The following is a 144179-nucleotide window of genomic DNA, read 5'->3' as shown; positions in this document are numbered from 1 at the left end:
CCCGAACTGTCGGACGGAGAGGGCGGGAGATCTGTTCGGTGTGTTATACCTGGTCACGGAGACCATACAAACCCGATTTGACTTCTCTTTTCATAAGGCAAACCGAGTCAAAAACATCTGGTGAGTAGGGATCTGTATTTAACCACCTCCCATCTGCGCTGTAGCCATCTTTCCTAATTTGCCGGGAGGGCGTCCATAGACCTCCACTCATGCTCAAGCGGCCTGCACGCCCTGTGATCAGAGAGTCTATGGGACTCGGCTGATCACAGATTGGAGTAAGAGGTCGATCATGACCCCTTACCACATGATCAGCTGTCAGTCGATGACAGCTGATCATGTGATGTAAACAGAGTTGGTAATCGGCTATTTTTTCTCCTCACACTGTAGCGTGAGGAGAAAAAAAAGCTGATCACTGACGGCTGTGAGAGGGACATCAGTCCCGATCATGGAGAGCCTCTGCAGAGGCTTCAGTGCCACCTACCAGTGCCCACCAGCACCACCTACCAGTGCCCACAATACCACTCATCAGTGCCCTAGTGTTACCTATCAGTGCCCACAGTGCCACCTGTAAATGTCACCAATCAGTGCCTCCTCACCAGTGCTGCCTATCAATACCACCTATCAGTGCCACCTATCAGTGCCACCTACCAGTGCCACTCATCAGTGCCGTTTTATCGGTGTTGCCTTCTCTGTGCCTATCAGTATCGCCATATCTGTACCTATAAGTGCAACCCATCAGTACCCATCACTGCAGCCTCATCAGCGAATCTCAATTAAGGAGAAAAATTACCCATTTCCAAAATTTTATAACAAACTATGAAATATGTATTTTTTTTCCCCCCAAAAAATTCTGCTTAGCAAAAAAAAAAAACCCAAGTGGTGATTAAATACCATCAAAAGAAAGCTCCATTTGTGTGAAAAAATTTATAAAAATTTAATTTGAGCACAGTGTAGCATGACCGCGCAATTGTCATTCAAAACGTGACATCGCTGAAAGCTAAAAATTGGTCTGGGCAGGAGGGGGGGGGGGGGGGGTTTAAGGGCCCAGTAAGCAAGTGGTTAATATATTTACCATTTGTGCATCCTTTGGGAAGGAACATTCGGCTTAACATTGGATATTATGAGCTATATGCAGTTAAGGCTATCTACATACCGTATATACTCGAGTATAAGCCTAAATTTTCAGCCCCTTTTTTTAGGCTGAAAGTGCCCCCCTCGGCTTATACTCGAGTCACGGAGATCAGGTAGACAGACGGCGGCCATTCCACTATTCAAAAGCCGCGCCTCCCTGTCTGTGATAGGCGGAACACTCAATTTCCCAGCAGTCAGTGTTCCGCCTATCACGGACATCCGCTCATTCTCATACTACGGACGAGGATGAGAGGATGTCCGTGATAGGCGGAACACTGACTGCTGGGAAATTGAGTGTTCTGCCTATCACAGACAGAGAGGCGCGGCTTTTGAACAGTGGAATGGCCGCCGTCTGTCAGACGAGAAGGAGAGGCTGCAGATTGGCACAGGTAGGCAGGGATGGACACAGGGATGGACGGGACACAGTGATGGACACAGGGATGGACGGGACACAGCGATGGACGGGACACAGCGATGGACGGGACACAGGGATGGACACAGGGATGGACGGGACACAGGGATGGACAGGACACAGGGATGGACACAGGGATGGACGGGACACAGGGATGGACACAGGGATGGACGGGACACAGGGATGTCTCACCCTCGGCTTATACACGAGTCAATACGTTTTCCCAGTTTTTTTGTGGTAAATTAGGGGCCTCGGCTTATATTCGGATCGACCTATACTCGAGTATATACGGTACCTGGGAGAATTGTCTACATAGGATTACAAATTTTATATCATCTATTGCATCGACTATATCTTATATATTTCTTAAATTTTGTCACAATAATTAATGTTTTTTTGTTTTTTTTTATTGTCTGCACGTTGTCACTTTATTTACACATTTGTAATTTGTTGTATACACAGTAGCAAGGGCTGTTAATCACTGAGTTTTTTCTCCAGTGCACTATTTATTTATCACATTATAACCCACAGGTTTGTAACAGCAGCTGCATTTTTTACACATTATTGATTTGTAGAAACATAGTTGTGGCGTGGGTGTATGTATGCATAACCATATAACCTTTATATTCATCCTATATTTACTGCCTTGTTGGCTACATATCAGAAAGGTCACAGCAGTGAAAGTTGGTTATCCTTTCTGGTTTGGTTTGCGGCACAGCAGAGATACACATTGAGGGTGGTGGCATCCCTGCTCAGAATTGTATTGCTGCACATCAGACATACACAAAAATTTAAGATTTTTTGTGTCTCTTATGTCCTATATTTACGGCCTGAATAACAGAAAGGCACAGCAGTGAGGGCTGTTTTGTTTGTTCTGTTTCTCGTTGTTTTACCTTGCTGCTCTTTAGGGATACACAACATTGGGTTGTTGGCTGCACTCTGGGAAGACACGGCATTCGGTGGCCCTTTCGCGCTTGTGCGACCTGGAAATCACACAGGGTTTTTTCCTGTGACTTGAGGTGGTACCTGTGTAATCCTGAGGTCAATAGACATCGGGTCCCACCAAAGGGTACAAGAACTGCTTGGAGGCGCTTCAACCTGGAGTCACACAGACAGGAATGGTCATGGAGTATGACTTGTAATGCAACTTGCAGTCCCAAGTCGCGGGACGGGTTGCGCGGGTGTGGAGGGGACCTTAAGCTTATCTGTCCCTTCTGGTTTATGTTTTCCTGTGCAGCAGAAATACACATAATTGAGTTATTGCCTTATTTTGTGTCATGCCAGAAAAATCATAGCTGGGAAGGCTGTCTGTTTTTTTTTTTCTGTTTTGCTGCACCGCAAAAATACTCAAAATTGAACCTTGCTGGTGGCCTCTTTTTCATATTGCCTTACCTTACTACATTTCAGAAAAACACAATACTGCAGGTTACTTGTGTCCTTTCTCAGTTTTGGTTCTATCTGACTGCACTTCAGAACTACATAACAGTAAAGAGTGTCTTGTCTTTCATATTATTTTACCCTGTTGCACATCAGAAATGCTCAACATGGGAGCGGGTGTCTTTTCCGTGTTCATATTCATCTTATGTGTAATACCTTGCGCCAAAAAGCTAATATAAAAAAATGAAAAAAATGCAAAAAAAAAAAAAAAAGATGCTATCCCCCAAACTTGGTTGAATAACTCTAGTGCAATGTGAAAAACTGGCCAAGGGGTTCAAAAACAATTCTCATACTCCAAATAAAAAGCAACCAGTTAAAAATTCTAACAATACCAAGCAATACACACTGCAGAATGGGTACACGCAACCCACTCAGAATAATAATCCCAATTCATATTCCTACCCACCCTTCAATACCTACTCAAAGCAGGTTTGCACCATTGGACAATAGACCAATGGATTACAATTATCAGTATTATAATCAAGGCCCTAATCCCTATCCATCAAGACCCCTGCGGGGATATTTTAGAGGGAATTTCAGAGGGAGACCGTCATCCCATTCAAATTACCAACAACAGGGAGTGGAATGGAGGGGTTGGAATGAGCCATACAAGATCCCAGCTCCTGCACCACAATACCCCAGAGAATATTTAGAAAAAGAGGCAAAAGAGGGAGAGGTAGAATGAAAAAGAAAATGAGACAATTGAGCACAGAAATCTATAATTTGACTGGCATTGTTTTTTGGGGGGAAGAACATTTAACATTTGCACCAGATAAAAATGTCAATAAGTTTGAGTTATTCATAGACATAGAAAATATGTTAGAAAGTTGAATATTAAAAAACATTTCTTATCCCAGCCAAACAGCTTTCAGCCACCTGAGGTAGCAACCACCTATCAACATAGTGGCTTGAAAAACAATTCGGTATTTAATCCGAAAAAAGGCTCCCACCATCATATTGAGGTCTTTAAGAACATGGTGCAGGATGAAATTAAAACACTATATATAAAAAAGTAAGAATAATCAAGCAATATGGGAGGGAATAAAAAATTAGAATCCAACAAACAAATAGTGGTTTGACCGGCGGATAAAGGGGGGGGGGGGTAGTAGTACTTACCAAGGAGAATTACAATAAGGAGATCCAAAGTTTGTTGGGAGATACTACCACTTACAAAACACTAGGGGAAAACCCACAGCCAAACTCAAATCAGAACTGGATGCCTGGGTCAATAAAGGCAGTACCAATAGCATCTTAGATAGCAAAGAGGCAAAATACCTTATTCCACAGGTACCCGGATTCCAATATTATATATAGTGCCCAAAATTCATAAAAGTAAATATAACCCAATGGGTAGGCCCATAATTAGCGGTATTGGGTCTTTGTATACCCAGGCGGGTGAGTACCTATACATCTACCTTCAGCCCTTAGTTATCAGGGGGAGATGATACTTGAAAGATAGTCGTGAACTCACCAATTCGCTTAATAACATCGAGGTAGATGACAGTACCATATTGGTTAAGGTGGACATAGAATCACTATATACCAATATTAGACAGTCAGATGCCCTTGTACCAGTGAAAATGGCTCTCATGGAGGAATCAGGGTTGAGCACAATACAAATCAACTTTCTTGTAGAAGAATTGGAACAAACAATGGGTAATTATTATTTTTGGGCCCAAAATAAATACTATAATCAAATTAAGGGGGTGGCGATGGGGAGCGAGGTATGCCCCCAGTGTAGCGAATATAGTTCTTAACAAGTGGGAAGGGGAAACCATTTATAAGGCACCGAATAAATCATTGTGTATTATAAAAGGTACATTGATGATATTATTCTTCTATGGGTCCCCATAAAGAATTAAAATAGTTTTTTGTGGGTGTGAACACTAACCAATATAGTCTCAAATTTACAGCAGAAAATAGCCTGGAAACAATTAACTATTTGGATATTGCTTTGACAAAAATCAACAACAGAATTGGCACTAAGACCTATTTCAAGGTGACAGACAGAAATGGTTTTGTGCCAATTTACAGTTGTCACCACCCCCAGTGGTTGGGTAGAGTGCCAAAAAGCCAATCAATGCGAGTTTGGCGCAATTGTGATAGTCTTACAGATTTTCACACTCAAGCTGACATATTAACAAATAGGCTTCAGGAAAAAGTCTATTCCCAAAAGTCCCTTATTGCAACAAAGAATCAGGTGCTCCAAATGAAGAGGGAAGAATTATTGACTACCAGAAAAAGGCGCCCTCCTTTTCAAGGGGATTTAACTTTTGTCTCAGGCTTTCATAGGTAATAGGGATGAGCTTCGTGTTCGAGTCGCACATACGTTCAACTCGAACATCGGCTGTTCGCCCGTTCGGCAAATTCCGACCGTTATGGCCCATTCGCGCCAAATTCGTGTGGCGCTCATGGCCCACAATGCACTGCGCCATCGCAGTGCATTGCTGGCTCATGATTGGCCAAGCATGCACTGTGACCCCGCATGCTTGGCCAATCACAGCGCCGGCAGCGAGGAGAGCCATGATTGGCCACAGGCAGGATGCCTGTGGCCAATCATAGCTCAGGCTGTGTAGTACAAGCCCCACACTATATAAGGCCGCCAGCGCGGCGGCCTTGTGTAGTGTGTTGCCGTCTGTAGGAGTTAGTGGGTGTTCTGTGTACCTTCAACACAGTATACACCGATCGTTATCGGCCGTTTTTGCGTTCTTGCTCTTCTGTAGTGGTTGCTGTCTGCGTGCCCTGACCGCAGTATACACCACTATATCCATCTATATAGCTAGCTATCTTGCTCTTTTTAAATAGAGCTTGCAGTCAGTTGTAGGAGATTGTGCGTGCTGTCTACGTGCTCTGAACCCAGTATACACTGCTATATCCATCTATATAGCGAACTATCTTTCTCTTTTTAAATAGAGCTTGCAGTCAGTTGTAGGAGATTGTGCATGCTGTCTGCGTGCTCTGAACCCAGTATACACCACTATATCCACCTATATAGCTAGCTATCTTGCTCTTTTTCAAATAGAGCTTGCAGTCAGTTGTAGGAGATTGTGCGTGCTGTCTGCGTGCCCTGAACCCAGTATACATCGCTATATCCACCTATATAGCTAACTATCTTGCTGTTTTTAAATAGAGCTTGCAGTCAGTTGTAGGAGATTGTGCGTGCTGTCTGCGTGCTCTGAACCCAGTATACACCGCTATATCCACCTATATAGCTAACTATCTTGCTCTTTTTAAATAGAGCTCGCAGTCAGTTGTAGGAGATTGTGCGTGCTGTCTGCGTGCTCTGAACCCAGTATACACCGCTATATTCACCTATATAGCTAACTATCTTGCTCTTTTTAAATAGAGCTTGCAGTCAGTTGTAGGAGATCGTGCATGCTATCTGCATGCTCTGAACCCAGTATACACCGCTATATCCACCTATATAGCTTACTATCTTGCTCTTTTTAAATAGAGCTTGCAGTCAGTTGTAGGAGATTTTGCGTGCTCTGAACCCAGTATACACCGCTATATCCATCTATATAGCTAGCTATCTTGCTCTTTTTAAATAGAGCTTGCAGTCAGTTGTAGGAGATTGTGCATGCTGTCTGCGTGCCCTGAACCCAGCACACACCTGGAGAGGCTTTCCAAGAGAGCAGACGTGCGTGGAGGAGCTCTGTGGAGAACCACGGCTGTCAAGGACATCCGACCTCATGGCATCAGCCAGCCCAGGCCCGGGGCCTCTTTCCCGGCCTGGGTCTCAGACAACCCCCCCTGGGGTGAGGGACCTCTCAAGGGAGGAAAAGTTGTTCTTGGTCACACAGTCTGAGTTAATGGACTGGACCTGGGCCCAGCCGGGAGAGGGCCCAAGCAAGCTCCAGAAAAGGAGAGAGAGGGTAAAAACCCTTATACAGAAGGCCGCGGCGACTTATGCACAGCGCTCAGAGCGACTGGCCGACCTACGAAATCGCAGGGACCGCTCAGCCAGCAGCAAGCGTGGTGAATATAGGGAGACCATAGACGGCCTGAAGCTTGAATGCAGGGACCTCTGGCGGCTGCTGGGCGGTCTCTGCGAGCGTGGAAAGGGTGAGCGAAGTTTTTTGGCAGAGGTGAAGAAAGAACTTCTAAAGACCAGCCAGGAAGGAACCCAGGCGGTGAGACGAGGTAATGCCCCCCTGAAATGTGAAAAACAGTGCAGCGCTTAATGTGTAACACGTGACTAAATATAGTAAAACAATAAATCAGGAAAAAACTTTCAAAGATGGTGTTTCCAAAAAGTAAAACATCAATGATAAACAATACACATGTGAAGATTGTGCAATAAACAAAAAATGGGTTATTAAACCGAAAAAAGAGTCAAAAAAACTCTTTTAGAGGGACAAAAAAATAATTATTTAAACTGCAGCTTGGTGCTGTGAAGCACAAACTTGTGATTAAGTGAAAAAAACAAACAACAAAATTGAAAAACAAATCAAAACAAGTCCCATGCTTTGGATAAATGAAGTGATTTACAAGGCCCCATAAATGTGAAGATATAAGTTCATTAAATGGAACGTGAATGGAACTTTATGGTTGAACGTGAATGAAGCTTTAAAACTGGTCCCAGGTGTCACTGGTATAAGTGCTTGACCACGTAAATTCTTTCACTCTACCGTTTAAGTAAGTAGTAAAGGCTTACCAGAACCACCTTTAGTATGCGCAAATGCGAACTCCCCAAGTGTTGGGATCGGACAAGATCGTTCCTCCGACGCTCCTCGTGTGAATGGATGGCTCGAATCACCTTTCCGGATAGGAAGGAAAAGAATGACCCACACCTTCGGGTGTTCCTTGAACGTCGTCCGTTCCGGTCCGTTCGAAAAATGTTGGCGTGTCACCAAATGGATGAGAAAGGAAAAAAGCGCCCAATCGTGTGATAAAGTCTAAAACATATGTACTTTATTTTCCAACCAAATAGGCGTTGAAAGATACAAATGACTCAATGGAGTCGTATAAAATTGAACGAAAAAAATTGCTAGCAAAAATGTAAAATAAAACGGATAAAAATTAGCACGAGGTGTAGACGTATCTACCCGACGATCGTTTCGTCACAGATTGACGTCATCAGGGGTACGCCCACACCCTTGTGCTTAAGGTTTAAATAGCCTATGGGTGAGGTAGGGAGCCCTGCCATAGGTGCAGACCAAAACGTCCGTGCTTTATGGGATTAACCCACAAATAACCAGTCCCTTCGGAATGGTTACCACACATGGAAAAGAGGAAAAAGGGAAAAAAACGGTCAACGACCAGTTAATTCAAATGAAGTTTGAGTACCATCATAACTAAATTGTGGGACTCAAATATACAATGGAATAGTGAAAATGACCACTAAAAAAAGCAAACAATGGGTTCTGTGATAAATCACCTTTGTTTGACAGATGGCCAAATACAATAATGGTGGCTGTCTCACTGTGTGTATGTCCTAAAAAGGGTAACTTGGTTCAAAAAATATACGAAATGTATATATATGCAATACATGCGTATAAATTACCATAAAAAAGGGAGAGGAGAATAACCATAATATTGAGGCGGGGGCCTAAACAGCATTAGCTGCCCACCATCACCCTTAGTCCAGTTAAAGAAATACATGGATGAGACGTAGCCAACAGGTTTAGGAAGAACATTACAATCACTCTATTGTCATAAATAAAGTTTACATAAAAATCATATGAACTACCTAGCAAACATTGCTATAAAAGTACAAATAATAGTAGTGAAAATGGTGTATGAGACCCAGACTGAATACAAAACCAGTACAAAAAAGGGGAAAAAAAGGGGGATATTAAATCAACTGTTGTTAATAAAACAATTAATGTCCCACTCGACGTTGAGCCCCCCAGGGATATGTGTCCCTAATTTGTGGATCCAGTTTGTTTCTGCCCTGGAAATAGTGCGCTTAGCGTTACTGCCGCGCCAATGTGGAGTATATTTTTCCAGGGCCAGAAAGGTGGTGCCTCTTGGGTCCCGATTGTGTTTAAGGTCGTAATGTTTACTAACGTTATGTTTGTCAAATCCTTTACAAATGTTAGTGATATGTTCCCCCAGGCGTACATGTAACATGCGTACTGTGCGTCCCACATACTCCAAACCACATGGACATCTAAGTAAGTACACAACGCACTTAGTGGTGCATGTGATGAATGTTCGTATGGGGTATGTAAGTCCATTGCTAGACGAGGTGAACTCAGTAAATCTTCTACCTCGTAGAGCGTTTAGCCTACAAGCTCTACATTTCCCACAGGGGTAGAAGCCCTTCAAATCACCAAAAAAAGTGGGTCTAGTTGGGGGGTCCGGGACATTTGGAGCAATCATATTTCGCAAGTTAGTTGCACCCCTAAAGATCACATTTGGTCTATCAGGAAGTTCAGGGCCCAAGATTCGGTCATTTTTGATGACCGACCAATGTTTCCGTAAAATTCTTTTCACAGCCCAATGCTGGCTGGAAAACGTTGTAAGTAAAGAAACTCCATAGTTGTCCATGTTATCAATCCTGGGTGGTCTCTCAGCTAACAATGTTTGGCGTTCCCTACTGTTGACCTCCATTATGATGGAGTCAAGGGACTCACTGTTGTAACCTTTAGCTAGGAATCTCTCTTTTAAGATTAGTGCCTCCTTAAGAAAATCATCATTAAAAGTGCAATTGCGTTTTAAGCGAAGAAACTGGCCCTTGGGGACCGCTGAGAGCCATGACCTATGATGGCAGGAGTCAAGTGGAATATAGCTATTCCTGTCGGTTTTCTTGAAGAACGTTGTGGTAGTTATATTATTATCCCGGATGGAAATATTCAAATCCAAAAATTGGATGTTAATGGGGCTTGAGACATAGCTGAGAACTATCCCACGGTTGTTGTTGTTTAAATGGGACAGGAAGAGCTCCGCCGATGAACTGTCACCATCCCAGATAAACAAGATGTCATCGATAAACCTTTTCCAGGTGACTAGTTCCGGAGGTTTGTCACTAAAGACTATATCCTCCTCCCACTTTGCCACGAAGAGATTGGCCATACTGGGAGCAAATTTTGCTCCCATGGCCACTCCCTTCACTTGCAAAAAGTGGGTCCCATCGTGCCAAAAGTGATTGTGCGTCATGGCAAACAGAAGTAATTCAAGAATATAGTTGCGCTGAGTCACCGGAATACTACCATCATGGGCCAGAAAGTGATGAACCGCTTCATAGCCCAGTTGATGGGAGATAGCGGTGTACAGCGAAGCTACATCCGCGGTAACTAGTAGATAGGTAGGTTTCCATTCAATCAATTGCAGAATGTTAATAACATGTTTGGTATCCCTCAAAAAGGATGGCGTGCCCATCACCAGTGGTTGCAGATATTTGTCAATGTATTTCCCTATACGCGAAGTTACAGAGTCAATTCCACTGATGATGGGCCGCCCTGGTGGATTTTCTAAAGATTTGTGTATCTTGGGTAGAGAGTACATAACCGGTAAACGTGGCGCCAAAGGTACCAGAAAGTCCCTTTCTTTTTTATTTAAAATACCCATATTGAACCCTTTCTCAACCAACTCTTTTAGTTCACCTTTGAATTGGGTGGTGGGGTCTAAAAGTAATGGAGAGTAGGTCTCAGAATCTGACAGAATCCTAGTCATCTCGTTGGAATATGCGGTTTTGTCAAGTATTACAATGGCACCGCCTTTGTCAGCCGACCGAACTACTATGTCTTTCCTGTTAAGCAATGAGTCTAGCCCTGCCCTAAATTCCCGTGTGGGTTGAGCCGGTCTCAATTTCAAACTATTGAGATCCTTTAATACCAAATCACGGAAAATATTGATGTTAGGTGCTGTATTACCAGGGGGATTGAACAAGGAGGCATTCGATAAACCAGAATGCATGATTGTTGAATCCCTAACTAATTGGCGGGAGGGGTTACTCATAATATATCTCTTAATGTTCAACTTGCGTGTAAACTTTTGAATATCTATAAATGTCTGGAATTTATTTAGATTCTGAGGGGGCACAAACTTGAGACCCTTTCCGAGAGTCTGCAATTCTTCATTAGAGAGCTCTTTATTACTTAAGTTAATAACACCACTAATGTCTAAGTCCTTCTTCTTTTTGGTGTGAAGACGTTTCCCCCCTCTGCACCCTCTCTTGTGTCTACGTTTCTCTTGTGTCCCCCCCGAGTGCCCTCCTGAAAACCCTGTTGATAAAAACTGCCAGCTGAGGGTTGACTATATGATGGCCGAAAACCACCCTGACCCCTAGGGGCTTCAGAATGCCCATTCCTGTCATCCCCAAGGGGGCCGTATCTATTAAAGGTCTCAACCCTATAATTGGATCCCAAATCTCTTACATCCGGAGGGGGTCTCCTATCCCTGCTGCCACCTCTACCTTGCCCCCCTGAAGTCCCCCCTGAAACCTGATGTAGCAGTACAACAGACCCCAGTGGAAGCAACATTTTTCGGAGACGACCAATCCATGGCCGGTCAGGAATGAATGACCCCCGGAGCTGTCAGTGCGGAGGGTCCCTGGATTCCTGTGTTAACACCTGCCATGCCTATGGCCGCAGTCCAGGAGGATCCGGGTAGGGTACCCGATGAAGCACGTAAAAGCTCCGGTGGAATCGCAAGTCACAAGAAACTGATGGTGGTCCTCACCAGAGAGCCGTCGGAGGGGCCAGTGAAGGCCAATGGTAGGAAGTCCTCAGTGGACAGTGCAGTCCGACCCCCCCCCCCGGGGCCCCATCGGTGACCCCGACGACTCCCGCCAGACCCATAGCGGTGCAAGGAAAACCGGCCATAATGGCGGCCCCCGCCGCGGCCGCATGGAGAGAGGGGGAGGTGCTGATGGGAACGGACACATGTGCGGTCTCGGATAGACAATGTGGACAAGCATCTTCTGCTGACACTGGGAGGAGTGGTGGGATGGGGGCGGGTGCATCACTTCCTGTTCCGGGTGACGAGACAGGAAGTGACCTCATCGACTTCCGGGAACCAGAAGTGATGTCAGCGGTGACCCCGGAAGTCCTAAAAGGGCCTAAAACGGAAGTGGGGACACCGGAATTTCAGCTAGGGGGGCCGTTGGTGTCGCTCGTTGGGGGAGAGGAGGCGGTGGTGTCGGAGACCTCCCTGGAGATAACAGCTTTAGCGTCCTCTGGGGATTTTCTTCCAGCAGGACAAGTATGCTGGGGTGAGTCCCCGATGGGGGATTTGAGGAGCGAGTGCTCGGCCCTGGATTTCATACGGGGTTTGGAGGGGTCACAGGAGCAAGGTCCTGAAGAAATGGAGGTGGCTCCCCCCCAGGATCATATAGCTGTAGGGGGTACTGCTCCTTCCCCCGCGGTAAGGAGCGAGATGCCGGTTGGTGGGGATGCGGTGGGTAGAGGTACTGAGCCAGGGAGTCCGGTCCGTCAGGGGTCTGGCCCTTCCCCCACAGACCCAGTTTTCATCTTGGGCACACAGGAGGAGGCAAACCTCTTAGGTGCCCTGAAGGCTGGGCGCTCGTTTGCACAGGTGGCAGGTTCCTCTGTCCCCCTGGGTCCCCTGTATGGCCAGTTTGGCACCCAGAATTTCCGGGCTCCCCTTGGGGAGCAGCCCCAGGGTGCACAGGCCTGGACGAGGGGTACGGGGGGCCCTGAGAGGCGCAGGCGGAATGTGGTGCAGCTCAGGTGGGAAGGGACGTCTGCATGTCCCAGCAGGGGTCAGGTCATCGACTATCTGCTGGGGCTGTGCTTTAAAGTTTCGGACTTATTTGCAGTCATACATCCCACAAACTCGAAGGAGTTTGATGTAAGTTTCGTCTCCTTGGTCTCCATGGAGCTTTTCCTGACACTGTACGAGCTCGTCAGGAAGTCAGATCAATGGAAAAGTTTCCGGGTGATACCTCTTTCGAGGCAGGAGGAGGTAAAGAATGTGACTGTACTGGTCAGGAATGAGTCCCTCCCACCTGAGGACATCGCGACCTGGCTGGCGCGGTACGGGCAGCTCCAGACAGGGCTGAGGAAAAGTTTGGATGAGCGCGGGGTCTGGACAGGTGCGTGGTTGGTCAGGATCCGGCTCAAGCGCCACAACAATACTGTGGCGCATGTACCTGGCAGCGCCTTCATAGGTAGAGACCGGATCCTGGTCTTCTACCCTGGACAGCCCCGTCGCTGTTTCAAATGCGCCAGTCCCGCGCACCTCAGCGCGGACTGCACAATGCCCCGCTGTGTGAGGTGTAATGGCTTCGGCCACTCACCTGAGGGTTGCAGGCTTATTGTCTGCAACCTCTGTGTGGAAATGGGACACCCCTTTAGTCGGTGCCCCAAGGCGTTCAGGGGGTGCCAGGCTGAGGGGGGTGCCCCAGGCCCGGAGGGTGAGGGGGTCCCTAGATGAAGTGGGGATCCCAACCCCTCAGGGTCACAAAGGGAGGGGTCCCCCCTCCCTCAAAGGATCAGACCCCCCAGGTGCGGATCAAGGACAGGAACTGGCGTAGTGAGGGAGCCGGCGAGTTCTCTGGCCCCGTCTGACCCTGTGTCAGATGGGGCAACGGCAACAAAAACACCTGGGAAGCCGGCCAAGGCGAAAAAGCCCTCGCCCAAAAATCACCCTCCCCTCCTCCCTTTCCCCTGCCCCCCCCTTCCCCTCTCCCCCCCCTGGTCTCCCCCCTCCCAGCTTCCCCTTCTTCTCCTTTGCCCCCTCCCCCCCTCCCTTCAGTAATTAAATCTGCGGGTAAACCGCACCCACGCCTGGATCAGGCGGCTATACTAATGCCCCCTCCGGCCTCTTCGGTGGTCGTGAGTGGTCGGCAGGCTGGTGCAGGAGGGGTGACCCAGATGGACATCTCAGGGGCCGGTAAGGGGGTTAATAAGAGAATTAAGGAGATCTCCAGTGGGAGGTCCGATGAAGAGAGTGGGAGGGAACCTCCCAAAGTGAAATTGGAGAAGAAAACCAAAAAGAAGAGGAAGAGGAAGGTTTCGAGGGAAGGAGGGTGGTGAGGACCATCAGCCCAGTACGAGTTCAGGGGCAGGGGGGGGCTCCTCACTGGCCCTATGGAACAGATACGGGATCCTTTCCTCCTCGGACTCCGAGGAGGATTGATTCTTTTAGAAATGTAAAATAGAGAGGAACGTAAAATTCAATCACTAAGGATGGCGGTACCCGCTCCAATACGCCTTGCGACCATTAATGTCGCAAGTGTGCGTTCTGCGGCGGCTAGATTTTCAGCCTTTGATTTTCTCGGCCGGGTTGAAGCCGACATTTTGTTTTTGCAAGAGACCTGGCTGGCATCTGTGGCAGAGATGCACCTAGCAAAGAGGGAGTGGAGACATGGGCCCTCCCTCTGGTCTCTTGCGGCTGAGCCCTGCAGTGGTGTTGCGGTCCTTTTTAAGACTGGTTCGGTGGCTTGTCGACGAGTGATTGAATTAGAAATCGGTAGGTGTTTGATTGTGGACGCAGTCGTGAGGGGGGAATCCCTCCGCCTCATCAATTTTTATGGACCTCAGTCCCAGAGGGGGAGGAAGGACCTTCTCACGCTGCTGAAACCATACCTGTTTACATCCCAGCAGGTGGTCTTTGGTGGTGACTTTAACATGGTCACCAGGTCAAAGGACCGGGCAGGCACCTCAGGCCCTCTGGGATATGATAGTATCTTTTTGAATAGAATAGTGAGGGAAGCTGGGTTGGTGGATGTGCACGTTCGCCACTTCCCCAACCTCACTGGTTTCACATATTCCAGAGGTAGTTGTAGGAGTAGGTTAGATAGGTTTTTTTTGAAGGGGGACTCGTCCTTTGCAGCTCCTGCGCTGCATGCGGTTGAGTTCTCTGATCACCGTATGGTGTCGGTCACTCTGAATGTGGCGGACACCCCTCAGAAAGGAAGGGGCCTGTGGCGACTAAACGGGGCGCTACTTGAGGACCCTGAAATCAGATCGGCCTATGAGGACTTCTTTTTAGAACAAGCCTCGCTCCTTGAGAGCGGCTGCTCCCGCCAGGAATGGTGGGAAGTGGTGAAGAAGAGGTCGGAGGGCTTCTTCCGAGAAGTCTCGGGCCGTCGGGCAGAATCCCGGTATCAGGCCTACCAGAAGTTACGCAGGCAGCTAGATCGCTTGGTTTCTGATGGTGGCCCTCAGGACCAGATCTCGGATCTGAAGCTCCAGATGAGGGAGTGTCAGTATGACCGTCTCGCCTCCCTGGTGCTGGAGAGGGATTACGGGAAGTTCACCAACCCAGATCCCTACAAAAGCTGTGGGGACGCGGTGAGTGGGAAGGTCATACATGGACTGAGAGATCCCTCGGGTTCCCTGGTAAGGTCCAAGCCAGGCATCCTGGGGATCATCAGAGCCCATTTTTCAGACATCCTTCGGAAGAAGCCATTGGATCTGAGGAGAGCCAAGGAATTTCTTGACGGGACTCCACTTGAGGTGGGGTCTGACCCCCTAGACTCTTTGGTGGAAGAGATCTCAGTGGCCGAAATTGAGTAGGCTATTGACTCGTTGTCTCTAAAGAAGTCGCCGGGGCCTGATGGGTTCACGGCAGAATTTTATAAAGCCTTTAAGAGCCTTTTGGCTCCTCGTCTGAGGGAGGTGTTCAGTGAGTGTTTGGCATCTGGCCTGCTCCCTCCCTCGATGAGAAGGTCGGCCTTGATCCTTCTGTCCAAGGGGAAGGATCCGTCCGTGGTTGAGAATTGGCATCCTATCGCCCTTCTCTCCACGGATAGAAAGATTCTGGCAAAGATTTTGTTTACGCGTATGTCTGCTGTTGCGGGCAAGCTGCTGTCTGCCTCCCAGCACTGCACAGTTCCTGGCCGTAGCACCTTTAGTGCAGTCCTTAACGTCCGGGAGGCTGTGGAGAGGTGCAGGGCAACGGGTGATGGGCGGTATCTGCTGGCATTAGATCAGGCGAAAGCTTTTGATCGGGTAGACCACGAGTACCTCCTGCTTCTCCTGGGTAGATACGGCCTGCCTGATCGATTTATTGATTGTCTCAGGACTTTATACAGAGGGGCCGAGAGCTTCCCTCTGGTCAATGGTTGGGTGGGTCCTACCTTTCCGGTGGACTCTGGTGTTAGGCAGGGCTGTCCGCTGAGTCCCCTGCTCTATGTCTTTGCAGTCGCTCGGTGTTTAGTGTCCACTAGGGGCAAGTTCCTGCCCATGCATGAGGTGGCGGGTGATATCGTTCGGGAATTGGGTAAGGTGAGGTTTCTTGAGGGGGAAAGAATGGGTAGGAAAAGGTGTGCTAGGTTGTGGAGAGGGTTCTCTTTCCGGCCACCTTGATGATCTCCCCCTTCTTTTCCTTAGGTGGTGGTCTGTCTGTCCTTTCACCCCCTTTTTTAGCTTTTGGGCAACTTAATTTTAAAAACATGGTATGCACCGTCAGTTTCCTTTACGTTCCTGCCTATAGGGGGTATGTAATATAAATGTACATAGTTAGGATAATGATTGGAAATTGTTTGGATAGGTTTTTTTTTTTTTTTTTTTTTTTTAGTAGTCCAGATGATCATGGGACTAGGGGTCGTCCGATATGGGCGTTATGGGCAGTTTGAATAGATCCTGTCTATCTAAAAGCATTTGTACAAGTTTTTCTTTTGTTCTTTTTTTGCTCAAGTATGAGTCTTTCTTAAGTTCTTGATTATGTAAATCAGTAGCAGTTTTATTTTTAATAAAAATTTCCACCTATATAGCTAGCTATCTTGCTCTTTTTAAATAGAGCTTGCAGTCAGTTGTAGGAGATTGTGCATGCTATCTGCATGCTCTGAACCCAGTATACACCGCTATATCCACCTATATAGCTTACTATCTTGCTCTTTTTAAATAGAGCTTGCAGTCAGTTGTAGGAGATTTTGCGTGCTCTGAACCCAGTATACACCGCTATATCCACCTATATAGCTAACTATCTTGCTCTTTTTAAATAGAGCTTGCAGTCAGTTGTAGGGGATTGTGCGTGCTCTGAACCAAGTATACACCGCTATATCCACCTATATAGCTAACTATCTTGCTCTTTTTAAATAGAGCTTGCAGTCAGTTGTAGGAGATTGTCCGTGCTGTCTGCGTGCCCTGAACCCAGTATACACCGTTATATCCACCTATATAGCTCTTCTCTAATTGAGCCATCTGCCATCTGCAGGAGTTAGTGGATGTTGTGTGTACCTCCAGCACAATATACACTACCCAATTGCTGGTTTTCCCATCTCCCTTCAGGCCATTACCATGTCTGTGTCACGATCAACCTGCTGTCCTGGTCGTACATAGGAGACCTGCCCGCAGGTTTCCTTTACGAGAAGCTCGTCGGTGTCCTCAGACGTGCGTTGGCGCGAACGAACGCACGCGAGTGCATGTAGACTTTAACAGCGGGTGCGCGACGGAGCGAACGGGCGTACGCGGGTACGCGGGGTCACGAACGGGAGCGCGGGGGCACGCAGACCCGTCGTGCGACCGATCTTGGCGCCCAAAGGGCTATTTAAGGAATCAGCTCCTGTTCCCTCTTGCTGTCCTGTCTACAGCGTTTCCTGTGACTTCTGCTACCTGTTCCTGCTTGTTCCTGATACCGTACCCGGCCTGTCTCTGACGTTGTTGATTGCTGCCTGCCACCGAACTTCTGCCTGCCTGACTACGCCTCTGCCTCCTTCTGTGTACTTCTGCTGCCCGCCTGATACCGACCCGGCTAGTTCCCGACCACGCCTGCTGTACCTGCTGTTCCTGCCTGATTGCCAGTGCCAGCTGCACCTGCTGTTCCTGCCTGACTGCCAGTGTCAGCTGCACCTGCTGTTCCTGCCTGTTTGCCAGTGCCAGCCGTACCTGCTGATCCAGCCTGATTGCCAGAGCCAGCTGCTCCTGCTGTTCCTGCCTGTTTGCCAGTGCCTGCTCTACCCACTGACTGCTATCCACCGTTCCAGCCTGACCTTCTGTGCCTGCTATTCGTGGATCTCAGCTGCTGCAAACCCCGGCTTGGCACTTGTGCCCTCCGAACTCTTGAATCCCTGTCTCCACTTCCAGGGGCTCTCGAGCCGGAGGCTTACGAGGAGCCGCTCCCTGCATTCTGGGCTCTCCTACCAGGTATGTGACAGTCTGAAAGGCCAGCAAGGAGAGGCAGACAGGCACGAGCCGATAAAAGAGGGCAAGTAGGCTCTGTGTCTAGAGACAACAGTGCTGGTTATGGACGTGGTGCATAGTCATTATCAGCACGTGGCCATGGGACACGCTTGTCCTTTTCGGCAGCTAGACATGTTGAGCCGCAACATGCCAACGACTTGGTAGAGTGGATGACCAAGCCCTCTTCATCCTCCTCATCCTCTCTCACCCAGGCTCAGGGTACTAGCAAAGCAGCTGCCAACGCATCGTCTTCCCTCATCTCAATGTCATCATCAGTGACTCCTTCCCTAGACCCACTACGTCTTCCTGAGGAGTCTCCTGAACTCTTTGAGCACAGTGTTGGGTACATGCTCCAGGTGGATGCCCAGTGTTTTGTAGGCTCTGATGATGATACTCAGCTAGAGGAAGGCAGTAGCGTGAATGCAGAGAGAGGGGATGCTCAAGAAGGACAGCAATCTGGCAGTCATGTTCCACAAGCTGCAGCATACAGCCAGGTTTGCTCCAGCGCTAAAGAGGGAGGGGATGATGAGGGCACTGACTCCACGTGGGTGCCTGGTAGGAGAGAGGAGGAGGCACATGTCCAACGAGGCAGGATGCCCTCCGGGGGCCAGCTTAGGGGCATCACACCGACTGAATCACACCACAGAGCTCCGCCTGTGCAGGGCGCTGCCTCTGCGCGTTATTCTAAAAGTTCTTTGGTGTGGGCCTTTTTTGAGACAAGTGCATCAGATCGCACCGCTGCTATTTGCAACATATGTCTCAAGCGTATCTCGCGTGGCCAAAACATCAGCCGATTGGGCACCACATGCTTGACCAGACATATGTTGACCTGCCATGCAGCTCGTTGGCAAGCGTACCTCAAAGACCCACACCAAAGAACAAAGCGGACCTCTCCTTGCTCCTCATCAGCTGGGATCTCCAACCCCACTAGACCTTCAGTCCTCTCTGAAACCTGCTCTGAGAGGAATGAAGGTGTAGAATTAGGTGTGTCACAGCCAAGTGCTTCTGGGCACTCTGCTAGCAGTACACCCATGTCCGATTATAGCAGGCAAATGTCCCTGCCCCAGCTGCTGGACCGGCGAAAGAAGTTCACTCCCAGCCATTCACATACCCAGCGGTTGAATGCTAGCTTGGCTAAATTGCTAGCACTTCAACTGCTGCCTTTTCAGTTGGTAGACTCGGCCCCCTTCCGTGAGTTTGTACAATGTGCGGTTCCTCAGTGGCAGGTCCCCAAACGCCACTTTTTCTCACGGAAGGCGATTCCGGCTCTCTACCGGCATGTGGAAGGCAATGTCCTTGCCTCGCTGGACAGGGCGGTCAGCGGTAAGGTGCATATTACCACTGACTCATGGTCCAGCAGGCATGGACAGGGACGTTACCTGTCTTTCATGGCCCATTGGGTCACTCTTCTGGCAGCTGGGAAGGATGCAGGACAAGGTGCAGTAGTGTTGGAGGTTGTTCCGCCACCATGCCTCCAAAATGCTACTATTGGTTGTGACACCTCTCTCCTCCACCCCCTCCTCTTCTTCTTCCTCCATGGCCTCTTCCAGTGCTCTGTCCTCAGAACCAGCGGTGCTCCGTAGGCGTTCCAGGGGCTACGCAAGTACGCAGGCAAAACGATGCCATGCCGTGCTTGCGCTGGTTTGTTTGGGAGATAGGAGCCACACTGGGGTGGATGTTTTGTCAGCTCTGCAGGGGAAGGCCGAGAGGTGGTTGACGCCACGCCAGCTTAAGCCAGGAATGGTGGTTTGCGACAATGGCACCAACCTCCTCTCCGCCCTCCGACAGGGACAACTGACCCATGTGCCCTGTGTGGCTCACGTCCTTAACCTGGTGGTGCAGCGGTTCTTGGGCAGGTACCCGGGCTTACAGGATGTCCTGAAGCAGGCCAGGAAAGTCTGTGTGCATTTCCGCCGATCATTTAATGCCTGTGCTCGGCTGGCTGAGCTCCAAAAGGAGTTGAACCTGCCCAAGAACTGCCTTATATGTGACATGCCCACCAGGTGGAACTCAACGTTGGCCATGCTGCAGCGGCTGCACAAGCAGCAGAGGGCCATCAATGAGTACCTGTGCGACTACGGCACCAGGATAGGGTCAGGGGAGCTCGGTTTTTTCTCACCACACCAGTGGGGCATGATCAGGGATGCATGCACTGTCCTGTCACCGTTTGAGGAGGCCACAAGGATGGTGAGCAGTGACAGTGCATGCATCAGTTACACTGTACCTCTTGTCCACCTCTTAGAGCATACACTGCGTGGAATAATGGACAGGGCACTTGAGGCAGAACAGAGGCAGGAAGAGGAGGACTTCCTTGCCTCTCAAGGCCCCCCTTTATCCAGACAGTGTTCCTGCTGTGCCACCCATCACACAGGAAGAGGAGGAGGAGGAGGAGGAGGATGATTGTGTCAGCATGGAGGTGGAGGCTGGCACTCAGCAGCAGCAGTCTTGTAGGGATGATTTACAGTCCCAAGAAACCCGTGGACTTGTACGTGGCTAAGAGGAGGTAGCTGCGGATCATGTTGTCCTTAGTGACCCAGAGGACTCCGGACCGAATGCCTCAGCTAACCTACACTGTATGGCCTCCCTGATCCTGCAAAGCCTGCAGAAGGATCCTCGTATTATTCGGATCAAGGAGAGGGACCATTACTGGCTGGCCACTCTCCTTGATCCATGGTACAAGGGCAAGGTTGCAGAAAGGTGTGTGCAACACGTTCCCAGAGACTGGGAGGTTACAAACTCCTGGTCCTGGACAACGTGTTGCTGAGGCATCGGTCAGAAGGAGCGGTGGAGAAGGTGGCCGTCTGACCGATGCTTTCAGACAATTTTTTAGTCCGCAGCCCCAAGGTATGATCGGTTCCAGCAACCATCGTCAGCGTCTGATTTACATGGTGCAGGAATACCTAGGGGCAAGGTCAGACTTGGACACCTTTCCCACCGAAAATCCTCTGGCTTACTGGGTCTTGAGGATGGATCACTGGCCAGAGCTTGCACAGTATGCAATTGAGCTACTGGCCTGTCCTGCATCCAGCGTTCTGTCGGAACGCACCTTCAGTGCTGCTGGTGGCTTTGTTACCGATCACAGGGTGCGCCTGTCCACCGACTCAGTTGATTGACTGACCATCAAGATGAATCAGTCTTGGATCACCCACAGCTACCAAGCACCTGAAGCTGATGTAACCGAATAATTTTTTTAGAAATATCACATCCCTTCAAGACTGCCTATGCTGATGCTGAGTGACTGTCCTGTTATGTTGATTGTCTATCCTCTGCCTCCTCCGCTGATATGTTGGAAGAACATTTTTGGTTCTGGGTGATGCCACCAGCCCAATTTTTCTGCCCCTGTTTAACAGGGGCGTTTAATTACAATTTTTGATGCAATGCTTTGCAGCAGGGCTCATTCCTGCACTACAACTAGAGTATATGGGAGAGGTTGCAGTGTCGTGGCACCAGTGCCAGCAGCCCAATTTTTCAGCCCCTGTTTAACAGGGGCATGTAATTACAATTCTTGATATAATATTTCACAGGAGGGCCTGTTCCTGTGCCCACCCAGAGTAACTGTGAGGACTTCTAGTGTTGTGGCACCAGCACCACAACCACCAACCTTGTTCCGCCATTTCTGCAGAGCATATAGGGCAGGCCCCTACTTTCAAACATCCAACTTACAAACATCTCCTACTTGCAAACGGAAGGAGACAACAGCAAGTGAGATGAAAAAAGACGGACGGCAAAACAAATTATACAGGGGTGATAACTAGAGGTCGACCGATATATATCGGCCGGCCGATATTTGCAGTTTTTTAAATAATCGGCATCGGCCGATTGTGCTGATAAAAAGCCGATTTAGAACTACAGCGGGACTTTGAAATGACTTCTGTATAGAAGTCAGTGTAAGTTGCCTGAGTCGTCATAGAAACACTTTCCTCCTCTCTGGGCAGGCTGCCAAGAAAAGAACAGAAAGATACAATGTTTACACTTGAATGAATGAAGTCATCTCTGTGTAGAAGTTCTCAGTTTAACCATTTAAAGACTAAATCTTTTCTGACACTTGTTGCTTAGGCGGCGTACACACGGGCGGACTGTCTGCCCAAACTAAGTTCGTCAGACAGTCCGCTCAAACTTTTGAATGAACGAACTTGCCCACACACGGCACTTTTTGAGCGGACTAATAGGGCAGACTAAGTTCGTCGTACTAAGTCCGCGCAACTTTTGAAATGAATGGACTCGCCCACACACGCGGAGGAAAGTCCGCTCATTTCGAGCGCGTGTCAAGGTAGGCGGGGCCCGCGACGGAGGGGTCTGGCTTTCTTCCTCCCCGCCGCCGGCCTCTTCTCCCGACTTTGGGGGTCTTGTCCCCCTCTTCGGTTCTTCTGCCGGGCCACCGCGCCTTCTTATAGCTCTTTTAGAGGCGGTGGCCCGGTCTTCTGTCGCCGCTGTCGCCGCCTTCCGTTCTTCTTCTTCTTCTTCAGACCCCGACAACCAACGGCCAGGGTTGTCGGGAAGAGGCCCTTGTCCTCATCAACATGGGGGCAAGGTGCTTTGGGGTGGGGGGGCCGCGCGGCCCCCCCTTCCCCAAGGCACCCCCCATGTTGAGGGCACGCGGCCTGGTACGGCTCAGGAGGGGGGGGGCGCTCGCTCGCCCCCCTTTCCTGGCCGGCCGGGTAGCGTGCTCGGACAAGGGTCTGTTGGGGACCCCCACGCCGATTTTTTTCGGCGTTGGGGTTCCCCTTTAACTCCATAACAGGCGGCGGGGCCCGCGACGTCTCCTTCGCGGGCCCCGCCTACCTGGAGACGCGCTCGAAATGAGCAGACTTTTCTCCGGGCGGGAACAGTTCGCTCATTTCGAAAGTACAGCGGACTGGCACACACACGGGCGGACTGTCCGCTCAAACCAAGTTTCAGCAGACAGTTTTACGGAAATTCCGTAAGACTTTGTTCGTCAGACAGTCCGCTGAAACTGTCCGCTGAAGCCCACACACGAGCGGACTGTCCGCTGAAACATTGTTCAGCGGACAAAGTTGGGCGAACAGTCCGCCCGTGTGTACGCGGCCTTACAAGTAAAAATCCTGTATTTTCTGCCAGAAAATCACTTAGACCCCCCAAAAATTATATATATTTTTTTAGCAGAGATCCTAGGGAATAAAATAGCGGTTGTTGCAATATTTTATGTCACACGGCATTTGCACAGAGGTCTTTCAAATGCATTTTTTTGGGGAAAAAATACACTATTTAAAAAATAAAAATAAAATAAAAACAGTAGTTAGCCCATTTTTTTTTTTCGTCCAAAAGTTTTGACTACCTGTTTTTTTATTTAATATATAGGTTTTTTTTAAATCTAAATCATACATACAAGTAAACTGATTGGAGGTTTGTTTTGTTTAATAAATGTTTAAATGTAAGAAATTTTCTGTATCACTTATGAAGACTGCTTTCACACTGGAGCGGGCAGGCGTTGATGGTAAAACGCAAGTTTTAGTGGCTCTTTACCATCATTTTAGCGGTGCTATTTGGCTGCTAGTGGGGCACATATAACCCAGCTAACTAGAGGTCGACCGATATATATCGGCCGGCCGATATTTGCAGTTTTTTAAATAATCGGCATCGGCCGATTGTGCTGATAAAAAGCCGATTTAGAACTACAGCGGGACTTTGAAATGACTTCTGTATAGAAGTCAGTGTAAGTTGCCTGAGTCGTCATAGAAACACTTTCCTCCTCTCTGGGCAGGCTGCCAAGAAAAGAACAGAAAGATACAATGTTTACACTTGAATGAATGAAGTCATCTCTGTGTAGAAGTTCTCAGTTTAACCATTTAAAGACTAAATCTTTTCTGACACTTGTTGCTTAGGCGGCGTACACACGGGCGGACTGTCTGCCCAAACTAAGTTCGTCAGACAGTCCGCTCAAACTTTTGAATGAACGAACTTGCCCACACACGGCACTTTTTGAGCGGACTAATAGGGCAGACTAAGTTCGTCGTACTAAGTCCGCGCAACTTTTGAAATGAATGGACTCGCCCACACACGCGGAGGAAAGTCCGCTCATTTCGAGCGCGTGTCAAGGTAGGCGGGGCCCGCGACGGAGACGTCGCGGGCCCCGCCGCCTGGAATGAACTTAAAGGGGAACCCCAACGCCGGAAAAAATCGGCGTGGGGTCCCCCCAAAGTCCACAACAGACCCTTGTCCGAGCACGCTACCCGGCCGACCAGGAAAGGGGGGCGAGCGAGCACCCCCCCTCCTGAGCCGTACCAGGCCACGTGCCCTCAACATGGGGGGTGCCTTGGGGAAGGGGGGGCCGCGCGGCCCCCCCACCCCAAAGCACCTTGTCCCCATGTTGATGAGGACAAGGGCCTCTTCCCGACAACCCTGGCCGTTGGTTGTCGGGGTCTGCGGGCGGGGGGCTTATCGGAATCCGGGAGCCCCCTTTAATAAGGGGGCCCCCGGATACCGGCCCCCACCCTATGTGAATGAGTATGGGGTACAATGTACCCCTACCCATTCACCTGTGAAAAAAAGTACAAAAAAAAACACAACACAGGGTTAAAATATTTTATTGCACAGCTCCGGGGGTCTTCCGTCTTCGGGGGTCTTCTCGCCGGACTCCTCCGCTATCTTCTTGTAGCTCTTTTGCTAGCGGAGGAGTCTGGCTTTCTTCCTCCCCGCCGCCGGCCTCTTCTCCCGACTTTGGGGGTCTTGTCCCCCTCTTCGGTTCTTCTGCCGGGCCACCGCGCCTTCTTATAGCTCTTTTAGAGGCGGTGGCCCGGTCTGCTGTCGCCGCCTTCCGTTCTTCTTCTTCTTCTTCTTCTCTAGGAGATGTTGACACGACGCTCTCTCCGGCCGGAATGCCAGAGTCGCGCTGCGCGGCCACTTATATAGTGACAATGGGGCGGTGTCACATGGTATATGTCACATGGGTTGGTCACATGGGTTGATGTCACATGGGGACTATGACATCGTAAGGGGGCGGGGTCACCATGTGACCAACCCATGTGACATATACCATGTGACACCGCCCCATTGTCACTATATAAGTGGCAGCGCAGCGCGGCTCTGGCATTCCGGCCGGAGAGAGCGTCGTGTCAACATCTCCTGGAGAAGAAGAAGAAGAAGAAGAACGGAAGGCGGCGACAGCGGCGACAGAAGACCGGGCCACCGCCTCTAAAAGAGCTATAAGAAAGCGCGGTGGCCCGGCAGAAGAACCGAAGAGGGGGACAAGACCCCCGAAGTCGGGAGAAGAGGCCGGCGGCGGGGAGGAAGAAAGCCGGACTCCTCCGCTAGCAAAAGAGCTACAAGAAGATAGCGGAGGAGTCCGGCGAGAAGACCCCCGAAGACGGAAGACCCCCGGAGCGGTGCAATAAAATATTTTAACCCTGTGTTGTGTTTTTTTTTGTACTTTTTTTCACAGGTGAATGGGTAGGGGTACATTGTACCCCATACTCATTCACATAGGGTGGGGGGCCGGTATCCGGGGGCCCCCTTATTAAAGGGGGCTCCCGGATTCCGATAAGCCCCCCGCCCGCAGACCCCGACAACCAACGGCCAGGGTTGTCGGGAAGAGGCCCTTGTCCTCATCAACATGGGGGCAAGGTGCTTTGGGGTGGGGGGGCCGCGCGGCCCCCCCTTCCCCAAGGCACCCCCCATGTTGAGGGCACGCGGCCTGGTACGGCTCAGGAGGGGGGGCGCTCGCTCGCCCCCCTTTCCTGGCCGGCCGGGTAGCGTGCTCGGACAAGGGTCTGTTGGGGACCCCCACGCCGATTTTTTTCGGCGTTGGGGTTCCCCTTTAACTCCATAACAGGCGGCGGGGCCCGCGACGTCTCCTTCGCGGGCCCCGCCTACCTGGAGACGCGCTCAAAATGAGCAGACTTTTCTCCGGGCGGGAACAGTTCGCTCATTTCGAAAGTACAGCGGACTGGCACACACACGGGCGGACTGTCCGCTCAAACCAAGTTTCAGCAGACAGTTTTACGGAAATTCCGTAAGACTTTGTTCGTCAGACAGTCCGCTGAAACTGTCCGCTGAAGCCCACACACGAGCGGACTGTCCGCTGAAACATTGTTCAGCGGACAAAGTTGGGCGAACAGTCCGCCCGTGTGTACGCGGCCTTACAAGTAAAAATCCTGTATTTTCTGCCAGAAAATCACTTAGACCCCCCAAAAATTATATATATTTTTTTAGCAGAGATCCTAGGGAATAAAATAGCGGTTGTTGCAATATTTTATGTCACACGGCATTTGCACAGAGGTCTTTCAAATGCATTTTTTTGGGGAAAAAATACACTATTTAAAAAATAAAAATAAAATAAAAACAGTAGTTAGCCCATTTTTTTTTTTCGTCCAAAAGTTTTGACTACCTGTTTTTTTATTTAATATATAGGTTTTTTTTAAATCTAAATCATACATACAAGTAAACTGATTGGAGGTTTGTTTTGTTTAATAAATGTTTAAATGTAAGAAATTTTCTGTATCACTTATGAAGACTGCTTTCACACTGGAGCGGGCAGGCGTTGATGGTAAAACGCAAGTTTTAGTGGCTCTTTACCATCATTTTAGCGGTGCTATTTGGCTGCTAGTGGGGCACATATAACCCAGCTAGCGGCCAAGGAAGAGGTTAAATGCGCCTATGAAGCACTGCTGCCAAATTGCATTGTATGCGCTTCGGCAGTGGTGCCCATTCATATCAATGGGCAGGAGTGGTGGAGGAGCGGTATACACCACTCCAAACGTGCTGCTTGCAGGACTTTTTTTTTTTAAGATCCTGCCAGCGCATCGCCTCAGTGTGAAAGCACTCTGTCTTTCACACAGACTGCAGGGGAGCCATTTTGCAGGCACTTTACAGGCGCTATTTTTAGCCCAAAAGCGCCTGAAAAACGCCCCAGTGGGAAAGGTGTGTTAGATCAAGGGGGATTAAAAAAAAAAAAATAATAATAAATAAAAAAGGAAAAAAATTAATAAAATAAAATCGGCCTAACATATCGGCCCAAAAAAATCGGCATCATATATCGGCTGATTTCTAAATATCGGCATCGGCCAGAGAAAAACCCATATCGGTCGACCTCTAGTGATAACCCTTCCCTATGTTTTCCAAAAAGCTTAAAAATTGATTTTTTGACTGGAGCTACACTTTAAAAATGTACCAGTTGAAAATTACAAACAGGTTCTACTTAACACAGCAAACCTACACAGTCCCTGTCTTGTTTGCACCGCCTGTATACTGCTGTTCTGAGTATATAGGGCCTGGGGGCCACACGTATTTCCTTTTTTTAATATGGGTACGGGGTTCCCCTTAATATCCGTACAAGACCCAAAGGGGCTGGTAATGGGCTGGGGGGGCTACCCATGCCATTTTTCTCAATGATTTTCAACCATATTGCAGGAACCAGATATAACATTAAAATCGCAAGCAGTTTTAAATGACGTTATTTCCGTTAAATGTCATTTTGTGCAGGGACTGTTCTAAACATGAGAAACACGTGGCACTTCACAGCCATACTATAGACACCCCCCAGGCACAATATTTAAAGGAATATTTCACTTTTTTTTCACTTTAATCGTCATTAAAATCAGTGCTCCTGCCAAAACGGCCATTTTTAAAAACATTTTAGGCATTGACCCATGTCCCCTGGGGCAGGAGCCATGTCCCCAAACCCTTTTTAGGACAGTATCTTGCATATTAGCAGTTAAAATTAGCACTTTTAATTTCGAACGTTTGAGTCCCATAGACTTCAATGGGGTTCTAACGTTCGTACGAATTTGGGGTCCGTTCGAAAGTTCTGGTGCGAACCGAACCGGGGGGTGTTCGGCTCATCCCTAATAGGCAATATAAAGATGTAGAAAAAGTGTTCAAGTAGTATTGGCCTATACTTTTAAAGGATAGGGATTTTCAAAATACATTACCAAATAGGCCAAAATTAATTTATAGGAGGGCCCCAGGCTTAAGACACTTTATTACGCCTAATGTACCAGACCCTCCGGAGAAACTGCCTATGTTTCTTGATGGGTCTTTATTATTGCACTAGGTGCAAGGCCTGCCGTACCACTATACAACGAACAAAAAAAGTTATAAAATTCCAGTCTAATGTCACCCACCAGGAATTTAACAGCAAACCACTGATAACATGTTATTCTAAACATGTGACATATGTGCTGGAGTGTCCATGCTCCTTGCAATATGTGGGGAGGACGACCCGTGCATTAATGGTACAAATCAGTGAACACGTGACAAATATAACTAATGAATTTTTGAATCACAGTGTTTTCTAACATTTTTGGCTGTGCCATGATAGGGAGCCTCGTCTTCTTACTTTTTATGGCATTGATAGAGTCACTCCCAATTGAAGAGGTACAGATCTTAAGAGAGCCATCTCCCAGAATGAGACCCAGTGGCTGTATCATCTTAATACGATACAGCCTTTGGGACTCAATATAGAACTGGATGTAAATTGCTTTTTGACAAACGATTGAGCGTAAGGGGTTAATAATTAAATAACAAAAATAGAAAAACTAGTGTTTAAAACAACTTCCCTATTACCCCTTCTCTCGAAGGAGTAGGATTTGTTTTTAATTCAATTTCTTTTTAATATATTATGGTTCATGTTATAATTGACAGTTACACTTAATATAACGGCGTAATTAATTTATTGTATGTGGAAAGAGTGTTATCTATACCAGGGCTCGACAAACCCCAGGCGCCAGGTCGCCAATGCGACCAGAAATCACACCTGGCGCCTAAGCTGCCACCAGCCCACTCACTATCGATGCCCCAGACATGCAGCAGCATTAACACTGACTGCCGTCCTCCTCCCTCCTCCCTCCTCCATACAGCAGTGCCGCGCTGAGTGTGTGAAACTGACAAGCAATGGAGAGAGGAGGATATGTCAGCCTGATGTCGGGGTGGGCGGGACCGGCCGGGGTGGGGGCGGGACCCGGCCGGGTTGGGGGCGGGACCCAGCAGCTAACAAACACAAGCCAATGGGATCTGGGCGGGCCGCTACGTGTATGTGGCCCGCCCCTTTTCTTAAGCAGCCCAATCGTTGGCTGGTGTTTGATAGCTGCTGAGTCCCGCCCACCCCGGCCGAGTCCCGCCCACCCCGACATCAGGCTGAAATCTGACATATCCACCTCTCTGTTACTTGTCAGTTTCACACCCCGGCAGAGTCCCGCCCATTCCGACATTAAGCTCAATTCTGACAGCTCCTCTGTTACATTTCAGTAACAGAGTGCTCCGTGTGAAACCTGCCAGTGTCAGGGCCACCAATCAGTGCCACCTGCTAGTGCCAACCAGTGCCACCTCAATCAATACCACCTGCAACCACCAACCAGTGCCACCTGCCACCGCCAATCAGTGCCAGCGCCAACCAGTGCCACCTGCCAGTCAGTGCCACCTGCCACCAATCAGTGCCACCTGCTAGTGCCAACCAGTGCCACCTCCAATCAATACCACCTGCAACCACCAACCAGTGCCATCTGCCACCGCCAATCAGTGCCAGCGCCAACCAGTGCCACCTGCCAGCGCCAACCAGTGCCACCTGCCAGTCAGTGCCACCTGCTAGTGCCAACCAGTGCCACCGCCAATCAATACCACCTGCCACCACCAACCAGTGCCACCTGCCACCAACCAGTGCCACCGCCAATCAGTGCCATCTACCAGTGCCACCTGCCAGTGCCACCTGCCAGTGCCACCTACCACCGCCAATCAGTGCCATCGCCAATCAGTGCCACCTGCCCGTGCCAACCAGTGGCACCTGCCATTGCCACCACCAATCAGTGCCACCTGCCAGCGGCAACCAGTGCCATCTGCCACCGCCAATCAGTGCCACCGCCAATCAGTGCCACCTGCCACCACAAATCAGTGCCACCTGCTAGTGCCAACCAGTGCCACCGTCAATCAATACCACCTGCAGCCACCACCCAGTGCCACCTGCCAGTGCCACCGTCAGTCAGTGCCACCTGCCAGTGCCATCTGCCACCGCCAATCAGTGCCACATGCCACTGCCAATCAGTGCCACCGCCAACCAGTGCCACCTGCCAGTGCCACCTGCCACCACCTACCAGTGCCACCACCAACCAGTGCCACCTGCCAATGCCAACCAGTGCCACTGCCATTCAGTGCCACCTGCCACTACCAATCAGTGCCACCTGCCACCGCCAATCAGTGCCACCGCCAATCAGTGCCACCGCCAATTAGTGCCAGTGCCAACTAGTGCCACCTGCCAACACCAACCAGTGCCACCGCCAATCAGTGCCATCTGCCAGTGACAACTAGTGCCACCACCAACCAGGGCCACCTGCCATCACCAACCAGGGCCACCTGCCAGTGCCAATAGTGCCACTTGCCAGTTCCAAACCAGAGTCACCTGCTAGTTCCAAACCAGTGTCACCTGCTAGTTCCAAACCAGTGTCACCTGCCAGTTCCAAACCAGTGTCACCTGCCAGTTCAAACTAGTGTCACCTGCCAGTTTCAAAGATCCAACTAGTGTCACCTGCCAATGCCAACCAGTGTTACCTGCCGGTGCCATCTGGCAGTTCCACGTGCCCTCCAGTGGCAACCAGTGCCACCTGCCAGTGCCAGCCAGTTCCATCTGTTGCCAGCCTTACTCTTTCTGGTCAGCCCATACCCCTGATGTAACAGCGTTTCAATGGAGTTATTGACTGGGTGCTCCATTGTGAGTTAGGGATAGGGGGTGAAAATGAGTGGCCTTACCCCAGGAACTGAAAAAAAAAAACTGGCTCCTAACTTTTTTAACTGGCTCCTAAATTCAAAGCAAATTTGTCAACCCCTGATCTATACATTTATAATGTGTATCGCTTTGTCTCTAATATCATGTTTGTATTAGCAGTGCTTAAGTTTTCCTAGACCGGCACTGAGGCTGTTAAAAATACTTAGCCAAACAACTCCACCCCTTTCCACCAGCTGTGAGGTATCTTCACTATATAGGCATGTATATTCAGTAACCAGGCACGCCTACTGAAGACGTGATACGAAATGTACATCGAGGCGTGCCTGGTTATGCAATCTTTCCTCTACACTTCCGGTCCCTCTGGTTGTCCGTGGCTGGCGGTGGAACACACCAGAATTCACTCTGAGTATGGAGCTTCCTACAGACCCATAGACATGCTGAACAGCCTCAGTCCCGGGAGAAGGCACTTTTTAGGAGCCATTTGGCTTTTGTTTTTATAAGAATTTTAATAAATAGGATTACACTACTCCGGTTTTTGTATCCTTTCTATATACTTCCTGGGTCGAGGTTTTTCTGTATGGGTATCAAACCCAATCTCCATTGTTTTGCAGCAAGCAAAATCTTACTAAGGCTACATCTGACCTTCTTTTAATTGAAAAGGTCAACAACATCTGGTAAGCATATATCCATTTACAGAGCACTTTGAGTGTACAATATAGTCGGTAAAGGTGGCTCATCTTTAAAGTGGAAGAAAATCAGTTGTTACTACTTTTTTCATTTTGGACATTCTTTCTTGTTTTGTCACTTCCCGCATATGTTGTAAATACATTGTTGGACTACATTTTGGCCTCACATCAGAAAACCAAACTGAAGATCTGTTTGTGTTTTTTTTTTTTCCGGGTCATATCACTTATACAGCTTTAGCTTGTTATACTTCAAAGATACACAACCTTGAAGTTCACATTGGGTCTCTTCTGTTCATATTCCATATGTCGGTTTAGCTAGCCGCTAATGCACAACATTGTCGTCTATGCTGATGTCCCTTCTGTCTAAATTTATTTTCTCTTATATTCACCAACTGACACAGCTCCTCTCTGTAACAAAATGGGTTGTTAGCCCTATCACTGGAGATTACTAGGCAAAGTTGTAATACAACACTTCAGAACTTTAGTTCCGCCCAGGGGGGCGGTCCCTTAGGCTACAATCCCCCACACTCTGCCCTAGCAGCCTCAGTTTTATTTTGCCTAGTGAGGAGATAGACCTAGGAACCCTATGGGCCCATAGGTCCGTGTTTTTTTGATGCAGAAGCTTAGCTTTTTGCGCAAGATGAATGATCCTGTGATCTTCTATCAACAGCCGGCTGGGTGACAGGCTGGTTCACTTATCCTTGTAATATCCCCAGTCCGGCCATCAAGCGCATGCAGGTCGCAACTACGGCTCGGCAGGCCATGACATACCTCAGCTCCAGAGGTGGTCGTTGAGCTTTTATGCTTCGGGGCGTACATATGACCGGGCTACTGATGTCTGCATCACAGTATCCCGAGGCCAGTATCCTTCCCTGTACTGATCAGGAGTCGGCTACAATGGAATGTCTCCCAGCTCTTCAGGACTGGTACTTATGGCTCTCCCTGTCTCGGCAGGGTTGAGCAGCTGGGCATTCCCTGGGAGGTCGATTCGGATGCCCCTAACCCCCCTCTCTTCTCTCCCCTGTCCCTAACTCCCCTCCTCCCTGTTGTAATATGTTGGCCAATTCATGTAGGATATTGTATTAAAGTACCATAATGACCAGAAATTCAGTTGAGTTGTCCAAGCCAACTGCATTTTAACATATCAAAGGGACAGCTGAAGACCCTTTGATGTGTTAATCTTATGCAAGTCTACCTAGGTGTGTGAAGTATGGCCTGTTAAGCTAATTGAACATTTCAATGGATACATTGTTTTAACTTAAGGAAGATGTAGGACCATAGAAGAAGTATTTATTGTTGGTAATAAGATTGGAGGGAGGTATTCATGGGAAACATTTGGTTGACCTAGCAGAACCCCCCCCCCCGTGTCAGACCAGTACTTGAGAGGACATTCAAGCTGGCATTCAGTCAGTCTTGTCTGTGTGTGTGGGCGTGAAGGCACCAAGGTCTGAGGAAATATGGGGATCTGAATATTTACTATATTGATAAGATTTACTCTGTTGGATTTTGTCATCTGTTACAAGACTTTGTTCGGTATTGGAAGTCAATAAAGTGCATATCTCTGGAAGAATTGGGTTGCTGCGGAAGAGTACTTATAATAACGAATGAATCATCTAACCACCACTATATATATATTATATCACTACACTCCCCCCCTCACGGGGGGCTGTGCATGGATGCTGAGTGGTGTGTGCATGCCCCTGGGCCCTCACCTGGGTTCTGGCTGTACTAGGGTGCCTGGCTCCTGAGTGCTTAATCCCGGGAGGTGTCTATGAGGGTTGCCCCTGTGTCGGTGCAGCGCTGTGTCTGCCACATGTTTCTTTCTGCCTCTCATGGCGCTGGCTTGTGGACATTTTCTGTGTGGGCAAGGGACAGCATGCTTCTGGGCTTCAAGCGGCCATTTTCCCTGTGATTCCTTATTCAGAACACTGGCTGATTTTCTTGAAGCCGGACCACGTTTTTTTGTGCTCTAGCAGCAGCTTCCTGTGCCCTCAGCTTCCTGTTTTGTCATCACAGAGCGCTGGCAGGCTTTCTATGTAATTTGGACACGTTTTTAAGATCGCTCAGCGATCATTCACCGATCGTTCTGATAGGCTGCCACCAACACAGCTTTGGTCCCATTGCATCTGGGAGCGCTAGGGGGCTACAGGCACTGCTGTATACAGCGCGGAACCCCTCAGGGTGGTGTGTCCGGCGGGTTAGAACCCCTCAGTCAGCGGCAGCAAGAAGGGTGGGACTGTCACTGTCCAAGTACCCTTCGGGTGGCAGACAGGGTAGGGTCAGCATGGCTTCAGAAACTGTTGTTTCTTCCCCCGAAATCCAGGCAATTGCGACCGGGTCACCTGCGGACTGAGCGGTCCCCATGGACACCCTGATGGCGGTCCTCAATTCGTTCGTTGCCAAGATAGAGGCGGTGAGTGGGAAGAAAGGTGCTAAAAAGAGGCCCCTGCCCCCCGTCCTCTGGGGAGAGCTTTGACGCAGACTCTGGTCCTGCTGAGGCCGGTGACCCCTGCTCTGTCTTGTCAGATGACGCTGACCAGGACCATTCGGACAGTGAGGATGAGTCCCTGTCCGGGTCCGTGCAGGACAAAGTGCTTGTTGGAGTACTTATCACAGCTGTGCGTGATACCCTGTAGATTCAGGAGCCAGCGGATCCCTCTGCTGATGTACCGGTCCCTTTTGGGTCCCGCAAGCCAGCACGTTCACCTAAGGTGTTCCCGTATCTGACTTATTTTGACAAGTTCATTTACAAGGAATGGGGTCACCCGCAACGGACCTTTTCGGTCCCCAAATACATGGCGGTGCGTTACCCCTTTGAGGAAAGCCTTCTCAAGAAGTGGTCAGCTCCTCCGGTCGTGGACCCCCCCCCAGTATCCAGGTTAAATAAAGTAACCACTATCCCGGTTAAGGGGATTCCTGCATTCAAGGATCCCACAGACAGGAAGGCCGAGGCGGTGGCTCGTTCCTAGTTTACGGTTGTGAGGTCAGCCGCGTGGCTTGTTCTGGCATCCGCACTTGTGTCGCAGACAATAACTGAGTGGGAAAAACGTTTGCACCGCAAATTGGGAGAGCAACAGGCTTCCCCTGTCTGCATGGAACTAGCAGACCAACTAGTGCAAGGCCTTAAGTACGTCTGTGATGCGGCCCTGGATACTCTCCCTCTATTATCCAGGGCTTCAGTGTCAGCTGTGGTGCTGAGGCGCCTAATTTGACTAAAATGCCGGTCTGCTGACCAGGCATCCAAAAAAGCCCTGACGGATCTTCCTTTCTTTGGCGGCCGGCTCTTTGGAGCCTCGTTAGATGACATTATTAAAAATGGGCTACCTAGACAATCTCCTCCTAAGAGAATCTTCCGCCTCAGAATTAGAGGAGGATGTGGTGATCACCATGCAGACCCTGCAGGAATTTGGGTGGCTGTTGAACCTAAAGAAGTCTGTGATTGTGCCGACCCAGTGTCTGGAGTACCTAGGTTTGCTGTTGGACTCCAGGTAAGCAAGCGTTTTTCTCCCTTGCAGACTTTGCGGTCAAACTACTGATGAACCGCAAGTGGTCGTCGCTCCGGTTTTGCATGCGAGTACTGGGACTCATAGTAGCCTCCTTCAAGGCGGTGCCTTACGCCCAGTTCCACAACAGAGTTCTGCAGAAGGAGATCTTGTCAAAATGGGAAAAATCTCAGTTGTCCCTGGATCAGCAGATCCAGGTGAGCTAGCCAGTTAGGGACTCGCTGATTCTGGACAACGCCACTGCTGTGGCATACGTAAATCACCAAGGGGGAACAAGAAGTTTAGCCGCTGCACAGGAGGTCGCTCACATACTTCGGTGGGCAGAGCGACATGTACTGGCCCTGACGGTCATTTACATCCCGGGGGTGGAGAACTGGCAGGCGGACTATCTGAGTCGACAGATGCTGGACCCAGGAGAATGGGCATTGCATCCGGAGACATTCAGGCTGCTGTGCCTGAAGTGCGGCACACCAGATCTACTGGCCTCCCGTCTCAATCAGAAGAAGCCAAGATTCGTGTCCAAGACAAGAGATCCGTGGGCAGACGCGTCGGACACGCTGTTGGCCCCGTGGGATCAGTACTGGCTGATCTACGCCTTTCCTCCACTGAAACTGTTGCCACGTCTGCTTCACAGAGTGGAAGCTGAGGGGATCCCAGTAATACTGGTTGCCCCAGATTGGCCTCAGCGTCCTTGGTACGCAGACCTGGTGCATCTGGTGGCAGACGCTCCGTGGCGACTGCCGTTGCGAGAGGACCTCCTATCTCAAGGTCCAATTCTCCATCTTGCTTTACCATCGCTGGCTTTAACGGCATGGCTATTGAGAGCCAGGTGTTGAGGAACCGTGGTCTGTCGGACTCAGTGATTCCAAATATGTTGCGGGCACGGAATTCTTCTTCTCGGAAGATATACCATTGTACCTGGAAGGCCTACATTTCCATGTGTGAGAAGAAAGGATTGCCTCTGCGCTCCTTTTCCATATCCAGGATCCTGCTGTTTCTCCAGCAGGGAGTTGACCAGAGATTGGCATTAAGTACCATCAAAGGGCAAATCTCAGCCTTAGCAGTCTTTTTTCAACAACCCCTTCGTTCAGGGGGTACGACACGTAGTCCCTCTGGTACGTCCACCATTACCGCCATAGGATTTGAACCTGGTGTTGTCGGCGCTTCAAAAAACGCAGTTTGAGAATATCAGGGAGATTCCCCTTTTAACTCTTTCCCAGAAAGTGGTCTTTCTAGTGGCGATCACCTCGGCCAGGAGGGTTTCAGAATTGGCCGCCTTGTCCTGCAAGTCGCCCTATCTAGTTATCCACCGGGATAAGGTGGTGTTGCGTCCGCAACCATCTTTTCTACCAAAGGTGGTCTCGGCTTTTCATATCATTGAGGACATTGTATTACCATTGCTATGTCCTAAGCCAAAGCACCCTAAAGAGGTGGCCCTTCACGCTTTGGACGTTGTTAGGGCTCTGAAGATGTATTTGTCTGCCACGGCTCCCTTTCGGAAGTCAGACTCACTGTTTGTTTCGGTAGCTGGTCCCAGGAAAGGCATAAAGGTCCTGTCGGCCACCATTTCCAGGTGGATCAGACAGATTGCTGTACAAGCCTACGCCTTGAAGTAAAAGCTCACTTCAGAACCGAGCGTTTGCCAAGAAGGTTTTGCAGACAGTGGTCCCACCTTAAATTAGGCCTGAGGTTACTTGCTTATCCTCAGGTGTGCCGTCCTGGAAGATGACTAGAGAAAATGACCAGTTACACTTACCAGTAACTGCATTTCTAGGAAATCTTCCAGGATGGCAGGCCTACTTCCGCCTATTGGAGGAGGGAGAATTGTTGAACCCTAAATAGTGAGTACCTCTGAGGAATGATTCCCCTTATGAACCAGGTTCAGCAGTTGCTTCCCTATAAACTGAGGATCAAGGGGAAGGGTGGGGACTTAAAACAGCTGTCATTTGATTGTGTTTCTGTGGGGAGGAGCCTCTCATCTCTCAGGTGTGCCATCCTGGAAGATTTTCTAGAAATGCAGTTACCGGTAAGTGTAAATGGTATTTGTCTGAGATACTGAATTTTGGGTTTTCACTAGCTGTAAGTCATAATCATAAACATTAAAATAAATGCAGCTATATAAAGTGCATTCCTCTGATCCATAGAAGTACAGCCAAAAAAGCATGTTTTCATATATTCACCCCCCACCTTCCTTTCTCACACTTGGATGATGGACCCCTTCTCCTGTTAGGGAAGATTTATTTTAATTGTACAGTACAGGAGACAGGCTGAGTATTCATAAACTCTGGAGTTTAGGCTCATACCTTTTAGGTGTTATGACACTGGCAGCATTTTTGATGCACACTGCTCACTTTCCCTATACTCCTACTCTACTATGTGTGTCCTTTTTTTTGCTGGTGTTCTAAGATGATGGACCCCTTCACCATTGTGGAGAAATCACTCTTAATTTAACGTGTTAAAACCAAGCCCAGGCCTCACACAATGGGGGGGGGGGGGGGGGGGTTCTAAAATGTGTTTTTCTGCAAAATTCTTATTACTAGATATGCAGCTTCAAAGTAAGTAAACATTTAACCAACGTTTAAATAGTATACTCCTAGCCAATTTAAATAAAAGAAGAAAAGGATCACTGATAGTTAAGTGGTCAGTCCCAAAAAAGATCCAAGGTAGTGATGTAGAACCAAACAATCCAAATCAATTAAAGAGGTGAAACGCCCAAAAGGAATAGATGTCCATTGCAGCAAAGTTAAAATGAGGTTGGAATCCAGATGATCGTCCATTCACAATCCAGAATATTAGGGACTTTTGCAATTATACATAGAGATTTCATTCATCCAATCAGATACAGTGTAAGTGGAGTTTATCCAGCCCTCCCCCCCCCCCATTATTTTTCAAACTTAGAGGACAGTCCTCTTTTGGAGTAGGTAGCTTTATAGAAGGGTAAGGCCACATTAACTAGAGCCTTCTGGGATTGTATGGTGGGTGCTGTAGTTTTTCTCAGGATAAAATAAATTTTCTGGCATAATAAAACAACAAAGCAAGTAAGGTACGGATAGCTATAGTGGGCGCTAAAGTATTCACCAAGCCCAAAAGACAAACACATATGGATGGAGCAAGAGGAATAGTGGTGAGAGATTGAACACAGGCTAACACGTCCTTCCAGTACAATTGAAATGCTGGTCATTCCCCAAAAATATGTATAAAAATAGCATGTGCATGTCATTGAGAGCAGCACCAGCAAATGGATAATTGGTCCCTATGTATTTTAGAAAATTTAGCTGGGGTACACTCTGTATAGGAATTTGTAGTATATCAATTGATTACTGGTCGATACCAATCAGAATCATCATTCGAGTTCAGGACATTAACCTCCCACACTGCTTGGGAATTATGTGACCACCTGCTCGTTTCTTTGAACAGCTGCTTATAGAAAGCAGATAAAGACTGAGGCCGCGTACACACGGGCGGATTGTCTGCCCAACTTAGTCCGCTGAACCGTGTTTCAGCGGACAATCCGCTCGTGTGTGGGCTTCAGTGGACTTTTTCAGCGGACAGTCTGACGGACTAAGTCTTTCGGAATTTCCGTAATTTTGTCCGTCCAAACTTGGTTTTGTCCGTCCAAACTTGGTTTCAGCGGACAGTCCGCTCGTGTGTAGGCAAGTTGGACGGACTAAGTATGGCCCATGCTCAGAAAGGATTTACACGGCCGAAGGTTGCATTGCAGTGTATTGGACGTCGTATTTCTAGTCCCGTCGTACGTGCTGTATACGTCATCGCGCAAGCTTTCAGCGGACTGTCTGTTCATCGTGTGTGGTCAAGTCCGTTCATTCAAAAGTTGAACGGACTGTCTGTCGGATTGTCTGACGAACTTAGTTGGGCAGACAATCCGCCCGTGTGTACGCGGCCTTAGTAAGATCTTCATCTCCTAGCTAGGATTCAGGTTTGATTGGCTGAAGGGGCAACTGACCTATTCCAAATTGTGCATGACGGCATGTCGAAATTGTATTTCGGTATCTAAAGATTTTACCCCATATGCGGTCTTTAAAAAATTGGGTATGGGTAATTCACAATGGTGTATTTGGAGATGTATAGGCAGGGCTGGATTAACGTAGGGGCTATTGGAGCTGAGTTTGGGTGCATGCCAACACAGGCTCTTGGAAAGCAAAAGGGTGCCCAGTAAAAGGCCTACCAAAATCCTCAGCACCAAGCACATGATGCTCTTAATCCTGCCCTGTGTATAGGTAGGGCCACTAGGGTCCAAGGACTTTCCACTTTCATTGAACAGGTTTTTGACAGCCTGCAATGGTTACTTCAGATTGGCACTGGTGTAACATGTAGTCAACTGCAAGGTGCTTTACAGGACCAGGGCCATGGTCCATCCCTATAAAAACCCTGGCACCGAAGACCCCTTCCAGGGTATGCCCATTGTCATGAGCAAAGCCTGGACCCTATATATGAACAAGCGTCATAGACAGGTAAGAGAGGGTTACCCTCCATCTCTGACCATTACAGTAAAAATGGGGCTTACATGGAATGTATTAATTTTACAGTGCAAACTCCATCCCCCTAACTCAGGCTTCCTCACAGACGTGCACCATGCTGCCTCTTTGACTAGGGGCTGGTTCACACTATGCCCGCACAGGAACGCCCTGTGCAATTCACATGTGCTTCTGTGTGGTGAGATTTTAGCCCACTCATTTGGAATTGGCTAAAATTGCACATTTCAAAGCAGTGCATGCACTCATTTTTAAAACGCACTGTAACCAGATCGCACGTCATAAATGCGAAGGTAAACATACCCTGACCTGACCAAACAACCTGCGTTTGGGGTGTCGTTAATTTTCTATTTTCACCCACTGCAGATCACAAATGTAGTGCATTTTGCATGTGGTTTGAATCATACAGGGATGCACAGCGTGTTCCTGTATGATTCATGTGCAGGCATTTGTAAACTATGTTTGATCTACTCCAGAGGCTATCTTACTTATAGAAATGATCAGGGCCAACAGCTCTAAACACTCTTCTGCCTCTCCTCCCATTATATTTATGGGTTACAATCTTAATTTCCTGGTGAATTTACATTTGCAGAAGGCAAAGGGGACTTTAGACATCTTAGCTGAGGCTTCTGAACATGTTTCTCCTCCAACATTGTATGAAGTTAATTCCTCGCCTTCTCACTACATGCTGGCTACAGCGATCACATAGATTGAGGCAGTGCATACTTGTCTCTAGCTAGACACACCTAGCTCTGCACAGCCTCCACATGCTCCAATATGCACAAAAAAGAAGGCAATTTCTAGAAAACCTTTCTCTTTTCTTGATTAAAGGGATTGTAAAGTGATTTTTTTTTTTTAAATAACAAACATGTTATACTTCCCTCCACTGTGCAGCTCGTTTTGCCCAGAGTGGCCCCGAACCTGCTCTTCTGGGGTCCCTCGGCGGCTGTCTCGGCTTCCTCCCGCAGGTGCTTTTCACATTCATGCGAGCTCCCTCGCATGGTGAGAAGCATCTGCGGGCGCGTTCCCGTGATACAGCCAGCGACTATAGCTGCTCGCTGTATCACACGGCCCCGCCCCCCGGCGCTCCGCGTCAGTGGATGTGATTGACAGCAGCGCGAGCCAATGGCTGCGCTGCTTTCCATCCATCTACTCCAGCCAATCAGCGGCCAGGCTGAACAGTGGAAAGGACATCGGGGGACGAGCGTGGGACTTTCGAGGGGTGAGGTAAGTAAACCGGGGGGGGGGGGGGGCTGGGGGCGCTGGCACTGTCAGATGTTTTTTCACCTTAATGCATAGAATGCATTAAGGTGAAAAAACATTTACCTTTACAACCCCTTTAAGCCGATTGAGCTTACTACATTTCCCATAATGCTAATGCACTCTGCAGTGTAGTTGAGCATCATGGAAATGTAGTTCCAAAACATCTGGGGTGCCAAGGTTTGCCATCACTGCTATCGAAGAATGGAATTTTTCCACCGTAGACCCAAGCATTATTGCATTAATCGATCAATCTAATGTTTCTATTGAGGACATGCCCTCCTTCGAAGGGATTGTAAACCTAATTTCTTTTTATTAAAATAAAAAATATATACTTACAGTGCCTTGAATAAGTATTCACACCCCTTGAAATTTTCCACATTTTGTCATGTTACAACCAAAAACATAAATATTGCACATAATTGTGAAATGGAAGGAAAATAATAAATGGTTTTCATTACTTTGTAGAACCACCTTTCGCTGCAATTGCACCTGCAAGTCTATTTGGGGATATCTCTACCAGCTTTGCACATCTAGAGAGTGACATTTTTGCCCATTCTTCTTTGCAAAATAGCTAAAGATTTGTCAGATTGGATGGATAGCGTCTGAACAGAAATTTTCAAGTTTTACAACAAAAAACATTTTACAAGTTTTACAACCAAAAACCTAAATATATTTTATTGGGATTTTATGTGATAGTCCAACACAATGTTGCACATAATTGTGAAATGGAAGGAAAATAATAAATGGTTTTCATTACTTTGTAGAACCGCCTTTCGCTGCAATTGCAGCTGCAAGCCTATTTGGGGATGTCTCTACCAGCTTTGCACATCTAGAGAGTGACATTTTTGCCCATTCTTCTTTGCAAAATAGCCAAAGATTTGTAAGATTGGATGGAGAGCATCTAAACAGAAATTTTCAAGTCTTGCAACAGATTCTCAATTGGATTTAGGTCTGGAATTTGACTGGGCCATTCTAACACATAAATATGTTTTGATCTAAGCCATTCCATTGTAGCTCTTACTGTATGTTTAGGGTCTGTGTCCTGCTAGAAGGTGAACCTCTGCCTCAGTCTCAAGTCTTTTGCAGACTCTAATGCCACATACACACGACCAGACTTTCCGGCAGAAAAGGTCCGGCGGTCTACCCGACAGAGTTCCGATGGACTTTTGATAGAGTTACGACGGACTTCCGAATGAACGGACTTGACCACACACGAACGGACCAAAGTCCGTTCGTTTTGAACGTGATGATGTACGACGGGACTAGAAAAGGAAGTTCAGTAGCCAATAGCTGTCCTTGTGTCATACTTGGTCCGTTGAACCAGCATACAGACGAATGGTTTTCCGTTTAGAAATTGATTCCATCAGACAGATTTGAAACATGTTCTATTTCTAGGTCCATCTGAATTTTTGAAGAAAAAAGTCAGATGAAGTCCACACACGATCGTAATATCTGACGGAATGATTCCGTCTGACCTTTTCTGCTGGAAAGTTCGGTCGTGTGTACGCAGCATAACAGGTTTTCTTCTAAGATTGCCCTATATTTGTCCCCATCCATCTTTCCATCAATTCTGTCCAGCTTCCCTGTCCCTGCTGAAGAAAAGCATTCCCACAACATGATGCTGCCACCACCATGTTTCAGGGTGGGGATGGTGTGTTCAGGGTAGGGATGGGCTTTATGTTCGGGTCGAACATAAGTTACACTCGAACATTGGCTGTTTGCCGAATAGCAAACAATTTGGGGTGTTCGCGTCAAATTCGAAAGCCGCGGAACACCCTTTAAAAGTCTATGGGAGAAATCAAAAGTGCTAATTTTAAACGTTAATATGCAAGTTATTGTCCTAAAAAGTGTTGGGGGACCTGGGTCCTGCCCCAGGGAACATGTATCAATGCAAAAAAAAAGTTTTTAAAAACAGCAGTTTTTTCAGAATCAGTGAATTTAATAATGCTTAACGCGAAACAATAGTGTAATATTCCTTTAAATTTCGTACCTGGGGGTGTCTATAGTATGCCTGTAAAGTGGCGCATGTTTCCCGTGTTTAGAACAGTCTGAGAGCAAAATTACATTTCTAAAGGAAAAAAGGTCATTTAAAACTACTCGTGGCTATATTGAATTGTCGGTCTTGACAATACACATAAAAGTAATTGAAAAAAACGGCATTGGATTCCCCCACAGGAGAACCCCAAACCAAAATTTAAAAAAATGCTTGGGGGTCCCCCTAAATTCCATACCAGGCCCTTCAGGTCTCCTGAACCGTACCAGGCCACATGCCCTCAACATTGGGAGGGTGCTTTGGGGCAGCTCCCTAAAGCTCCTTGTCCCCATGTTGATGGGGAGAAGGGCCTCATCCCCACAACCCTTGCTCGGTGGTTCTGGAGGTCTGTGGGTGGGGGGTTTATTGGAATATGGAAGCCCCCTTTCACAGAAAAGTGTCAAAAATGTTAAAAAAACACAATAGCCGGTTTTTGACAATTCCTTTATTAATGTCTTCTTCCTCCATCTTGTTCTTCCCCAGCTGCTTCCTTTATCTTCCTCCGGTCTTCTCGTCCAGCATCTTCCTCTGGCTTCTTCTTCCCCACTTCGTCCTGCAGACAAACCACTTCAATGGGAGTCTCCCACTGTGTGACGCTTCTGTTCAGGTGACAGCTCTTGAATAATGGAGGGTGGGGCCACCCGGTGACCCCCCTGACGCACTGGGACTTCCCTATGGCTTTCCTCCTGGTGTCAGAGGGGGCGGGTTTACCCGTTTACGTAAGGGGAGGTTTGCTTCACTATATAGAACCTCCCTGGTTTACAATCCTCAGTACTGGTAAAGGTTGCATGCCATTATGTTTTTTGGTTCCCTGTCCATATGCTGTCTGTAGGTGCCCTGGCACTTTCTTGCCTATCTCACCAAACCTCTTCAGTTATATGACTGCTCTACAGACTTTCCTCAGAGATTTCCCAGTATCTCTAATTCATTGATATCCACCAGTTAGGCACATTCCAACCTCTAGGTTAAGGCCACTCTTTCCTTTTTCCTTGGGCTTATGCACTCATGGAACACCTCCCTCCTTGCCTACCTACACACATTCTCCTAAGCAGTTGGGGTTCTTGGGCTTTTTACAGCATCTAGCATCTTCTCTGTTCACGTTTGACAGGTGGTTGTTTGAGCCTTAGCTGATCCGTGCTTTGACTGCAAGGTGCTTCTTCTGTCAACTGTTCTGGTTTGTTCACCCTTCTTTTTTCCTGTGGGCCTTTTGCTACTTGGGGACACCCCATAGTCTAAGAATCAATTTCTGTGTCCTGTACTGCACAGATAACATAATAGGAATTTGGCATTCTTGTAAAATCTATATGCTTGTACAGGACGCAAGTTCCTCTTCTCCATTCTCTGTGATCTCCCTACTGCTTGCTAAAAAGCTGGAACCTCATTGAGTGGGCAGGGTTATATAGGTACACTAATGGACAGTCCAAAGTAAGTTTTTGCCATTGTCTAGTCACCTGAAGGTAGCAAAATAACCCATGTTCTATCAATCAATTCATGTGTACTGTAGTTCAAGATATGAAAGTTACGGGTACATTAAATTTCCTATTTTTTTTTTCAATGCAAACACTCAGAAATTACAATTTAAGAATTGTGCAGTCTGTGTTCTCTTTGACATTCATTACCCATATGCTATTTTATAGAATCAATTTATCAGCATTAGTGGATAGGTGATGAATGCAGCACTTCTATCTGAGGGAAGTGATGTAATCATTCCCTCATAGGAGGTTCTCTGTAAAGATCTCATTCATTCTTTCCAAGCGTCAGTTAAGTAATGAGGTGGATCTATCCACACCCCATTCTCTCTTTTGCTCTTTTATAAGCCATTTGTTGAACAAAAATAAATAAATCAACTGTCGATGCAAGAGACGAACATAGGGTGGGACTAGTAGGAGGCACATTGTGTGCAGTGATTGTCTCTGCCCCCTGGGCAGGCAGTCAGTAACTGGTATGGTCAGGCAGTTACTAAATGGCAGGCAGTAATTTTGCAGCGCCTTCAGAGTTCATTGAGAACTAGAAGGTATTGGCAGTGGTGGCCGACGTTACTTGCAGTTGATTAATTTGCTGAACTCTGTGAATGAATGACATGGCTGTGTGGGCGGAACCCAGCACAGCCGTGCTGTTTTTAAATTCTGAAAGTGGGTGCAGGGGGAAGATCTCTCGCCCACTGTCACGGGAGGGGGGGAGCAGGAGGAGAGGAGGCAGGAGCCAGAACTTGTTGCATGTTCCTCGCTAAATACCGATGGAACATGTAACATGTTCCAAAGGTGAACTTATCCTTTAGGCTACCATAAGACATGGAGCGAAAATCTCTTGATCTGGTTGTTTTCAATTCAGTCGAGAAACCATTACATATTTGATTCCCATGCCCAACCACTACATGACAAGTGGGGGAACAGTCCATCAGACAGGTTTAAAAATATTTCCTAGTTGCTGTTGTTACCTCCTGTGATAAGTATAAAAAAATACTTAGCCATATTCAGTCCTGTTTGTGCACCCACTAAGCAATGCTGGAGCCTGAGAGGAGTTGCATCATACGTGTGTATCTGACCACAATCACAAGTCTATATGCATCCTTAGTGTTGCTTTTCACATACTCTACAGAGTTTGAAGAGGAACTTTTTTAGTGGCTGCACCCTGCTCTAGCATCACCATTTGCATGCACAATTGTTCAAAGGGGTTTTTGCATGTCCTGACAGGGCCCTTCGTACACATCTGTGCACATGCAGGGGATTTCTAGAATGTGCACAAAAACAGCATGTTTTGTGTCTTTGATAATAGCTGTCTTTGTATGTGCGTGGTGAAACCCGTGTATGTGCAAATGTTTGGGGAATCCTGCGCCTATGCAGACGTGCTGCAGAGCTTACCCAGGATTGGAAGCCCCACTGCTGCACATATGCACACACAGAATCACAGAATTCAGAAAGGGGGAGGGGGGCAAGGGACACAGATGTCATTCTTGCATAGGCAAGAAATGTGCAATTGCAGCACTAAAAAAATCTCTTAAATAAAAAAACCTCTCCAATTGTCAGAGGAGTAGGAGGACCTTGGGCAGGGGAGTATGACACTTAAATTACCACTTTTAAGTTTTCATGTTCTTAAAAAGGTTCTATAGTCACAGCATAAATTTAAATTTTATAATATGAGCATTGTATTAGCAATACAAACATTAGTCATATTTGACAATCCAATCTAAGCTTACTTGAAAAAGCTAATTTTTTATGTTATGAGCGCTGCCTGTCTCTTGGCTATTTTTTCCAGAACCTTCTGGGTTCTATGCATACTTTGCAGCTTCTATTTCACTATTTTACTTTCAATTTCTAAGAACCACATATGGTACATATTTGCATGGTACCTATTTGCCTGCAATTAGTGATTTCTGTAGTGACAATACCTCCTGAAGCTCCTCCTCTTTGGTTCAACAGACAGGCTCTGTGAATTCTGTGACACAGTAGTGCATATTCACAGGGCTTAGTAAATACTGTACATAATTCAAGTAGTACTGTAAGGGTCCTTTCACACGGACGATCCGTTCAGGTCCACCTGTCAGATTTTCAGATGGACCTGAACGGATGGTTCATAGAGCTCTATGAGCGTCGGATGTCAGCGAGAGTGCCGGATGTCAGCGGTGACATGTCCGCTGACATCCGAGCCGCTCCGATCCGAAAAAGTGTGACGGAGGAAAAAGCAATTTTTCCATTAGGCCGCGTACACACGGGCGGACTGTTCGCCCAACCTTGTCCGCTGAACAGTGTTTGGGCGGACAGTCCGCTCGTGTGTGGGCTTTCAGCGGACAGTTTCAGCGGACAGTTGGACGGACAAAGTCTTTCGGAAATTCCGAAAAACTGTCCGCTGAAACTGTGTTTGAGCGAACAGTCCGCCCGTGTGTGGGCCTGTCCGCTGTACTTTCGAAATGAGCGGACTGTTCCCGCTCGGAAAGTCCGCCCATTTCGAGCGCGTGTACAGGTAGGCGGGGCCCGCGAAGGAGACGTCGCGGGCTCCGCCGCCTGGAATGGGCTTAAAGGGGAACCCCAACGCCGAAAAAAATCGGCGTGGGGGTTCCCCCAAAGTCCACACCAGACCCTTGTCCGAGCACGCTACCCGGCCGGCCAGGAAAGGGGGGCGAGCGAGCGCGCCCCCCCTCCTGAGCCGTACCAGGCCGCGTGCCCTCAACATGGGGGGGTGCCTTGGGGAAGGGGGGGCCGCGCGGCCCCCCCACCCCAAAGCACCTTGTCCCCATGTTGATGAGGACAAGGGCCTCTTCCCGACAACCCTGGCCGTTGGTTGTCGGGGTCTGCGGGCGGGGGGCTTATCGGAATCCGGGAGCCCCCTTTAAGAAGGGGGCCCCCGGATACCGGCCCCCCACCCTATGTGAATGAGTATGGGGTACAATGTACCCCTACCCATTCACCTGTGAAATAAAGTACAAAAAAAAACACAACACAGGGAAAAAATATTTTATTGCACAGCTCCGGGGGTCTTCCGTCTTCGGGGGTCTTCTCGCCGGACTCCTCCGCTATCTGTGTGTAGCTCTTTTACTAGCGGAGGAGTCCGGCTTTCTTCCTCCCCGCCGCCGGCCTCTTCTCCCGACTTCGGGGGTCTTGTCCCCCTCTTCGGTTCTTCTGCCGGGCCACCGCGCCTTCTTGTAGCTCTTTTACAGGCGGTGGCCCGGTCTTCTGTCGCCGCTGTCGCCGCCGCCGCCGCCGCCGCCGCCGCCGCCGCCGCCGCCGCCGCCGCCTTCCGTTCTTGTTCTTCTTCTTGTTCTTCTTCTTCTTCTCCTGGAGATGTTGACTCGACGATCTCTCCGGCCGGAATGCCAGGGACACGCTCCGCTGCCACTTATATAGTGACAATGGGGCGGTGTCACATGGTATATGTCACATGGGTTGGTCACATGGGTTGATGTCACATGGGGACTATGACATCGTAAGGGGGCGGGGTCACCATGTGACCAACCCATGTGACATATACCATGTGACACCGCCCCATTGTCACTATATAAGTGGCAGTGGAGCGTGTCCCTGGCATTCCGGCCGGAGAGATCGTCGAGTCAACATCTCCAGGAGAAGAAGAAGAAGAACAAGAAGAAGAACAAGAACGGAAGGCGGCGGCGGCGGCGGCGGCGACAGCGGCGACAGAAGACCGGGCCACCGCCTGTAAAAGAGCTACAAGAAGGCGCGGTGGCCCGGCAGAAGAACCGAAGAGGGGGACAAGACCCCCGAAGTCGGGAGAAGAGGCCGGCGGCGGGGAGGAAGAAAGCCGGACTCCTCCGCTAGTAAAAGAGCTACACACAGATAGCGGAGGAGTCCGGCGAGAAGACCCCCGAAGACGGAAGACCCCCGGAGCTGTGCAATAAAATATTTTTTCCCTGTGTTGTGTTTTTTTTTGTACTTTATTTCACAGGTGAATGGGTAGGGGTACATTGTACCCCATACTCATTCACATAGGGTGGGGGGCCGGTATCCGGGGGCCCCCTTCTTAAAGGGGGCTCCCGGATTCCGATAAGCCCCCCGCCCGCAGACCCCGACAACCAACGGCCAGGGTTGTCGGGAAGAGGCCCTTGTCCTCATCAACATGGGGACAAGGTGCTTTGGGGTGGGGGGGCCGCGCGGCCCCCCCTTCCCCAAGGCACCCCCCCATGTTGAGGGCACGCGGCCTGGTACGGCTCAGGAGGGGGGGCGCGCTCGCTCGCCCCCCTTTCCTGGCCGGCCGGGTAGCGTGCTCGGACAAGGGTCTGGTGTGGACTTTGGGGGAACCCCCACGCCGATTTTTTTCGGCGTTGGGGTTCCCCTTTAAGCCCATTCCAGGCGGCGGAGCCCGCGACGTCTCCTTCGCGGGCCCCGCCTACCTGTACACGCACTCGAAATGGGCGGATTTGCCTCCTCCTTACGTGGGCGAGTCCGTTCATTTCAAAAGTTGAGCGAACTGTTTGCCCAACCTTGTTCGTCAAACAGTCCGCTCGTGTGTGGGCAAGTCCGCTCATGCAAATTTTGAGCGGACTGTTTGCCGAAACTGTTTGACGAACAAGGTTGGGCAAACAGTCCGCGCGTGTGTACGCGGCCTTAGTCATTGGATCGGATGACGACGGACACTGTGGCCCGTCATCACCCGATCTCCCATAGGGGAGAGCGGCGCTGTGACAGGTCCATCCCTGCGCAGTGTGCAGAGGCGGACCTGTCCTCTGCCTGCTCAGCGGAGATCGCTCCAGCAATCCCCGCTGTGCAAGCGGATATCCACGGGGTGGATCATCACTGATCCGCCCTGTGTGAAAGGAGCCTAAATGTGTGGGATTCTTCACAAAGTTTACTTTAAGGTTGTTCATATTAACAGGAGTAGGTTAGAAATAACTTAAATACAATTATTATACAACTTACATTTTTTACCATAGTTTAATAATGTAATTTCCCAGATTATTTGATTCTTCTTTGTTAAAACTGTTATTTGACTAAATTAATTGCTGTTGAGTATAGTTTGGTGAAAGATTTTGTTTGGCCCAAACATCGCCTGTTTGGCGAACACCTGAATTTGCCGGGCACTATCTAAGCAGGATGTTCGCCCACCGCTCGCTGCACAGTGCATTCTAAGCCATGATTGGCAAAGCTTTGCACAATCAGGGCATAGTGAATAGCTGGTTAAGGAGCAGGCCGGGAAGCCAACCGCTGCATTCTTAACAACAGATGAGTCATCAGCTGTCAGTGTCAATGGGCTTTCCAGCTGACATCTGAATGAAAAAAAAACATTGCTGCCAATAGAAAAATGTGAAACGACACGAAGGTCCCCCCAATCCATACTGGGCTCTTTGGTATGGATTTTAGGGGAACCCCATGCCAAAATGTAAAAATAAAATGGCGTGGTATGGATGGGGGGGGGGGGGGCACGTCATATTTTTTTTTATATGTTTTTTGTGTTGACGGCAATGGTATTGTATTGTCTGCAATTAAAACTTAATTTTTTTTCTTTATAAATGTCAGTCCCTCCAGCACTATAGTTAAAGGAATTTTTCATTTTTATTTCGCTTTAATCATTTAATCACATAATTAAAATTATTGCTCCTTTAATCACTTAAGCCCCAGAAGGATGTACTCCCTTAACCACTTCAGCCCCGGACCATTTTGCTGGTCAAAGACCAGACCACTTTTTGCGATTCGGCACTGCGTCGCTTTAACTGACAATTGCGTGGTCATGCGACGTGGCTCCCAAACAAAATTGACGTCCTTTTTTCCCACAAATAGAGCTTTCTTTTGGTGGTATTTGATCACCCCTGCGGTTTTTATTTTTTGCGCTATAAACAAAAATAGAGCAACAATTTTGAAAAAAAATGCATTATTTTTTACTTTTTGTTATAATATATATCCCCCAAAAATATATAAAAAATTATTTTCCCTCAGTTTAGGCCGATACGTATTCTTCTACATATTTTTGGTAAAAAATGGCAATAAGCGATTATTGATTGGTTTGCGCAAAAGTTATAGCGTTTACAAAATAGGGGATAGTTTTATGGCATTTTTATTAATATTTTTTTTTTACTAGTAATGGCGGCGATCAGTGATTTTTATTGTGACTGCGACATTATGGCAGACACATCGGACATTTTTGACACATTTTCGGGACAATTGTCATTTATACAGCAATCACTGCTATATAAATGCAGTGATTCCTGTGTAAATGACACTGGCAGTGAAGGGGTTAACCAGTGGGTGGCAGTGTAGGGGTTTACTGTTCCTAGGGGTGTGTTACTAACTGTTGGGGGCTGGGCTTTAATTTAGTGAACACTCATCTCTGCTCCAATCACATGGAGCAGAGGTCAGCGTCACTAGTTGCTAGGCAGAACGGGGAAATGCTGTTTACAACGGCATTTCCTCGTTCAGCCGCCCCCGTGAGACAATCGCTGGTATGCCCACGGCGATCAAGTCCGTGGGACCCGCGACCAGACTCACGGGGGTCCCAACCAGCATGCGAGCGTGCTGCTGGCGGCCCGCTCGCAATGGCAGGGCGGAATTAAAGATTGGATGTACCTGTACGCCAACCGGTTAATGACCAGGCTATTTTTTGCGATACGGCTCTGTGTTACTATAATTGATAATTGTGCGGGCGTGGGACGCTGTACCCAAATAAAATTTATGTCCTTTTTTTCCCCCACAAATAGAGCTTTTTTTTATGGTATGTGAACGCCTCCCCAGTTTTTTTTTGCGCTATAAACAAAAAAGACCCACAATTAAAAAAAATAATAATAATTATATATATATATATATATATATATATATATATATATATATATATATATATATATATATATATATATATATAGATATATATATTTTTTTTTTTTTTTTACTTTCTGCTATAAAACATATCCAAAAAAAAATGTAAAAAAACAAATCTCTTCATAAATTTAGGCCAATATGTATTCAACATACTTTTGCTAAAAAAAAAATCCCAATAAGCATATATTCATTGGTTTGCACAAAAGTTATAGCGTATGCCCACTATGGATTAGATTTTTGGATTTTTTGTTTTTTTTTGTTTTTACTGCTAATGGCGGTGATTAGCGATTTTTAGCGGGACTGCGACATTGCGGTGGACAAAGTGACACCAATACAGTGATCAGTGCTAAAATAATGCACTGATCACTGTATAAATGACACTGGCAGGGAAGGGGTTAACATCAGGGGCGATCAAAGGGTTAAGTGTGTTCCCTCAGTGTGTTTTCTAACTGGGGGATGGACTGACAGGAAGAACACAGAGATCGCTGTTCCTGTTTACTTCCCTGTCAGAATGGGGATCTGCCTTGTTTACATAGGCAGATCTCCATTCTGCCTCTCTGTGGAGTGATCACGGGTGACTGGCAGACATCGGGTCCGCCAGGCCCCTGATTGGCTCCCCCTCCATGCAGCGGGTACGTGTCCACAGTATCTATTGCGTGAAACAACATACAGGTACAGTGTTTCATGCAATAGAGCCGTTTTGCCCAGGCACTTTCACCCCTTCCTTTGTCGCACTTTGAATGACAATTGCGCGGTCATGCAACACTGTACCCAAACAAATTTTTTATCATTTTCTTTCCACAAATCAAGTTTTTTTTTGTGGTATTTGATTACCACTGACGTTTTTATTTTTTGCTGAACAAACTAAAAAAAGACTGAAATTTTTGAAAAAAAAAGTTTTTCTTTGTTTCGGTTATAAAATTTTATTTTCTCCTTCACTGGCAGGCACTGATGAGGCGGCACTAATGGGCACTGATAAGTTGGCACTAATAGGTGGCACTGATATGTAGAATTGATGGGCACTGATATGCAGAACTAATGGGCACCAATAGGCAACACTGATGGGCACTGATAGGTGGCACTGATGGGCACTGACAAGCGGCTGTGATGGGCACTGACAGGTGGCACTAATTGGCACTGATAGGCGGTACTGATTGGCACTGACAGGTGGCACTGATGGGCAGCACTCATGATTAGGTACTGATGAGGTTCTGATAGGTGTTTAGGTGTTACTGTAGGGCACTGATTGGCACTGTGATGGGCACCTACAGCTGTTTCTGATGTGGCACTTACTGGCATCTGATGGCACCTTTTTGGCAGCTATGGTGGTACATCTGGTGGGGCTGTGCTGATTATCAACACAGACCGCCCCCCCAAAAAGGAGAGCTACCGATTGGCTCTCTCTTAGTCAGCGTGAACTGAGGAATGCCATTTACCAGCAATCCCTGGTTCATGTGATGATCAGCTGTGATTGGTCACAGCTGATCAGTGCGGCCCATGTCCCCCAGCGCAGTAGCCACGCCCCAAACCCTTTTTATGGCCGATAACTTACATATAAGCTTTCGAAATGGAGAGTTTTATTTTTTGGGTCCCATAGACTTCAGTGGGGTTCAGAGCTCAGGTCCGAACCTTTGCGATGTTCAAGAGTTTTGGTGTTAACCGAACCAGGGGTGTTTGGCCTATCTACTATAGAGTAACATTTAAAAAAGCAATAGATGCACAGAATAGCTTGAAAGCTTATTTTTAACTGATAAATTGCAAATTATTACATTGTTTTTGTATTTTCTGTATAAAATATATACACTACTGCAACTGTAATGATATATTCTATAAATAGGATTTCTTTGAAAAAAGGAAGCTGAAATCAAAACTGAAATTGTTAGAATCGACATCTCCTAAGAAACCAACCATCTGTTTAGATTTACTAAACCTTAATGTTGTTAATGAAATATCCATCAAGAAAGACATGGGTAAGCTAAGGCTATGTAATTCTGTAAAATTTATTTCACAAATTGATTGTTGCAGACGGTGCGAGATGTATCTTCTAAAATTAAATGTTCAAAAATTTGGGAAAAAAATACTGCGCTAAAGAAATCTCTCAACAATCAGTCTAAATATCTAAAGGCTGCGATTGATACGATGTGATACACACCTATAAAGCATACAAGTCAGAAATTTCAACCGCGCTCACAATTACAAAAATTTAAAAAAATATATATATATAAAACCTATAACAGAATAATATGTATACACTATAACTAGTCAAAAATTATAATATAAAAACACAAGTGAATAATAAAAATGTACTCTATAACTCATACAATAATCAAGTGTACAGAAAAAATATACATATAAAGTGCTCAAAAATTATATATAAGCAACAGTTCCTCATAAAGACGTAGTAATGAGCATAAGTGGTAAAGTGCACAGAATTTTTGTGAACAATCAGAAATATTATGAATAAAGTGCTCAGAAATTATATATAAGAAAACAGTTCTTCATCGAGATGTAATCGTGGGCATAACAGTCCAATAATCATAAGTGTTTCTTCTCAAGAAATCCTATGCGGGTACAAGAGAGAGAATTTCCTTCACCAACACTGTGCTGATAAATGGTAAAAATGGGCGCTTACCAAATCCCAGAATCAGAAAGGCATTTGGGGTCATCACACAGGGACATCACCTCGTTTTCACGTGGTTGGACCATTCATAAAAGGCAAGCAAAGACTCCCATAGCGTAAAACCGTAAACCAAAATCTTTTATTCCATAATAAAAAACATACTCACAAACATAAAGGTCAAATCAGCGTTAAGAAAAGCCGTCCGGCTGGCAAAGCGAACGCCCAAATGTCACGTGATTTGCGTCAAGCACGTCAAGATCACCCGGGCGACGCGCTGACGCATCACGTTTTATATACACAAACTAAAACCAAGCCTCGTTCTGAGCTGAGGGGAGGAAACAGGAAATGATGGAAAACAGGAAGTACATCACACCAACATGGCCGCCACGTGACACCACAGGCATATTGGGTGAGGGCAAAAATGAACTAATACAAAAAAGATTTTTTTTATATAAACTTTAAAAACAGAAACAGCAAAACTTAAAAATAAATCCTACTAGCATGGCTGCCACATGCTACCACGGGCTCCCAGCTAGATATAGGCAAAAGCAACTATTAGAAAGAGGGCGGCAAAACCGGAAGTACATCATGTCAACCTCCCGGAACCCGGAAGTGATAAAAACGACACAAACTAGAACCAAGCCTCGTTCTGAGCCGAGGGGAGGAAACCGGAAATGATGAAAAACAGGAAGTACATCACACCAACATGGCCGCCACGTGATACCACAGGCTCCATATTGGGTGAGGGCAAAAAAAAAAACTTTATATAAACTTTAAAAACAGAAACAGCAAAACTTAAAAGTAAATCCTACTAGCATGGCTGGCACATGCTACCACGGGCTCCCAGCTAGATATAGGCAAAGGCAACTATTAAAAAGAGGGTGGCAAAACCGGAAGTACATCATGTCAACCTCCCGGAAACCGTAAGTGATAAAAACCGGAAGTGCGTCACGCCAACCTCCCGGAAACCGGAAGTGATAAAAACCGGAAGTGCGTCACGCCAACATGGCCACCACATCACGCCACAGGTTCCATATTAGATGAAGGCAAAATTCATCCAATATGAAAGATTCAAAATCAAAAAGCGTCAAAACTCAAAATTGAGTCCCACCAACATGGCTGCCACATGTCACCGCAGGCTCCATGTCAAACGAAAACTGGGGTAACCATTAAGAAAGGGGGGCAAAAAAAAAAAGGGAAGTGCATCATATCAACCTGGTAGTAAACCAGGCCGACTTCACAGCCGCACGTCAAAGGTCACACAGACCCGGAAGTGCACCACATCAACATGGCGGCCACGAAACACCAAAAGCCCCACATTGTCTAAGGGCAAACATAAAAATAAAAATAAATATGATAATAATTAAAATTTTTTTAAAAAATACTAAAATATCGTAACGGCCATGAAAACAATATCATTAACACCCCAGCATGCGAGCCACCGGGTGCCATTGATTTCATACCAAAAAACAAAAAGACAAAGACAACTATAATAACTAATTGTCTAATGGCCACGTAACGTTAGGGAAGGGAAGATCCTTCATCCTCCCATCAGCTCAAATCAAGTTCACATAATCTGAACTCCCAACCATTACAAATATGGACCCCGCAGACATATATACCTGCCAAAAAAAAAAAATTATGAGTTGTCTATAAATGCGTTAATATCAACATCTACGTTAAGCCTGAATGGGGTATAGCATTTAATTTTATGGATCCAGGCCATCTCCAATCTTGATATGCCCCTGACCACAGAACCTCCTCTCCAAGGCAAATCAAATTTGTCTATGCCCAAGAAAATGGTCTTAGCTGGATTTTTATCATGATGCTCTAGATAATGCCTAGATACCGAATGCTTTGGGAAGCCATTGAGGATGTTAGTGATATGTTCATTTAAACGCACGTTGAGTGCCCTTTTAGTCCTCCCAATGTACTGTAGCCCACAAGGGCATTGCAACAAATAAACTACCCTTTTGGTGGTACATGTGATAAATGGTTTAATCTTATGTGCCCGTAATGTACTGGATGATATAAATGACTGAGTGCGTCTATGTGTGCAACCACTCATAGAGCAAACCCGACATCTCCGACATTGGTAATATCCCGTTAGTTGCTCAAAGAAACAGGGTTTCACACTAGGGGGATTAAGGACATTGGGTGCCACCTTATTCCTCAAAGAGGGGGCGCCCTTATATATCACTCGTGGTCTGGTGGGTAGCACTTCATTTAAAGTCAAGTCATTGGCTAAAATATGCCAGTGCTTATTAATAATCTTTTTTATTGCCTGGTGTTGAACAGAAAACGTAGTAATGAAGGGGACCTTACCCATTTTGTCATCTAAGTCAGTCTTTGTCCTTTCTCTCAATAATGAGCTTCTTTCGGTAGCTCTAGCGGCTTGTAATGCCGTTTCAAGCATCCTATTTTTATAGCCCTTATCACTAAACCGCTCTGATAAAATCCCAACTTGTTTCTCAAAAATATCCGGATCTGTACAATTTCTTTTGATTCTCAAAAACTGACCCTTTGGTATAGAGTTCAGCCATACTTGATGGTGACAGCTATCTATTGGAATACATGAGTTTCTGTCAGTGCTTTTAAAATAAGTAGAAGTGAAAAATTGGTCTCCAGACTTATAAATAGTTAGGTCTAGGAAATTAATGCTGACCTGACTCGCTTCAAAACTCAACCTAATCCCTCTATGGTTCAGATTTAATGAGTCCATAAGGCTGGGTTCACACTGCTGCGGGGGGAGATCCGGATGTGATTCGCACAGCAAATCACATCCGATCTCCGTAGCACTGCGAGTTCAGCCATACAGATAGTATGGCTGAACTCGCAGCTGTCCCGCAGCAAACTCGCACAGGACCCTTTTTTGGGTCCGCAACGGAATCGGATCGCATGGGGGTTCACACCATGCGATCCGATTCCTGTGCGAGTCGGCAGATCGCACTGCGATATGCCGACGGATCTGGGGGTGTCATTAACATAACATTGACACCCCCAGCCGTCCGCATAGGGCAGTGTGAACTGCCGGCGGGAGGTGAGCGATGCGGGAAAACGCCGCGGATTCGCGGCGTTCCCGCATCGCAATAGTGTGAACCTAGCCTAAAGGAAACCAAATCCTCACGACGCCCCTCCCACAGGAGGAGGATGTCATCAATGTACCGAACCCACAGCTTAAGCTGGGGCCTCTGTTCAACATAGATGACATCCTCCTCCCACAGGGCCATAAAAAGGTTGGCCAGACTGGGGGCATACTTAGCCCCCATTGCCACACCTCTTTTTTGATTGAATAACTTATGGTCAAACCAGAAGTAGCTATGTGTGGCCGCAAACCTTAATAGCTCCATGATGAACATAATATGTTCATCGACCAAGCCAGAATCACGTCTCAAAAAAAGTTCAACTGCAAACAAACCCATCTCATGAGGGATAATAGAATACAGAGATGCTACGTCAGCTGTAACTAGCCACATATCATTAGTCGGAACGTTACTGGATAGTACATTAATGACCTGACGTGAGTCCTTGAGGTATGAGCGTATGTTTCGAACCAACGGTTGCATAAAAAAATCAATATACTTGCCCACCCGGGACGTGAGCGAATCAATACCGCTCACTATTGGTCGCCCCGGGGGGCAAGTAAGGCTCTTATGGATCTTTGGCAGGTAGTAAATGATAGGTGTACGGGGTGCTCTTGGGATTAAAAAGTTTTTCTCTCTTTTATCCAAAATGCCTAGCTTAAACCCCTTATCCACAATACTCTGTAATTCCCCCAAATACAGAGATTTGGGGTCACCTTTCAACACTGAATAGGTGTCCTGATCGGCCAAGATACGATGCATTTCAGCCATATAATCAACCCTATCTAGAACCACAATCCCTCCCCCCTTGTCCGTGGGTCTGATCACTAGATTTTTGTTGTCACAGAGAGAATCCAATCCTGCTGTGAGTTCGGATCCCATGGAGACCCTTTTCAAGGGCATCGCCTCCAAATCCCTAAGAACAACATCCCTAAACACACAAATGGATGGTGCTAGGGCTCCAGGGGGGGTTGAAGGTTGAGGCATTACTCAACCCAGAGTGTTTATAATCGGTGGATCTTATAACCTTCTCTTTAATCGGATTAGAGAATATATCTTTTAATATTTAACTTACGGATATATTTATGCACATCCATATAAGTCTCAAATTTATTGAGTTGGCGAGGAGGTGCGAATTTTAAACCCTTATCGAGTACAGTCTTTTCTGATTGGGTTAATTCCGCTGTACTTAAATTAAAAATACCAGTTTCTACTACGGCTTTTTTCACTTTAGCTTGTACCCTTCTTCCTCCTCTAGTTCCTCTTTTCTGTCTATAGTTCTCTTGGTGCCTTGCCCCGGTTTGTGAAAACCCCACTGGTTAGGCTCACGGCAAAGAGGCCCTGAACCTGCGTATTCCAGTCCTCCCATACTGGAATTCGAGCTGTTATTAGGAGGGCCCATTGTAGCCGTGTTTTGTTGATCAACTCGATTGGCCTCACTCTCCGCATTTGGGCCATTTAGGTCTCGCAATGGGTAAAACCTATTCTGTGTGCTAATCCCAAACTCCAAATCATCTCTATTGGAAATACTGCCATTAATAGAGGGACCCGGAAAATGGGAGGAGCCGAAATTAGAGGGTCCACTATAATTGGGCTGCCCTCCAAAATTCGGGAATCCACCCAAATGTTCCAAACTATAGGAACCACTTGGTTGTACAAAACTTGGAAAAGGAGGGGGCTGGGTGTTTTGGTATGCACCATGGATGTATGACCCCTGCGTTTGGGGAAAGGAGACATTGTGATATAATCCATTGGTATATGACCCTGACATCTGAGACGAGGGTAAGAAATTTGGATTAAAAGGGGGATGGAGGAAGTTCCCCCGCCCTCGACCACCTCCTCCAAAGTTAGATTTCGGAGGACGATGTGGGGGAGGGGGAAAAGGGGGCGGAGGGTATGGAATTGGTGAAAAAGCATTCTGTGTTCTAAACTGATTTTTTTGAACTTTATAAGGGGATTGTTGATAGCCTCCCCTACCCTTAAAGGAAGGTTTAGGTCCATTATGGTGTGGGACTCTATTCCCCATAGGGGGTCCCATTGGGTGGTGGACATTGCCTCCTCCTTGAGACTGAAGGGTTACCCCATCTGTCTGCATTTCATTCTGTTCTGCCAGAATTTTCTTCTGCCATTCAAAAACAACGCCTCCCTGGTAGTCACCCAAATCCCTATTATATTTCTTTTTCTTTTTCATTTTTTGTTCACGTTCCTCTTTTTCTAAAATCTTTAAGAGAGATTGTGATTTCTCCTTATATTCAATTGAATCCATATGAGGAATCAGTTTTAGTTTGTGTATATAAAACGTGATGCGTCAGCGTGTCGCCCGGGTGGTCTTGACGTGCTTGATGCAAATCACGTGACATTTGGGCGTTTGCTTTGCTTATTTTTAAGTTTTGCTGTTTCTGTTTTTAAAGTTTATAAAAAAAAAATTTTTTGTATTAGTTAATTTTTGCCCTTACCCAATATGGAGCCTGTGGTGTCATGTGGCGGCCATGTTGGTGTGATGTACTTCCTGTTTTCCATCATTTCCTGTTTCCTCCCCTCAGCTCAGAACGAGGCTTGGTTTTAGTTTGTGTATATAAAACGTGATGCCTCAGCGCGTCGCCCGGGTGGTCTTGACGTAAATCACGTGGCATTTGGGCGTTCGCTTTGCCGGCCGGCTTTTCTTAACGCTGATTTGACCTTTATGTTTGTGAGTATGTTATTTATTATGGAATAAAAGATTTTGGTTTATGGTTTTACGCTATGGGAGTCTTTGCTTGCCTTTTATGAATGGTCCAACCACGTGAAAACGAGGTGATGTCCCTGTGTGATGACCCCTAAGATTTCTGATATCAAATGCCTTTCTGATTCTGGGATTTGGTAAGCGTGCATTTTTACCATTTATCAGCACGGTGTTGGTGAAGGAAATTCTCTCTCTTGTACCCGCATAGGATTTCTTGAGAAGAAACACTTATGATTATTGGACTGTTATGCCCACGATTACATCTTGATGAAGAACTGTTTTCTTATATATAATTTCTGAGCACTTTATTCATAATATTTCTGATTGTTCACAAAAATTCTGTGCACTTTACCACTTATGCTCATTACTACGTCTTTATGAGGAACTGTTGCTTATATATAATTTTTGAGTACTTTATATGTATATTTTTTTCTGTACACTTGATTATTGTATGAGTTATAGAGTACATTTTTATTATTCACTTAGTTGTGTTTTTATATTATAATTTTGACTAGTTATAGTGTATACATATTATTCTGTTATAGGTTTTAGATATTTTTTAGATTTTTGTAATTGTGAGCGTGGTTGAAATTCCTGACTTAAAATTAAATGTTGCTGAATCAAATGTCTGACGTACAGTAGAGGTTTGTTTTCAGATTTCAGAAAGCGAATCTTGTTAAATAAAGCCCCATACACACGATCGGACTTTGTACAAACTTTTCCGTGGACTTTTGTACAAAGGGCGTGGTCCACAAGTTTGTATTGCATACACACGGTCGGACTTTTTGACAACAAACACGAACGTAATGACGTCACAACGTACTGACGCCGCTTCAAAAGAGGAAGTTCAATGACTCCAGCGCCACCTTTGGTGAACTTCTCTATTGTAGTCTGATCTTTTGCATAGGTTCTGAGCATGCGTGTTTGTACCTTGTACAAAAGTCCGATGCTTTTGCATACACACGGTCGGACTTTGCTCCATCGGACTTTTGTTGCCAGAAAGTTTGTCCGTTCGCACAGCCAACAAAAGTCCGATGAAAACAGAAAAAGTTTGTCCGATGGAGCATACACACAGTCGGATGTTGCTCCAAAACAGCTAATTTGCATGTTTGTTGTCAAAAAGTCCGACCGTGTGTACGGGCCTTTAGATGGATTTAATTTGTGTGCAAACACAAATTTTTCCCTGTCTCATAGTTTTCACTGGACGGTATGGCTACCAAGCATTCTGCTGCTGCAGATTTGCAATGGCCCCAAGCTATAACTGACCTTTGCAGCAAGGAGCACATGGAAGAGTGATGCATGTGAAAAAAAACAACAAAGAAAATTTCCCAGCTCACTTACCAGCCAGCCTGCAACAAATCAAATTGTATTGTGTAACAGTTCATGTTAAAACCCAGGGTCTAGTTTGCACACATTTGCAAATATATGTAATATATTGTAATAAATGTAACCTGCAGGGCCACTTCACAGCACCCTAGTGTACTGCAGTCCTAACTCTATATCTTTTGAGAGTCTCCCATGTTGAAACACATATATAATAAATAGATTGAGGGCAGGTATGCCTGGGGGGAGCTCATCCCTCATTAAAGGTATAGGGACGTACTGGACAACCAGCAATAGCACAATGGCAGTGAAGGTATCCAGTGTGTCCGCTCACCAATTAACCAACAGTACAAACAAATAGAAACCACATTTTCTCAGGTCTTTCTCCCAAGCAGAGGGACTCTAGTGTGAGGGGCTCACATTCCTCTGCTGTTAGTTTCAGGAGGGGAGAGGTGGGGAGAGGATCAGCTTCACACAGACTATGAAAATGACAAGAAGGGACGGAGAGAGCGAGATATAGATGCTGCAGAGAGAGCATGTCAGGAAAGGTTCCCTCCGCTGGTAATATTGATAATTTGGCGTGCAGTACTGAGATCCACCAGCAGGTATCTCCTGGCAATGTAGGTAATTAGAAGACTCTGGATGCCGCACTCAAAAACAAAATCGGTGCCTTTATTCAAAAAATTACAGGAGCACTACAAGGGACATCACTAGTGTGAAATGTGTTAGCTGTTGTTGCTTCTTGCTGTGATGTCACTCATAGTGCTCCTGTGATTTTTTGAATAAAGGCACTGATTTTGTTTTGTAGTGCGGCTGTCCAGGGTCTTCTAATTACCTACATTGTCTGCATGCTGTGGCTCGCATCCGGATCTCTCTGCCTGGAGAAGCTATTTTTGTGCTTTCTGGATCTGCTTAGAGCGGTGGTACTTCTCTTAGGTGTCTCCTGGCAGTTTGGAGCTGTCAGAAGAGCTTTTCCCTGCTGGAATTATGTCATCTTTGGGCTGCAGTACTGGCATCCACCAGCGAAGGGATTCTGGCAGTGTGGAGCAGATATTACCTTCTGCAATCAGGCATCACATTACTTTGATAGCAGCTACAGTATAACTACCCGGCAAGTGCACACACACCTTGCCCTGGTATTATTTGTTTGATATTATCAGCCTGTTTATTTGTTAGCCTAAGCCTGATCCTGAACCATGGTTCCTGTATCCTAAGCCTATTTGTTTCTGTTCCTGTATCTCTGGATCCTTGCCCGGCAGCCTGACTCCTTCCATCTTGTTTCCTTGTCTGTTTACTCCTGGCCCCCCCATCTGCTGATCTCCTGGCCTGGCTTTACTATGATTCTGGTAGTCCCATTTGCTATAAATGCCGGTTGGGTTATCACTACTTGGTTGTTCAGTTTGTTCACTCTGTTTGTATTGGTGGTGTGTTCACATTTATATGCATTTACTTTAATAATACATTTACTTACTTTCACCTATTTATGTCTGGTTCACTTTGTCGCAGTCACACAGTTCTGGTCACATCTGGTTTTTGACAGAATACCAGGGCCATTCCTGACCAGAAGTGGCTGCACAGGGGTACCATTTTACTTCAGTTTAGTTGCAAACATGAATGCTGATGAGGCTATTTATTTTTATCTGCTGTCATATGAAAGTAGTGATTATTGCCGCCAGGCTTTGAAAGGATGGTCTAGTGACCAGTTGTTTGCAGCTATCCATTTGGCTCACTCCCTGGTCGATTAGGGTTATATATTGTTTGGGGAGGTGCAGCCTTTGATCAAGCTAGCCCTGCCCTGCATTCCAGAGGGCCATGATAATTTCACTCCTCCTTTTAATGTGAAACAAGGTGTATCCCTAGTGTGGCTTTTTGAAGATGATCCTGCCGATTTTTGTGAGCACTACTCAGCCTGTTCCCTACATGTGATTGCTGAGTGCATTGTGTCTGCTCAGTCTTTTGTGAGACAGGGAGATTTAAAACTACAGTTTGTACAACCTATACTTTTGGCATGGTCTGACATGGTGCAATCGGCCCCAGCCAAACAAACCACCTCTGTCATCAGACACTAGCCTACCCAAATGTATGTTTCTCCATCAGCCATGTCAACCTCAGTTGCAGCCCAGTACACGCTGTTCCCAACCAAATACTAATTTCTGGTCTCTGCTCCCTGTACCTATCTTGCATTAAACCCACCTGCCTCTTCTCTGCTGCCTACAAACCCACAAGATCTTTCCCCAGCTACTGTTACCTTTTCTCTACCATATCCCAATCCTCCTTTCCAGTCTGCTGCACCCCTTACCTACAGTCCCGCTGTCACCTACAGAGCTTCAGTGGCTAAGCCAAAGAAAAAACGAAAGTTTTTCCCAACCAATACGATCCTGCCATTAACCTAACTTGCCTCCACACCCACCAATCTGTCCCAGCTTGAAGTTCCGGTGCCAGAGTTTCAGCCGGAGGTACCAGCGTCGGTGTTCCAGTCTGAAGAGTCAGAGCCAGCATTCCAATTTAAAGAGCCAGAGCCTGCGTTCCAGTCTGATGAGCCTCTGTCTGCTGCCCAGCCTGATGAGCCTCTGTCTGCTGCCCAGCCTCATGAGCCTCTGCCTGCTGCCCAGCCTCATGAGCCTCTGCCTGCTGCCCAGTCTGATGAGCCTCTGCCTGCTATCCAGTCTGATGAGCCTCTGCCTGCTGCCCAGTCTGATGAGCCTCTGCCTGCTGCCCAGTCTGATGAGCCTCTGCCTGCTGCCCAGTCTGATGAGCCTCTGCCTGCTGCCCAGTCTGATGAGCCTCTGCCTGCTGCCCAGTCTGATGAGCCTCTGCCTGCTGCCCAGACTGATGTGTTCCTGTCTGCTGCTAAGCTGGATGTGTTCCTGTTTGCTGCCCAGTCTGATGAGCCTCTGCCTGCTGCCCAGTCTGATGAGCCTCTGCCTGCTGCCCAGTCTGATGAGCCTCTGCCTGCTGCCCAGTCTGATGAGCCTCTGCCTGCTGCCCAGTCTGATGAGCCTCTGCCTGCTGCCCAGACTGATGAGCCTCTGTCTGCTGCCCAGACTGATGAGCCTCTGTCTGCTGCCCAGACTGATGAGCCTCTGTCTGCTGCCCAGACTGATGAGCCTCTGTCTGCTGCCCAGACTGATGAGCCTCTGTCTGCTGCCCAGACTGATGAGCCTCTGTCTGCTGCCCAGACTGATGAGCCTCTGTCTGCTGCCCAGACTGATGAGCCTCTGTCTGCTGCCCAGACTGATGAGCCTCTGTCTGCTGCCCAGACTGATGAGCCTCTGTCTGCTGCTCAGACTGATGAGCCTCTGTCTGCTGCCCAGACTGATGAGTTCCTGTGCCTGCCGCCCAGCCTGATGAGTTCCCGTGCCTGCCGCCCAGCCTGATGAGTTCCCGTGCCTGCCGCCCAGCCTGATGAGTTCCCGTGCCTGCCGCCCAGCCTGATGAGTTCCCGTGCCTGCCGCCCAGCCTGATGTGTTCCCGTGCCTGCCGCCCAGCTTCAAGTGCCCGTGCCTGCCGCCCAGCTTCAAGTGCCCGTGCCTGCTGCCCTGCTTGATGTGCTTGCTGCTTCTCTTCATGTGCCTGCTGCCCCTCTTCATGTGCCTGCTGCCCCGCTTGATGTGCCCATGCCTGTTGCCCAATTCAATGTGCCTGCCGCCCGGCTCAATGTGCCTGCTACTCAGCTTGAGGTTCCTGTGCCTGATATCCATCTTGATGTACTTATTGGCCAACCTGATGTGACTTTGCCCACTGCCCAGCTTGACGCCCTGGACTTTCCCTAGCAACTTTTAGTTGGAGCGTCCAGAGGTCACTCCTTCGAGGGGGGTTACTGTCAGGAAACATTCCCTCCGCTGGTAATATCGATCATTTGGCGTGCAGTACTGAGATCCACCAGCGGGTGTCTCCTGGCAGTTTGGAGCTGTCAGAAGAGCTTTTCCCTGCTGGAATTATGTAATCTTTGGCCCGCAGTACTGGCATCCACTAGTGGAGGGATTCTGGCAGTGTGGAGCAGGTATTACCTCCTGCAATCAGGCGTCACATGACTTTGATAGCAGCTACAGTATAAATACCTGACAAGTGCACACACACACCTTGCCCTGGTATTGTCCTTGTGCCCTGACCTACAGCCTGTTTATTTGTTAGCCTGAGCCTGATCCTGAACCCTGATTCCTGTATCCTGAACCTGTTTGTTTCTGTTCCTGTATCCTTGCCCTGCAGCCTGACTACTTCCATCTTGTTTCCCTGTCTGTTTACTCCTGGCCCCCCATCTGCTGATCTCCTGTTTATGACTCTGGCCTTGCTTTACTATGTTTCTGGTACTCCCTTTTGCTATATATGCTGGTTAGGTTGTTATCACTGCTTGGTTGTTCAGTTTGTTCACTCTGTTTATATTGGTGGTGTGTTCACATTTATATGCATTTACTTTAACCACTTAACAACCGCCCTATAGCCGAATGATGGCTTCAGGGCAGTTTCTTAACTCTGGGAGGCCTGTCATATGACGTCCTCCCAGAATTCCGCTCTCGCGCGCGCACTCGAGAGCATCTTGTGGACCCGGCGCATCACGGATCACGGTAAACGACCTCTCATCGCGGGCGTTTACCACGTGATCGCTCCGTCAAATGACGGAGTGATCACTTGTAAACAAACCGGCGTCATGTTATGACGCCGGTTCCTCCCTCCCCTCTCTGAACCGATCGGTACAGCGTAGGGAGAAGAGATCGTTGTCAGCAGTGCTCTGGGCTGCATCTGCAGTGCCCACATTACTGCTCACCGAAATTAACCCCTCAATACCCTGGAAATACTCTGCACTACCTGCCAATACTCTGCACTACCCGCCACTACTCTGCACTACCCGCCACTACTCTGCACTACCCGCCACTACTCTGCACTACCCGCCAATACACTGCAATACCATAAATTGCCATACCCAGCCATACTCGGAGATACTCTGCAATACTCAGCCATATCCGGTGATACCCTGCAATACCCAGCCATAGACGTCCCCCACCCCCCCTCCACCCTCCGGTGCTTCTACCGACTCGCCAATACAATCAAAGCCAGAATCTTTTTTTTTTTTCTTTTTTTCAGGCTTCCCAGCCTAGAGGTGAGATGTGGGGTCATATTCCTATTACAAGGGATGTTTACATTCCTTGTAATAGGAATAAAAGTGATCAAAAAAATAATTTGGGGGGGAAAAAATGTCAAACTAAAATAAATAAAGTAAAATGAACAATAAAAAAAATAGATTTTTTTAAAGTGCCCCTGTCCCCATGTGCTCGCATGCAGAAGCGAACGCATACGTAAGTCCCGCCCACATATGAAAACGGTGTTCAAACCACACATGTGAGGTATCGCTACGAACGTTAGAGCGAGAGCAATAATTCTAGCCCTAAACCTCCTCTGTAACTCAAAACATGTAACCAGTAAAAATAATTGAAAGCGTCGCCTATGGGGATTTTTAGGTAGCAACGTTTGGCGCCATTCCACGGGCGTGTGCAATTTTGAAGAGTGAAATGTTAGGTATCTATTTACTCAGCATAACTTCACCTTTCACATTATGCAAAAATTGGGCTAACTTTACCATTTTGTTTTTTTTAAGCACAAAACAGTTTAAAAAAAAAAAAAAAAAGCGTTCGAATAATTGCTGCGCAAATACTGTGCGAGATAAAAAGTTGCCATGACCACCATTGTATTCTCTAGGGTCTTTGCTAAAAAAACATATATAATGTTTTGGGGTTCTATGTAATTTTCTAGCAAATAAATGATTTTTACATTTAGGAGAGAAATGTCAGAATTGTCCTGCGTGCTCCAGAATGCCCAATGGCGCTCCCTGCATGTTGGGCCTCTGTATGTGGCCACGCTGTGTAAAAGTCTCACACATGTGGTATCGCCATACTCGGGAGTAATAGCAGAATGTGTTTTGGGGTGTAATTTGTGGTATGCATATCCTGTGTGTGGGAAATAAACTGATAATATGACAATTTTGTGAAAAAAAAAAAAGGAAAAAAAATCTTGATTTTGCAAAGAATTGTGGGAAAAAATTACAACTTCATATAACTCATCATGCCTCTTACTAAATACCGTGGAATGTCTTCTTTCCAAAAAGGGGTCATTTGGGGGGTATTTGTACTTTTATGGCATGTTAGGGTCTCAAGAATTGAAATAAGCCGTCAGTAATTCAGGTGTGATCAATTTTCAGATATTGGCACCATAGCTTGTGGACCAATTTGTACTTATTTTTACCAAAGATATGTAGTGGTATACATTTTGGCCAAATTTTATGAAGAAAAATTACTAATCTGCTAAATTTTATAACAAACGAAGAAAAATTAATTTTTTTTAAAGAATTTTCTGTCTTTTTTCTTTTATAGCACAAAAAAAAAAAAACAGCGGTGATTAACCACTTCAGCCCCGGACCAATTGTCAGGTCTTTACAATTTCGCACTGCACTGCTTTAACTGGTAATTGCGCGGTCGTGCAATGTTGTACCCAAACGAAATTTGCGTCCTTTTCTTCCCACAAATAGAGCTTTCTTTTGATGGTATTTGATTGCCTCTGCGATTTTTATTTTTTGCAATATAAATGGAAAAAGACCGAAAATTTTGAGAAAAAAATATATTTTCTACTTTTTGTTATAAGAAAAATCGAATAAACTCAATTTTAGTCATACATTTAGGGCAAAATTTATTCAGTCACATGTCTTTAGTAAAAAAAATGTCAATAAGCGTATATTTATTGGTTTGCGCAAAAGTTATAGCGTCTACAAACTAGAGTACATTTTCTGGAATTTACACAGCTTTTAATTTATGACTGCCTATCTAATTTTTTAAGGTGCTAAAATGGCAGGGCAGTACAACCCCCTCCCCCCCAAATGACCCCATTTTGGAAAGTAGACACCCCAAGGAAATTGCTGAGGGGCATGTTGAGCACATTGCATTTTTTTTTGTCCCAAGTGATTGAATAATGACACAAAAAAAAGGTTTACAAAAAGTTGTCACTAAATGATATATTGCTCACACATGCCATAGTTATATGTGGAATTGCACCCCAAAATATATTCTGCTACTTCTCCTGAGTACGAGGATACCACATATGTGGGACTTTTTGGGAGTCTAGCTGCGTACAGCACCTCGAAACCAATCACTGCCTTCAGGATTTCTAAGGGTGCAAATTTTTGATTTCACTCCTCACTACCTATCACAGTTTCGAAGGCCATAAAATGCCAAAATAGCACAAAACCCTCCCAAATGACCCCATTTTGGAAAGTAGACACCCCAAGCTATTTACTGAGAGGCATGTTGAGTCCATGAAATATTTTATATTTTGCCACAAGTTGCAGGAATTTAAAAATTTTTTTTTTTTTGCACAAAGTTGTCACTAAATGATATATTGCTCACACATGCTATGGGCATAAGTGAAATTACACCCCAAAATAAATTCTGCTGCTTCTCCCGAGTACGGAGATACCACATGTGGGGGACTTTTTGGGAGCCTAGCCACGTATGGGACCCCGAAAACCAAGTACTGCCTTCCGGATTTAAATATAAAACGCTACCAAAAAAGGTCTGACTCTGCGAACGCTGCAGTTATGTGTTTAGTGTTTTGTAAGTGACAGTGATCGATCGATACTGCACTTGGGTGGGCTGGGCGGAGGGGCAAAAGGCAGGTGCCAGCGAGTATCTGGGCTGATCCCGCTAACAATGCGTTTTTTTGGAACCCTAAACTGCTGGGGACGCTAGTATAGATCTGATCAGATATTGATCTGTTCAGATTCAATACCACTACGGGAGGTTTATGCTTTGCGCGCGGGTGTTAGCGGTACTGGCACTAACCTAGCGCTGCATGGAGCGACGCAGACCCTGACCCTAAAACCTAATTGACATCACCCGCCGGGTGATCAGGGGGTTAAACCTTTATTGGGTAATAAATGGTGGGTGCCCTGATGCTATAAAAAGCAAACTAACCAGAATCACCCGTAACACTTATACAGTGATCACTGGTGAAAGGGTTAACTAGGGGCAATCAGGGGGTTAAAATCTTTATTAGGTAGTATATGGGGATCCCTGGCGCTATATAAAAACCTGACGGGGAACCTAAAAAAATAACTAGCTACCTAGTGGCACCAGTGACACTAATGCAGCGATCAGAAAAACGATTGCTTAGTGATACTGGCAAAAGGGGGTGAAAGGGTTAACTCTAGGGGTAATCAGGGGGTTAAACCTTTATTGGGGGGGGGTAGGGGGCTACCCTGGACCTAACACTAACTGCCCTGACAGTTTTTACTGTCACAACTGACACTTACTTTCTCTGTTCTCCTTGCAGTCCGGTCAAAAAGACCGCCCCGAGGAGAATGACATCACTTCCTCCCTGCCTGTGTTTACTATACATAGCGGGGGAAGCTTCTCATTCGCCAGGAGCGATCGAGAGGGGATGGCCAGAAACCAACGGCCATCCCCTCATCCCGGATCGCTCCTGCAGCGAAACGGACTGCCACATCCAGCTGGAGAGGGTCCGATCGGACCCCCCACCCGCTGGAAGGCGAGCACGTGCATGTACGTGCTTGTGACTGTCGGTGCCATTGCGCTGACGTACATTGCCATGCGGCTGTCCTTAAGTGGTTAAATACCACCAAAAGAAAGCTCTATTTGTGTGAAAAAAAGGACAACATTTTCATATGGGTACAGTGTTGCATGACTGAGTAATTGTCATTCAAAATGTGAGACCACTAAAAGCTGAAAATTGGTCTGGTTATTAAGGGTGTTTAAGTGCCCAGTGGTCAAGTGGTTAATAATAAATTTACTTTCACCTATTTATGTCTGGTTCACTCTGTCGCAGTCACACAGTTCTGGTCACTTCTGGTTTATGACAAAGCAGGATGATGGAAAGTCAGTTTACTGACGAGCACAGAAACAGGCAGGATAAACCAGGTATTATATTATATGTACTGTAACTGTAACTACAACATTAGAAATTCACTGGTATTGAGCAATGAAATAATAAGTCATACATTGTTTAGTATAAATAATTTTACTCAAAGCACATTCACATGTGCTTTTTAAGATGCTTAAACAAACCAAACAAAATCTTGTGTATAACATGTATGTTTTGCAGGATTTCTCCTTTTTTGTGGATAAACAGGCATGTTCAAAACCATTAGATACACATCCAAAACTCAGTAACTTAAAAAGTCAGAGTTTGGTAAAGTGAAGGGCAACCAAGACATTAGTATCCCAAGACTGTGTGAATGTTGCCTTCCTCAGATGGGGTGATCACCCCACTAAATGCCAAAATTTGAAGCCACGTATACGTAGTGGCTTACCAATTAAATATTCCCCCATGATCCCATTCCTAAAATGTGTGTAGTTACAAACATCAATTTTTAGAAACCCCCAAAACACGCAGTGTGCAAACGTGCTATCTCCCATCACGGGGTATCAATGGATGCGTTTTGGGGGTGTAACCCCTTCATTAGAGCTGCTTTAGTTCTCAGGACCCCTGAAACTCAGCCCGATGCCTCGTGATATCCTGTGAGGGGAGATAGCACATGTTTACAAACTGTGTGTTTTGGTGGTTTCAAATAATTCATGTTTGTAACTACACACATTTTAGAAATGGCATCATGGGGAAATCATAATGGCAATCCCCACTTTTTGTGCAACTTCAAATTTTGGGATTTAGAATATAAAAAACAGATAAGCATTGGCATTGCCATTAGTTAGGACAGTGTTTCTCAACTCCTCTCCTCAAGATGCAAACTCAGGTCATGTTTTCTGGATTTCTTGAATTTGGCACAAGTGATGTTATCAGTTTCACTGCCTTAGTAATTCGCACAGTCGTTTAAACTGAGGAAAACCTAGAAAACAGGACCTGGTAGTGCACCTAGAGGAGTGGAATGGAGAAACAATGAGTTCTGTTCCTAAACTTTCACATTTCAAAGTACAAAAAAAGCTGGAAATGAGTAATGGCAAACATGAGCCAACAAGTGGAACAAGAAACTTCAGACCATTTAAGAGGAAATTAGAATTTTGCTAGAATGTCCACAAAATCTGATTCTACGCTGTAAAGAAGTAGCAGCCTCCTTGATTTGCTCCAGTTCTTTGCAACACTGCAACATATCAGCACTCATTCTGACAATAGTACAACGTGAAAGATCATGGCGTAGTAAGAAGAATAAAAAGTATTAAGGGACTGATGGCCAAGTGGCTGAGGCCCTATATATATATATATATATATATATATATATATATATATATATATATATATATATATATATATATATATATATATATATATATATATATATATATATATAAAATTGTATACTTAATATAATTGTAAACTTAATGACATACTTGCTTAACCAGTCTATTGTGGGTTGCAACCTGGTTGCCCTTCAGACACCTACACTACTAGGAATGTACACATTGCAACTACTCTATAATATTGGCCCCGGTGCCTGGGTCTCCTAAATTTGGGGACCTAGCAACACTGACAGCTCCTTTCACCTCTTCCTTCTCCATGCTAATGTTAAGGCACTACATACTTTGCTAATGTGTGGAGTGGGTGTTTGGTTTGGACATCTAAACAGCTGACATGTTAATACATTCAAAGAATACTTACTTGCACAAACTAGAGGTTCCCTGTCAGGAACCATGAATCAGACTGAGACAGAAGTACAATCAAATCACACTTCTTTATTAATAAAAATAAAAAGGTAAAAAGAAAAAGCGTAGTCAAGCATAGCCAGAGTCCAGTAGCCAGATCCAGTAGTCAGCCAGTCCAAAGTTCATTAGCCAGATCGGGTAATCAGCCAGGCCTGAAGTCAGGGATCCAAGGAGAGCAACTGCAAGCGGAATAAGAAGCCAGGAGGGATGTTAACAAGCCAGTCTTGAAACAAACAGCAGGAGATGGTTCCTTGTGATGTGACCAACATGAAGGCAAAGGAGAAATGAGCTGGAAGGCTTTAAATAGGCAGGTCAGACGAGCATCATCGGGAACATCTGCTAACTGTGGAAAGAGAAGAGAGCTGGCAATTAGCCGACAGCTGAGCGGCCAGCCCAGAGGAGGAAGGGCTAAGCCAGCCTTGACGCTCTCGAACACTTTCTTCCTCTTCTGGTTCACTTTAGCCCTCACTCTGACTCACTTCAGGGGATTTGGAGACAACAATTACAATGTCTGTGCTGGGTCCAGGAGACAGTTCCCATGGCTCCAAAGACACATCTTGAGTGAGTTCACCACACTAATTTTCCTCTAAAAAGGTACAATACAACATTTATTAATCATCCCCAAGTCACATCTTTTTCTAGCATACATTTTGCAACATTAGTTGACCAACCTTGTGGAAAAGTTTTGTCATCGCTAGTGGACTCCACTATGCTGAACTCTGGAGGGTTTTCTGGGGAAAATGCATAAAAAAAAGGAAGGTGATGGCATTTTCCACAGGGCAAACACTTGACAAGCGCCAACATTGAACAAGTCCTACAGTTGCCCCGCCCCTCTTGTCTACTATGGTATATGGGATATATGATGACCATCATAGCAGGCATGGCTGTGTGTGACTGGGAGCTGCGGGGCCTCTCCTACTCATTTCTACACTGGCAAGGCTGCATTAATCTAAACTGATGAGCCAGGTAGAAACAAGAAAGTGTTCTTTAACCACTTTAAACGACGGATTCGCCGCGAGATCACCGCTATTGGCGGCGGGAGAGGTGCCACCCCGCCTCCCGCACCTTCCGCCGCTTACCGGAGCCGTCGGTAGCGGCGGAGGCGATTGGGTCCTTTTCCTAGCTGGGTATGGAGACGAGTGAGGCTAAGATTGCCCCCACTCGTCTCTATACCATAGGAGGGCAGAAGCGACGTCAAAACGTCACTTCCGCCCATACCTCTTAAAGGTATATATATATTTTTTTTTAAATGTAATTTTTTTTTTTTTTTTTTTTTGCATTTTAGTCCAAATATGAGATCTGAGGACTTTTTGACCCCAGATCTCATATTTAAGAGGATCTGTCATGCTTTTTTCTATTATAAGGGATGTTTACATTGCTTGTAATAGTAATAAAAGTGATCAATTTTTTTTTAAACAGTGTAAAAATAAATAAAATCAATTAAAATAAATGAGAAAAAAAAAGGTTTTTAAAAACACCCCGTCACGACGAGCTTGCGCACAGAAGCGAGCGCATACGTGAGAAGCGCCGCATATGAAAACGGTGGTCAAACCACACATGAGATGTACATGTACACCACATGTGAGGTATCGCCGCGATCGGTACAGCGAGAGCAATAATTCTAGCCCTAGACCTCCTCTATATCGCAAAAAATGCAACCTGTAGAATTTTTTAAATGTCGCTTATGGAGATTTTTGAGGCTAAAAGTTTGACGCCATTCCACAAGCGGTCGCAATTTTGAAGCGTGACATGTTGGGTATCAATTTACTCGGCGTACCATTATCTTTCACAATATAAAAAAAAATTGGGCTAATTATACTGTTGTCTTATTTTTTTTATTCAAAAAAGTGAATTTTTTCCAAAAAAAGTGCGCTTGTAAGACCGCTGCGCAAATACAGTGTGAAAAAAAGTATTTCAATGACCACCATTTTATTCTCTAGGGTGTTATAACCCCAAAACATTTTATATTGTTTTTTTTCTAAGTAATTTTCTAGCAAAAAAAACTGTTTTAAACATGTAAACACCAAATCTGAAAAAGAGGCCTGGTCCTTAAGTGGTTAACCCTTAAGTTCTGCCCTAGGCCCATGGCCTTTGGCCCGCCTAGAAACACCCCTGCCTGTGGCTAAAGTGTGTTTGAAGTTGTTACTTACATTTTTTGGGGGAAGATGGCCCTGTTGCCTCCCCTGTGGGTGCCCAAGCGACAGTAGCCTCCCTTCATCCCTTGCGGTGGCTTTGCTGGAACATCCTTTTTTTGTGTCTCCCTGTGGAAAGATAAAAGAGACAGTAAGTACAAAAAAGATATGAAGCTCCAAAAACACGACCAAATAAGAATGTTCATATATGCTTTAGATTTACCTTCATCTTTGGAATCCCAAGTCATACAAAGATTTTCTACGTTTATATAGAATTCTCTTTTGCTACGTTGAGCAAGAACATATACAGACAGCTAATTTACACATATACATATTGTTTACATACAACTATTGCTTACTTTTTTTAAGGATATGATGTATGTGCTCTAGCTAGTCTTGTTCCCGGTGTTTCAGATCAGACCGTCGTTTTCGGATTTGGTCCTTTGATCGGTCCACCGCAAATTGTTGATTCAACACAACAATACTTTTCCAAAATGCAGCCTTTTCGGCTGTTGGACCCCTCATAATACTACATCTTGCAATCGTAATCGTGCTTCTCCAGGATGCGCACCATCTCCACCATTTCACCCTTGCTCATTGGTGTTGCTTTTCCCCTCCTATGAGCTCCACCAATCGGCAATTTCACCATGTTGTTCTGCACTATAGTTTTGCCATGTGTGTCACATGCAGAAGAGGAGAGATGGTCACACCCCAGCATCATGACGCATGTGGGGGAAGAGTTTCACACATGTGCAGTGTATATTAAGCTGTAATGCACGGTCGATTGAACAGTCGTAGGAGCGATCTATGAGTGGAGGACGATCAATCGGCAACACTTGAAAGGAGGCAGAAAAGCAGGTTATGTGTTAAGTCAGACATTGTGGTATGTCTTGTGTTCTGTCTTGCAGGCATCATATCATTTTCACATCCCCAGACTTTCTGCCCCATTTTATAGATATGTACTGGCAGCTGCCCTGTCTATGGGGGGTTAAGAGTAAAGATTACTCCAATAAAAAAACTTCACATGACAGCATTGAGAAACTGGCCCAATTGTGCAAACCAGTTTATCCTAAGGCAGACCCCAGCAGACACCGTGGCTCTGGTACTATGACAGCCTGAAATTTCTGACAGACCAGACTGAACCCAGGTCATCGCTGTCAGCACTGCCTTCCACTTCTACTGAGGCCACGGCTCCTGATGCACAAGGTGAAGATGTGAAGGAGCCCATCTTGACACAAGTATAGGATTGTTTAACATATTTGGATACAAAAATGCAATGATAACTATACGTTATTGGGAAAATAGTTCAGCCTTAATAAAGTGGTTTCCCTGTCCATACACAGTAGTGCCCAAAAATGAAATGAACAAGAATAAAAAATGCTTGGGTCAGAATGATAGTCTTTTCTAATTCTCCACATTCAATTTGCAACAGTGAAGAGTTCAAAATTGTGTGTGATTGATGACCAAAACAAAAAAAGATTCTAATTATGTCCCATTTTTAGACACAGGAAAGTGTCAGTCTGGAGGAGCCAGCGGCCAGTATCCAGAAGAAGTGTCAGATCTCTCCCCTACGTCTTGCTGAAAAAAGAGCCAGGAAGACCAGAAATCTTCCTTTCTCAGCCAGGCCTCAACTGTGCTCCGTACTGACCCAGATGAGGCTGAAGCATTTGGGTGTGCGGCGGCCAATAAATTGAGGCAGATGGCCAGTGAGCAAAGAAGCAGGTGTGAGGAACTCATCCTGCAGCTCCTCAACAAGGGGAAGAGGGGTGACGTTTCTGAAAACACCTACATTTCTGATTTTGTGGCCTCACTTCCACAGACAACCCACCAGAGCAAACCCCACCCACCACAGCAACACGCCGGTCAATGGCAATACCAGCCACATTAACCCCAACAAATGCGCTGATCTGGGGATTTTCACTCCTACCCCCCCTTTATAATTTAAATTTTTTTGTTTGTTTTTTTTTGTTTTGTTTTGTTCTATTTTCTTGGAATGCACTTTTGTTAAGTTATTTTTATTTGCATGGCAGATAGCATCTCTAATTTAATGGGGGGTTTTTTCTGCACAATAAAAAAATTGGCTATGTGTTTTTCTTCAAATGACAGTTTGGGAGTAGGCAGTTACATTAAAAACACAATGGAAATTTAATAAGGGACACCAACATAGCTGTATCTTTGATCTTAAAAACTCAAGGATAATGGTGTTGTGGTAACTTCCCCAAAAAAACAAACAACCATAATATTATTTATATCACTACAAAACAAATGCCTTTTTAAAATATGTTTGCTATAACTTCATCAGTCTCAGCAGCAAAGCAGCATAATTATTATCCCATTAAAGATGATGAGAATGTGCGCTGCATTTCAACATTTCATCAATTGCCGCGTCACAAATGTTCATTCTAGATAACGAATGGTAGTTTACAAGACCAAACTCTTCCAGCTTGTTCCTTGATTGCGAGCATGCGGGGTTGTACTTTCAACTTTTGTGTAACGGATTTCTGTACTGACCAATCTGGGGGTGAGTGTTGTATGAACAAACCACTTGTATTAGTGAGAGACAACACTTAAGGAATAAGCATAGGAGGCCCAGCAGACAGAAGCATTGTTAATCTGGGTTGGGGGGAGTATTAGATGTACTAGCAGATTTAGAACCATTAACAAATTGAAGCTAAACTCCAACTCACAGAAAACAGTTTTTTTCTTTTGGGATAAAGGTTTTGCACAAATGAATAAAAGCTGATAATTTTAAGCACCACTGTGTTTTAATTGGTTTGTCTCATCCATGTAAAATTATGCATTCTGCTGGAGAGTTTGTCCTATGAAAAACAACAGATTTACTGTCTGGATTACCACATGAAAATAGAAGCAGAAAGCCTAAAAGGGAAACTAATACAGCCATAACATCGAATTGGTAAACTGCAATATAATAAATGTGTTGTTTTGGTGTTAATACTGTGTTAAGTATAGAACTTGGTGGAAGGGTGGCCAATTACAATGGGTAACTGAACATACTATAAACTGCCCTGTTTGGGATAATCCTAAATTTGTTGAATGTAAAGAGATAAATTGGGAAAGTTGGTGTAAATTTCAGGTATGAGGACTGTTCCAATTACTGCACCAAGGAGTACTGAAATCTTTTGCCATGTTACAATAGCAATATCATGTACCCTCAAATATGTGTATCTGTTACCAGAAGGTTTATAATGCCTATAGGTCTAGGATTGCACAGTACGATATTTTTACCCCTTCACGCTTAAGGGTAAACCAATCTAAATGCCTAAGCACAATTTTGCAACTTTGATATGTGTTCGTAAAATCGTACATATATCAACTACTTTGTGTATCCAGGTGGATTATATCTTGTTTTATTCAGGATAAATTGGGCTTTCATTTGGTTGTAAATGTTTTTTTTTTCTTTTTTGTTATCAAAGGAAAACTCAGTCCCCACACACATTACAGCACTTAGCCCCACTCCCCACATTACAGTACTGAGCCCCCCCACATTGCAGTACTCACTCCCCACACAAATTACAGTACTCCGCCCCCCACATTACAGTACTGTACTCAGCCCGCTGTTACCCCCCCATTATTGTCTTCAGCCCCCAATACAATATTCAGCTCCCCCACATTACTGTCCTCACCCCCCCACATTATTGTCCTCACCCCCCCACATCATTGTCCTCAGCCCCCCCACATTATTGTCCTCAGCCCTCACATTACTGTCCTTACCCCCCCCAATTACAGTCCTCAACCCCCATTACAGTTCATAGCCCCCCTCCCACCCATTACTGACCCCAGACCCCCCCATTACAGTATTCAGATCCCCTCACTACAATACTCAGCCCATCTCCCGACATTACAGTACTCAGCTTTAAACCCCCCCCCCCACATTACAGTACTCAGCCCCCACGCACATTACAGTACTCAGCCCCCACGCACATTACAGTACTTTTCCCCACCCACTTTACAGTATTCAGCCCCCCCACACACATTACAATACTCAGCCCCCCCACACACATTACAGTTCTTAGCCCGCCCGCATTACAGTACTCAGCCCCCACACTCATTACAGTACTCAGCCTCCTCACACACATTACAGTACTCAGCTCCCCCCACATTACAGTACTCAGCCTTTTCATTGCAGTACATAGCACCTCTCACCCTTCCCACATTACATCTTCCCCTACTTTACACAGGAGGATGGGAGACACAACAGATCTGAATGGAGGATGGAAGCTGCAAGCTGGTGATTGGTTGCTTGGACCATCATTGATCTTTGCAACCAATCCCTGGTTTGTTTACCTCGGGCAGCTCCCACACTTCAGAACTGCCCTGCCTCCTGCAGTTGGCTCTGCGAAGGTGAAAGCGTGTCAGGTGAGAGAAGTACAGGCTCCTAAATGGCACGACTGCTGGGGTCCAGATGAGAGAGTGATTGGGGCTGGACCTGTACCGTGGGTGCCATTTAGTGATGCCTGTGATAGGCCAACACAAAGTAGCACATAATTCTGAAGTGGAAGGAAAATGATAAATGTTTTTTAAAGGTTTTTTACAAATAAATATCTGAAAAGGTGTGTTGAGCATTTGTATTCAGCGCCTATTACTCTGATACCACTAACTAAAATCTAGTGGACCCAATTGCCTTCAGATGTCACCTAATTAATAAATAGAGCCCATCTGTGTGTAATTTAATCTCAGTAGCCCTGTGAAGCCCTCAGAGGTTTGTTAAAGAACCTTAGTGAAAAAGCAGCATCCTGACAGCCAAGGAACACACCAGAAAGGTCAGTGTGAGGTTGTGGAGAGGTTTAAAGCAGGGTTAGCAGGGACTCTAAACACAGAGCCAAAGCTACAATGGAATGGTTTAGATCAGGGATCCTCCAGCTGTGGTGAAACTACAAATCCCATCATGCCTCTGCCTCTAGGAGTCATGCCTGTGATTGTCAGGGTCTTGCAATGTCTCATGGGACTTTCAAAACAGCTGGAGGGCCGGGGTTGTCTACCTCTGGTTTAGATCAATGCATATTTATGTGTTAGAATGGCCCAGTCAATGTCCATATCTAAATCCAATTGAGAATCTGTTCACAGACGCTCTCCATCCAATCTGACAGAGCTTGAGCTATTTTGCAAAGAAGAATGGACAAAAATGAAACTCTCTAAATGTGCATAGCTGGTAGAGACATACCCAAAAAGACTTGCAATACTACATCAGTCGCCAACTACAGACCGATATCTCTACTTAACGTTGATCTTAAATTATTTGCCAAAATGCTAGCAAACCGTCTACTGCCCTTCATACCTTCAATTATAACGTCAGATCAATTGGGGTTTGTCCCTGGCATTATGGCCTTATATGCCGCGCCGACGGCTAGAGTTCGGGTCAAAGGCCATCTGTCAGACGCCTTCCCCATCCACAACGGAACAAGACAGGGTTGTCCCCTCTCCCCACTCCTTTTCATTTTGACCTTAGAATCCTTCCCCCAATGCCTCCGTTCCAACGATAATATAAAAGGGATCCCAGTAGCAGGATGCACGTATAAGCTTGTGGCCTTTGCCAATGACATTTTACTCTTCCTGACCGAACCTCTGATGTCAATTCCCAATCTGCTTAAAGACTTTGATCTATTCCGCCGCATATCCAACTTCAAGATTAATTTTTCTAAATCCCATGCCCTCAATATTTCCCTACTCGAAGAGGTAGTCACCCAATGCCACAATAACTTCCCCTTCGTATGGGAAAAAGATGCTATCACATACCTGGGTACCCAACTAACCACACACTTATCAGATCTGTATACAAAAAACTTTGCTCCGCTGGTCCAGTCTATTTCTGAAGACTTACACAGATGGGAAAGACCTCACTTTTCTTGGTTTGGCAGAGCGGCCATTCTTAAAAGGAACGTCCTCCCACGTATCTTATATCTCCTACAAGCACTCCCCATTAAACTTCCAAAACCCTTTTTCCAGACAGTAAAACGACTTTCCTTTAAAGTTCCTATGGAAACAAAAATGACCAAGGATAAGTTTCTCTCAACTTTCTAAGCTCAAAACCAAAGGAGGAATCGGCCTCCCAGATATCCTGAATTACTCCCGAGCTTGCCACCTTGGAAGGATAGCAGATTGGTCAATGCACACAAGCTGTAAGGACTGGTTAACTTTAGAGGAATCATTCTCGGAATTACCTCTCAAGTCTGTGACGTGGATTCCCTTTTCCCATGTCCCCAAAACCTTGAAGGAACACCCCCTCATAGGAGCAACCTTAAGATGCTTTAGAGAGGTGTGCAGGAATTCTCGGATCTCATCCAATCCGGGCCCCCTTACACCTGTTCGCTATAACCCAGCCTTTTCTCCGGGAATGTCTAGAAATTTTCTAGTGAATATATGGCCACATGACTTAGTCTTAGCCTGACATTTATTCCACAGGGGTAAACTCCTAGAACGAAGCGCACTTCCACACCTTCCTGACAGCCCTTCATTCCCCTACTGGTCATATTTCCAAATCCGACACTTCCTCACCATAAACAACCAGGATTGGCGCCTGGCGCGAGATCTAACCCCATTTGAAAATTTATGTTCCCAGACCACGACGCAACAACACATGATTTCCAACATGCATTCAATGCTCTTCACATCAGTCTCCCCTAAAGAAGGGAAGGCATGTAAGTCGTGGGAAAAAGACTTGCAACTAGATTTATCAGAAGCTGACTGGGAACGAATCTTTACGATAGCCCATAAAGGCTCACTTAACATCACAATTCAAGAAAATAACTACAAAACGCTCTCCAGATGGTACCGCACCCCTGAGCTTTTACACAAATTCAAACCTGACACATCAGACAAATGTTGGAGGTGCTCGAAAGATAGGGGCACACTCCTGCACATATGGTGGTCATGCCCACTGCTTCAGACTTTCTGGTCAGTTATGTGATATAACTTTTCAAGTGACCACATATCCTATTGAATTCTCCCCAGCTCGGCTCATTCTACACCACGCTTCTACCTCAATCCGATCTTACAGGAAATCCGTAGGGGTCCATATGATCAATGCTGCTAAATTGTGCATTTCAACTCATTGGGGCACCCCCCACTCTCCAACGGCATCTGAATGGCTTATGCGAGTGGGGAGAATAGCCGAGCTGGAGGAATTGATCCACATTGCCCGAGACTCCCCTTCAAAATATTCGCAGATATGGGCCTGTTGGAATCACTTTTGTACCTCAGACAGATACTCCTCCATCATGAACCCAAATCGTCCTCATTGTCCCAATAACGGCTCAAGCGTATCCTCACCAGTTCTCCCCAATTAGACAGTCTGGTTTGTCCTGTCTGGTATCCCTGGCCCACCCTACACAGGGGCTCAGGGGGAGTCCCCGCTGGCAGGGGGCCCTTACGTTGAACCTTCCTCTCTCACTGGAAAAATGGTGGAGATCGGGAGGGCGACACCCTTGGACAACCGCCCTCCCCCTTCCTTAGCGCCCCTTCTGTCCCTTCCCATCCCTCCCCCTAGTCATTTCCCTTCAGGTTACCTCCCACATCTTTTTTTTTTTTTTTTTCTTTTTTCTTCCATACTGATGACTGACTCCCTTTAGCTCTTGACCACCTTAGCCTAGACGACTGTCTATCTTTCTACTCATTCCACCTACTGAGACAGATGATACCAATTCTGTACGTCCAAAGTCTCCTAATCTGATTGCCAAAATGTCGATTCTAAGCTTCATACTCTGAAATATGTATAAATGACCAATGCATCGAGAGACTGTGCTTAATTATACAAAGTGGAGACACATGACGGTGATTTACCAGTATACACTGTTGGTTACACCTGTAAATGTTTGCAGTGTACACTCATTGTCAGTTCATTTATCTGATACTTTTGTATTTGCAGTTATTTTCAATAAAATTATTTTACGGGAAAAACAAAAAGACTTGCAGCTGTAATTGCAGTGAAACGTGGTTCTAAAAAGTATTGAATACATATGCACGCCACACTTTTCACATACTTATTTGTAAAAAATTTTGAAATGTTTTTTCATCTCAATTTCTTTATTAGTTTTATCTGTATCAAAACATATCACACTTAGCGGGGTACAACCTCGCAGTAACATCAATGTACACAGGTTCTTAATACATTCTTAACAAAAGCCCCCACCCCAGAGCCCCCCCTCCTAACTCCTCCCCCACCCACTCTATCCTTATACCCACCCCATCTACCTTTCTCACACCAAATCTATCCTATTCTCCCTCTGTGTATCTAGCATTATTCGTTCCTCTACTAAGATTTTTACCTTATGCTCCCATTACTTTGGTGAATCTTATTGTTAGCTTATAGTCCACCCATTCCCTCCATTTCTGTTCGAACTCCTCCACTCCCTTTCTGTCACTAAACCTTAGGTACTCTAAGTTTTGGATTTAATTTATTTAATACACCAATTCTTCACGGTGGGCCTTTCTGGTTCCTGTCAATGTCTAGGTATTAGACTTTTAGCCGCATTTAAGAGCTGTGGGAGCAACGTTCTCGTATATTGCTTGGTTGACATTCTTATCTCTTGTATTAAACACCCCCGCAGGTTGTGGGCCCTCTATGTTGGTTATCTCTCTAATGGGCTGGGGCAGTGTCTCTATAAAGTGTTTCAATTGGCTATACCGCCATCCATCTATTACCATCAGCTGATTTAAATTTTTTAGTTCCTGGTAGGTGTACATTTTACCTTGCTCCATAATATCTTTCAGTTGTGCATTCTCCTGTATTATCCAATTACCAAACAGTGTCTCTATTCCTGGTGTAAAATATTCTGTATTTTTCAATGGTATTAAAGGTGAATTGTATTCCCATTTCTCCCTTTTATATAAGTTGTCCCATATTTTTAGTGCATTACTCATAATAGTGTGTGTGTCATTACTAAGATTTCTGTATTGACGGAATCCTTATCATTTTCCCTAATGTGACTTTACTTATTATGCTTTCCATCTTAACCCATCTCTTTTCCTTATTATTTTTTGCCCATTCTATTATTCGTGACAATTTAATTGCATTATAATAATTTCTAAGATCCGGGGGCCCCCACCCCCCTCGCGCCTTATCTTTAATTAACTTATACATGTTTTTTTCCCTCTCCAAATAAACCTTAAGAACATTGTATTATTTTGAAAAAAAAACCCGTGGGAGTGGAATTGGGAGCATTTGCATCTTATACATAATTTTAGGTAGAATAACCATTTTAAAAATATTGATTCCCCCCCCCTCCCCCCCAGGATAGTTGTCCTGTTGTAATTCTATTCAACTCTGATTTGATGTCATTCAATAATGGGATAAAGTTTACTTGATATAGTGTCTCAGTAGTTATCTTAATGCTTAGGTACTTCAATTCTTTTTTCCCCAGACAAATGGGAAATCTTTTTGATAATTAAGCTCTTCTTTTTTTGATGTGTTGAAATTTAAGGTATCTGACTTGGCTGGGTTCATCTTAAAATTGAATATCTCGCCGTACTCTTTTAAGGATTTCATTAGATTTGGGAGGGTTATCCTGGGACGAGTTATATAAAATAAGATATCGTCCGCGTAGGCCGTTAGTTTGTCTATTTCCTCACCTACTTTTATCCCCCTAATATCTGTATTTTGCCTTATCCTCATCAGGAGGGGTTCCAGTGTCAGCACGAACAGTAGGGAAGATAAAGGGCACACCTGCCTTGTGCCATTGTGCATTTGGAACGGTCCAAAACTATCCCGTTTACCTTCACCCTTGCTGTGGGTCAATTGTACAGTGCCTTTATCCATCCAATCATTTTCGCTCCCAGTCCCGTTTCCTCCCACGTACCCTGCATAAAGCCCCAGTCTACCCTGTCAAAAGCTTTCTCAGCATCAATTGACAGGCATAGGCCTGGTGCCCTACTATCCTTATTTTCCTGTGTTGCCAGTAATGTTCTAATTTCATTATCTCTCCCCTCCCTTCCTGGAATAAAACCTACCTGATCTGGGTGTGTAATGTCCTGCATTATTGTTTTCATCCTACCTGCCAGAACCTTCACAAATATCTTGGTGTTCGAATTTAGGAGTGATATGGGTCTGTAGCTGGATATCTTTCCCCTCTTTCGGGATGATAGCAATAGTAGCTTCCAACATCTCTTTACGCATCTCCCACTTGTCCCCAATCCCATTCATGTAGGAGCACATTTTGGGGCTTAAAATATCCCTACATTTTTTATAATAGAATGTCATTAGGACCGCGACTTTTCCCTGCTGGTGATTCTTTTAAGATTTGTATTATCTCCTCCTGTTATAGGGGCTTCTAGGTGGCTAAGTTGATCCTCTGAGATTTTATTTAAACAGATGTCCTTTAAAAAGGCTTTTGTTTTCTCATGTTTCCATTCTACCACTTCTTTAGTATCCTGCTTATTTATTGAGTAAAGTCTCCCATAGTAATCTTGGAAGGTCTTAGCAATTTCTGCAGTTTTATGTACCAGTTCCTCTGTACTTGTTTGTATTTTCTCAATATAGTTAGCAGCTTTTTTTTTTTCCTAGTACCCTCGCCAGATGTTTCCCAGACTTGTTCCCATATTGATAGCTTTCTCTCTTGACTAAGTTATAGGCCGTTTGTGTTTCCTGTTCTATTAGATCTCTCATAGCCTCCCTTTTTCTGACAAAATTTTAGTAACAGTTCCATATCTCTCATTGTCTTATGTTGCTGTTCTTATTTATACATTTCTTTAGTTAAGGCTATTTTATTCTCCTTAGTTCTCGTTTTCCTCTCCGACCTGGCCATAATCAGAATACCCCTAGTATAGCCCTTGTGGGCTTCCCACAATATAACTTCTGATAGGCCCTCCGTGTTATTAACCCTGAAACTGCTCTAATTCTTTTATTCGCTCTTCTATTGCTTTATCATGTAGTAGGTCTTCATTTAGCCTCCACATGTTACTCCTTGTTTGTGCCACTCCTGTCTTCAGTTGTAGTGTCATGGGCGCATGGTCTGAAAAGGTCTGCCTCCAACAACCTATGCTCAATCGAAATGTTTACGCACGTATAAAAACATAGGTAAGAGCTTCATCTTGAATAGGCCAATTTGCCCAATCAGGGATAGGGGTTGATGTGACCAGGCCTCCAGTCTAGATTTCATAGTTTTTTATTAACTGGGCCAAATTGAATGCACAATAATCAGAGGTAGAGAGAGAGCTATAAATACCAAGGTAGTTTATCTTATTTATCCATACTAATGGGAGGGGAGGGTCAGTAAGCTGCTTAGCCTCTCAGCAATGGGTAGAATTTGAGATTTATCCCAATTTACTTTGAAGCCAGAGTAATCTGTAAAACCAGAGAGAATATGTAAGGCCTCTTTAAGAGAAGGTCTTGGGTCATGAAGCAATTAAATAAGGGCATCCACATACATTGCTAGCTTATCGGCGGGAAGGGGTTAAACTGTTACCAAAGGTTGCTTGGAGAGCACCTTCACTCATACCCCTTTAAGTTTAGGGATAATTGGGAAAGGGAGGTAGGCTCCTATATCGAAAGATCAGTGGGACAATGTATTATTAAATGCTCATAGAGTATCACTGAATGTATTACAAAAGCTGCCCCAGTTGTATATCATTGTGAGAGGAAATGATGGGGTTGATTTACTAAAACCGGAGAGTCCAAAATCAGCCAGAAGAATGGATTCATCCATCCACGCAAACAAGGTAGATAGATAAAGGAATCTTCCCCTCTGTGTTATTGTATTCTTACAGAGGGGACTCCTCTGCTGTCAGAATATACTGATTAGTGCTGCAGCGCTGATCAAACCAAAATGTTCCAACAAGCCTGTTTATGAGAAGTTGATCATTAGATTGACTTCTCACAGATAATAATTGCCACTGATGGATCCAAATTTATCAGGTTCCTATCTGAAGCATCCTTTGCCAGCTTCAGACCAGTGTTGCATTAGTGATTATTAGAAGAGTATAGAAAGTCCTCACCTGCTGCTATGGTATTGCTTCATCAGTGGCCAAACCAGCAAGGTATGCCACTGCTTCCCTCCTGTAACCAAGATTTTGCAGCATTCTGAGGGAGCTATTTAACATTAGGAAACTTATCCATATAGTGAGATTTTCTCAAATTTGACTGCACAAGTAGAAATATGTTTTAAAGCGGTTCTCCACCCTAAAGTGGAAGTTCCGCTCATCTGATCCCTCCCTCCTCCGGTGCCACAATCGGCACCTTTCAGGGGGGAGGGGGTGCAGTTACCTGGATAATCCAGGTATCTGCACCCACTTCCGGGACAGACCGCCGCAGATGCCCCCCCCCCCTTGTGTTCTGGGAAACACACAGTTCCCAGGACACAGCGGGGACCAGCAGAGACACGCAGCGTATCTCGCGCATGCGCAGTAGGGAACCGGGCAGTGAAGACACAACGCTTCACTTCCCGATTCCCTGACAGAGGATGGCGGCGGGGGCAGCAGAGAGACGAGCGATCGCTTGTCATCTGCTGCCGACATCGCTGGACCCTGGGACAGGTAAGTGTGATTTTATTAAAAGTCAGCAGCTGCAATATTTGTAGCTGCTGGCTTTTAATATTTTTTTTTAAAGGTGCAGAACCGCTTTAAATACCTTTTAATCTTCACCAGAAATGTGTAGTGAAGATGAAGCCTTTTTAACCACCTAGGCAATTAATGCTACCATACATGCCATACATACTTAGATCAGAGTGAAGCTGTAATCATTTTTATTACTAGCGTAGAGTTTCCCTGCAGGGGTCACAAATAATGATTGAGTTTTCTTTGAGGGATGAAACTTTACTGCACATATACCCTCTACTTCCCTGAACTGAAGTAAATTATGGGCAAATATTTAGCAAAATTTACTGTAAAAGGTGTGACAGATTGAAGAGTGGTTCATACTGTAATAAGAGTGCATTATAATGTGCAAGTAGACATTTTTAAATCATATCTATCTTATGTGTTCAATAGTAACTAGTAGAGAAGACAAAAGTGAACTTGAATATAAGCTCTAAAACAGATGTAAAGTGATATGACAATTTAAATATAACCTTTTTTGTCTTTCCAAAGATCACAAGCCACAGCATGTTGATATGTGCAAAGCAGTTTTTTTAAGTGGAGGAAACAATAAAAAGCTGCCAATGTCCCCAACCATTGAGCCTTCAAAATTGTGCTTAGATGATTCTGAAATGTTGTAAGTAAAATGTAATTCCTTTCTATAGTTTGTTTCTCATTGATTTTGTTATTTGAAGTATTGCTTTGAAATGTAAAAATATTCTGCAAATCATGAAAATGTAGGCCGGGGGGGGGTTGGAAACCCGTTGATCGCGGGCTACCCGTAGACTGCCGACAGGTCACGGGTAGAGTGCGAGGACATTCCTCTGTTGCCGACCCAGTCTTTGCTCCAGAGCAGTGCATTGTCACGCTCAAACAATCCCAGGCTGCATAAGCAGCCCCACCCCTTGCATATGTGTGGTGAACTTCAGTCTAAGAAAAAAAAAAACTACAAAAAACCCTGCAGCAGCCACAGATGACGATGAGATCAGCTAATTTTTAACAGCCTGTATTTGTTATGGAATGGTTTATTGGTACAGCAGTCACCTGTGCTGTCTGGGCAGTCATCTTAAATATGGACAGATGAAGCCAGCACCTGTTTCTTCTAGAATATGGATGACACATATACCTTGTCGGTAGATGTGCCATTCTAATACTTTTACCGTGCCCTGTGGAAGCTAATCACTGGATGAAACTGTTCCAGCTTGCTCTTCCTCCCATGTACAGGCATGTCTGGACATGCCTCCCTGCTCTCCTCCTCTAAACTCTCAACCATTGATCCCCAGCCTCTGAACTTGCCTTCCGCTCTCTCAACCACAGATCCCTAGCCTTTGGTCACACCTCTCTGCCCTCCTCCTTTCCCCTCCTTTTTTGTTATATCACTGTTATTGCTGCCATAAGGAATGTAAACATCCCTTGTGACAGTAATAGGCACTCTTCATGGAGGGATCTGGGGTCTTATAAGACCCCAAACCTCTCCTCTGCACTTAAAAGTATTCAAAACCTCAAGATCGGCGATTTTGAATACTTTCTATTTTTTAAAACTGGCGCCTTTAGGATGCAGGTAATCTGGAAGGGATGTTATGACATTAATTCAGGGTTACTAGATCCTAGACCCAAACATAGCTGATCTGCTTTGTGCAGAACTTTGGGCCAGCTGGTGGACGTGCTGGCTGGTTGCTCGGACCTCCCGGTGGGACAGGAGACCCGGGCAGAGTGGCGGGAGGGGGGTCGTGTCCCCTTCCACTGCTTGTAATAATAATGGCTGCTGAGCCACATTGGTTGTTATTACAAGAATGATGACCGTCTGCTCTAAAGAACGGTACCGGTTTAATGCCTGCAGCTGCACAACCCCTTGAAGCAATATCAGTAACATCAGTGTGACCGTTACAGATGCTTAAAAAAAAAGTCAATCTCGTCCGATAATCTGTCGACTCCTAATGTAGAGAGTCAATACAAATTGTTTTTACTATCCAATAGTGTTTCTCATATATCATGTGGTATCAAGGTATGTGGTATCAAGGTATTTAAAGGGGTGTCCCAGTTGGTGGCTCTCCCATTGCTCAGGGACCATGGGAAACTGCTTCTCATGTGAAAAAAGAAGGAACCCCAGGAACATTCATTCCCTGATCCCTCCTGGGACTAATAAGCCTCAAAGTGATGTATTATATCATTATCAGGGTCAGAGTTTTCATTCTTTGGCTAGTGTAGCCAAGAATGCAGCTATTCAAACATGATCTTTGTTTTAATAGCTGCATTGAAGGGCAGGGGAGATGTTGGGAGTCTAATAGACTCCCAGTGTCTCCATAAAGAGTACCTATCACCTGCCCACCCTATCACATAGGAAGCTTATTAGAGGGTGGGCACATGTATGTAAAGATATTGCAGTGAGGTATTGTCTCAAACATCAGAGAGCAAGAATTCTAGGGCCATTGTTCATGGTTAACTCTAAACTCATGACATGTAACGGCTTTTTAAGCATCATCTATGGAAAATTTTGGGTATGATAGTTGTTTGCAATTCCATAGATGTGCGCAATTTTAAGACTTGACATATTTTGGTAACCCGATTTTTTTTTTTATATATTTTGCCCAAAAATTGGGTATAATATTTTGTTTGTTTGCACTAAAATCCATTTTCATGTATTTCTCTCTGAAAATATGCGCCTGATAAAAAATTGTGCACATATTGTTCGGCATAAGAAAATTACAGTTACCACAATTTTATTTTCCAGGGTCTCTGCTTTCAGAAAACATATACTTTGTGGGTTTACAGTAATTTCTATCCCAAAAATGCAGATTTTAACATGCTCAAAAAATGAAAAAAATGACTCGAGTAGCCAAGTGTTCAGAGAAGGCAATGGGGGTTATTTACCGGTACTAAAGGAAAATTCACTTGCACTGCAAGTGCACTTGAAAGTGCACTTGGAAGTGCAGTCGCTCTAAATCTAAGGGGTAGATCTGAAATGATTGTAAGCTCTGCTGATTTTATCATCCAATCATGTGCAAGCTAAAATGCTGTTTTTTTTTTCCTTGAATGTCCCCCTCGGATCTACAGCGTCTTTACTTCCAAGTACACTTGCAGTGCAAAGTGGATTTTCCTTTAGTAAATAACCCCCAATGTCATCTTGCCTATTCAGGACAAGGTGATATTGTCTCTGCAAAGGCCTCACTGACCCCTCTATACTTACCTTACCTGCACTCCCTCTCAGCTCTTTGCTTTTTTACAGCTGACGAGAATACTCACCTTTCTGGATATGGGGGAGCTTGTTACCTGCTCCCCTGTGATGGTGTCTAGGTCTAACAGCTAAGGTGTCCATATCTAACAACTAGGCTGGGCACTGTCACATGTTGGAGTTTGATGTCACAAGTTCTCCAGAATGTAGAGGAGCTGCAAACAAGTGCATATTAGATGAGTTAAGGGGGTCAGGGAATGTCCTTTCCGGGGACACTGTCACATTTCCCTGCATGGGGAAGATAACAGTTTTTGTTTAAATGCAAAGTCTAAACATCCTTATCTCCTAAAGTGCAATAAGGTGGTCATATTTACTACAATGTATTTCCATAAAATGATACCTAATGATGATAGCAGAGTTGCCACCTACCAAGGTAAGTAAATTGTTTTAGAAAGTTTTTATTATGGACCAGTTTTTTCAAGTTTAAAATGTGTAATGTTCTTGTTCACACACAAGCAATTTAACATTGATTAAATTGTGGCTTTTTATTTTAGTTAGCTATATTTTGTAATGAAAACTTAAATTTTAGATCATTACAGGTGACAACTGCAGACAGCACAACAAATTCAAAAACATCACATTATCCACTTGATCAGGTACTTGCAAGAATGCAAGCTTTTTTATTTTTATAAATTTACTGTATATGTATAATTACCGTCCATTGCTTTTAGAGCTTTCATCCAAAATTCACACATTTTCACCTAAATTGCTTTACTGTTCTTCTCTTATGTATCACTCAATAAATGCAGCCAACATTCAACTTTTTTTTTTTTTTTTTTTACCTTGCACAAATATTCAGACTAATCCCTGATTTTGCGTAAATAAGCATTGTACATTGCTCCTTGCTTTGGAGCTGTGGATTATTTTTTTTTTTTTGCCTCTGGAGTGTGCCGACCCTGTATATTAATACAGAATCTGCCAACAGGAAAGGAAACTCTGCTCCAGGTGAGTGATGGATAGCAGATGAGGTGGGGAAAGGGCTCCTCCCATGGGCGCAAGCCTCAGCTCGCCGGCCGCACAACTAATGCAATGGAAAAATGGATGGCTGCAAATACAGGTGCAGGTAGACGTGTTTCACACAGTAACGCTGTGCTTACTCATTACTCTAATATGTTTCACTGACAATCCTTAAATAGGGCCTCCTCCCTCTGTGAAACTCACGTGTAGATGACATCAGCGAAAACTTGTTTAAAAATCACAGCTATTTGTCTTATTTAAAAAAATATATATAAACAATAAGTAACATGAAAATGCATTCAAAATTATTCCTCCATAGCTTAGACCTAGCAAACAAAACAGACCAGACAACAAATTAAAAAAAGAAAAAAATGTAAAAACACTGTTCAAAAAATCAAAAACAATTATATACGAAAAAAATCATTGCCCAATGTCCAAATTAGGGATATGGATGCAATGGGGGTTATTTACGAAGGGCAAATCCACTTTGCACTGCAAATGCACTTGGAAGTGCAGTTGCTCTGAATCCAAGGGGTAGATCTGAACTGAGTGGAAGCTCTGCTGATTTTATCATCAAATCATGTGCAAGCTATATTCTGTTTTTTATTTTCCTTGCATGTCCCCCTTGGATCTACAGCGACTTTCATTGCAATTTCAGTGCAGTTTCCTTTAGTAAATAACCCCCAATATGACAATAAAGTAATCATGGTAAAATGATATTAAAGAATAGAAATATATAATAGAACCATCATTGAATGAAATTTGTCATATAATATAAATAAAAATATGAAACAAACAATTAATAATAATACAAATATATATATCAAAGAACTGAAAAAAAAAACCCCAACAAAAAAGAAGAAACACACAAAATTCATCATATTCATAAAAAATATCTTTATAAATATCTATGTGACCCATATGTGTGCTACAACCAACAATGTTACTGAAGCTCAGCTGTCTTTTTTTTAAATATTTGATTTTGCAAAAATAAAAGGATATTGCATACATGTATTAACAGTTACATCTTACACTTGTTGTCATCGTATTTATATGTGTAAATATTAATGCCAGAGTGAACATTTTTAATCTTCCACAACATTAACCAAACAGGGCTTACTAATAGTGACCATAGGTCTTTATTTCTTTGTTCTTCAATGGAGGAGTAAATCTTTGTCTAAAAGTGTTTCAGGTTACTTTACGTGGACCACACAGGGTCCTTTTGCTAAGTCCCAGTGCTGTAGACCATAATTTGCAGTCATCATCCAAAACATCCATACCCACACACACATTCACACCCATTCATACTTGTCTGCCGGAAGTTCGGCAGGGAGACACTCCACCCTCGCCCCCCTCCACTGATCCCCAACCAAACAACAGAATTATTATGTTCATCTTTAGGGTAGTTATGTACTACAGGCTCTCTATGCCCCTAATGGGGGGGGGGGGGGGGTGAAACCTCCTATTGTTGGGAAAGCAGGGTATCTGAAGCTCAGCTGTCTAATAGAATGAGTGTATATATATATATATGTATATATATATATATATATATATATATATATATATATATATATATATATATATATATATATATATATATATATATATACTGTGCTCACTATACATAAACAGACAGAAAATAAATGTGTGAAAATATGTTATTGGACAAATGGGCTACGCTATACGTGATGCTATATTCCAGAAACACAATAACCATTTCCCAAAATACACAGTGGAAAGTACACACATGTCCCATAACGTCTGTATATACAGTCATGGCCGAAATTGTTGGCACCCCAGAAATTTTTACAGAAAATCAAATCATATACACATTTTTATTCCCTTTGTGTGTATTGGAACAAAACAGAAAAAGTGAGGAAAAAAGCAAATTGGACATAATATCACACAGAACTCCAAAAATGGGCAGTTCAAAATTCTTGGCACCCTTAACTTAATATTTGGTTGCACACCCTTTGGAAAAAATAACTGAAATCAGTCGCTTCCTATAACCATCAATAAGCTTCTTACACCTCTCACCCGGAATTTTGGACCACTTCCTTTGCAAACTGCTCCATGTCTCTCTTATTGAAAGGGCCTTTTCCCAACAGCAATTTTAAGATCTCTCTACAGGTGTTCAATGGGATTTAGATCTGGACTCATTGCTGGGCACTTTAGAACTCTCCAGCGCTTTGTTGCCATGCTCTTCTGGGTGCTTTTTGACGTATGTTTGGGGTCATTGTCCTGTTGGAAGACCCAAGATCTCGGACGCAAACCCAGCTTTCTGACACTGGGCTCTACAGTGCGACCCAAAATCCTTTGGTAATCCTCAGATTTCATGATGCCTTGCATCCATTCAAGGCACCCAGTGCCAGAGGCAGCAAAACAACCCCAAAACATCATTGAATCTCCACCAAATTTCACTGTAGGTACTGTGTTATTTTCTTTGTAGGCCTCCGTTTTCGGGAAACAGTAGAATGATGTGCTTTACCAAAAAGCTCTATCTTGGTCTCATCTATCCACAAGACGTTTTCCCAGAAGGATTTTGGCTTACTCAAGTACATTTTGGCAAACTGTAGTCTTGCTTTTTTATGTATCTGTGTCAGCAGTGGGGTCCTCCTGGGTCTCCTGCCATAGCGTTTCATTTCATTTAAATGTTAACGGATAGTTTGCACTGACACTGATGCTCCCTGAGCCTGCAGGACAGCTTGAATTTCTTTGGAACTTGTTTGGGGCTGCTTATCCACCATCCGGGCTATCCTGCATTGCAACCTTTCATCAATTTCTCTCTTCCGTCCATGCCCAGAGAGATTAGCTACAGTGCCATGGGTTGAAAACTTCTTGATAAGTTGCGCACTGTGGACAAAGTCAAATCTAGATCTCTGGAGATGGACTCGTAACCTTGAGATTGTTGATTATTTTTCCTCAAACAGTTCTCTACTCCTTTTTCTTTTGTCCATGCTTAGTGTGGCACACACAGACACACAATACAAAGACTTAGAGCCGGTTCACACAGGGGCGACACGACTTCCAGGACGACTTTGTGAGTCAACTTGGAGACGACTTGAACACGACTTAGACAGGACCTGGGGCGACTTACAACACGACTTTAAGTCGCCCCAGGCCAGGCGACTTTTGCCATGGCCAATCAGAGAATGAGCTCTTTTTCTGTGCACCTCCCTCTGACACAGTGTGAATACAGTCATGGTCGAAATTGTTGGCACTCCAGACATTTTTCCAGAAAATCAAGTATTTCCCACAGAAAAGTATTGCAATAACACGTGTTTTGCTATACACATGTTTATTCCCTTTGTGTGTATTGGAACAAAACAAAAAAAGGGAGGAAAAAAAGCAAATTGGACATAATGTCACACACAATTCCAAAAATGGGCTGGTCAAAATTCTTGGCACCCTTTCAAAATTGTGGATAAATAAGATTGTTTCAAGCATGTGATGCTCTTTTAAACTCACCTGGGGCAAGTAACAGGTGTGGGCAATATAAAAATCACACCTGAAAGCAGATAAAAAGGAGAGAAGTTCACTTAGAGCCGGTTCACACAGGGGCGACTCAGATCCGACTTCAGGTCGCCCCTAGTCCCCTCACCTCGGACAACATGTAAAAATCAATGTAAGTGAATGAGAGCCGTCTTAATGCACACTACTGAAGTCGCTCCGACTTCAGAAAAGGTTCCTGTACTACTTCAATCCGACTTGTAGGCGACTGGTACCCGTTGATTTCAATGGAGGTCGCCTACAAGTCGGATCTCCGTCTATACGGAGGCGACTCTCACGGAATTATTAGCTCTGAAGGGGGAACTCCACGCCAAATTTATGAAAAATATTTGGCGTGGGTTCCTCCTCCAAAAGCATACCGGGCCCTTAGGTCTGGTATGGATTCTAAGGGGAACCCCCTACGCCGAAAAAACAGTGTGGGGGTCCCCCCCAGATCCATACCCGACCCTTATCCGAGCACGCTACCCGGCTGGCCAGGAAAGGGGGTGGGGACGAGCGAGCGTCCCCCCCCCTTCTGAGCCATACCAGGCTGCGTGCCCTCAACATGGGGGGGTACCTTGGGGAAGGGGGGCCGCGCGGCCCCCCCACCCCAAAGAACCTTGTCCCCATGTTGATGAGGACAAGGGCCTCTTCTCGACAACCCTGGCCGTTGGTTGTCGGGGTCTGCGGGCGGGGGGCTTATCAGAATCCGGGAGCCCCCTTTAATAAAGGGGGCCCCGGATACCGGCCCCCCACCCTATGTGAATGAGTATGGGGTACAATGTACCCCTACCTATTCACCTGTAAAAAAAAAGAGTAAAAAAAAACCACAACACACAAGGGTTAAAATAGTTTATTGCACAGCTCCGGGGGTCTTCTGTCCATCTTCGGGGGTCTTCTCGCCGGCTTTTTTCTTCGCCGCCGCCCTCTTCTTCCGACTTCGGGGGTCTTGTCCCCCTCTTCGTTTCTTCTTGCCGGGCCACCACGCCTTCTTCTAGCTCTTTTACAGGCGGTGGCCGGTCTTCTGTCGCGTCTTCCGTTCTTCTCCTCTTCTTCTCTTCAGATGTTGCCTCGTTGCTGCCTCCGCTCACAGTGGCAAGGACATGGCACGGCGACTTATATAGGGACATTCCCTGGATGATGTCCCCGCCCATTATGATGTCACAGTCCCAGCATCCTCTTTGACTGTGACATCATAATGGGCGGGGACATCATCCGGTGATGTCCCTATATAAGTCGCCGCACGCCGCGTCCTTGCCACTGTGAGTGGAGGCAGCGACGAGGCAACATCTGAAGAGAAGAACAGAAGACGGCGACAGAAGACCGGGCCACCGCCTGTAAAAGAGCTAGAAGAAGGCGCGGTGGCCCGGCAAGAAGAACCGAAGAGGGGGACAAGACCCCCGAAGTCGGAAGAAGAGGGCGGCGAAGAAGAAAGCCGGGCTCCTCCGCTAGCAAAAGAGCTAGCAGAAGATAGCAGAGGAGTCCGGCGAGAAGACCCCTGAAGACGGACAGAAGACCCCCGGAGCTGTGCAATAAACTATTTAAACCCTTGTGTGTTTTTTTTTTTTACAGGTGAATGGGTAGGGGTACATTGTACCCCATACTCATTCACATAGGGTGGGGGGCCAGTATCCGGGGCTCCCGGATTCCGATAAGCCCCCCGCCCGCAGACCCCGACGACCAACGGCCAGGGTTGTCGGGAAGAGGCCCTTGTTCTCATCAACATGGGGACAAGGTGCTTTGGGGTGGGGGGGCCGCGCGGCCCCCCTTCCCCAAGGCACCCCCCATGTTGAGGGCACGCAGCCTGGTACGGCTCAGGAGGAGGGGGCGCTCGCTCGTCCCTAGAGTTGTGCACAATGGAAAATTTCGTTTCGGTTCGTTGTCATTTGTAAAATACATCATTTCATTCTGTTATATTCATTATGTCACGTTAATACGTTTTCGGATAATTCGTTATTATTCGTAGAGTGTCAAATTCGTTCGTATCCATATAAATTCGCTATTTATGTATGTATAGACATTCGTGATAATGATTCGTAGTTTGGAAAGTCGTTTGTTTATTGAATCTTTTAACACACACAATGACAACGTCTCTTCTCCTCGGCTCAAATACAATACAACACTCTTCTAACTCAGTTCTCAGGAATACATTTTGCCAGTAATCCATCCTCCGACACAAAATTAATTAGCTGATTGGACTATAACATTTACATTGAGCTGACTTTTTGTTTCATTAGATCTTTAAAGAATTACTCAATTCATTCGAATTCATTCGTTATATTTCTTTCGTATTCGTTGTTGTTCATTATTTTTTTATTCGGACATTCAAATGCATCCGAATGTCCAAAAGATGCAAAATTCGGCCGAATTTCGATTTGTAGTGAAACTAATTGCACAAGCCTACTCGTCCCCACCCCCTGTTCTGGCCGGCCGGGTAGCGTGCTCGGATAAGGGTCTGGTATGGATCTGGGGGGGACCCCCACACCGTTTTTTCGGCGTAGGGGGTTCCCCTTAGAATCCATACCAGACCTAAGGGCCCGGTATGCTCTCGGAGGGGGAACCCACGCCAAATATTTTTCATAAATTTGGCGTGGAATTCCCCCTTCAGAGCTGATAATTCCGTGAGAGTCGCCTCCGTATAGACGGAGATCCGACTTGTAGGCGACCTCCATTGAAATCAACGGGTACCAGTCGCCTACAAGTCGGATTGAAGTAGTACAGGAACCTTTTCTGAAGTCGGAGCGACTTCAGTAGTGTGCATTAAGATGGCTCTCATTCACTTACATTGAGTTTTACATGTTGTCCGACCTGAGGCGACTAGGGGCGACCTGAAGTCGGATCTGAGTCGCCCCTGTGTGAACCGGCTCTAAGTGAACTTCTCTCCTTTTTATCTGCTTTCAGGTGTGATTTTTATATTGCCCACACCTGTTACTTGCCCCAGGTGAGTTTAAAGGAGCATCACATGCTTGAAACAATCTTATTTATCCACAATTTTGAAAGGGTGCCAAGAATTTTGACCAGCCCATTTTTGGAATTTTGTGTGACATTATGTCCAATTTTCTTTTTTTCCTCCCTTTTTTTGTTTTGTTCCAATACACACAAAGGGAATAAACATGTGTATAGCAAAACACGTGTTATTGCAATACTTTTCTGTGGGAAATACTTGATTTTCTGGAAAAATGTCTGGGGTGCCAACAATTTCGACCATGACTGTATTCACACTGTGTTGGAGGGAGGTGCACAGAAAAATGCGATCACCTCTTCATAGAAGTTACTCACATCCCATTCGAAATTCAGGCCCATGGGAATGCGTGTCTGTAAATAAAATATCCAGTACACCTTCCTCCGACACAGCAAACGAAAAGCACCTCCTCCCCTGTTGGACACTCTGATCTTGTCTATAACTTGAACCCCCCAGACTGGACCAATCTTCTCCATGGTGGTGATTGAAACGCTTCCCAACATTTCTGGGTTTATTTATGTCTATACTATACACTTGTTCGTAGAATCTGTCTTGTAAACGCTTAGTGGTTCTCCCCACGTATTGTTTGTGACAGGACCTGCATGTGATAAGGTACATAGCTGGTGTTACAGTTATAAAAGGAGTCTAAATGATACTTCCTCCCATTGATCGCTGAACAAAATGTACTCCAAGGACATGTGGGCAGCACGGACACTCAGTTGCATCACACTTGTAGTTACCTTTACAGTGTAACCAAGTGAGTGATCTAATAGATTTTTTTATGGAAGAAGCTGGTCGGATAGATATCTTTCCAGACTTGGTGCCCGACGGGAAACTATATTAACCCCTGTTTTCAAAATTTCTGAACAAACGTGTACACACAAAATAGGTACATATTTATTAATGTTTGATGGAGTTAAATTCCGCACTAAAAGGGGTGGTGATAGTTAGTTTATTAGCCCATCCAGCTTTTTTCTGGAGTCTGTCCTGACTGCTGGTATTGATAAGCAAGTCCTTTCTATTTTTATCTCTAGCAATGGCCAGGACCCTGTCAATAATCCACCTTGGATGGTCCCTATCCAAAAAAAGCTTGTATAAAAAAGAAGCTTCTCCACTCAAAGGCTATATCTTTACTACTAATATGTCTTACTCATTAAAAATTGGCCCACAGTGATGCCTTTACTGGTGTGCCTTGGATGCCCAGACTGAGCAAGGAGTGTATTGCCTGATGGGTATTTTCTCTATAGGGTGGTCACTACTTCTGAGTTATTCCCAGTCAGTCTGACATCAAGATAGCAAATGCTATTGCTCTCAGCATGACCCATAAAAGATAGATTTTTGTTGTTGAAATTCAAAAATTAAGAAAGGGATTAAAGGCCCATACACACGATCAGACTTTTTGACAACAAACATGCAAATTAGCTGTTTTAAGGCAACATCCGACCGTGTACGCTTCATCAGACAAACTTTTTTGGTTTTCATCTGACTTTTGTTGGCTGTGCAAACGGACAACCTTTCCGGCAACAAAAGTCCGATGGAGCAAAGTCTGATCGTGTGTACAGAAAACCATAGGACTTTTGTACAAAGTAAAAACACGCATGCTCAGAACCAATGCAAAAGATCAGACAATAATACAGAAGTTGACCAAAGGTGGCGGTAAAGAGCAAAAAAAAACCACGTGATTTGGTAAAAGTTGGCTGAAAAAGTCCTGCCGTGAATTTTTGTACAAAGGGCGTCGGCCGTGAACTTGTATTGCATACACATTTTTTATTTTCAGTCAACTTTCACCAAATCACGTGTTTTTTTTTTTGCAGTTTACCGCCACCTTTGGTCAACTTCTGTATTGTTGCCTGATCTTTTGCATTGGTTCTGAGCATGCGTGTGTGTACTTTGTACAAAAGTCCTATGGTTTTCTGTACACACGATCGGACTTTGCTTCATCGTACTTTTGTTGCCAGAAAGTTTGTCCTTTCGCAGAGACCACCATTATCGTACACACGACCAGTGCCTGAAGAGATGGATATCTCGGTTGTGGCAGCAGCTGCTGCGGTTATCGAGATATGCCTCTTCAAAAAATGGACGTACATCGGCATGCGCTGGTCGTAAAGTGGTTAAAACAGCTAATTTGCATGTCTGATCGTGTATATGGGCCTTTACTGTGTGAAACGCGTCTACCTGTACCCGTATTTGCTACCATCCTGTAATGTCATCTCATATTTTATTAATTTAAGAATAAAGTGACTTTCCAGTACCTTGGTGTGCAGCTATCCATTTTTCCTATACAGATTCTGTACTTTTGGGGTCTTTTTTGGCCTTTGAACTGGCAAATACAATTTATGTTAATGTGATGTGTGTCATTTTTTGCTGAATTAAATGCGTAACACCGCAATCGATGCTGTTTGTACCTTGCACAATCAAAAACAAAACACAAACCCATTATGAGTGATTTTGTTTTTTATTAGAATAAAGTGGTTTAAAGTGATACCAAACACACACTGTTTATTTACATTGTCCCTTCTATTTCTGTAGGTGGATGATTGCACTGTAATTCTTTTAACCACTTGATCTCTGAAAGATTTACCCCCCTTCATGACCAGGCCAATTTTTGCGATATGACATTGCATCACTTTAACTGACAATTGCGCAGTCATGCAACACTGTAACCAAATAAAAATGTTGCCACCCCCCCCCCCCCCCCCCCCCCACAAATAGAGCTTTCTTTTGATGGTATTTGATCACCACTGTGTTTTTTTAATTTTTTTCACTATAAACGAGTAAAAACAAGTACTGATCATTACTTTCTGCTATACACATATCCAATAAAAATCAATCAAATTTCTTCATAAGCCAATATGTATTCTGCTACATATTTTTGGTAAAAAAAATCCTAATAAGCGTTTATTGATTGGTTTACGTAAAAGTTATAGCGTCTACAAACTATGGGATATATGCTGGAATTTTTAGTTATTACATTTTTTGTATACTAGTAATGGTGGCGATTAGCAACTTATAACGGGACTGCTATATTGGGTCGGAAAGTCTGACACTAATGCCGCATACACACGATTGGACTATCCGGCGGACTTAGTCCAGTGGACAACCCGCCGGACTTTGCAGCGTAGGTCCGCTAGGGACTTTCCGACCGAGCGGACCTGCCCACACACGACCGGACTTTTTCGGCAGACTAGTCTAGGGCGGGAGTTCACTGGACTTTTGAAGTGAATGGACTTGCCCACACACATGGTCAAAAGTCCATTAATTTTGAACGTGGCTCCAGGTAGACGGAACTAGCGAAGGAAGTCAATGCCACAGATGGAGGCGACAAGATTGACACCTCGTTAGCCCCATCACCCGGTATGGATTTAAAGGGGAAGCCCTACGCCGAAAAAAAACGGTGTGGGGGTCCCCCCAAAGTCCATAACAGACCCTTATCCGAGCACGCAGCCCAGCCGGTCAGGATGAGGACAAGGGCCTCTTCCCGGCAACCCTGGCCATTGTTTCTTGGGCTCTGTGGGCGGGGGGCTTATCGGAATCCGGGAGCCCCCTTTAATAAGGGCCCCCCTGATACCGGCCCCCCACCCTATGTGAATGAGTATGGGGTACGATGTACCCCTACTCATTCACCTGGTGAAAAAAGCACAAGTTTTTAAAGTAATTTATTAGACAGATCCGGTGGACTTCTTCCATCTTGATGGGGTCTTCTTGCCAGACTCCTCTGCTATCTTCTGCTCTTTTGCTAGCTCTTTTACTAGCGAATGAGCCCAGCTTTCTTCTTCGTCGTCGCTGCTGTCCGGGGGTATTCTTCCGACTTCGGGGTCTTGTCCCGCTCTTCAGGGGTCTTGTCCTGCTCTTCGGTTCTTTTTGCCGGGCCTCCACTATCTTCTTATAGCTCTTCTACTAGCATTGGCCCAGAACTGGCATCCTCCGGGACTGTGACATCATAGAGGGCGGGGTCACCATGTGACATCACCCAGTGACCCCGCCCATTGTCCCTATATAAGTCGCCACACAATGCGTGCCTGCAATTGTGGCCAGAGAGAGCGTTGGGTCCAAATCGCAAGGAAGAAGAGAAGAAGCTGGCTGCGACAGAAGACCGGGCCAATGCTAGTAAAAGAGCTATAAGAAGATAGCGGAGGCCCGGCAAGAAGAACCGAAGAGCGGGACAAGACCCTAAAGTCAGAAGAAGACCCCCAGACGGCGGCGATGACGAAGAAAGCTGGGCTCCTCCGCTAGTAAAAGAGCTAGCGGAAGATAGCGGAGGTGTCTGGCGAGAAGACCTCATCAAGACGGAAGAAGACCACTGGAGCTGTCAAATTATTTTAAAAACTTGTGTTGTGTTTTTTACACTTTTTTCACCAGGTGAATGAGTAGGGGTACATCATACACCATACTCATTCACATAGGGTGGGGGGCCGGTATCTGGGGGCCCCATTATTCTCCCCGGATTCCAATAAGCCCCCCACCCACAGACCCCAACAACCAACGGCCAGGGTTGTCGGGAAGAGGCCCTTGTCCTCATCAACATGGGGACAAGGTGCTTTGGGGTGGGGGGCCGCAGGGCCCCCCTTTCCCCAAAGCACCCCCCCATGTTGAGGGCACGCAGCCTGGTACGGCTCAGGAGGGGAGGGCGCTCGATTGTCCCCACCAGGTGACGGGCCAGTGAGGTGTCAATCTCGCCGATGGAGGCAGCGACATTGACTACCTTCGCTAGTCCCGTCTATCTGGAGCTACGTTCAAAATGAACTGACTTTTCTCCGGGTGTGGGCAAGTCCATTCATTTCAAAAGTCCGGCGGACTAGCACACAGACGGGCGGATTGTCCGCCGGACTGCCGAGTCCGGCAGACAATTTTAACTCAAAACTTCTTTCTAAGTCCGGACTTTTGGAAAGAAAGTCTGCCGGAGTCCGCCGGATAGTCTGATCTTGTGTACGTGGCATAACTGACGCTTTTTAATACAGTGATCAGTGCTAAAAGCATGCTTTGTCACTGTACTAATGACACTGTAGCAGTAAATCTGCTATAGAGCAGTTGTTAAGTGGTTAATTAAAAGCATCTAAGTAAATTTTTCCTTATGCAGGAGGAGCTTCTAATCCTCTGCTGCTGGTCACATGTTTAAAATAAAAATAAAAACATCCTTTGGAATACAGAATAAATAAAACAAAAATCTCAACAAACTGTTTTAATTTGTCATACAAATATATATTTGAAATCAAATCTTTATTATTTTGTAGAAATAACATGGTGTGGACTTTCTTCTGCCAGTCATAAGATGTCACCCCCTCAAGCATGTGTCTTAGAATAAAAGGGAGGCCTTTAATCTACATGTAATATCCCACCCCATTGTGTTTAGCTGGTTAGTGGGCATGAAGGAGGAGGGAGGGAGGGAGTGGGCTGTCATTTACCACTGTGTATAAACCCACATGTTTTACTCTATAGTCAGATGGGTTACTAAGATGTGATAGGGAGGAAATGCTCAGCATAGAAACTCACTGAAAACTGAGCATGTGCAGAGTTGAGATATATATATATATATATATATATATATATATATATATATATATATATATATATATATATATATATATATATATATATATATATATATATATATATATATATATATATATATATATATATATTCTAATATGTGTGTGTATGTGTACCAAAAGATGTGTATACACACACAGTGCGGTGCTATTACAGTGATAATTCAATGCTATACTTAGTCCTATGTATACATGCAATAAAATTCTAATTCATAATAAATGTTCCATAAATCAATATCAATCTTGATAGTAGTGCTCCAGTGTTATTATCATATCACCGTGCTTCTCAATAATTCTTATTGCTTGTGCAAACCACCACCAGCTATTTAATCTGCCCACCTCAAGGATGAGTCAGGAAGACTCAAATTAACTGTTTTCTTTCTCTCAAGACTCAGCTGTTCAATTTCTCCCTTTCACAATCTCCACTCCACCCAATGTATCCTTCACAGATAGGAGGTTGATCTCTGCGATTATTCAGCTGTTCCTCTACTTCAAGGGACTCATGTAATCATAAACACAGCTGACATAGTGCTCTCTGCTATAAAACTTTAATTAAAAACCCAACTAAAAGAGGACTCTTGCTAGATATAAAAACAAAAATAACTTGTTACATGTATTGAGAGCGCCCTCTCACTCACCACCATGGCTGCACAATGTCAAAGGCTCGGATCCTCTCCTCTGCACATGTATCGACCTCTGAATGGTCTTCCTCAGCTGATGGGGGAGGATACCTCACCCGAGCCTTTTAATATCCTATCATTGCTATGGTAACTTCCCAAGCTTCTCTATGGCAGATCCGAGTGACTCCAAGTCTACCCACTTCCTGCTGGCCCTGGAACACACTTTCACCACAGTCAAATGGCCAGCAAAGGATAGCATCAAAATATCGATGTGTCTGCATGCAATTAACCAATAAAAATGTTGCCTCTTTTACTCTCCCTCACTGCCGTGGAGAACACTCAGTTAACACTCTAAGCCCACGTACACACGGTCGGAGATTTTGCCAACCAAATCCGTCGGATTTTGTACGTCGGATTTAGTCTGACGGATTGTGTCCGAAACTGTTGCATACACACGGTCGGGCCAAGTTGTCTGATTTAGCGATTGCCAAGAACGCGGTGACGTGACATGATCGGATTAGGTCCGTCCAGCCCAGTTGGTTGGGAAATATTTCCAACATGTTGGAAAATTGGGTCCGACGGAGATTCAGACGGAATCAGTCCGATGCATACCACACACAGTCGGATTATCTGACGACGAGGTCCGATAAGACGCATTCCGACGGATTCTCCGACCGTGTGTACGCGGCATAAGAACAACACATTTTATCTTTCATTTTACACCATTAACTCATTTTAATTATTAAATTCATTCAAATTTTGTAATCATTCAAAATATTCCGACCAAAAAAATATATATATTATGACCAGGAATGGAAACCAGGCCTTCCATGTGGCCGGTGAGAATTCTACCTCTGAACACTTGAGTGTTTTTTTTTATATATATTATATAAATCTATGCAATTACTTGCAGGCTGCTACTTTTAATTACTGGTGTCTCCTCCAACAGTATGTTTACAATTACTAGCGTTTCAGTGATAAATTGTCTTAATTTTATTACATGAACAATCAGTGGTGGAAGAGGTTTCCTTTTGGAAATATATTTCAGTGATGGTATGAGGTGAGCACAAGGATTTTTTAAAGTCCTGATAATAGAGTTGTTATATCACTGTACATCTGATATTTGAAACACTTTTGCCGCTTTCTGTATGCTTGTATATACTTAGCTAGTGAGTGTCAAGATCCTATTTTTCAGAGACCAATGCTCCCCCTTCCTGACTCCATTTATGAATTAGGGCCCAATCACATTTGCCCACACAGTAGTGGTTTGCTGTGCAGGCAGCAGTTCATTTTGGGCTGTAGTAACGTGCAGCAGGGGGCAGTGTGATGTGCATTTTACGGCATCACACAACTACCTTTTTATGGGAATTTTTTCAAGTGTAAAAGTGACACTTCATTTATGTCACTGTACAACAGTGCTGTGTATTGCGCTCACTGTGTGGTGACATTTAGTACCACCCAGTAAGGTGCAATATTATGCTACATGTCTGCATTTTATCGCACCTCAATGCATTGCACCTCTGGGCTACGATGTAGTGAGAACAAGCACATAGAAAACAATTGTGTTCTTTGTGCCCTAGCAGTGAGTCACTGCTCTAGTGTGAACGAGCCCTTAGAGTTGGAACCTCCAAACCTGTTTGAGGATGAAATGGAGTAAAGGGATGGGGAAGCACATACTGTAGCAGAGGCTGCAGAGAATTTTTTCAGTCATTGCATTTTATAAGCTAAGGTATGGCTTGTCAACAAATACTTTCCACTGAAAAATAAGCAAAGCTCACGCCAAATAATAGATGAAATAGCTAATAAAGTTGCTCCCCAAATACTGTAGACAAGCTACTAAGCAATGTAAAGTGTTAATAGGGGGTGCTAAATATGTGACACTTTAATGAATGTGCTTACAAAACAATTTCAGAACATGTGACATGGAATAAAGTGAAATATCAAATATTGAGAGTGAAAATATATACAAAGTGTCGAAAGTCCATAAATATTCAGTGAAAAAAACTTGATGAAGCAAATCAAAAGTGTGCAGAAAGTCCTTCACCACTTGACAGGAGATCCAAAGCACACCTAATGTGCTCAAATTAAAAACATGCTCATCAGATATCCATGACCTTTTTACTTAAAAAGAAGGTCTGGGAACGCTAGATTGGAACTCAGGGGCAAGTAGACTGGGGAGGAATCAGGGAACTTCTGGACTGTGCTCTCCTCTCCAACACGGTTGCCCACAAGGGATGGAAGACAAGCGCTTCCTGATGATGTAGCATTACGAAACATATGTCGAGACTCATTCCAGCCACGTCACTTCCGGGTCCGAGCTCCCAGTTTGCCTCTCAGTGGCAGCATGAGCCGATTGGTGTGCGGCTCCCACCAGCATTCGTGCGAGTCATCCCTAGTGTAGCGACAAGGCACTACTAAATGTAAGCAGGCATTTGTATGTTTTTACAAGTTTTAAAATATAGCAGTTTTAGGGTATTGGTTCCCCTCTTGTCTTCCATCACTTATGGGCAACTGTGTTGGAGAGCAGAGCCAAAAGTTCCCTGATTTATCCCCATTCTACTTGCTTCTGAATTCCAATCTAGCGTTCCCAGACCACCTTTTTAAGTAAAGAGAACATGGATATTTGGTGAGTAGGTTTTTCATTTGAGCACATTGGGTGTGATTTGGATCCCCTGTCAAGTGGTGAAGGACTTTCTGCACATTTTTGATTGATTTGATTTATCAAACTCTTTTCACTGAAGATTTATGGACTTTCAATAGACCCTTTGCATATATTTTCAGGCTCGGTATTTGATATTTCACTTTATTCCATGTCAGATAGTCTGTAATTGTTTTGTTAACACATTTATTATAGTGTCACAAATTGACACTTTCACAAATACTTTCCACTGTTGACACACTGACATAATGCAGACTAGACTTTAACTAGCACCACCTGATTCTCCACAGCCAAAACAAGCATTAAGAGGCTGGCAAAATCAAAAGACTATCATACAGTGAAGGACACCAGAATCTATTCAAAGACCATGGGTTATATACCGATACCTTCAGGTCATTGGACACTGGCATTGGAAGCTTCACTGGGTTTGAACCCTAGTGTACCCATATAACACCATCCACACCATGACACCGTTTTTTTTTTAGCGTCTATAGTTGGACTTTTTGTCCTTTTGGAGGATTTTCTACTATTTTTACCAGGGTTAATTATCTTTTTCGACTGACACTTCTTTCGGGATCTGACTGCTTAATGCTTTCATGGCTTATTAGCAGTTTCAAGGTCAGTCAGATCAAGTCAGATCCTTGATCAACCTCAATTGCACTTTGAGAACCATACCCAGACCCCACAGCTGTGGGGCTGGTCTGTAATGTTTGCTTCAGGCAATGAATTCTGAGTTTGGCATTCACCTTAGCATGCGGTGCAATGACTATCAAGTAAAGGAATATGGTATATTCCTAAGACCCCGGAAAACCTATCTGAAGGTATGCCCACCATGATGGGCAAAGCCTGGACCGTGGATGGGGCCAGTGACAGGGATAAGATAAGACAGGGTTTCCCTGTATCCCTTTTAAATACTGGATCCTGCCGAATCTACCATCTCTATTGAGCGTACCCCATTATTATTTCACAATTCAATCTGCAGTATGTATCCTCTATTGTTTCATTCCTCCTCAGGTACAATCCTCATATACTGTGAGCCCTTCTGGTTGTGGCAAACTTTCCCTCCCCAAGCCCACATTAGCTGCTAAGAAACATTCCTTACACTTAAGCCTCTTAAACATGGACACCTAAAAACACCACATTTTTTGGCATTCAGGAGGTGTTTTTTGTTTTTAACTGATCTAAATGCAGCCAATTGTGCTAAAAAGGGCTGGTACATACAGGTGCATATACAGTTGTGCTCATAAGTTTACATACCCTGGCAGAATTTATGATTTCTTTGCCATTTTTCAGAGAATATGAATGATGACACAAAAACTTTTCTTTCACTCGTGGTCATTGTTTGGCTGAAGGCATTTATTATCAGTCAACTGTGTTTACTCTTTTTAAATCATAATGGCAACAGAAACTAGCCAAATGACCCTGATTAAAAGTTTACATACCCCAGTTATTAATACCGTGCATTGCCCTCTTTAACATCAATGACAGCTTGAAGTATTTTCTGGTATTTGTTGATAAGGCTCTTTATCTTCTCAGATGGTAAATCTGTCCATTCCTCTTGACAAAAAAGCCTCCAGTTCCTGTAAATTCTTGGGCTGTCTTGCATGAACTGCATGTTTGAAATCTCCCCAGAGTGGCTCAATGATATTGAGGTCAGGAGACTGAGATGGCCACTCCAGAACTTTCACTTTATTCTGCTGTAGCCAATGACATGTTGACTTGGCCTTGTGTTTTAGATCATTGTCATGTTGGAATGTCCAAGTACGTCCCATGCGCAACTTCATGGCTGATGACTGCAAATTTTCCTCCAGTATTTTTTGATAACATACTGCATTCATCTTGCCAACAATTTTGACCAAATTTCCTTTGCCTTTGTAGCTCACACATCCCCAAAACATCAGCGATCCACCTTTGTACCTTTCATCATAGGCCTTGTTGACTCATCTCCAAATGTAGCATTTATGGTCTTTGGTCTCATCACTCCAAATGACTTTGTGCCAGAAGGTTTGAGGCTTGTCTCTGTGCTATTTGGAGTTTTTTTTAAGCAGGATACTTTGTGGTATTTGCGTAGTAATAGCTTTCTTCTGGTGACTCGACCATGCAGACCATCTTTCTTTAAGTGCCTCCTTATTGTGCATCTTGAAACAGCCACACCACATTTTTCAGAGAGTCCTGTATTTCCCCTGAAGTTATTTGTGGGGTTTTCTTTGCATCTCAAACAATTTCCAGTTGTGGCTGAAATTTTAGTTGGTCTACCTGACAATAGTTTAGTTTCAACAGAACCCCTCATTTTCCTCTTCTTGAACACTGCTGATTGGCATTCTCAATTCCTTGGATATCTTTTTATATCCCTTTCTTGTTTTATACAGTTCAACTACCTTGTCCCGCAGATCCTTTGACAATTCTCTTTCCCCATGACTCAGAATCCAGAAACATCAGTGCAGCACTGGATGAAAGATGCAAGAGCCCTTTTAGGAGTCCAGAAGAAACGCAGTGACCTTTTATACACTCACACTAATTTCAAGCAAACAGATCACAGGTGAGGATGATTACCTTTTAATAGCCATTCAAACCCCTTTGTGTCAACTTGTGTGCATGTTATCAGGCCAAAATCACCAGGGTATTTAAACTTTTTATCAGGGTCATTTGGGTAATTTCTGTTGCCATTATGATATAAAAAGAGTAAACACAGTTGATTGATAATAAAAAGCTTCAGCCAAACACTAAACATGAGTGAAAGAAATGTTTTTGAGTTATTCATATTCTCTGAAAAATGGCCAAGAAATCATTAATTCCAGAGTACGTAAATGTATGAGCACAACTGTACGTGCGCTGCATATAGATTAAAAAAATAAAACAAAATCTGCATTCATAGTTTCATAGTTTCATAGTTAGTAAGGTTGAATAAAGACACCAGTCCATCCAGTTCAACCTGAGTGAGTGTCTACAATAGACCCCATCCCTGTACATTGCACACTCACACACTCAAGGAGCCCACAATCCAAGGTCCCCATTCATATACTAGGGCCAATTTTGGACAGAAGCCAATTAACCTACCTACATGTCTTTGGATTGTGGGAGGAAACCGGAGTACCCGGAGGAAACCCACGCAGGCACAGGGAGAACATGCAAACTCCAGGCAGGTAGTGTCGTGGTTGGGATTTGAACCAGCGACCCTTCTTACTGCTAGGTGAGAGTGCTAACCACTACACCACTGTGCCGCCCATTGCTGGACAGTATTTTAATGTGTATGTACGTACGACACAGCCCAAGAAAAGCTAGAATAATTATTACGCGTGCGTATGCGTGCACAGGAAAATGCACTAAACACGGGATTACAAACATTTATTTCTCTTATATTCACTACTTATCCTTGTAGTCTCCCCAGTCCGGCCATCGAGCATGTACAGGCCGCAGCTACGCGCTCGGCAGGCCACGACGAAACCTCAGCTCCAGAGGTGGTTGGTGCGCTTTTATGCTCCGGGGCATACATATTATCGGGGCTATTAATGTTTGCACCTGGGAGCACACAGGGACTACAGGCACTACTTGCTGGATAGCGCAGAACTCCTTAGGGTGGTGAGTCCAGTAGGAAAGAGCCCCTCAGCCAGCGGCAGTAAGGAGGGTGGGACTGTCACTGTCCTAAGTCCCCTTCAGGTGGCAGACAGGGTAGGGTCAGCATGGCTTCAGAAACTGGTGTTTCTTCCCCCGAAATCCAGGCAATTGCAACTGGGTCACCTGCAGACTGCACAGTGCCCATGGACACCCTGACAGTGGTCCTCAATTTGTTCGTTGCCAAGATGGAGGCGGTGCGTGGGAAGAAAGGTGCACTAAAGCAGCCCCTGCCCCCCTCCAGTCCTCTGGGGAGAGCTCTGATGCAGACTCGGGTCCTACTGAGGCAGGTGACCCCTGCTCTGTCTTGTCAGAAGACGCTGACAGTGAGGATTAGTCCCCGTCCGGGTCCATGCGTGACAAAGGGCTTGTTGGAGCACTTATCACAGCTGTGCGTGATACCCTGAAGATTCAGGAGCCAGCAGATCCCTCTGCTGATGTAGCGGTCCCTTTTGGGTCCTGCAAGCCAGTAAGGTTCACCTAAGGTGTTCCCGTATCTGACTTATTTTGACAAGTTAATTTACAAGGAATGGGGTCGCCCGCAACAGACCTTTTCGGTCCCCAAATACATGGAAGTGCATTACCCTTTTGAGGTGAGCCTTCTCAAAGAGTGGTCGGCTCCACCGGTCGTGGACCCCCCCCAGTATCCAGGTTAAGTAAAATAACCACGATCCCGGTTGAGGGGACTCCTGCAATCAAGGATCCCACGGACAGGAAGGCCGAGGCAGTGGCTCGTTCCTTGTTTACGGTTGTGGGGTCAGCCATGTGACCAGTACTGGCATCTGCACTTGTGTCGCAGACACTAACTGAGTGGGCAAAACTTTTGCACCGTGAATTGGGAGAGCAACAGACTTTTCCTGTCTGCATGGAACTAGCAAACCAACTAGTGGAAGGCCTTAAGTACGTGTGTGACGCGGCCCTGGATACTCTCCCTCTGATATCCAGGGCTTCAGTGTCAGCTGTGGTGCTGAGGCGCCTGATTTGGCGGATCTTTCCTTCCTTGGCGACCGGCTCTTTGGAGCCTCTTTGGATGACATTATTAAAAATGCCACCGGTGGTAAGAGTACTCTACTCCCATAGGCCAGGAAGGCTAAGTAGCCACGCCGTATGCAAGGGCCCTATTTTTCCGCTTACAAGCGGCTTTTTCGTCCGCCCAGAGCTTCGACGAAATGTCCCCAGCCTGATAGGATGTCCCTGGAACCACAAGCCTACCAAGCCTGAGAATAAAAGTGCTACCACATGAAGGTTTGCCCCCACCCATGGCTTGGGTGGGGGGTCGCCTTTGGGAGTTTGCAGCCCGGTGGTCCTCTCGGTTATCCGACCAATGGGTCTGCGATCTGATTTCCACAGGCTACAAGATAGCGTTCTCTCTTGGCCGCCAAACAGATTCTTCCCCTCCAGCATACCCGTATACCTGGCTTGCCGGGAGGCCCTCTTGGGGGCAGTAAGGGACCTGCTGAATCTTGGGGTGGTTGTACCGGTTCCGGAATCAGAACGTTTCCAGGGATTCTACTCAAATCTGTTTGTAGTTCCCAAGAAGGAAGGGGTACATCCAATCTTGGACCTAAAAGCCTCAATCACTTTGTAAAAGTGCAGAGGTTCAGAATGGAATCATTTCGCTCAGTAGTCTCTACACTCCATCAAGGAGACTCCCTGGCGTCCATGGACATCCAGGATGCGTACCTGCACATACCCATATGCCTTCGGCATCAAAAGTTTCTGCGGTTTGCAGTCGGGGAAGCCCACTACCAGTTTGTGGCTCTTCCTTTTGTTTTGGCATCAGCCCCCTGAGTCTTTACCAAGGTATTGGCTCCAGTTTTGCCCTTGCTGCGGCAACGTGGGAACTCGATCATGGGATACCTATACAATCTCCTTTTGAGGGCATCTTCCGCCTCAGAGTTAGGAGGATGTGGCGATCACCATGGCGACCCTGCAAGAATTTGGGTGACTGTTGAACCTAAAGAAGTCAGTGATTGTACCGACCCAGCATCTGGAATACCTAGGCTTGCTGCTGGACTCCATGGAAGCTAGAGTTTTTCTCCCTTCAGACAAACTGCAGACTCTCAGATCCGCGGTAAAACTTCTTATGAACTGCAAGTGGTCGTCGCTCCGCTTTTGCATGCGAGTCCTGGGTCTCATGGTAGCCTCCATCGAGGCAGTACTTTATGCCCAGTTCCACACCAGAGTCCTGCAGAAGGAGATATTGACAAAATGGGACAAATCTCAGTTATCCCTGGATCGTCAGATCCAGGTGAGCCAGTCAGAGAGTCACTGATCTGGTGGCTGAGGTCCCCGGTGATTCAGTCCGGGAAATCGTTCCTGCCTCTGAAGTAGACAGTGATCACAATGGATGCCAGCTTATCTGGCTGGGATGGAGTGATGGGGGTTCAGTCGGCTCAGGGCCTCTGGTCAAGGGAAGAATCCAAGTTGCCGATCAATCTGCTCGAGTTGAGAGTGATCAGGCTATGCCTCTCCACATGGTTGATGAGAATTCAGGGGCATCCAATCAGGATCCAGTAAGACAACACCACAGCTGTGGCATACGTCAATCACCAAGGGGGAACAAGAAGCTCAGACGCTGCACGGGAGGTCGCTCACATACTTCGGTGGGCAGAGCGACACGTACCGGCCCTGTCGGCCATTTACATCCCGGGAGTGGAGAACTGGCAGGCGGACTATCTGGGTCGCCAGATGCTGGACCATGGAGAATGGGCGTTGCATCCGAAGATATTCAGGTTACTGTGCCTGAAGTGGGGCAGACCAGGCGTGGATCTTCTGGCCTCCCATCTCAATCGGAAGGTGCCAAGATTTGTGTTCAGGACAAGAGATCTGTGGGCAGACACGTCAGACGCACTGGTGGCTCCGTCGGATCAGTACCAGCTGATCTACGCCTTTCCTTCACTGAAACTGTTACCACGCCTGGTTCGCAGAGTGGAAGCTGAGGGGATTCCAGTAATACTGGTTGCCCCAGATTGGCCTCAGCGTCCTTGGTACGCAGACCTGGTGTGCCGTTGCAAGAGGACCTTCTGTCTCAAGGTCTGATTCTCCATCCTGCTTTACCATCGCTGGCTTTAACGGCATGGCTATTGAGAGCCAGGTGTTGAGGAACCGGGGTCTGTCGGACTCGGTGATCCCAACTATGTTAAGGGCACGAAAATCTTCTTCCTGGAAGATATACCGTCGTACCTGGAAGGCCTACATCTCCATGTGAGAGGAGAAAGGATGGCATCCGCGCTCCTTTTCTATATCCAGGATCCTGCTGTTTCTTCAGCAAGGAGTAGACCAAGAAGTAGAAATTGGCGTTAAGCACCATTAAGGGGCAAATTTCAGCCCTGGCTGCCTTTTTTTCAGCGACCCCTGGCGTCTCACTCATTAGTACCTTCGTTCAGGCGGTACGACATGTAGTCCCTTCCAGTGCGTCCACCGTTCTCCCCATGGGATTTGAACCTGGTGTTATCGAAACCGCCATTTGAGGGGATAAGGTGGCCTCGGCTTTTCATATTAATGAGGACATTGTATTACCATCTCTCTGTCCTAAGCCGAAACATCCCAAGGAGGTGGCCCTTCATGCTCTGGATGTGGTTCGGGCTCTGAAGGTGTATTTGTCTACCACTGCTCCCTTTCGAAGGTGAGACTCGCTTTTTGTCTTGGTGGCTGGTCCCAGGAAAGGCATGGTAATCTCGTCGGCCACCATTTCCAGGTGGATCAGACAGATTGTAGTCCAAGCCTACGCCTTGAAGGAGCAGGGGTCCCCCTTTCCGGTCATGGCCCACTCCACAAGGGCAATCGGAACGTCTTGGGCCTTCCGACACCAAGTGTCTGTCGCTCAGGTTTGTAAAGCGGTGACCTGGTCATCTGTCCGCACTTTTACAAAGTTCTACAAGATAGACATCGGTGCATCGGCTGATGCCTGTTTTGGCCGCAAAGTTTTGCAGACGGCCATATAGTTGCAATTGAATATGCAATATATTTTATTTTTCCCTGTTTTTTTTATAAAAACGCAGTACCGTTAAGTTAATGCGCTTTTGCATTACATTCTGCAGTTTTTTGTGCGGTTGTGGGTAGTCCCTCCTGTTGAGGGTACCCTGGTTTTGTGGTGGATTTCTCTTCACCGACCGACACAGCACCCGCCCCTCGTTTTTATGTTTAAGTTATACTGCTTGTTGACGTACTGATGGCTGCATGGCAGGCTGGAGGGTTGTTGCCCAAGGGACCGCCCCCTGGGCAGAACTAAGAGTTCTGAGTGTTGTATTACAACTAATGCCTAGTATCTCCTAGTAATAGGACATAACAACCCAATGGCTAAGAGAGGAGCTGTGTCGGTCGGTGAATTACAGAGAAAATGATTTTACGGTGTGTACAAAAAATACTATTTTTACAGCCCACATTTTTAAGCAGGCATTTTCTGTCAGAAATCTGATGTTTATACATCAGTACCATGTGAAAGTTTCCTAAGTGCCGGTTCTTACAGAGGCAATAGGGTAGTCTAACTTAGAAGAGAGAAGTCTAAAAAAATTCTCTCTCTATACCCTTTACAGGCAATGTTTAAATATGCTTAATTGCAGCCTTCTCCTTCTGTCTCTAGTTCTTGTTCATTTCTACTTAGGAAACAAACAGGAGCTTTAATCCCATTCTCACATTATCTTTACAGTGGGTGTTTCCCCTCCTTTCCTATTCAAGAAAAGATTTCATGGCTTAACAACTCCTAGTAAGGAACTCCTGTCTCTGAAGGCTTATATACAGCATTGAACAAGATGAAAAAATAAATTATTTTAGTAGTCAGGCTTCCACAAGGTCCCCTCTGCTATTTGTCTCATAGTAATTATAAACCATACATAATGTGCAGTGCTGATAAAACAGTAAATCATACTCTTTCTCTGGGTTTTGGTATTTTCAGATTGGATTCCTGAGTTAGGAGACGTCAAACAGCTTTAGGAGGGAAGAAGCCTCCAACCCTGTAGCTGGGTTTTGCTGGAGACCAGCATAGTGTGTACAAGTATGCACAGCCTTTATTAGCACAGTTCTGGTCATAGTGCTCCAGCCAGGAGACTGGTGTGCTCCACTGAGGGGACAGGTGTGCTCTACCCAAAAGCCAGGAGGTTTAGGCTAGGAGACAGAGGAATCTCTTGGCAACCATATGAAGCCATCCTATCAAAAGGACAAGCCCGGGCCCATGGGGAGCTGCCACTAAAGAGAGCTGGGAAAGCTACAACTTTTGTACATGAGCACAGGTATGCAATTAGTCAGTTTTGAGGACCAAGGCAAAAGGCTTGCGAAGAGAAAGAGCCAGGAAGTTTGGTATTGTTTTATCCTTTTCCTGTTTTTGCTTTAAATGCTGTGGGAATCCTGATGTAAGGAACTATTAAATTAATATTTTTAAATAAAAGTGGGCTGACAAGCCCACTTCACATGCCCACAAGCATTTATGCCACAGGATGACCACCTTCTGAAAGATCCTTTAGCCACAACCTTGTCTGCCAATATCCAAAGGACAATTAATTTCCTTAAAACATTTGTCTAGCTAATCAGTTTTTTCAATGTTTACTCTACAGTTCTAACACAATCTGGGGTATTTGGGTCTAATCCCAGGCACAGCCCAAGCCAGAAATGTCCCCCCTCAGGAAAAAAGTCACTTCCCTAAGCTCTGACATGATTACCCTCAGATCAAAATGGTACCTCTCAGTTAACTTCTGTATAAGGATTGTGAGCTTGATGGTAGCCACCTTTTTGCCAGTTCCCTTTGCCCATTTTCACTGTAGACCTGTTTAATCCAACATACTGACAATGTGAAACAAGCAAATCCCATCTATGGATTGTCAAATGCTTCTGTCCAGCCAGACAAAACTCTTGGTATGGTTGATTTCCAGTCCTGCTCTGAAGTTGGGAAAGTTTTTCCTCCATGTGTCCTGAAAGGTAGCGACAATAAATAACAGCTTTTCAGGGAGGGGCAGAGTTTACAATCCCTTGACTGTTCAGGGAACGTGGTCCCACAAATGTTGAAACGTCCCATCAACATTCTTTTAAATTATAATCTCTAATGAGCAGGGCCCTCTGATTCCTTCTGTATTGAAATGTACTGTAACTCTATTGTCTTTAATCATGTTATAAAGCACTGCACTAACTGTTGGCACTATATAAATCCTGTATAATAACATTCTGGAACTGAGCCATGAGATTATCTCTACAACACCTGACCTCCATTCTGCAAAGTCACCCAGTCAAGGTATAGATGACCAATGCCACAGGAGTGGCCTATATGAACCATCAAGGGGGCACCAGAAGTCAGGCTGTCTTGAGAGAAACAAGTCTGATACTGTCCTGAAAGTAAACTCACAGTCCATTTCTCTCAGCTGTCCACATCCCTGGAGTGGACAATTTTCAGGTGGACATACAAAGCTGTCAACACTTAGACCTGGGGAAGTGGTGTCTGCATCCCAAAATCTTTCAAAATCTATGTAGCCAAGACCAGCATTCCTCTAAACGGTGCAGTAGATGCTCTGGTGATTCCTTGGACTCATTTCAAACTGGGTTACACGTTAATTTCGATGAAGATTCTCCCTCGACTACTGTGCAAAATAGAGGAAACGGTTCTGGTGATTTTAACTACTCCAGCTTGGTCCTGAAAGACATGGTACACAAACATACTCAGACTTCTTTGACTTTGGCCTCTTTCTAACAAACCAGACCTACAGGCCCAAGTCCCTCCATTCGATCCTGCTTCTTAGTCGCTGGTTCTAATGGCATGGCTGTTGAAACCCAAATCCTAATGAATAGGGGTAGTTGTGACTCTTTTCTTGAGGGAGTTGATTATTCTCTGTGAAGATTAATAGCACACCCATCAACCCTTCCCTGCATGTCAGGGTGCTAGGTGTTATCCTGGACTCTGAACTCTCCTTTCAGCCCCACATCCAGTTACTTTCCAAAGCTTGCTGCCTCAACCTCTGCAACATCTCCAAAATATGCCCCTTCCTAACTGAGACCACAAGGCTCCTAATTCACACCCGAGTTATCTCTCACCTTGACTACTGCAACTCCCTCCTCATTGGCTTATCTTTTAAATAGGCTATACCGTATTCAGTCCATCGTGAATTTCACTGCCAGACTCATCCACTTTACAAAACCACTCAGTGTCTGCTACCCCTCTGGGCCAATCCCTCCATTGGCTGCCACTCATCCAACAAATTAAATTAAAAATACTAACAATAATTTACAAAGCCATGCACAACTTGGCTACATCACTAATCTGGTCTCAAAACACCAACCAAATCATTCTCTTCATTCCTCCCAAGACCTCCTGCTCTCTAGTTCTCATGCCATGTCTTCCCATGCTCACCTCCGGGACTTCTCCCAAGCCTCTCTTATTCTTTGGAATTCCTTACCCCAATCTATCCAACTATCTCCTACTCTATCCACTTTTAGGCTATCCCTGAAAAGTTTTCTCTTCAGAGAAACCTATCCTGCCTCATCCTAACAACCGTACTTTCAGCTCATCCCCCACAGTTATTACCTTTTGTATCACTAGACCCTCCCTTTTACATTGCAAGCTCTAATGGGCAGGGCCCTTTAATTCCTTTCGTATTGAATTGTATTGTTTGCCCCAACATTTTAGAGCACTGCGCAAAATGTTGGCAGTTTAGGTGGACGGCCATGTCATGGTAGGTTTGCAATTGTACCATACTCTTTCTATTTTCGGGTTCTGGATTGAACAGTGCTCTATGAGATGTTCAAAGCTTGGGATATTTTTTTATAACCTAACCCTGCTTTAAACTTCTCCACAACTGTATCCCTGACCTGATTGGCGTGTTTCTTGGCCCCTTCATGATATTGTTTATTCACTAAGGTTCTCCAACAAACCTCTGAGGGCATCACAGAAAGCTGTATTTATACTGAGATTAAATTACACACAAGAGGACCCTATTTACTAATTGGGTAGCTTATGGAGTCAATTGGTTCCACTAGATTTTAGTTGGGGGCATCAGAGTAAAGGGGGCTGAATACAAATGCACACCACACTTTTTTCACATATTTGTAAAAAATGTTGAAGACCATTTAACCTATTTTCGATCCACTTCACAATTATATGCCACTTTGTGCTGGTCTAGCACATAAAATCCCAATACAGTACATTTAAGTTTTTGGTTGTAACATGCTAAAATGTGGAAAATTTCAAGGGATATGAAAACTTTTTCAAGGCACTGTATATAGTACACAGTAAGGGGTACGCAAAAAGTTGCAACTAAAACAGGTCATGTACATTTTGGCAAACAAAGCACAATGTTATGAAATGTAAGAGTGGATCACAGTGAAGCTCATAAGGTCACAAGTGGGAAATAGAAAGGATTATTACAGGGGACAATGCAGCCATTTAAAAAAACTCACAGTTCAAGTGAAGACCTGACAAAGTATGCAGAAAAAAGGATAGATACCCCATGGATCTCCTTAAATCACGTATACAAGAAATATATGTTTTTCATAGCACAAACTAAAAAGATGATTTAATAAACAAGAAGGTGAATGTAGCTAAACCCATCCAAATAACCATAAAATATCACCTTGTAGCGCTAAATTAGTGTAAAAGTAATCAAATTGAAGTTACCCCTCAAACAACAAATTGTGTTACTCACAACAAAATCTCTCAAAAAAAATGGAAAATATATATATTTGTGAAAAGACTCAATGTGATAGTCTTAAAATAATAATACATAGATGAAATCAATAGTCCATAAAAAAAAATGTAAATCCTTTTCATGTGCAAATCTTATCAGTGTCCATATAATACTGGTATAGCCTTCACCATACACCCTCAGTGACCGTGCCCCCCTCGTTGGAGAACTCACCAGCTGCGGCGCCCAGCACTCTCGTGCCAGGCTAGATGTGCGTTTAGATCACTCAAACGATGACAGCAGGTATCCAGCACTCAATGTATATTCTCCTTTAAGGCTTTTAATGGAGCAACCCCTCAAAGCACCTCAGAAAGAAGAACAAAAATCTCCCATAGTGCAACACTGTAAAAACTCTTTAATTCCAAAATTAAAATCCACTCATTAATGCACTCACATGTAAACAGCTTGAACGAAAGCACTTCAAAATCACTCCACTCCTTAGTAACAACGCACTTTACTCCAAGGTATTGGTGGTCACAGTGGATACTGGTTAGATAAGTAGCATAAATACTGTCTCTCACCCTTCCTTCTGCTGTTTGGTACCTCACAGCACAGCTCACAGTTCAAACACAGCGCGCCACTCTCCCAGTTCTGTTCCTCGTATTAGACACCTCCTTCCGCCTTGGTTGCAGTGCTCAGTGTATCAAAGATAGTTGCCAGATAGCCACGCCCCTGACATGTTTCGTCATAGGACTTATTCATGGGATTGGCTATCTGGCTCCCAGTTCCACCTTTTATTCAAATAGCAACTATCCCATAATACCACGCAGCCTAACCCCGCCTCTGTCTCCACAGGCTCTATGAGCAGCCTAGGTCTTCTCATTGGCCACTCAGTGTAACTCTACGCAGCCCCCCCCTGCGCAGGCCCTCCCCAAAGAAGTGTCCATCCAACAGAGCGGCAGAACGAACAGGAGCCCACAGCTGATCAGCTGCCTCCACTCCCGCACGTCGTCGCCCGGCCGCGCACGCGCAGACAGCCACAATCCCTCACCCACAGGCAACATCGTCCATCCAGCGTACGGCCCACACCCCCCCATTCGCGCATGCGCCATCCCCTTCACCTCGCTCCCTAGGACATGCACGATACATAGGAGCTCCCACTAAACCGTATCCCGTCGGCGCAAACCATCCCGGCCACGCATGCGTGGCCCCACACTAGCCGCCAGACCTGGATGACAACATCAGCCTCCATGCCCTGACCACCATCCAATCGCTTGACGCGGATCCATCAGTGGGCAGGCCCCCACCTCCCCTCAAAAACCACTCCACAGGCAACAACGTAGCCCCTGGATACAACATGCATCCGGGTCACATTCAGAGTGATACTCTAAATGGCCAGCACGTGAAATCTCCTATACCCATTCATTTAAGCCAAATGGCGTACCCCTGTGTCACCAATGCCTTAAAGTTTACACAAGCATATTTGGTTCGAGGTATATGAACCCGGTAATACATCTCTACATCCCAGGAATCCATTCCTCTTAATTAGCAATATAAACATCAAAACATAAAAACATACTAAAAATAAAACTATAAAATACAATAAAAAATAATGAATAAAAATTATATTAGAAAGGTAATGTATAGTTGCGTTTACTTCTGTATATATAGCCGCAGTCCTATATTCACTCCAGCTATACTATATAACCTATATAACAACTATAGGACCCTCCTCTACCTATTTGTTATCAGGGGTCATTTCATTTTTTTGGAACAGATGAACAAATATTCTAAAAACTTATTCTAGATACTAAAGCCCTCCTCCTTCATTAAGTTACTATACCAATTAGTCCCTCTTTCTAAATCCTAATTTTTTTTTTTTTTTTAAACATATAGATCACAAAAAGTAAGGACATTCCTGCCATAGATCTCATATGGATAGTCCACCCTATATTCCCAGGGTATCAAGAATTGTTAATGAAGCAATTAACATCGAATTCAATGTTCATTCCCTTCGGCGTCAAACTTCTCATCAAAAAAATCCATTTCATTTCCCTTTGGGATAAATCCCTCACCCGATTTGAGCCCCTCCATGAGGGGTGAACATGATCAATCCCACAGAATTGTAGGAGACTAGGGTCTTGTTGGTGACATTCCTTAAAATGTAAGGATACACTGTGGTACTGGTATCCCTTCCGAATGTTAGCTAGATGTTCAGAGATCCTTATCCTCAATAGCCTCTTAGTCCGACCCACATAAAACAAATTGCAGGGACACCATAATAAGTATACCACATATGACATATTACATGTCATAAACTCCTTAATATGGAAAGTTTCCCCCACCCCGTTAGTAACCGAGGTGACACCCCTATTGAGCCGTCGGACGGTTTTACAGCAAGTGCATCTTCTACACGCATAAAACCCCTTCAAATCTCCAGAAATAGTCTGTCTCACCGGGGGATCAATTATCTTCCTAACAATCCTGTCCCCAATACTTGGTGCCTGTCTATAGATAAATTTGGGGTTCCTCGGCAGAGATGGTCCCAAGTGCCTATCTCTCCCTAAAATGTGCCAATGTTTCGCAAAGATTTGTTCAATATCCCTGTATTGGTGATGGTATCCTGATAAGAATTTAAATTGAAATTGGCTCTCATCCCTCCCCTTATTATGTCCCTGCAAGCAAGACTCCCTAGGTATATTGGCTACCTATTCAATGGTGGTATCAAGCCCAGTAACATCATATCCCTTCTGTATAAACCTATTTCTCAAGACCTTGGACTGGGTCGCATAGTCCTCATCAGCAGTGCAATTCCGACGAACCCTTAAAAACTGCCCTTTCGGGATGTTTCTGATCCAAGACGGGTGATGTCCACTACTTGTGGACAGATAGCTATTCCGGTCCGTGGCCTTGAAGAATACAGTTGTCTTCAACTGACACCCCTTCCTTTCTATAATAAGGTCCAAAAAGTTTACACTTTTAGAACTAATATTGAAATCCAACCTAATATTGCTGGTATTGGAGTTCAATCTCTCCATGAACTCCCTAACAGATTGTTCAGTACCAACCCAAATGAAGAACAAGTCATCAATAAATCTACGATACTGTTGAGGGTTATGCAAGAAGACATATCTGTCCTCCCACTCCGCCATGAATAGGTTGGCGAGGCTCGGAGCATATTTTGCCCCCATTGCCACGCCAACACATTGGGAATAGAACATCCCTCCATACCAAAAGTAGTTGTGGGCCATGCAGAACTCTAAGGCATGGCCCACAAATACCTTCCGGGCATGGGGGATATCCTCCCTCTTACTCATGGCCCAATTCAGGGATAACAGGGCATCCTGATGTTGAATGATGGTATATAAGCTAGACACATCGGCTGTCACCAAATGGACTTCAGCCGTGGGGGGAAGAGAGACCTCACTTAATGCCTTTAAAAGGTCAGTGGTGTCCCTCAGATATGCTCTCGTGTTTTTTAAGCTAGGTTGGAGGGATTTGTCCAAATATTCCCCCAACCTCGGACATCACCCGTCTTGGATCAGAAACATCCCGAAAGGACAGTTTTTAAGGGTTCGTCGGAATTGCACTGCTGATGACTATGCGACCCAGTCCAAGGTCTTGAGAAATGGGTTTATACAGAAGGGATATGATGTTACTGGGCTTGATACCACCATTGAAGAGGTAGCCAATATACCTAGGGAGTCTTGCTTGCAGGGACGTAATAAGGGGAGGGATGAGAGCCAATTTCAATTTAAATTCTTATCAGGATACCATCACCAATACAGGGAGATTGAACAAATCTTTGCGAAACATTGGCACATTTTAGAGAGAGATAGGCACTTGGGACCATCTCTGCCGAGGAACCCCAAATTTATCTATAGACGGGCACCAAGTATTGGGGACAGGATTGTTAGGAAGATAATTGAGACCCCGGTGACACAGACTATTTCTGGAGATTTGAAGGGGTTTTATGCGTATAGAAGATGCACTTGCTGTAAAACCTTCCGACGGCTCAATAGGGGTGTCACCTCGGTTACTAACGGGGTGGGGGAAACTTTCCATATTAAGGAGTTTATGACATGTAATATGTCATATGTGGTATACTTATTATGGTGTCCCTGCAATTTGTTTTATGTGGGTCGGACTAAGAGGCTATTGAGGATAAGGATCTCTGAACATCTAGCTAACATTCGGAAGGGATACCAGTACCACAGTGTATCCTTACATTTTAAGGAATGTCACCAACAAGACCCTAGTCTCCTACAATTCTGTGGCATTGATCATGTTCACCCCTCATGGAGGGGCTCAAATCGGGTGAGGGATTTATCCCAAAGGGAAACGAAATTGATTTTTTTGATGAGAAGTTTGACGCCGAAGGGAATGAACATTGAATCCGATGTTAATTGCTTCATTAACAATTCTTGATACCCTGGGAATATAGGGTGGACTATCCATATGAGATCTATGGCAGGAATGTCCTTACTTTTTGTGATCTATATGTTTAAAAAAAAAAAGAGGATTTAGAATTGGTATAGTAACTTAATGAAGGAGGAGGGCTTTAGTATCTAGAATAAGTTTTTAGAATATTTGTTCATCTGTTCCAAAAAAATGAAATGACCCCTGATAACAAATAGGTAGAGGAGGGTCCTATAGTGGTTATATAGTATAGCTGGAGTGAATATAGGACTGCGGCTATATATACAGAAGTAAACGCAACTATACATTACCTTTCTAATAAAATTTTTATTCATTATTATTTTTTATTGTATTTTATAGTTTTATTTTTAGTATGTTTTTATGTTTTGATGTTTATATTGCGAATTAAGAGGAATGGATTCCTGGGATGTAGAGATGTATTACCGGGTTCATATACCTCGAACCAAATATGCTTGTGTAAACTTTAAGGCATTGGTGACACAGGGGTATGCCATTTGGCTTAAATGAATGGGGATAGGAGATTTCACGTGCTGGCCATTTAGAGTATCACTCTGCATGTGACCCGGATGCATGTTGTATCCAGGGGCTACGTTGTTGCCTGTGGAGTGGTTTTTGAGGGGAGGTGGGGGCCTGCCCACTGATGGATCCACGTCAAGCGATTGGATGGTGGTCAGGGCATGGAGGCTGATGTTGTCATCCAGGTCTGGCGGCTAGTGTGGGGCCGCGCATGCGTGGCCGGGATGGTTTGCGCCGACGGGATACGGTTTAGTGGGAGCTCCTATGTATCGTTCATGTCCTAGGGAGCGAGGTGAAGGGGATGGCGCATGCGCGAATGGGGGTGTGTGGGCCGTACGCTGGATGGACGATGTCGTCTGTGGGTGAGGGATTGTGGCTGTCTGCGCATGCGTGGCCAGGGCAACGACGTGCGGGAGTGGAGGCAGCTGATCAGCTGTGGGCTCCTGTTCGTTCTGCCGCTCTGTCGGATGGACACTTCTTGGGGGAGGGCCTGCGCGTGGGGGGGCTGCGTAGAGTTACACTAAGTGGCCAATGAGAAGACCTAGGCTGCTCATAGAGCCTGTGGAGACAGAGGCGGGGTTAGGCTGCGTGGTATTATGGGATAGTTGCTATTTGAATAAAAGGTGGAACTGGGAGCCAGATAGCCAATCCCATGAATAAGTCCTATGACGAAACATGTCGGGCGTGGCTATCTGGCAACTATCTTTGATACACTGAGCACTGCAACCAAGGCGGAAGGAGGTGTCTAATACGAGGAACAGAACTGGGAGAGTGGCGCGCTGTGTTTGAACTGTGAGCTCTGCTGTGAGGGACCAAACAGCAGAAGGAAGGGTGAGAGACAGTATTTATGCTACTTATCTAACCAGTATCCACTGTGACCACCAATGCCTTGGAGTAAAGTGCGTTGTTACTAAGGAGTGGAGTGATTTTGAAGTGCTTTCGTTCAAGCTGTTTACATGTGAGTGCATTAATGAGTGGATTTTAATTTTGGAATTAAAGAGTTTTTACAGTTTTGCACTATGGGAGATTTTTGTTCTTCTTTCTGAGGTGCTTTGAGGGGTTGCTCCATTAAAAGCCTTAAAGGAGAATATACATTGAGTGCTGGATACCTGCTGTCATCGTTTGAGTGATCTAAACGCACATCTAGCCTGACACGGGAGTGTTGGGCGTTGCAGCTGATGCTTTGAGGTGTTGCTTCATTAAAGCCTTAAAGGAGAATATACATTGATTGCTGGATACCTGCTGTCATCGTTTGAGTGATCTAAACGCACATCTAGCCTGACACGGGAGTGTTGGGCGTTGCAGCTGATGCGTTGAGGTGTTGCTTCATTAAAGCCTTAAAGGAGAATATACATTGATTGCTGGATACCTGCTGTCATCGTTTGAGTGATCTAAACGCACATCTGGCCTGGCACGAGAGTGCTGGGCGCCGCAGCTGGTGAGTTCTCCAATGAGGGGGGCACGGTCACTGAGGGTGTATGGTGAAGGCTATACCAGTATTATATGGACACTGATAAGATTTGCACATGAAAAGGATTAAAAAATTTTTTTTGTGGACTATTGATTTCATCTATGTATTATTATTATTTTAAGACTATCACATTGAGTCTTTTCACAAATATATATATTTTCCATTTTTTTAGAGAGATTTTGTTGTGAGTAACACAATTTGTTGTTTGAGGGGTAACTTCAATTTGATTACTTTTACACTAATTTAGCGCTACAAGGTGATATTTTATGGTTATTTGGATGGGTTTAGCTACATTCACCTTCTTGTTTATTTATTCATACATTTAAGTAGCAGCTGGGAGAGGGGTTGTTGGCGCGGTGGTGATACACTTAGGTGGCAATTTTTGAGGTGTGTATCAAGTTTTTTACTTTTAAAAAGATGATTTGTGGATAATTCATTTGTAAACTTATTAGCGCTTACAGATATACAGATTGCACATGGTTAAAGCTTCTGCCCAATGCTTGAGGGTGATTGTAAATGCTTAAAGTGGTTGTAAACCCTAGAAACCCCCCCCCCCCAAAAAAAAAAAAACCTGCAAGACAAAGGCAAAATGAGCAAGTATGCATAGCATACTAGCTCATTATGAATTACTTATCTGAGATCGAAGCCCCTGCAGCCGTCCTCGTACCCAACTCTGGTGGCCGACATCGCTCCCGGGGTTACTTCCGGGTATTACGGGCTCTGGCGCTGTGATTGACCAGAGCCGCGATGACGTTAATCCCACACATGCGCGTGGGAGCTGCCGGTAACAGCACGTACTGCCATTTCTTCAGTGCGCATGTGCTGATGCTGTCGGGTTATATTGTATTTGTCGGGTTATATTGTATTTATGGACAATATGTCAGAATACAGCACCTTGAAAAAGTATTCATACCACTTGAAATTTTTATGTTTTTGTAACATGGCAAAATAAGAAAAATTTCAAGGGGTATGAATACTTTTTCAAGGCACTGTATGTACAGTCAAGCATGGTGGTGGGAGTATCATGGTCTGGGGCTGCATGAGTGCTGCCGGCACTAGGGAGCTACAGTTCATTGAGGGAACCATGAATGGCAACATGTACTGTGATACACTGAAGTAGAGCATGATCACCTCTGTTCTGTGACTAGGCCTCAGGGCAGTATTCCAACATAACAACCCCAAACACACCTCCAAGACAACCACTGCCTTGCTAAGGAAGCTGAGGGTAAAGATGTTGGGTTGGCCAGACCTAAACCCTATTGAGCGTCTGTGGGGCATCTTCAAACAGAAGGTGGAGGAGCGCAAGATCTCTAACATCCACCAGCATGTAATGTCATCATGGAGGAGTGAAAGAGGACTCCAGTGGAAACTTGTAAAGCTCTGTTGAACTTCATGCCCACAAAATATTGACACTTTGGGTGCAATTTGGACATTTTCACTTAGGGGTGTACTCAGTTTTGTTGCCAGCAGTTTAGACATTAATAACTGTGTGTTGAGTTATTTTGAGGTGACAGCAAATTTACACTGTTATACAAGCTCTACGCTCACTACTTTATATTGTAGCAACGTGTAATTTCTTCCGTGTTGTCACATGAAAAGGTATAATAAAATATTTACAAAAATGTGAGGGGGTGTACTCATTTTTGTGAGATACTGTACATTTTGGATTGTAGAACTGCGTCACCCAGTGTCTCCCGTGTCCGCCGTAGGGGGACTACCATCGGGTGCCTCTGCTGTGCTGTCTCACATTCCATTGGTCTCTCCAGGTAAGCAATATACAGATATATGGATCCCCAGACCATATGTCATGCTCATGCTATTTATTAAATAGGAAGTAAACCCTGATGGGTTTACTTCCTCTTTGTCTCCCTGCAAAGGTAAAGCATAATGAGCTACTATGCATAGCATAGTAGCCCATTATGTGTCACTTACGTGACACAGGAGCCAGCGATGTTACTGCTGTCCCCTGTAGTCCAGAGCATCCATCTTCTTCCGGGTATCGCTGTTCTGGCCACTCACAGCACCGGAGCAGTGATGACGTCACTCCTGCGCATGCGCATGGGAGCCGACATTAACGGCATATCGCTGTAAGCAGCGGCATGCTGCTAATGGCAATAGTGCGCCTGCACGCCGCTGTCTATATTTGTTTTTACCCTCTCCTTTATTCTCTACTATCGTACAAATATATCTTTTGCTATGGCTGTTTGACTATGAGATTATGTTTATTTTGTAGATGACAATGATTGACTCCTCCTGAGGAAGTGGCCTGTGCCACGAAACATGTAGAGGACTTTGTCAAGATCTACATTCCAGAGCCCCTTGCGATCCTTCGGGTGCCTCTTGAATCCTTTCAAAGATTTATGCACAGCAACTATTGATTGTATATAGCTTTTTTGTTCCTTCCCCTCCCCTTCCCCTTTTAACTGCTACCGGACCAGGTTGGCTCCCCTGGGCGAGCCGTTGGCTCTTTAAGACGCTGTAGGAGGCGCACGTCTGCAGCATGTTCCCGGAGCTGATGCGAGTGGCGGCAGGTGCGATGATCACTGGGCACCCACCGTCGCTCGTGACAGAGCGAGAACCGGGATCTGTGTGTGTAAACACACAAATCCCAGTTCTGTCAAGAGAGAGGAGACAGACCGTGTGCTCATACTAAGTATGAACACAACACAGATTGGTCTCCTCCCCTAGTCAGTCCCATCCCCCCACAGTTACAATACACCTAGGAAACACAGTTAACCACTTGATTGCCCCCTAGTGTTAACACCCCTTCCCTACTAGTGTAATTTATACAATAATCAGTGGATTTTTATAGCACTGATCACTGTATAAATGTCACTGGTCCCAAAAATGTGTCAAATCTGTCAGCCGAAATATTGTAATACAGATAAAAATCGCAGATCACAGACATTACTATTAAAAAAAAAAATAATAATAATAAAAATAACATCTAGCCCCTATTTTGTAGACGCTATAACTTTTTCTCAAACGAATCAATATACCAATGTTTTGTGTTTGTTTTTTAAATTGGAATATTTATTATAGCAAAAAGTAAAATATATTGTTTTGTTTTTTTCCAAAATTGTCGCTCTTCTTTTGTTTATAGCACACAAAAACTAAAAAAAAATAAAACGCAGAGGTGATCCAATACCACCAAAATAAAGCTCTATTTGTGGTAAAAAAGGATGTAAATTTTGTTTGGGTACAGCGGCGCACGACCACGCAATTCAGTCAGTTAAAGTGATGCAGTGTCGTACCACAAAAAATAGCCCGGTCAGGAAGGGGGTAAATTCTTCCGGGGCTGAAGTGGTTAATGTTTTTCTATTAAAGCGTAACTTCAGTCATTTTTTTCAACTTCCCATCTATTAAATCCCCTGCCCTTGTTGTTTTAACTTTGGATAGCATTTTCTGCCAGTAAATACCTTATACAGCCCACTTTCTGTTTCTTGTCTGGTAAAAAGCCTAGGCTTAAGACATCATGCACAGCTCTCTCTCTTACTCTCGTGAAATTTTGGCAGGAAGGGAGGGGGCTCATCACACAAGGGTCAATGAGGTGTTCTTCTGTGTAAATCCAGGAAGTGACCAGGCAGCAGCTTCAGCTGCCCACAGTTAAAATGGATGCAGCCAGACTAAGTGGAGGGAGATTTCTGCAGCACATTTGGCAAGTACAGAATATATAAAATAATATGTAAAGCATTTGGAAGGAAGCTTCAGAATGGCAAAGATGTTTTTATTACAAATTATGTCTGCAGTTCCTCTTTAAAAAATAGTTTTATTTTAAGTATACTTTCTGCCTAATCCTTGGGTACCGAGATAGTCCAACCTTCTCTGTTTTTGCTAGGGGCATGTTTGGGCTAGCCCCAGGTGTTTTTTTTCCCCAATACTAACCATTGTGGATGATGGTACCCTCCCCCATTTTTAGATTATCTAGACCGAGGCATACCTTTAAAACACTGGGGAGAAGTAGCAGTATGTACTTGTATTTATTCGTGTGAGAAATATCTTATTAAATGCACAACTTTCCAAAAACTTGAAGCAAAAATTAAATTTTAAAGACTCAACATGCCTTTCAGAAAATACAGTTCCTTCATTATATAGACATTCTTTCAAAAATCAACCAATTTATGATTTTTTTTTTTTTAAGATGATTATGCTTTTTAAGCAATGCAGCATTATTTGAAGCTGAACTCCAGCCATGTGGAAAAACCTCATACTGCTCATCCACCACTCATGGTAATACTTGCAGTCCTGAGATTTTCCACCCCATCAGTTCCTGTTGCAATGACTGATCCATTGAGGGATGCTTGTTGATGTCCCTTTTTGCCAACCTAGTCATGTGCGCACTGTAATGTCATCATGACAGGAACAGTAAGTGAAACTATCTAACAGGGTATTGGATAGCAATATAAACTGACAGGGGTCTTATCCTTCACTGCTATCCAAAACTAAAAAAAGCACATATACAAATACAGACTTCCTGCGCACTAAGCTGTTTAGTTTCAGAGCCAGGGCAGCTATCAGAAATTTTGGGGCCCCTTACACAGCTTTAGGCCTGGGGCCCCCCGGGGCCCAACCCCCAACATTCCGTGTGTTGTGGAGACTGGAGGGATGGATGGTGCTTGACGTGGGTGGGGATGCGTGCGTTGTGGAGACTGGAGGGATGGATGATGTTTGCCGTGGGTGGGGATGTGTGCGTTGTGGAGACTGGAGGTATGGATGATGTTCGGTGTGGGTGGGGATGCGTGCGTTATGGAGACTGGAGGGATAGAGTAGATGCTGAGTGAAGGTGATTGAGTTGCATTGTGAAAATGGATGAGGATGACTGTGGATGGGGATGAGAGTTACATAGTGAAGAGGCGGGCAGTGGGCTCTCCAAAATGCTAGTCAGCCTAAGGGTGTCCCATCCAAGAAGAAGGCGATAAATAAATAAAGTCCCACTAAAATGTACAGGCAGCACAGGAGGCACAGTCAGCAGCACACATTAAATATTTCAGACTTACCCTCCATGCTGCACTCTCTGTTACAATCTGTTATTGGTGTCTGTGTCCATGTTCACTGTTGACTAGCTGGCCACTCCCTCTGTTCTTGTCCTGCCAACCAAAGTCCGAGCAAATCCTGCAGCAGCCATCAGGCTCTGCCTCTGAAGGGAATGGATGAGCAGAGTGCACTGGCCATGGTGAAAGTGTGATCTCTTCATGTTCTCTCCTCCTCACTCCATCAGTCAGCTGACAACGGGGGGGGGGGGGGGGAGGGGGCGGTTGGTGGGTGCTGGCGAAAAAGTGTCATCCCATCAAGCCAAGCTCTGTCCTCTCTCCAGTAGCTCGCTATTTATGGGGGGGGGGCATGGCCGGGCCCCTGGGGGCATGCGGGCCCCTTTCAGGTGTAATGCCTGTACCCCCCTGATGGCGGCCCTGTTCAGAGCTACACCACCTGCACAATAACTTGCAGTATTTTGAATCTCAATGTACAGTACCTTGTGTTAAGGCAGCCCATTCTTTCATTTAGCAACAAACACAAAACTGGACTTGAATCCTTTGTTTTTGTTCAGTGCAATGCATGGTATGTTTTTTTTTTTTCGTTTTTTTTTTACTTTATTGCAGGTCCAATGCAGTGTCACCTGTTGCTGCAACAAAACAATAGCTGCATTTTGCTGCAGTAAGCTGCTATTGCTGCATTAGATGGGTGTATGATAGGTCTAAAATGTAGAGTATAATTAATTTACTATACTGTAAACAGCATATTTGTGTGTTTTATTTTTCATTTTAAATTAGGATTCTAACATCATATAATGTCACCTAAAGAAACAATAATTGTGAGTTTCAGTGCTTTGGAATTAAAATATCACAGCTTAAAAGCATACACTGAGTGAGAGATAAAGGGAGTGAGTGAATGTTAAACTAAGTAAATTAATGATTAAGCTTCTTGGCTTCTACCAAGAAATGTCAGCATTACGTGAACTGAACTTTAAATTTACTCTAAAAAACAATAAATAAGCTTTAGCATTTGGGGTAGGAGGGTGATATTGGTAAAGTATTTATTTAATTGTTTGGTTGTGCAAAATATTGAGTTGCAGTGATATGGTTGCTCTTTGTGCATATTGTACTATAGATTTACAGGTTTGTACCATTATAAATCATCAATTAAAGGATGCATGTAATATTTGATCAAATATGTTACAGAAATTAAACAGCACAGAAAAAGGAGACATCACCATTGAAACTAAGAGCAGGAAAAGCTGTCTAACCGATCTAAAAATGAAATACAAATCGGAGGTCATTTCTGGCATACAGCAATATTTGCATGGAAGTGGTACAAATGACAAAGATGCTGTTGTATTAGCAAAAGAAGAATTCCAAGCAAATGTGTTTTCTTTACAACCCAAAAAGGGGGCATTTTATCACAGGAAAGAATGTCATCAAGTCAACCATTGTGTTTACAATGCTGGAAAATGTGATAAAACCATCTAGTTCTTTGTTGGAAAAGGATGCAAATGTTCTAATTGTTTTTCTAATTTCTATACTGAACCAAAGGGAATGACAAGTAATTCTTCAGATGCCACTAGGAGGCAGTGTAGACCACATCTTGATACATTTAATATTGAATATGTTGAAAGCGAAACCTACAAGCAAAACTTTTAATTTCACTCTCAGTGATGATGGTAAAAATAACAAATGGAGAGGGTGAATCTCCCTAATGGAGGCACTGACGAGAATAAAAACCCAACAGGTGTTCTAATCCCTCTCCACTCTATCCAGAACTAACGTTTAGTTATACTTTAACCAAACTGTTAAGGCCCGTACACACGATTGGACTTTTTGACAACAAACATGCAAATTAGCTGTTTTGGAGCAACATCCAACCGTGTGTACGCTCCATCAGACAAACTTTTTCGGTTTTCATCAGAATTTTGTTGGCTGTCCAAACGGACAACTTTTTGACAACATAAGTCCAAACGTGTGTACTTTGTACATAAGTCCGATGGTTTTGTGTACAAACACACATGCTCAGAACCAATGCAAAGGATCAGACAACAATACAGAAGTTGACCAAAGGTGGCGCTGGAGTAATTGAACGTCTTCTTTTGAAGTGTCATCAGTACGTTGAACGGTCACTACGTTAGTGTTTGTTGCCTAAAAAGTCTGATTGTGTGTATGTAATACAAACTTACAGACAACGCCCTTTGTACAAAAGTCCACGGGAAAGTGTGTACAAAGTCCAATCATGTGTATGAGGCTTTAGGCTGACAATAGCTCTTAATGTCCCTACTACATAAACTCTAAAGCCTCGTACACACGATTGGATTTTCCACAGAGTGTCAGACTTTTGTTCGAAGGGCGTTGGCCATGAACTTGTCTTGCATGCAAACGGCACACAATTGTCGGCCAACAAACACGAACGCAGTGACATACTACGTGGCTTTTCAGCTCTTTAGCACCACCCTTTGGGCACCTTCTGCTAATGTTGTGTTTGAGCATTGATTCCCAAGCGTGCATGTTTGTACTTTTCACTTTTGTCTGACGGACTTGTGTACACACAATCGGAAAATCTGACAGACCGTTGTCCGTGGAAAATGTATAAGCTCGTCATCCAACATTTGTCCGCGGAAAATCCGACAACAGTTATCCGATGGAGCATACATATGCGATTCCCATTGGAAAATCTGATCGTGTGTACGAGGCTTAAGTATAACTTTTCCAATACATTTAACCTAACCCTAAAAATTTACCTGTAATGCACAAGTAAAAACCCTGGGTGTAGGTGTGGGTTCCCTTCCTTTATTCAGGCACACAGACTTCAGATACAGTGCAAACCTGTTCCCCACGGCCTGGCCCAAACCTACCCTTTTGCACATAACTATGCAATTGGAATGTGTGGAAGGAGATGGGTAAACTCAATAAAGCTCTATAACTTAACATTCAATTGAACCAGAGAATACCAAAAGCTGCTACAGGTATGTACAGTCACCTGTGGGTGTCTGCACTTCATACCTGTAGGCAGCCTTGAATATTCGTAAAGCGACAGGAGTCTAAATAAACCTGTCTGTGATATAACATGTTCTATGTTGTTTTATGTTAGTGCTTAAGGTCTTGTATTTAAACAAGAGTTTGTTTTTTAAGCAGTGCTGCATTATTTGATGCTGAGCTCCAGCCATGTTGAAAAACCCGATACTGCCCGACCACCATATTTCTCCTTGCATCTGCCACTCATGGTAATACTAGTAGTCTTGCAATTTTCCACCCTATCAGTGCCTGTTGCAGTGACTGATCCATTGAAGCATGTTTGTTGATGTCTCTTTTGTGCTTTTACTGACAGCCATGTCATCAGGACGGAACATAGATATTGTTAGAAGGGCCCATCCACATTCCATTTCCGATGAGCAAAGGACTAGGATGCTGATTGTCACGGGAAAAAGTAAACATTTCTCTACAAAAAAATATGCTGTAGACTTAGTTCTCTCACACTGTTGGCGCCCGGGCGTCTGCGGTAAAGCAGTGCTATTTTTAGCGCCGCTTTACATTTGTTTTAGAGGTGCTGTTTGCCCGCTAGCGGGAGGGTTTTAACCCCCGCTAGTAGCTGAAAAATTGTTAAAATCAACCACAAAATGCCGCTGCAAAGAATCTGCTTGCAGGACTTTTTTTGACGTCCCCTGCCAGTGCAGCACCCCAGTGTGAAAGCACTCAGGCTTTCACACTGGGATTGCAGCTGAGGTTTTTTTCAGGCGTTTTACATGTGCTATTGTTAGCGCTAAAGAGCATGTGTGATAGGGGTCTAATTGAAATGTGTGTGTGTGTCACTACTTTTTTTTAATCACATGGCTAAAGCTTTAAAGCGGGCAATGTAAATGTTTTGTATGTGTTTCTTTTTATATTAACATTTTTTTGTTGCGTTTTATTACTTGTTATTTAATGTTTTACTTGAAAATAAATTTATTAACCTATAACTTCATTTTAGTGTTCCATATGTAAACATCGTGTTGATCAAATTTACTGAGCCATCATAACTCTTTGAAATGGTTGCAAAACATACATTGAAGCTATCCATGGCCAATAGAGAACAATCTGTGTTCTCCACAAAATTTGCTCCAAACTTTCTCATAGAATTAAGCTAAAGCCCCATACACACAATTGGAAATCCCGCCAGCAAAAGTTCGATGAGATCTTTTGGTCAGAAATTCCAACTGTGTGTATGCTCCATCAGACTTTTGCTGGCGGAATTTCGCCAGCAAAAGATTGAGAGCAGGCTCTCTATTTTTACGATGGAAAAAGTTCAGATCGGAAATTCCGATCATCTGTAGCAATTCCGATGCGCAAAATTCCTACGCATGCTCAGAAACAATTCAACACATGCTCAGAAACATTGAACTTCATTTTCTCAGCTCGTCGCATGTTGTACCTCACTGCCGTTCTTGACGGTCGAAAGTTCAGAGAATTATTGTGTGACCATGTGTATGCAAGCCAAGCTTGAGTGGAATTCTGTCGGAAAAAACATCCAAGATTTTCCTGACAAACTCAGATCGTGTGTATGCGGCATAATTTCTAGACACCAATTCAAATGACAAGTTAGTCAAAACCTAAAGTGTTAGTATGTAGTATGTGAATAAGAGAATGCTTATGATTGAAACTTTTTTAAGATAATCTGCCACCAAAAAAAAATGATTGTAAGTAAGTAGATTAGCATGTTTATTTCAATTCAGTGTCCAAACAATGAATTAAATGTACAAAATTGAGTCAGATATGTTATTGCTCATATGTTTATTTTTATTGTTTACAATATGCTCAACAAACATTAGAAAAATGCTGACTTTTTTTTTTTTTTTTACACTATGCTTGTCTCATCAAAAGCAATGAAAATAGAAAATTGAAATAAAAACAAAACAATGAAGCATTATATAACTCATCAAAACGTTATCAAGACAGAACTATAAAGAAATTAACATTGTTTTTTTTTTCTCAATTACCTATATTTCTGTTACCAGTATATACTATGACCATTAGATGTCGCTCTGCATTATAATAACATTTACGCACATATAAGAATTTTTTTGGTCTTTTTTTAATAAACTATTTATTTATTATACTAAAAATGCACCTGGCCATTACAGTATTAAAGCGACATTAAGGCCCCTTCACACATTCCTTCCATTTGTTTCATCAGTTCAGTCATGTTTTTTCAAAATAAGGAATGAAATTGGCTGCACACCAACGTTCTTGAAGTCCATTTATTGAATGTTCCATACAAACAATGACACACACACCATGGTTGCAGTAGCCAGTAGGTATTTGCATTGTACACAGGTCATTAGCATTAAGAAAAAAAAATTAAGAAAAAAAAATGCGTGGGGGTCCCCCGAAATTCCATACCAAGCCCTTCGGGTCTGGTATGGATTTTGAGGGGGACCCCCACACCATTTTTTTTTTGGCACGGGGTTACCCTTAATATCCATACATGACCCAAAGGGCCTGGTATGAAATTTCGGGGGACCCAACGCATTTTTTTTCTTAATGCTAATGACCTGTGTGCAATGCAGATAGCCTTAAAAAAAAACATAGAAGACGTACAACATTAGAATCCTAAATATAGCTTGTAGGGAATGTATGATTGCAGCATCATAAGTGAGATTCGCTGCTCCGTCGAATCATCTTTAAACATTCCGATAGACACCATAAGCCTTCAACGACAGATTCGACCGTAATTCATTTGGATTTTCGGACGAATGCAATTTTTTAACGAAATAAATAAAAACGAATTTCGGGAGTAACTAAATAAATTTATTTTTTGGACTAAAACAAAATTCCGAAACAAAATATTTCAGTCTGCACATGTCTTACTTATAAATAACAAATTGTAGACAATCTCACACTGACCTAGACATGGTGACAAAGCCATGCCACGTATATGTGTATATCATCAGAGCTCCCACCTTCCAGATCATTATACCAAAATGGCATATGGAGATCTATGAATGGTCTCCATCAAACAAAATACAAATACAGATACTGGAAGAGATGGCAGAATAAACTAGTAAAAACACATGGAGCAAAAGGCAAATATAAAGCAAAACAGAGTATATTATAAAATACCTGCATAAAAGATGTGTGCTGCTGGGCCGCAGGGAGGCGCCGGGACTTATTCATAAAAAATACACATCCCATTCAAAGTTCAAACCCAAAGGGATGGGAGTCAAGAGATGGAATATCCAGAATACCCCTCTGCAGGACAGCATCTCCACCTCTCTTTGGGAGTCTAATCGTGTCTACGAATTTAACTTACATGGTGGATTTATTACCTCCATGACATGAAATAAAATGTTTAGCTATATTTGTAGATTTATTTTTGTCAATGCTTTAGACATGCTCATAGAACCTGTCACGTAGACATCTAGTTGTCCTCCCCACATATTGGACACAGCAGGCACTACATGAAAGTAGATAAATCACAAAGCTTGTATTACAATTGTAAAAGGAGTCAATATTAACCACTTAAGGACTGAGCCTGTTTTTGACACTTGTTTTACAAGTTAAAATCTTTTTTTTGCTAGAAAATTACTTGGAACCCCCAAATATATATATTTTTTTCACACCCTAGAGAATAAAATGGAGGTTGTTCCAATACTTTGGTCACACCGTATTTGTGCAGCCGTCTTAGAAGCGCGCTTTTTTTTGGAAAAAATACACTTTTTTTTATTAAATAATATGACCACAGTAAAGTTAGCCCAATTTTTTCTTATATTATGAAAGATAATATTACGCCGAGCAAATTGTTACCCAACATGTCATGCTTCAAAATTGCCCCCGCTCATGAAAAGGTGACAAACTTTTACCCTTGAAAATCTCCATAGATGATGTTTAAAGATTTCTACAGGTTTTCCAGTTTTGAGTCATAGGCGGCGCTGCCCATTGATTTCAATGGGCAGGGGCCCTTTAGGAGCCTCAAAGATGCTGCTTGCAGGACTTTTTTTAATGTCCTGCAAGCGCACCGTTCTAGTGTGAAAAGCTCTCAGACTTTCACACTGGAGTCACAGGAGAATCACTTTGCAGGCGCTATTTTTAGCGCTAAAATGCCTCAGTGTGAAAGTAGCCTTAAGAACCGAGCCTTTTTTTGACACTTGTTTACAAGTTAAAATCATTTTTTTTACTAGAAAATGACTTGGAACCTCCAAACATTATATATATATTTTGTTCTAACACCCTACAGACTAAAATGACAGTCGTTTCAATATTTTCTGTCACACCGTATTTGGGCAGAGGGCTTACAAGTCTTGCAAACACACTTTTTTGGGGGGGAAAAAGATACTTTTTTGAATCAAAAAATAAGTATATAATATAACAGTAAAGTTAGCCCAATTTTTTTATATTGTGGAAGATAATGTTAGTCCAACATGTCACGCTTCAAAATTGCGCGCACTCGTGGAATGGCAACACACTTTTACCCTTAAAAATCTCCATATGTGATTTTAAAAATGTGTACAGGTTACCAATTTTGAGTTGCAGAGGAGTTCTAGGGCTAGAATTATTGCTCTCACTCTAATGATCGTGGCAATACCACACATGTGTGGTTTGAACACCGTTTTCATATGCGGGTGCTACTCGCGTATGCGTTTGCTTCTGTGCTTGCCGGGACAGGGCACTTTAAAAAAAAAATCTTTTTTTTCTTATTTATTTTACTTTTAATTTCTTATTTTGACACTGTCTTTTTAACCACTTGCCTATTGGGAAGTTAAACCCCCTTCCTGCCCAGACCAATTTTCAACTTTCAGTGCTCACACTTTGAATGACAATTACTCAGTCATGTAACACTGTACCTAAATCATTTTTTTGTCCTTTTCTTTTGGTGCTATTTGATCACCTCTGGGTTTCTATTTTTTGCGCTATAAATGAAAAAATACTGAAAATGTTGAAAAAAAACAAATTTTTCTTGGTTTCAGTGATAAAATTTTGCAAATTATAAATTTTTCTTCATGATTTTTGGACACAATTTAACCACTTAAGGACCGCCGCATGGCAATGTATGTCGGTGCAATGGCACCGACAGGCACAAGCGCGTACATGTACGTGCTCGCCTTCCAGCGGGTGGGGGGTCCGATCGGACCCCCTCCCGCTGGATGCGGCGGTGCATTTCGCTGCAGGAGCGATCCGGGATGAGGGGATGGCCGTTGGTTTCTGGCCTTCCCCTTTCGATCGCTCCTGGCGAATGAGAAGCTTCCCCCGCTGTGTATAGTAAACACAGGCAGGGAGGAAGTGATGTCATTCTCCTCGGGCGGTCTTTTTGACCGGACTACGAGGAGAACACTGAAAGTAAGTGTGCACCAACACTACACTGACATGTAGGCACACATAGGCACACAAATCCCCCCCCGATCACTCCCCCGACCCCCCCCTCCCAGTCAGTGTCACTGATTGCAGTGATCATTTATTTTCTGATCACTGCATTTAGTCTCAGTTGTGACAGTAAAAAGTGTCAGGGCAGTTAGTGTTAGGTCCAGGGTAGCCCCCTACCCCCCCATAAAGGTTTAACCCCCTGATTGCCCCTAGAGTTAACCCTTTCACCCCCTTTTGCTAGTGTCACTAAGCGATCATTTTTCTGATCGCTGCATTAGTGTCACTGGTGCCGCTAAGTAGCTAGTTATTTTTTTAGGTTCACCGCCAGGTTTTTATAGCGCTAGGTACCCCGATATACTACCCAATAATGTTTTTAACCCCCTGATTGCCCCTAGTTAACCCTTTCGCCCTCTTTTGCCAGTGTCACAAAGCGATAGTTTTTCTGATCACTGTATTAGTGTCACTGGTGCCGCTAAGTAGCTAGTTCTTTTTTTAGGTTCACCGCCAGGTTTTTATAGCGCTAGGTACCCCGATATACTACCCAATAACGGTTTTAACCCCCTGATTGCCCCTAGTTAACCCTTTCACCCCCTTTTGCCAGTATCACTAAGCCAGTGTTTCTCAAATCCAGTCCTCAGGCCCCCCCAACAGGTCATGTTTTCAGGATTTCCCTCAGATGAAACGGCTGTGGTAATTGCTAAGGCAGTGAAACTGATCAAATCACCTGTGAAAAATAATGGAAAACCTGAAAACATGACCTGTTGGGGGGGCCTGAGGACTGGATTTGAGAAACACTGCACTAAGCGATAGTTTTTCTGATCGCTGCATTAGTGTCGCTAGGTAGCTAGTTATTTTTTTAGGTTCACCGCCAGGTTTTTATAGCGCTAGGTACCCCCATATACTATACAATAATGGTTTTAACCCCCTGATTGCCCCTAGTTAACCCTTTCACCAGCGATCACCGTATAAGTGTCACTGGTGACGCTGGTTAGCCAGTTAGTTATTTAGGTTCCCTGTCAGGTTTTTATATAGTGCCAGGGACCCCCATATACTACCTAATAAAAATTTGAACCCTCTGATTGCCCTTAGTTATCCCTTTCACCAGTTATCACCGTATAAGTGTTACGGGTGACTCTGGTTAGTTAGTTTGCTTTTTATAGCATCAGGGCACCCACCATTTATTACCCAATAAAGTTTTTTAAATTACCCCCTGATCACCCGACGGGTGATATATATTAGGTTTTAGGGTCAGGGTCTGCGTCGCCCCAGGCAGCGCTAGGTTAGTGCCAGTACCGCTAACACCCATGCGTAAAGCATAAACCTCCCATAGTGGTATAGAATCTGAACAGATCAATATCTGACTGATCAGATCTATACTAGCGTCCCCAGCAGTTTAGGGTTCCAAAAAAAGAATTGTTAGCAGGATCAGCCCAGATACCTGCTAGCACCTGCGTTTTGCCCCTCCGCCCAGCCCACCCAAGTGCAGTATCGATCGATCACTGTCACTTGCAAAACACTAAACACATAACTGCAGCATTCGCAGAGTCAGGCCTGATCCCTGCGATCGCTAACAGTTTTTTTTGGTACCGTTTTATATTTAAATCCGGAAGGCAGTGCTTGGTTTTCGGGGTCCCGTACGTGGCTAGGCTCCCATGTGGTATCCCCATACTCGGGAGAAGCAGCAGAATTTATTTTGGGGTGTAATTTCAGTTATGCCCATAGCATGTGTGAGCAATATATAATTTAGTGACAACTTTGTGCAAAAAAAAAAAATTGTAATATTCCTGCAACTTGTGGCAAAATATAAAATATTTCATGGACTCAACATGCCTCTCAGTAAATAGCTTGGGGTGTCTACTTTCCAAAATGGGGTCATTTGGGGGGGTTTTGTGCTATTTTGGCATTTTATGGCCTTCGAAACTGTGATAGGTAGTGAGGAGTGAAATCAAAAATTTGCACCCTTAGAATTCCTGAAGGCAGTGATTGGTTTTCGGGGTGCCGTACGCGGCTAGACTCCCAAAAAGTCCCACATATGTGGTATGCTCGTACTCAGGAGAAGCAGCAGAATATATTTTGGGGTGCAATTCCACATATAACTATGGCATGTGTGAGCAATATATCATTTAGTGACAACTTTTTGTAAACTTTTTTTTTTTGTGTCATTATTTAATCACTTGGGACAAAAAAAAAATATTCAATGGGCTCATCAAGTGTAAATTCCAGAAAATGTACTCTAGTTTGTAGACGCTATAACTTTTGCGCAAACTAATAAATATACGCTTATTGACATTTTTTTTACTAAAGACATGTGGCTGAATACATTTTGCCCTAAATGTATGACTAAAAACTACTTTATTCAATTTTTCTTATAACAAAAAGTAGAAAATATATTTTTTTTCTCAAAATTTTTGGTCTTTTTCCATTTATATCGCAAAAAATAAAAATCGCAGAGGCAATCAAATAGCATCAAAAGAAAGCTCTATTTGTGGGAAGAAAAGGACGCAAATTTCGTTTGGGTACAACATTGTATGACCGCGCAATTACCAGTTAAAGCAGTGCAGTGCAAAATTGTAAAAAGACCTCTGGTCCTTAGGCTGAAAATTGGTCCGGGGCTGAAGTGGTTAATAAGACAAATTATCATGACCAAAATGTAGGTATAACTCTGTACCAGATAAATACATTGTATTACGAACGATGTTTCCTACGAACGATTACTGTAGCCAGGAACATGAAAGTTGCCATTTCAAACTGTACAACAGTAAGGAAAAGCACATGGAGCAACATGCAAGTTAATTATCATAATAGGAACACACAACTACTAACAAGTACTTACTTTTTTAACCACTGGGCACTTAACCACTTTCAGACTGGACCATTTTGCTGGTCAATGACCAGAGGTCTTTTTACAATTTGGCACTGCGCTGCTTTAACTGGTAATTGCGCGGTCATGCAATGTTGTACCCAAACAAAATTTGCGTCCTTTTCTTCCCACAAATAGAGCTTTCTTTTGATGGTATTTGATTGCCTCTGCGATTTTTATTTTTTGCGATATAAACGTAAAAAGACCGCAAATTTTGAAAAAAAAATGATTTATTAGAAAAATCCAATAAACTCAATTTTAGTCATACATTTAGGCCAAAATGTATTCAGCCACATGTCTTTGGTAAAAAAAAAGTCAATAACTGTATATTTATTGGTTTGCGCAAAAGTTGTCACATCTACAAACTAAGGTACGTTTTCTGGAATTTACACAGCTTTTAGTTTACGACTGCCTATCTAATTTCTTGAGGTGCTAAAATGGCAGGGCAGTACAAAACCCCCCCAAATGACCCCATTTTGGAAAGTAGACCCCCTAAGGAAATTGATAAGTGGCATGTTGAGCCCATTGAATATTTTATTTTTTTGCCTCAAGCGATTGAATGACAAAAAAAAAATATTTTTTTTTTTTACACAAAGTTGTCACTAAATGATATATTGCTCACACATGCTATGGGCATATGTGAAATGACACCCCAAAATAAATTCTGCTGCTTCTCCTGAGTACGGGGATACCACATGTGTGGGATTTTTTGGGAGCCTAGCCGCGTACGGGGCCCCGAAAGCCAAGAACCGCCTTCAGGTTTTCTAAGGGCGTAAATATTTGACTTCACTCCTCACAACCTATTACAGTTTTGAAGGCCATAAAATGCCAAGATGGCACAAAACCCCCACAAATGACCCCATTTTAGAAAGTAGACACCCCAAGCTATTTGCTGAGAGGCATGTTGAGTCCATGGAATATTTTATATTTTGCCACAAGTTGCGGGAAAATGACAAACTTTTTTTAAAATTTAATTTTTTCACAAAGTTGTCACTAAATGATATATTGCTCACGCATGCCATGGGCATATGTGAAATGACACCCCAAAATAAATTCTGCTGCTTCTCCTGAGTACGGGGATACCACATATGTGGGACTTTTTTTGAGCCTAGCCGCGTACGGGGCCCCGAAAACCAAGCACCGCCTTCAGGCTTTCTAAGGGCGTTACAGTTTTGAAGGCCATAAAATGCCAAGATGGCACAAACCCCCCCCCAAATGACCCCATTTTGGAAAGTAGACACCCCTAAATTTAGGGGTACACTAGTGAGACTAGGTAATAAATGGCGGGTGCCCTGAAACTATAAAAAAATAACTAACCAACCAGCGTCACCTGTAACAGTTATATGGTGATCACTGGTGAAAGGGTTAACTAGGGGGCAATCAGGGGGCTTTATGCGGTAGTATATGGGGGTCCCTGGCGCTATAAAAAGTTGCGGCGAACCTAAATACTTACCTGCCTAACTAGCGTCACCTGTGACACTAATACAGCGATCAGAAAAACGATCGCTTATTAGGCTGGGTTCACACTGGAGCGATGCGGGAACGCCACGAATCCGCGGCGGGTTCCCGCATCGCATGCCTCCCGGCGGCAGTTCACACTGCCCTATGCGAACTGCTGGGAGTGTCAGTGAAATGTTAATGACACCCCCAGATCAGTTCGCATATCGTTCGATCTGCAAACTCGGATCGCATGGTGTGAACACCCATGCGATCCGATTCTGCTGCGGACCATAAAAAGGGTCCCGTGCGAATTTGCGGCGGGTGCGGCACGAATTCAGCCATACTATCTCTATGGCTGAACTCGAATCGCACAGAGATCGGATGTGATTTGCACTGCAGTGCGGTGCGAATCACATTCGTTCTCATAAACCGCTGCAATGTGAACCCAGCCTTAGTGACACTGGCGACGGGGGATGATCAAGGGGTTAAACCTTTATTGGGGGGGTTAGGGGGTACATTAGAACTAAAGGGGGCTAACCCTAACTGCCCTAACAGTTATTACAGTCACAAATGACACCAATGCAAAAAAAAAAAAAAAAATGCAATTGGTGTCACTGTGACTGGGGGGGCAGGGGTAATTGGGGGGGTGATCGGGGGGTGAAGGGGGGGTGTGAGTGTGCCTGGCATGTTCTACTGTGTAGTGTCGTGTTGGTGCAACTCACCGATCCTCTCTCCTCGGTGCCGGAACGAAAAATACTGACACGGAGGAGAGATTACATCACTTCCTCTCCTGTGTTTACATTACAGGAGAGGTCACGGAGCATTTCTATTCGTCGGGAGCGATCGCAAGGGGGTGGCCATGAATGAATGGCCGCCCCCTCATCCCGGATCGCTTCCGAACGAATACCGACCGCCGCAGGCACCGGGGGGGGGCCCGATTGGGCCCCCCACCCGCGGGAAGGCAGGGGCGTATATATACGCCCATATGCCTGCCCGTGCCATTCTGTCGACGTATATCGTCGTGCGGCGGTCGGCAAGTGGTTAAACACCCTTAATAACCAGACCAATTTTCAGCTTTTGGTGCTCTCACATTTTGAATGACAATTACTCAGTCATGCAACACTGGACCTATATGAAATTTTTGTCCTTTTTTTCACACAAATGGAGCTTTCTTTTGGTGGTATTTAATCACCGCTGGGTTTTTATTTTTTGTGCTATAAAAGAAAAAATACAGAAAATTCTGTAAAAAAAATGAATTTTTCTTTGTTTCTGTTATAAAATTTAGCAGATTAGTAATTTTTTCTTCATAAATTTTGGCCAAAATTTATACCACTACATATCTTTGGTAAAAATAAGTTCAAATTGGTGGATATTATTTGGTCTTTGTGAAAGTTATAGAGTCCACAAGCTATGGTGCCAATATCTGAAAATTGATCACACCTGAAGTACTGACGGCCTATTTCAATTCTTGAGACCCTAACATGCCAGAAAAGTACAAATACCCCCCAAATGACCCCTTTTTGGAAAGAAGACATTCCAAGGTATTTAGTAAGAGGCATGATGAGTTTTTTGAAGTTGTCATTTTTTCCCACAATTCTTTGCAAAATCAAGATTTTTTTTACTTTTTTTTTTTTTCACAAAATTGTCATATTATCAGTTTATTTCTCACACAGCATATGCATACCACAAATTACACCCCAAAACACATTCTGCTATTACTCCTGAGTACGGTGATACCACATGTGTGAGACTTTTACATAGTGTGGCCACATACAGAGGCCCAACATGCATGGAGCGCCATCAGGCGTTCTGGAGCACCCAGGACAATTCTGACATTTCTCTCCTACATGTAAAAATCATCATTTATTTGCTAGAAAATTACATCGAATCCCAAAACATTATATATGTTTTTTTAGCAAACACCCTGGAGAATACAATGGTGGTCGTTGCAACTTTTTATCACGCATGGTATTTGCGCAGCAATTTTTCGAATGCTTTTTTTGGGAAAAAAAACTGTTTTGTGCTTAAAAAAAATAAAAACACAGTAAAGTTAGCCCAATTTTATCATAATGTGAAAGATGAAGTTACACCGAGTAAATTGATACCTAACATGCACAGGCTCGTGGAATGGCGCCAAACGATCGCTACTTAAAAATCCCCATAGGCGACGATTTAATTTTTTTTTTTACTGGTTATATGTTTTGAGTTACAGAGGAGGTCTAGGGCTAGAATTATTGCTCTCGCTTTAACTTTCGCAGCGATACCTCACATGTGTGGTTTGAACACCGTTTTCATATGTGGGCGGGACTTATGTATGCGTTCGCTTCTGCATGCGAGCACATGGGGACAGGGGCGCTTTAAAAAAATATATATATTTTATTGTTCATTTTACTTTATTTATTTTAGTTTGACATTTTTTTCCCCAAAAATAAATTTTTTGATCACTTTTATTCCTATTACAAGGAATGTAAAC

General features: G+C 44.7%; 1 protein-coding gene across 2 annotated transcripts; it reads left to right on the top strand.

The window, feature by feature from the left end:
• Nucleotides 1-69503: 69503 nt before the first annotated feature.
• Nucleotides 69504-133033, top strand: LOC143964396 (uncharacterized). Of its 2 annotated transcripts, none has more exons than XM_077474112.1 (4): nucleotides 69504-69592; nucleotides 86497-86620; nucleotides 89745-89811; nucleotides 130267-133033. In XM_077474112.1, the coding sequence occupies exons 1-4, from the start codon at nucleotides 69541-69543 to the stop codon at nucleotides 130552-130554; spliced, it is 531 nt and encodes a 176-aa protein (XP_077330238.1). In that variant the 5' UTR covers nucleotides 69504-69540; the 3' UTR covers nucleotides 130555-133033. The 2 variants fall into 2 exon arrangements, with proteins under 2 accessions (XP_077330238.1, XP_077330239.1); XM_077474113.1 differs by lacking the exon at nucleotides 130267-133033 and adding an exon at nucleotides 99153-99312.
• The last annotated feature ends 11146 nt before the right edge of the window (nucleotides 133034-144179 follow it).

This window comes from Lithobates pipiens, unplaced genomic scaffold, assembly GCF_037356315.1.
Source record: "Lithobates pipiens isolate NorthernLeopardFrog02 unplaced genomic scaffold, aLitPip1_a1.2 Scaffold_8, whole genome shotgun sequence".
In the NCBI taxonomy this organism is placed as follows: domain Eukaryota; kingdom Metazoa; phylum Chordata; class Amphibia; order Anura; family Ranidae; genus Lithobates; species Lithobates pipiens.
This window is presented reverse-complemented; position numbering and strand designations above follow the sequence as displayed.

What these genes read in the sequence shown, in the direction of transcription:
- LOC143964396 (XM_077474112.1), top strand. Translation starts at nt 69,541, where the DNA reads ATGATGGAAAGTCAGTTTACTGACGAGCACAGAAACAGGCAGGATAAA. An exon ending in TTAGATGATTCTGAAATGTT is followed by an intron (nt 86,621 to 89,744) that starts GTAAGTAAAATG and finishes CTTAAATTTTAG; the next exon opens with ATCATTACAGGTGACAACTG. An exon ending in CACATTATCCACTTGATCAG is followed by an intron (nt 89,812 to 130,266) that starts GTACTTGCAAGA and finishes AATATGTTACAG; the next exon opens with AAATTAAACAGCACAGAAAA.